General features: G+C 41.1%; 2 protein-coding genes and 1 pseudogene across 2 annotated transcripts; 1 reads left to right on the top strand and 2 right to left on the bottom strand.

Moving 5' to 3' along the window:
* Window positions 1–9,966: 9,966 nt before the first annotated feature.
* On the bottom strand, window positions 9,967–13,602 carry NKX2-6 (NK2 homeobox 6). Its single transcript, XM_049769481.1, has 2 exons — window positions 13,329–13,602; window positions 9,967–10,577 (listed from the first exon to the last, which is right to left on the bottom strand). Exons 1-2 carry the CDS (start codon window positions 13,600–13,602, stop codon window positions 9,967–9,969), a joined length of 885 nt encoding a protein of 294 aa, XP_049625438.1.
* A 7,184-nt stretch (window positions 13,603–20,786) lies between these two features.
* LOC126004390 (proline-rich proteoglycan 2-like) lies at window positions 20,787–44,854 on the top strand. The gene is made up of 2 exons (XM_049770829.1): window positions 20,787–20,928; window positions 44,277–44,854. Exons 1-2 carry the CDS (start codon window positions 20,787–20,789, stop codon window positions 44,852–44,854), a joined length of 720 nt encoding a protein of 239 aa, XP_049626786.1.
* A 682-nt stretch (window positions 44,855–45,536) lies between these two features.
* On the bottom strand, window positions 45,537–85,103 carry LOC126004391 (sterol regulatory element-binding protein 2-like; annotated as a pseudogene).
* Window positions 85,104–144,179: the final 59,076 nt, after the last annotated feature.

Below are 144,179 nucleotides of genomic sequence, written 5' to 3' on the forward strand. Positions count from 1 at the left end.
GTCACTTCCATTACATTTATAAAAGTTGAATAAGGGGGCCGGAGAGATAGCATGAAGGTAAGGCGTTTGCCTTTCATGCAGGAGGTCATCGGTTCGAATCCCGGCGCCCCATATGGTCCCCCGTGCCTGCCAGGAGCAATTTCTGAGCCTGGAGCCAGGAATAACCCCTGAGCACTGCCGGGTGTGACCCAAAAACCATAAAAAAAAAAAAAAAAAAAAAGTTGAATAAATCTGATTTCTTCTGTAAAGAGGTCTGTAGGTCTGTAAAGATTTGCACTGGGAATCATTTCTTTCTCTGTCACATAGCAAACAACCAACTACAATGCAAGAGTCTAATATGTGTGATAACCGGGCAGAAACAAGAGCTGTGAAAACCCAGGAAATTCTGACCTGAAACCCTGAACAGAAAGCTCCAGGAAGACTTCTAGAATATGGTTTCTGATCTGGGCCTAATGGTGTCCCTATGAAGCTTGAGCAAACAATAGCAGCTTGCTGGGTGCAAGAGAAGCTGGTGGAGGATGAGGAAACGCTGCTGAAAATGTAAGTAAAAGTCAAATTATTGGATGCTCTCGTGTGCCAGGTAAAAGAATGTGAGCTGTGAAAGCGAAGCATCAAGAAATCTACAATCTATTTGTTTTAATTCAAGAGAAGCATAAGATGGCCAAGAAAGAGTAATGGAGGCAGGGAGATTAGCATCTGATTACATGTGGTTCAGTGAGAGACTCTGATCTGAATAATGGGCAACAGTAAAGGGAACCTAAAATAGGACAGGGAAAAGATGAAAAAGAATATTAGAGTAACTGTAGAGAACATGGGGGGAAGACACTTGCCTTCACATGAACATCTGTGTCTAGTTCAATCTTTGATACTGTCACTACATATGGTCCTTAGAACACTGCTGTGAGTGATCCCTGAGCACTGAGCTAGGAGTCCCTTAGTACTACAGGGTATGTGATATTAGAATGTCAACTTGAGGCACCAGCAGAATGGACAAGCATGCACAAGAAAGGGAATACAGAAAGGGAGCAGAATTGGTAGATGGAGAAGAGATAGGTTTTAAATTGAGATGCCTGGAGAACATTAAAATGGAGATGTCTAGGAAATTAAGAGACAATGCACTCTAGAATTCAGAATGCAGGAGGAGTGAAAATTGTAGGTATAGTTGGAGGGTGACTTGAAATAGCTTCAGTAGTTAGCCTTCAGGGAAGATGCCACCAGCAAAGAGAGGGCAAATAAATTGTCCTCAGTGGTGCCCTCAATGTGCCTTCTACACAGTCCATGTCCAGTCCATGTCCAAGTGCACTTGTGCTCTGGTTCCACTCCACATGCTGCTGTGGGTTCCCAGTCTTTCCCTGCCCTAAATGCATCAGCCCTTCCCTTGGACTTGTTGCCAGATCTTTCTCTTTCTTAATAAAAAGTATTTAAGTAGGGCCGGAGAGATAGCACGGAGGTAAGGTGTTTGCCTTTCATGCAGAAGGATGGTGGTTTGAATCCCGGCATCCCATATGGTCCCCTGTGCCTGCCAGGGGTGATTTCTGAGCATAGAGCCAGGAGTAATCCCTGAACACTGCCGGGTGTGGACCCCTCCCAAAAAACAGAAACAAAAACATTTGTATTTAAATGTATTACTATATATAATAGTGGACATACATTATATTATTTTCAGGTGTACAACATCATTTTAAATATTTGTATCCTAATTCAGAATGATCACCATAGTAAGTTATCAGCCTATTTTTCATTAGTCTTAGCAGTTTTTCAGATTTGCATTATATTGCTACTTAAGACCCGTATGCTGTCCTTTCCTTTGTTTCCTCCCTCCCTCCCTCCCTCCCTCCCTCCCTCCCTCCCTCCCTCCCTCCCTCCCTCCCTTCCTAAAACAAAACAAAAAGACCCCTATGCTAGGTAATGCATATCTGTAAGTTATTTTATTATTATTATTTTTGGGGTTGTTTTTAACTTTTGATCCTTTCACTCACTTCCTATGCACCAAACTCTCCAACTTTCTCTTTGATGGTTCTTTCTCTGTCTGATAGTATTTGCTTATAAATAAATTTAAATACTCTAAACATATTTTAAATGTGTACCAGTTGAGCTTTCAATACCCTACCTGTATTAATAATTAAGATACATACATGTCCAGCTGCTATCAGAAAGGCCTAATATAGCAATGACTTAAACAAGATCGAATGTTTTTTCTCTTCTACAATAGAGTTGTTGGTTTTTTCGGTTTGGTTTTTTTCTTTATTTTTGGAGGGGGGGTCACACCCGGTGGTGCTCAGGTGTTACTCCTGGCTTTGTGCTTAGAAATCGCTCCTGGCAGGCTCAGGGGACCATATGGGATGCTAGGATTCGAGCCAGGGTCTGTTCTGTGTTGGCCGCAAACACCTTACCTCTGTGCTATTGCTCCAGCCCCTACAATAGAGTTTAAGCAGAGTGAAACTGATGTGATGGGTCTCATTGTGCTGAGATACTAGGCTTCTTTTGTTCTGTCATGTGTTCTGTCATAATCTAGATGTCTGTAACCACTCCTATCATAACATCTGTATTGCATCCAGCTGCAGCTGAAAGAGATGTAAAAGAGAGGTAAGGCTCCCTCTAAGACTAAGAAGTTGCATGAATCCTTCTGCTTACATCACTTGGTCAGAGCTTGCACATGGCCGCTTCACAAGCAAAAAATTCTAGAAAATATCAACTTTGTCTGGAAGGTTCAGTGCCTGACAAAACTTTGGGGTTCTACACTGGTGGAAGAATATTGACACTGGTAGTGGGATTAATTCTGAAAAATTGTACGCCTGAAGCTCAGCTATGAATGACTTAATACAATTTTTAAATAATAGAACTAAATTAAGATTTTAAAATCAGGAATTCTGTTACTGCAGAATAGAGAGAAATGGAAATTGGATGGCAGATACCTGGGCCACATCTCCCCAGTGTAAACATATTTGGGAAAAGAACCTTAAGTGTTGATGTTCAATTAATTGAATGAATAATTAATCTGTTTTTAATGGGCACTTTCTAGATTTTTCATGTAGTGTAGTTTACTGTATAGGTGCTTTTTGTATTCACTGTTTTATAAACTCACTCAGAGGAGATAAGGTCTTATGCACCCTATGTTTTACTGATCCCATAAACAATTTTAAAATAACACAGTAGGGGTGAGAGTGATAACACAGTGGGTAGGGCATTTGTCTTACATGTGATAGAACTGGGTTCTATCTGCAGCATCCCATATGGTCCCCTGGACTTCTCCAGGAGTCATTTCTGAGCTAGTAATAAGCCCTGAGCACTGCAGGTATGGCCCCCCAAAAACGAAATTAACTCAAATAGCATTGTTCTTATAATCTCCCATAACATTCAAATGAATCTTCACTCTCACTTGAATATTTAATATATGTTGTCCTACAAGGAAATGGTTGGGATGAAAAAAATTGGAGGAATTTTCCTTTCCCCTACCTTAACTCAGTGTGACGCTTGGTTGACAAAATCTTTGTGCTTAAGAGGATTTATTCCAGAGAATATCCACTTTCTGAGGCAGTATCAAACCTGGGTCTTTTTTGTGGGACCCCAGTAGGATGCCATCCTGCAACACACAGTCTTTAATCAGTCAGCAAGTAATAATGAGTTTGCAGGGTTTGCTGGAGGGAGTGAGTGAGAGGGAAAAGAGAAATGAATGGAAGAGATAAATAGACATGGCAAGGATGAGTAGTATGAATGCATGAGGATGAGTATGGGGCTCTAGGAAGAGGTACTAAAGATTCTGACTCTAGGGAATTCCCAGGCTGACAGTTGGGGGAGGAATTAGGAGACACAGAGTGGGACTAGAGACATATACCACCAAACAAAACTTGGGTCCTCTCAAGTCCTAATGTAGGATTACACTTTCCTGGGACCTAGGATTTTAGGCAATTAAGCTGGGCTGGCGACAGACAGAAACAGGAGTCATTGGGCTGGTGGGAAGTCATTGGGGAGGTTTGACTGAAACAGCTTAAAAAGAAGGCCCACAGGGACTAAGGGAGCACTCTGAGGCTTGTGGGCAGAGCTAGCTGCTGGCTGTATCTTTGCTTTTCTTACTTTGGAATCTGGACTGTGTCACTAAGAGCAAAAGCCTTTTCTTCATTTGATTGTGGGGGTTCTTGCTGCAGTCTAAACAGAGTCTGGGGGAGGGGAGGGACTTCCCACGGAGCTCTCTTCTGCTAGGGGTGGGGAGTAGAGGTGGAACTGAAGAGAAACAGTTCAGGTCGATCTCCACTCACCAGAAAGCATGAATCAGCATTTCTGGGAGTTCCAAGTAAAGGAAAATGTGGACAAAACTGGGCCAAGGTAAAGCAAACTCAAAAGCCTTTCTTTTTTTTTTTTTTTTTTTTGTGGTTTTTGGGTCACACCCGGCAATGCTCAGGAGTTTTTCCTGGCTCCGTGCTCAGAAATTTTTCCTGGCAGGCACGGGGTACCATGGCATGGGACTCCGGGATTTGAACCGATGACCTTCTGCATGAAAGGTAAACGCCTTACCTCCATGCTATCTCTCCAGCCCCTCAAAAGCCTTTCAGTTCTGTTTACCTTGAAGTGTTTGAAGAGGCAATATCAAGGTGATGTATTGTGTATCCTCACCACCTCCAGCATTTTGATTCTTATTTATCTCCAATTTTCCAATAATTTCATGCTTCTCCTCACTTACATGATAAAGTTAAAGTCACCTCATGTAAGGTCAGTATATCAAGAATATTGCTTGTTGTATTTTAGTGAGCCTGTTCTATATTAGTGAGCACTGCTTGTTGCATACTGTATCCAAGAATACTGCTTGTTGTATATATCTAGTATATCCATGAATACTACTTTTATTGTATACCTGTTGTGTATCAGTAGAAATGAGCCTGGGTCAAGGGTCTGTCACTAACTTAACTAGGTCTTTCTCTATGAATGAGAACAATGACAGACTCTTGCTTCAGAAGTTTGAACACAGACTAGAAATCATACAAAATGTAAAGGAATGTGAGGTTGTTAATGAGGATGGAGCCTTATCTTACAAGTCCTAGCAGTTTTTAGAGGTCAAGACAACTTTTGGGAGAGGAGACCACAAGCAGCATTTCCACAGTGTCCCACAGCTGGGAACTATATTTATTTTTAGTAAATATATACTGGAAGATACATTAGATTATATACCTACTGGGATTAATGCAGCAATACAAATGAGCAAAGGATGAGCTACACTCAACAGCATGGAAGAATCTCACAGACATCAAGTTAAATAAAAGAAGTCAAGTCATGAAAGAATAGAGGCAGAATGATTCTATTTCTGTAATGTTCAAAATCAGGAAAAATAAAACCATATTGTTTAAGGACATATCCATATGGGAAATCCATCAAGAGGAGCCTGTAAATTATTATCACAAAAATTAGAATATCTGGTAAATACTCTGGGGAAAGAGAGAAGTTGGCATCTTGGGAGAAAGATTCAAAGCAAAATATAGAGGCTTCTGGGGACTAGCGCCCCTTTTCTTGGAGCTGAAGTTAGTTACATATGTGTTTGCTTTGTTATTCTTTAAACAGCACATACATATACTGTGTAGTCTTCTGGTATTATAAGGTTTTTTCATAATTAAAAAATAGCATCGTAAATCAACAAGGAGTCACCCTAAATTAAAATGTAACCTTAGAGGCTGGAGTTATAGCACAGCAAGTAGGGCATTTGCCTTGCATGAGACTTATCTGGGTTCAATACTATGCATCCTATAGGGTCTCCTGAGCCCACCAGGAATAATTCCTGAGTGCAGAGTCAGGAGTAACACTGCCGCCGACGGTGGCCCCCTTAAAACAAAACAAAATCAAAAGTAACCTCAGAGATCTACTTCCTCAAAATGTCATATAAGGAGAGGGTGCACGGTGAGGTCTCATTATCTCTCTCAATGCTCCTTTTCCTTCTCCCAGAAGGAATTTCTTCATGAGAAGGTCACAGGTTTTGAGGCAACTTTACAGTCTGAGTTTTCAGGTTTTATGAAAAAAAAAAAAGCTGCTGCTAATCGATTATTAATAGTTGGTATAAATGAGGGTGACTGCAAATACTTTTCAAAAAGAAATTTAAAAATATTTTTGTGTAGCCTCCCAGAGTTCTATAGCACTATAATAAAATCAAAAAGAGAAAGAAAAACGGGAAAATACCAGAAACCAACCTCTGGCAACTCTGCAGACTAGTGAGGCTCCCGCCATCTGATTCACAGATGGTATCTGCCAAAACTGGCTCCAAAGGGCTGGAGTGGGGGTGGGGGAAGAGCCAGGAAGTCTGCAATTATATTGACTTATCCACCTGGCCTAGGTGAGCCCCCTAGCCCTGGTCAGTCAGGAAAGGAACCACTGCTATCTCTCTGAGAGCTTTTTTGTTTTGGTTAGAGGTCAATTACTTCCCATTTGGGGAACTTGTGAACATTAAGAGGTGACTGGAGTGACGGGCCTGAATGATGCAGATAAGAGGCAGATCGCTTACAGAGCAGCTCCCTGGTGGAAGCTCCTGACTCCAATAAACTGTGGTTAGCGACACACACCAGAAGGAAGGGCTTTCAGTGCAGAGCAAAGATTATAGGAGAGCAGATGTGCAGCCGGGTTGGTGGGCCTGGGAAGCTGGGAGAGATTCTGACAGGCAGACAAGGAGAGACAAGAGTTTTCCTTCCTTCTTCTCCTAGCCTTGTGGAAAGATTCATTGGGTCCAGTGAATCTCAAACTTCCGTGCTGTCTGTTGCTTGAAGAAAAAGCCACTTAGATTATTCAACAGCAAGAATTTTGTTTGTTTTATCAGCAAATATGGATGCCACAGCAATCTAAGGGCAAAACAAAGTGCTGCAGGTCAATGGAAAACCATTGACAGGGTCATGGGTGTCTATGAAAGCAACATACTTCTCACTTCGCCAGCCCTGGAGACAAGTGAAGGCATTTTACACATTCCCAGAAGCTAACCCTAAGTTGTAGCTCACACTAAGAAATGCGCTTTGGCTTCAGCATGTGCCCATTTATTTTTTTCCTCCATTAAGTCCTAGATCTTTCCTGGCACCTCTCCCAGTTAAGTAGAATCACTCCTATGCTAATCACCAGGCTTAATCCGCCTCCTGTAGGCCACACAGCTCCCATAAGCTTTTTTTTCTGGAGTGTGAGCTTCTTGTCTGTTCCATTTGACATGCAGCATATCCCACCTCTTATTTTTAGATGCCTTGTCCTGTTGAGCTCTGGTATCCAATTAGATAACACCTTCTTTAAAGGGAGGCAGTCAGATTGTATTCTTCCACATGTCCCTACCAAAAACACTCAGCAGTAATGGGATTATTTTCTGGTAAACTGAGCCCCTTCACCATTCCCTTTCTGCATAAACCATAGCTGCCTTTCCTCTATTTTCCATTGGATGCAATATATGTGTGTGTGTTGGGGGCAGGAGGGTAAGGCCTAGTCCCAATACCTAGGTGGCTACTCTATCTTTGCTTCCTTTGGTCTAAAGGCCTGTAGAGAGTGAAGAAAATAACAGGACAAGCTCCTATTTGGTGTCAAATATTTAGAATCGTATGATGATGGCCTGTATCTTTAGCAAAAGGGTTCTACCCGAAGAACACTGACCAAAGACTTTTTAAAATCAACATAAAGTATTTTTTAACATGATCTTGAAAAATTCATTTGAACATGTAATAGCTGAGGCTTAGGGCCACTTAGCAAGGGGGATTCTCTGAGAGATAACACAAAAGCTAACCTGGGTTCAATCTCAAGTAGCCCACTCAGTCCCAAACCTGCCAGAAGTGATTCCTTAGCACAGAGCCAGAAATGAGCTCTGAGTACGGCTGGGTATGGCCTCAAACAAACAAAAGCCAGCGAGAACTCAACAGGTTAAGCACATATTTTGCTTTCCTTTGGAAAGCTTGGTTGTATAACAGGCACTGCAAGCACCTCTCAAGCACCACTCAAGCACCCTGGGTGTGATCCCCCACTGCTCCAGGTACAGAGTTGGGAAAGCCCCAAGATTGTCAGATGTGCTCCAGATTCAAAGCAAACAAATACAAATGAACAGATGAAAACCAGAGGATCAGACAGAGGGGGTGCTCAGCAGCAGCAGCAACAAATTTAAGCTTAACTCTCACGGACCTGTTGAAATTTGTGGCTAAGACCACTGGCCATATTTCTTCTAATGGAAAAATGACTTTAACTGTAATCTAATTTTATATTTTAGTTCAAAAAACTGTGAATTATTACTCATGGCCCCAAATTTAAAGTATTGATTATACTTTTAATTAATGGCCAAACACTGCCTATAACTAAAAAGCATCACAGGGTATTTCTAAATGTGCTTTTATTAGCTATAGAAATGAAGAAATAAAGGAAGAACAGAACAAAAAGAAAAAAATAGAAAGAAATGGTAGTCAGAAAAATACTGTGGCTTTTAAGCTTCAGCATAAACTTTAAGAAACAGAAGCTTTAGCAGGTTATATGGGATTAGTTCTATTCCACAGCATTTGTAAAAAAACAAACAAACAAAAAATCAAGTCACGGTCACATTCAGAAATGAGAAAATGAAGAGTGAGCACATCTTTATTAAATAGCAGAACTTGCCAAACAAATAATTACAGATTAATTAGTAAACAAATTAATTGCTGATTAGCTAGTAGTACAGGAAATGAAGTAATTGCTTTATTGTCTTAAAATGTGATCTAAGAAGAAAAATATGGGGCCCAAATTTTCCTACCGGCCAGCCAGCTTTCCTATCTGGCCTCAATTTCCACGAATAAAATTGTTTTTTATTCAAAATCAATGTGTGTGATTTTGGGTATGCTTAGAGAGGAGAATCAGTTATCACCAAAGTCCAGTTTTTCTTGAATCTTTTTAGGATTTTTGGCTATTTGAACTGAGTAGGAAAATCAGACATTCCCTGTCTGCAGTCAAGTGGGAAAATCCTTTTATTTTATTCCCCGGTCAAGTGGGGGAAATACTTTTATTGTTTTCTCCTAGGGAATTCTGTGTGTTTTGAAGTTGCAGAACTCTATGGGATTTCATCCTTAAAACTGTTGAGAAGAGCCAAGAGGTGGATAGTTCTCAGGTTCTCAGAAGCCTGGGATCTCTCTCTGTCTCTGTCTCTGTCTCTCTCTGTCTGTCTCTGTCTCTGTCTCTCTCTGTCTCTCTCTGTCTCTCTGTCTCTCTCTGTCTGTCTGTCTGTCTGTCTGTCTGTCTGTCTCTCTCTCTCTCTCTCTCTCTCTCTCTCTCTCTCTCTCTCTCTCTCTCTCTCACGTTTATCTACTCAAGATGTTGAGTTGTATATAGAGATAAAACGCAACAAAGCAAAGTGAGGAGAGTTCCAGAATGCAGGGGATACTTCCTGAAGAACAACTGCAACCCCAGAAATGAGCACACCAAACTGCATCAAATCACCAATGAATTACTGTTGGGAGCACCCTGGGAGCTTGGAGTTAGAGTGAGTTCTCTCTCTTCCTTCTCCCCCTTCACTGCCCCCTGAACCTCGAAGCTCTATCAGCCGTACTTCTTCCAGAACCTAGTTTCTTTCAGCAGCTCGATCTTCCCTTTTCCCTTCCTCACATCTCTCTCCTCTTTCCAATCCCCCTAGTCTGATGCTGTCAGCTGGAGCCAAGAGTTTCTATCACCGCCCCCAGGTCGGGGGCTGCCGCACTCCGAATTGAGCGCCCACAGATTCCTAGATCTGAGGCCTGGAAAGTCACCAAGTTGTCGGACCGCCGCTCCGACGCTTCGGCTGCCTTTCCTACCGCAGGCTTCTTCGTGGGCGGTTAGCGATGGCGCTGGGGCGACGAGGAGAACGTGCCAGGGGCCTTGGATCGCCGGGCTTGTCCCGGGCAAGACGCAGTCCTAGGGCGAGCTGGGAGAAGCGCCTTCCCAAAGCCAGTTTTCTCCACGCCGGCGGCTCCACCCGTGGCCGGCCGTCGTTGGGAACGCAGCACCGGTCCTGATGGACCCAGCGCAGTTGGCGCCTCACCAGGCTCTGACCCCTTGAAGTGTGGCGGGCAGATGGCCCTGGGGACTGGCATTCGTGCCATCTCCGCCGAAAGCCAGGGCGGCCAGGGGCGTGGGCGGTGCGCAGCCGGGAGGTGCACCGGGGTAGCCGCCACCGTAGCCCGCGCCGCAGGGAGCAGCCGCGTAGCCCCCGTAGCAGGTATAAGACGCCGCCGCCGCTCCGTAGGGCCCGGGGAAGGCGGCTGCGCCCGGGCCCAGGCAGGGCTTGCCGTCCCGCACCAGAACCGGCACCGCCACCCGGCGAGGCGCTAGGGGGTGGCCCGCCAGTTCCAGGGACTTGTCCTGGCGCTGCCTCTTGCACTTGTAACGCCGGTTCTGGAACCAGATCTTGACCTGCGTGGACGTGAGCTGCAGCGCGCTGGCCAGGTGCTCGCGCTCCGGCGCTGACAGGTAGCGCTGCTGCTTGAAGCGCCGCTCGAGCGCCAGCACCTGCGCCTGCGAGAAGAGCACGCGGGGCTTCCGTCGTGGTCGTGCGGGGCGCTGCTCCGGCCCGCGGCCACCGTCGCCCGCGCCGCAAGCTGGCACCTCGGGCTCGCCGCCGAGTGGCGAGGCAGCGCCCAGGCCGGCCTCTAGAAGCACAGGGAGAACAACGTCAGCGCCCACCTGGAGACACCCCTCTCCCGCAAGCAAGCAGTGCACCTTGTTTTCTGGGCACTACATCCTGCAATCCCCCCCCCCCCAAGCCTCCACCACGCGTGCTTCCTTCCTGTCTCTGGATCCCCAATTCAATTCTCGGTGGGTCTGAATGTTCCCTGCCCGCTAGCGCTCACTTTATTGCACCTGTCTGCATACATATAAATTGGGACACTGGATATTGCCGACCCCCACTAAATTAAAAAAATTAAAAAAAAGTACAGGGCAGGAGCGATGGCGCAGCTATAGGGCGTTTGCTTTGCATGCGGCTGACCTAGGACAGACCCGTGGTTCCAGCCCCAGACATCCCATATCCCCCAAGCCAGGAGCGATTTCTGAGCGCATAACCAGAAATAAACCCTGAGCGTCATCGGGTGTGGTTCCCCCACCCCTCAAAAAATAAAAGGAAAGAAAAGAAAAAGTCCGATTCTAGTCTAGAGTCAAGACAGCTTCATTTTCTTCTTAGATTACAATGTTGGAGGGCTTTGTGTGTGATATTGGCTGCATGGAGCGATGCTTTTGGAAGAGCTTCTCTCTAAGGGCTTAAGGAAGGGGTTGCCTTGATCTGTGTGTGAGACAGAGACAGTAATTGTCAGAGAAGCATGGTGGGTGACTTACTGCAGGCTCTTGTCTGCTGAGTTATCTTTTGTGGCCCCATTTTGTGCTACTGGGGTCCAAGCAGGACTCTCCAGTATCTCCCAATGTCATCGCAACTTTGCGCACACCAGCATAAGGGACTATTTGTTGCTCTTTGGTGAACTGGAGGCAAGATAATTGAAATGAATCAAACTAAATACAGCCATGGGAAATAGTTTCCAACTCCTGACTTTTGGCCTAGAGGCCCAGGTTCCCTCTGAGAAAAATATGAAGTCAAGATTCATACTCGCTTTATTACAACAACCTGGCCCCGTTTCTTTGCGGTGTCATTGGCTGGGTCTTAATTCCACTTTTCTTGGGGACCTTAGGAGTTAGTGACCTTACCCACAATCCCAACTGGGTGCCCTACTGGTTAAAACATGGGTCTAAATGCCAGCAACTGTGCTTTCTAGTGTCTACTAAGAAGAGGTTCCTTCCTTCTTCCTGTCTCTCTCCAATCTTTCCTATGCTCTGTTTCATTCCAAGAACGGTAGAAAAGAAAAGCAGAGTTTCTATGGAAACTCAAGAGCAGAGACCCGGGGGAACATAGGAGGGGCATCTAGAGCTTATGCCAGGCTCTAGAGCTCTTGGCTCCACCAAGCACCTAGATCTACGTTGGAATCCGTGTGGAAACTCTCTCACCTGAGCTGCAAAATCTTGGGAGTGGGGGTTAGGGTGACGGGTCAGAAGTTAAGAATAAATTACACTAAAACCTCCTGCACTACCTGTGCTCAAAGAAATCAAGCTATCTTTCCTCTCAAAGAAGAAAAATGTTCAGAAAACTTTGTTTTTCCAAGCAAATCAGAAAGTGACCGCTGACTTGCAGGGATTCTGTAGAAGGAGCAGAACCCTATTTCACCTGGCCAAGGAAGCCCATGCCCTCACAGTCAGGCACCAGTCACACCCTCTTTCACCCTCTGGCAGACCCTGAAAGCAAGGTGAGTGTCTGGGGACAGAGCAGAGCCACTCAGAAGATCAGAAGTTGGGCTAAATTCTTGGCCAGGGCCAGGGCTAGTAGAGACTCCCTCCCCACAACCCCCCTGACTCACGGAGGCACAGTCCTGGGAGGAGGAATCTCGCCTTTAGACACAAGTTGCCAATGGTGCCCCTTTCTCAGCAGCGTCCAGTTAGAAAGTGTCCTGCAATGCAGGCCTAAGCGCTCCCAGCACACATAAAGTGATGAGAAGTATCAGTCTCAAAAACACTGAATGCACCTCAAAAGTAATGTGATCCTCAAGAACGTCCCTTGTTAGATGCGACCAAGGGCCCAGCGCAGAGGTTTTGGAGTGGCTAGAGCAGAAGTCCCTCTATCCCTTTCTCACAGTTGGCATTGAAGCTACACTTTTCGAGACCCCTCTCCTATCACCTGTCGCCAAGTACCTAGGCCACCAGTGTCCCAGATCCCTTCTGCTTCTCATCTCTCCTATCTGGGAATACACTTGGGACCCAGAAAAGTGGCGCTGGTCAGGCCACTGAGCAAATCCTAAGAAAAGGTGGGCAAGTGTTGGTCTTCCCACCTCTAAGGACAGAATGTGCCCCCATTAAAGCGTGATTGAACTATGGAGCCCATGGGGTGGACCTGGACTAACTAAGGTGCAGGGAAGCAAACCCTGCTCTGAGAACAATCTGCTGCCGGGTTTGTTGTGTGTGTGTGTGTGTGAGAGAGAGAGAGAGAGAGAGAGAGAGAGAGAGAGAGAGAGAGAGAGAGAGAGAGAGAGAGAGAGAGAAGAGAGAGAAGAGAGAGGGGGGGGAGAGGGGGGGAGACCTAAGGTCTGGAATGTTGTTATGAGTGGAGGGATGCGCTGCATGGAGTTATGGGACAGTCTGTGAGACTAGAGATCGCCTCCCTTTTAGGGCCTTTTTTCTTTTGGGGAGCATGGAGCATAGTGTGACCAAGGGTGCTGGAAAAGCTGGAGAAGCCTGTCCTTTGGGCTTCTCAAATGAGAGGCATGGGACCCTCACTCAACCAGTAGAGTAGGGTTTGTAGTTCCCCCAAGTCTCTCCTCTACACCCCAATTGTAAAATAAACCCTAAGGCCCAGCTGTACTCACCGGGGTTCCCTGCCCTTTCCGCATCCGTCTTGGAGACCATCTCACAAGGACCTCCGAGAGGCTCAACCTCATCCAGGCTTCTGTGATTGCCGCTGCGACCCGCACTCTGGACTTCTGACCTTCCCTGCTCCGGGTTCTGTGGCAGGTACCGAGAACTTTCCAGGTTCCCTAGCGCGCTCCGGAGTGGCCAGGCCTCGGCTCCCAAGGGCTCGAGCTCGCGCCTGAGGATGTCACTAACTGAGAAGGGGGTGGAGGTCCCGGGGCCCAAAAGCATCCCGAAGGCGGAGGAGCGGGGGCAGGGGCCCTATAGGCCCAGCCGCACCCGAAGAGGTTGCAAAGTACTCGCGCTGCTCCCAAACGCTCTGTGGCAAAAGCTCAGTGTCCAGGACTACAACCCCCCAGCCCCCACCCTCTGGCCACCCTGGTGGCCAAGTCACCAGCCCCGAGTGACGAGACCGCCCACAGCCATTGGTCCCCGCAGAAACCACGTGCTATTCCAACACCTTCCACCCGGAGCGTTTTCTTTCTTTGCCATTCTTGTTCCTCTCCAATTCCCTTCACCTCCTTAGGAGATTGGCTAGCAGACTTGTGCCGATCTCCTAGCCGAGGAATTTGGTATTGGCTGGACAACCAGGCGCATGGGGTCAGCGAGGCTCTCCCCAGACAGACCTCAATGGGACTGGAGTTCTTATTTTCCAACCTGAGCCGGGATGTCCACCATAAGGACTGACCAGGCGGCAAGGTTGAATCCCGAGCAAAAGCGATTTAGCAGGGCAGAACTTGAATTGCAAATATATTGCTTAGACTCAAGTCTGGGTGGGAGGGTCTTGGAAGGCCCAATTGGCAGGTAAAGGTCTCAAGTAGGAACTAAAGGGCTCTGAACCGCTCTTGCCCTTCCCCGCAGCCAGCTTCACTAGCGGATTGGTGAGGCAGAGTCTGACAGGGACTCCCCTATTCTTTTATGTTCCCAACATCTTTCTCTTCTTTCCCCTTATCTTCTCTATAGTGGTCATCAGACCACACGTGCAAGTGTGAAGTAAATTTTGCACCTACCAAGTTGTGGCTTGCGGTGAGCACTTAAGAAAAGCTCCAGAGGGGCCGGAGAGAGAGCGAGCACAGTGGCGGCGTTTGCCTTGCAAACAGCAGACCCAGGACCTAAGGTGGTTGGTTCGAATCCCAGCGTCCCATATGGTCCCTCGTGCCTGCCAGGGAGATATTTCTGAGCGGATAGCCAAGAATAACCCCTGAGGGCCGCCGGGTGTGGCCCCAAAACAATAAATAAGTAAATAAATAAATAAATAAGCTCCAGAGTCACCACAGGCCCCAGTAAAGGGAGACAAGAAGGTGCAGTAGTTATAGACAGTGAAATCCCCCTTGCTATAGGGTATATTAGCTCTGGGGGCTCTGTGCAAAGCCTATACCTTTGCAAACTTTGACTTGGTTACAAAGAAAAGGGTATTCCATTGTAGAGTGACAATAAAGGTTTAGATCACATGTATAAAACCATCTTACTCTTATGTCTCATAATACATAGATCAAGGAAATTTATTTCATTAGGAATGAGCAGTCCCAGAACAGAATGGAAGGAATTTAGAAATAGATTTGTTTGGTTGATTTTTTAGGCTATACTTAGGGTGCTCAAGGATTACTCCTAATTAGGTTCAGTGCTTGAGAGTCCTGCTTGAGAGTCCATCTGGAATTCTGAAGGTTTAATACTAATTGGTTGAGCACAAGACAAGTTCTTTACCAACGCTGCCATCTCCATAGCCTCCAGAATTAATTGTTGTAAACTTTTTGGGCCACACTTGGCTATGCTCAGAGCTTACTCCTGGCTCTGCACCCAAGAATTACTCCTGGTGGTGCATATGGATGCTGGGGATTGTATCAAGGTGGCTAAGTGTAAGGCAAATGTCCTACCAATGAAACTATTGCCCTGCCCCCAGAAATAGTTGTTTTCAGTAAAAAACATGATTTTCTTCCTCCTCCTCTTCCTCTTTTTTCTTCTCTCTTCCTCCTCTTCTCCTTTTTTCCTTTTCCTCCTCTTCCTCCTCCTCCTCCTCTTTCTCCTCCTCCTCCTTCTCCTTACCATCAGGCCATAATACAGCAGGTAGGGCGCTTTGCTTTTCACTTTGCTGACCCTTGTTCTTTATCCCACCATCCCAAATGGTCCTCTGAGCACTGCCAGGAGTGACTCCTGAGCGCAGAGCCAGGAATAAATTCTAAGTACGGAAGGGTGTGATCCAATAAACAAAAAGACAAACCAACAATCAAAATTAGACACCGATTCACATGGTATTCAGGAATACCATGCCCCCATCCCCAAATTCCACCACCATCCCATGATCCCACCCCTTCATTCCCCACAGCCTACTTTGGTGGAGACTGACAGGGGCTTTCCGGAAGTAACCCGAGGAAGGACCCCCTGGGAGAGATGTGGGTTCAGAAACCGGGCTGCCAGACACCAGTTTTGCCTTTATTCCCAGCTTTGCAGCAAAGACTGCCTGAGATTTGGGACGTGAAATGGCTTTCTAAGCCCTCGCGGCTGTGCGAGCACTAGTCCCCGAGGCCTCGAGCCGGGAAGGACAGCGAAGTTCCGGCTCTCTTGCCTGGCCCTGGGCAGCCCGGGAGTGGCGTCCAGGGGCCAGAGCCGCGTTGGGAGCCTTGAGGTTGCGCACAGCAGGAAAGACTGTGCTGAGCGGAGTTCCAGGCTCCTGGGGCTCCGGAGTCGGAACGCTTCTGCCGACCCGCAGCCGCTCCTCTCCAGCCCTTGGGAGCAGCGACTGGAGTCCGAGGGAATGTGGACCGCGCGAAGTTAAGCGCCTCTGCCAACTGCAAAAGGAGAGGGGGACAGCGACAAGGTACTCGGCCTCTGGGCTGGAGTGTGAGAACCGCGCAGAGTCAGCGGGGTCTGAGGCCTCAAAAGAAACTTTAGACTGGAGCTGCGCCTAGAGGGGAGAGAGAGAAGGGGGGAGGGAGAGGGGGAGGAGGAATGAAGGAAAAGAGGGAGGGAGGGGGAGGAGGAAGAGGAGAGAAAAGAGATGAGATCAACCAAGGATAAACCATTAATCACAAATAGTCTTTTCTCTTGCCACGTTTTAGCATCAGAGACACAATTCTTTTGTTTGTTTTTACTTGGGTGCCGCACCCTGCAGTGCTCAGGGGTTACTCCTGGCTCTCCACTCACTCCTGGAGGTGCTCGAAGGATGCCGTGATAGAAAGAACCCAGGTCGGCCTGTTAAGGCAAGTGCCCTACCCGCTGTGCTATTTCTTCGGTCTCAAGACACTCATGCTTTCCTGCAGTTTATACCTTGCGCAATATCTATGGAACGTCTTTCCATTCATAATGAACAAAACTTATTTTCTCCCTCTATTCTTTTCAGACTTTGTCTGCAGAAGAGAGTGATTCCGACCCTTTAGAGTTCAGAATAATCGAGGTGATGACTTAGCAAAGCCTGGCCCCACCGGCCCTGGGGAGTTCTAGAATTGGGTTCTCCACACCTTCTCCCCGAGCAGCGGGAAGTCCACCGCGGAATTACTCCGGAGCTCGGATCTACACAGTCCCAGCGGTGTCCCCAGGGCTGCGCCAGCGACCAGCACTTATTCTATAAGGTAAATGTCTGTTAGGTAAAGGAATCCGCTTTGATTGCACCAGGTCATCATGAGAGGTAGGGAACTGGATGGCTTGGGGATCTATTATGGTATTACAGTAAATTATATTGAAGCATATGAAATTTTAAGGTAATTCTAACTCAAGTTGACAAAAAGAGGCCAGATGCATGATCTCCAGCCCCTCCAGGGGTAATATCTGAGCAAAGAACCAAGAGTAAGATCGGACTCCTACTGAATCTTAAACTGAGTGTGTCTACCTCCTCAAAACCAAGTCAAACAAAACAAAAAAGCTTCAAAAACAACCATTTATTGCAGTGTCCCTGTTCCACGCCCCCCTCCTCATTCTTCCCAGGATTCCAGTTCATTGCACTTTCCTTAACTATTTCTGGTTGTATGTATCTTTTTGTTTTTGCACTAGAGTGAGTACATACATTATGTTTTCTGTTTTCCCTTCTCTATATGACAAAGTAAGTCAATATGGTTCTATTTCTTGTAAAGTCATTTATCAAGGTTTTCTTGAAGCAGTTTTGCTTCTGACTGCTGAGTGTGGGTGGCCAATACCTTACAACGCAGAATGTCAGTTACTTTGAGTCTCAAAGCACACAACTACTGAATAGCACAGGGAATTTTGAATTAAGTTTCTCACTGAGATTCGTTTTGTTTTGTTTGTTTTTGCACCACACCTGTCAACACTCAGGGGTTACTCCTGGCAGTGCTGGAGGGAGGAAGGAAGGAAAGACTCTATAGGTACTGGAGATGGAACCAAGGTTGGTAAAGCAAGAGTCCTACCCAATATACTCCAGGACCCAAAGGTTCTCATTTAAAAAACAAACAAAAAACAAACAAAAAAAAAAAACAAGCAAGCAAACAAACACATAGTTTGTACCATGAACACAAAGTCTTTCACCTTTCCCATTTTTATTCCCAATGTAATGTTCTCAAGAGAAAAAGAAAATTGAAAAACTCTAAGCAGGAATAAATTAATAAAAATAACTGGGCTTCTTTAGTTTCCTTCTTTAATTTTAAACATACATTATATCTTCAAAATAGTTCCGTGTGGCATTATTTTCAGTTTACAAATGAAAAAAACCTAAACAATTTATTTGGGGTCATGTAAGTCATTTTATTTTCGCACAATGCTTTTTTTTTATTTATTGTGCATGGGTGCATATATTTACAACACTATATATGTTGCCAGAGATTGAACCACGCTTGGTCATGCGCAAAGCAAGCACTTTATTACCATTACTATTTCTCTGGACCAAATGATCTTTTCTTGAGAGCACACAGACTAAGACTGATTAATAAAGTGTCTCTTCTTACGTTTTTCTCCTTGATTTTTTGATTAAATTATTTAATTGTTTAAAAACTATTCCATTCAATTTAGTAGTTATTTTCTGAGTGCTCATTGCATATGGAAATGGTAATCATAATCTATCATTGAACCAGAATAAATCTATAAGAAAAAGAACATTACTGGTGAGACATCAGGCATAAACAATTGTTTTAGGCAAACACAGGTAACACAGGGTTACCTTATACACAATAAACTTTGCAAGTCACTCAGAACACAAAGATAAAACATTCCCATTCTAGAAGTTTTCCGGACTCCTCAATCCTCTACGAAAAAAGACAGGTGAACTTTTACAGAATACATTTTTCCACTTGAAAAGGATATTTTTTTATTTCAAAAATCATCAACATATCTATCATATCAGTCATATTTTAAGACTGGCGCTTTTATTTTTTGTTTGTTTTTGCTATCGTGAGGTAAGAGCACCTTATAGCTTCCTTTCAATTCAGGCTCTCCCCCAAACAAGGGCTATTCCCAACTTTCATTTCCTCTATAACATCTTGTATAATTTGCTATTGTGTGTTTAGTTGTGTGGAAGTCACACCAGTGGCTTAAAAGAGATCTTTCTCCTCCTTTTTCTTTTTTAAAAATATATATGTCCATGGGGCTGGAGAGACAGCACAGCGGCATTTGCCTTGCAAGCAGCTGATCCAGGACCTAAGGTGGTTGGTTGGAATCCCGGTGTCCCATATGGTCCCCTGTGCCTGCCAGGAGCTATTTCTGAGCAGATAGCCAGGAGTAACCCCTGAACATTGCCCCATGTGGTCCAAAAACCAAAACAAAACAAAACAAAACTCCAGTATTTCATGTATGGATGTACCAGTGTGTTCAACTGCTCTGCTATGAATGAGTATAACTCACTTAAGATTCTACAATGAATGACTATCACTCATTCTCTGGGAAAGAGCTTGACCAATATTTTGCGACCATAAACTCCAGTACCAAAAAGCAAAGCCAAACAAACACAAAACAAAAGAAAAACAGCGTTGTGTTATACTTTTGTAATTTTAGAGCTAAGTCTTCTGTACTACTGTAAGTCAAACTATGGATCAGAAGCAAATGTACACAGATTTTACTTAGGCATAGACCAATTCCCAGGTTTGTATTCCAGCAGCAAAGCAGGAGAATGCCTGTGATCCTGACTTATATATATAACTAAGGGACAGAGACTGATCTCTGACAAGACAATCAGCTGATGGTGAAGTCCTGACAGTTTGAAGTATCTCCAGGTCTCACTTATTTTTAATTATCACCTATCTGATAGGTGAGAATTTGTATTGCAGTGCCATTTTAGCTAGTATTTTTTAATTATGAGCAAAATAAAACATCTTTTTTGTATGTTTAAGAGAAACATACATGTGTATACACATGAATGATATAAATATTTAAATAATATAAACACAAATACATAAGCATTGAAATTACACCTATCTGCCTTTTCCTAAATGTTTGTATGTTTTTATTTGGGGGATCACATCTGGCAGTGCTCAGGAATCACTCCTGGTGGAGCTAGGGGGAACCACATGGGGTGCTTAGGATTGAACCTTGGGGTAGACCCATCCAAGTCCCTATGGCTGTATTATAGCCCCAATTTTTGTGCTTTTTCTATATTTTAGTGATTTGAGTTACTCGTACATGATACAAGTATTTCCTTCCATAAAGTTTTCTTTAAATGTTTTAATCTTCTTTGATTGACTTTGGTTTTAGTTCAGCAAGGAAAACTTTTCTTTGTTTACATATTTAGGAGTTTTGTTTATATGTAAATCTATTTGGGGCTTTTGGTATGATAGGGTGTAATTATCTTTTTTCTAATGGTCAGTCTCTAGACCTTTAAAGGTGTGTCTATGATGACTTTCTACTGAAAAATCGGTCAGGATTGAAGCCTAGGGACTGGGAATGACAATGAGCGAGTGTGTGTGGAGAAGAGGTTTCTTGTATTCATTGTCTGGAAAAGGACCTACTTCCCGATTTCCCCTCTTACCCCGCCTTCCCTCCCTCACCTTTGGGGCTCGAGGGTGAACTCCCTACCGTCCAGCGGGCTTGCCCTCCTCTTGAGGTGTTTGGGCCGCTCTTGGGCCCCCGGGTTGCCTATGGAACCCTCGCCACACAATTATTCAGGGCCCGCGGGTTCCTGGGTCCTCACTGCGGCGGTGGCTGGCTCGGGAAGGGGCTCTGGGGCACCCCTCGGCGACGCTTATCTGCGCCGAGCACCCCTCTCCTGTCAATTAACATTCCAGCGCGGGCCGCCAGCACTCCAGCCGCCCTGCGGGCTGATAGCGCCCGGCCACCAGCCGCCAGAGCCCAGTCGCTAAGCCTGGAAAAATAAACTCTTGGCCTTAACTGCTGTGTGTGTGTGTGTGTGTGTGTGTGTGTGTGTGTGTGTGTGTGTGTGTGTGTGTGTGTAGGTGGAGGCGGGGTCGCTGAAGGTTGTCTGAGCCCCCGTAGTAGTGTCTCTAGACTCGGTCCCAGGAAGAGGAAACTGAGGCTACAACGCCATGGAGCGCCTCCACGACATTCCCGGATCGCGACCTACACCGGAACCCGACTTGAGTTCGCTGCAGCGCAGCGACTCATCGAATGAAACCGTCCATGGAAGTCGGTCTGCTAAATCCACGGGATATCCCCAGAGCCCTGGATGTGCACAAGGGTCGCTCTGGGTCCCCTAACCCCCCAGAGGACTTCTAAGCTTGACCTTGGCGGCCAGAAAGCACTTGCTGGCAGTTTGCTGGTGTCTGGTATCTTGCTCAACTTGCGTACCCATGATCTCATTGATGTCCTTCTGAGATAGCAAGGCAGCCATTATCTCATAGATGGGATTATGGCTGCAGAGAGGTCCCTTAATCCGTTTAGGGTTCTGTGTCACGTGAGGCACGAGCAAGAAATGGCAGATCTGGTAACTGGAGTTGCTAGGCCAAGTCCAGAGCTCCCCATTGCTGCTTCCTAGGGGCTCCCAGCTTGCAAATGGCAATTCTACTACTAGGATTGTAATTCTCCGCAAATGTAAGAGATAACATTACTTCTAGGTGCTTAGCCTAAGAGGGCCAACTTTTAATAGGGTACAGGCATCACGAGTGTCCCCAGCAGGAAACATTCTTGATGGGCTCTTTCGCTAATACAGAACAAAACAAAACAAACAAACAAAACACCTTAATGAAAGATTTTTATAACATCTTTTTATTAGGGTTGTAGAGATAGCTCAGGTGCTAAGTAAGGTACTTGTGGTTTATCACAGTCACTGCCTATAGTCCCCTAAATACCCCAGGAGCATATCCCTGAGTATAGAGCCAGGAGTAGGTCCTGAGCAACACCTGGTGTGGCCCCAATAAGACCCGTATAACAAAACAAAACACAAATTGTTTGTTTGTTTGTTTTTGGGTCACACCCGGTGATGCTCAGGGGTTACTCCTGGCTATTCGCTCAGAAATTGCTCCTGGCTTGGGGGACCCTATGAGACACTGGGGAATCGAACCACCGTGGTCTGTCCTACCTAGGCTAGCACAGGCAAGACAGATGCCTTATCACTTGCACCACTACTCCGACCCAAAACCAAACTTCTTATTAAAATAATTACAATTGCCTACAATTATTTCATAATGTACTGTCTAGTGGTATTTCATTGCTTGCTAGACCAGCCCAGACCATGGATTTCTTCTTTTATTATTATTTTTGTTTATTTGTAGGGAGGCTGCAGTGGCTATCAGGGTTACATCCAATGGTGCATGGGAGAGCACATAGTACTAGGGATCAGTTCAGGGCTGAGTATATCAGCTTTTGAGCTATTTCCTCTACTATAACCGTTTGAGCTATTTCCTCTACTAATATTTATTTTTATTTTGTTGATTGTTACTTTATTTTTTAATTATTCTTTATATTGTCATGGTGATTATATGAATCTATGAGCGCCTTCAAATTCATAGAACTTGAACTTCAGTGTACATCCAAAGAGTCACTTTTGTTGTATTACAGTTTATAAAAATAAGCTTTGAGGTGAGAAATGCCAATAAGTTTCAATACTTCTTTCTACGAGGCCCTAAAACTTTGAGGTCTTATTTTTGTTCTATGTATGATGGTGCTATTGTCAATTCTGGACCCTGGTCATTTGTAGAACACAGTTATCTCCCACTAATATTTTTAATTAAGAATGTATAATACAGGGCCCAGAGAGATAGCGCAGCGGCATTTGCCTTGCAAGCAGCTGATCCAGGACCAAAGGTGGTTGGTTCGAATCCCGGTGTCCCATATGGTCCCCCGTGCCTGCCAGGAGCTATTTCTGAGCAGACAGCCAGGAGTAACCCCTGAGCACTGCCGGGTGTGGCCCAAAAACCAAAAAAAAAAAAAAAAAGAATGTATAATACAAATATTACTGTGAAAGATTTGCAATCCACTTTGGTCAAAATAAAAATTATTTAATTAAAAAAGGCATTATTTTTAAACAATAACTTTCTAAAAAATAAAATAAAAATACATCATGCAAAACAAAACAATTAAAAGAATGTATAATACAGATAAGTTAATCGCATTTTGAACATGGGCCACACTCAGTGGTGCTTGGGAGAACATTGGTGACAATGGTGTTGGCTGTTATTTGCACACATGCAAGGCAACACTTTAATGTTCTCTGCTTCTTAAGCTTAACTTAAAAACAATTATTTATTTTTACATTAAATTAAACAATATTAAGGCATCATGATTTACACAGTTATTTGATGAAGCCTCATCCCCCCATTCTCCCTAGGTAACTTGACCTTACCTGCAAGACCCCGCCCATTCCTGGGAGGGGTCTTGGAAAAGGTAGATAAGGCCTTTGACCCAGGGGATTAGGCTCTTTTGGTCTTGTGCCAGCATGGAGGTCAATGGGAAGATGGCTGAAAGGAGTTAAGATGCAGGGCTAGCTAAGAATGGCTGAATGCTTATAAGGTTATGATATAGGCCACACATGTGGTGGATAGGGCATGAATAAAGCTGATACTTCCTGATGCCTGTCTCTGGATGAGTTTGATTCCGCTGTTCACCTAAACCTGGGACCCGCCAGCTGAATGGGGATTGCGGAGCCACATGGCCTGGGATGGCAGAGAAAAATCCATCCACCTCCATCCATCTCTATCCAGCTCCATCGTTAATTATTTAATACAACAATTTGAGTTGAATTTCAGCTCCAACAGCAATCCTATCACCAGTGTTAACTTCCCTTCATCAGGGATCCCAGATTCCCTCCCACCTACTAGCCTGCCTCCTTGACAAGTCTTTTTGTATGTTTGTTTGTTTTGGCACACACCCTGCAATGCTCGGGGCTTGCTCTTGTTTTGCATTTTGGAATGATTACCCCTGACAAGGATTGGGGGACCAAATGAGTTACCTGAGATTAAACCTACATTGTCTCCTATGTTCATTGCAGCACTATTTACAATAGCGAGAACTGGAAACAACTCAAATGCCGGAGAACGCACAGTGAATAAAGAAACTATGGCATATCTACACAATGGAATACTATGCAGATGTTAGAACAAATTAAGTCATGGGATTTGCTTACACATTGATGAATATGAAGTTTTATGCTAAGCAAAAGGAACCAAAGGGAGAGGAATAGACATAGAATATTTGCACTCTTCTGTGATATATATGTATGTATGTATGTATGTATGTATGTATATATATATATATATATATATATATATATATATATATATATATATATATAGTGTTGTAGTAATATCCAAAGACAATAGAGATTAGGGCCAGGAGGACCAGTTCATGGTAAGAAGCTTGACTACAAATAACTGGAGAGTGTAATTAGGACAGAGAAGGGATCTCTGACAATAATGGTTGGAATTGATCACTCTGAACAAGAATTGCGTCCTCAAAGGAGATAAAGTATTATGCATGATACCCTTTCAGTAACAATATTATAAACCACAGTGTCAAAAACAATAGAAAAGAAAAGAGGAGAGAGAGACAGAGACAGAAGAAACTACTTCAGAGGCAGGCAAGAGGGAGAGTAAAAGGAAAACTGGGGACATTGAAGGCTAGAAATGTGCACTGATGAGGAATGGTGTTGGACATTATATGATTGAAGCTCAATCAGGATAGACTTTGTAACTGTCTCCTAGTGATTCAATTAAATAACTTATATAAAAAACAAAAAGAAAACCCCAGGTTGTCTGTGTGCAAGGCAAGCACCCTACCTGCTGCATTGTCTTTCTAGCCCTTGTTGACACTTTTGTTGTTGTTGTTGTTGTTGTTTTTGGGCAACTCCTGTTTACTCTCAGGAATTGGTTACTCCTGGCTATGTGCTCAGAAATTGCTCCTGGCTTGGGGGACCATATGGGACACCAGGGGATCTAACAGCGGTCCATCCTAGGTTAGCGTATGCAAGGCAGACGCCCTTCCACTTGCACCACTGCTCCAGCCCTGGCAGACACATTTTTAAATTTGTTATAGTTTGCTCTCATGCTTATGGTGTTGTTAGCTCTGTAGTTTATATATATATATATATATATATATATATGTGTGTGTGTGTGTGTGTGTATGTATATATACACACACACATATATGTAGATTCAACACCTATTCCATTCCGTTCCACTTAAGTGTTGAATACCCCAACCTGACCTCTAGCCTATTACTTCTCTTCTCTTTTTTTATTCCCTCCCCTAATTTCTTTTTTCTTACCATGCCTTTCTCATTTCTAGCAGGAGTCCTCAAACTTTATAAACAGGGGGCCAGTTCACTGTCCCTCAGATCATTGGTGGGTCTAACTATAGTAAAAACAAAACTTATGAACAAATTCTTATGCACACTACATATATCTTATTTTGCAATGAAGAAACAAAACAGATACAAATATAATATGTGGTCCGTGGGTCATAGTTTGAGGACCACTGATCTAGAGTTAAGGATAATCTATGTATCACCCCCATTTGATATCTTGCATTCTCTCTTCTTGTTACTTTCCTATAAACTACAGATAAATGAAATCACTTGGCATGTGTTCTTCTTCTAACTCACTTCACTCAATGTGATATCCAGTTCCATATAAGTTGTAGGGAATTGTAGGATTTTATCATTCCTCGCACCTTCATAATATTACATTGTTATATATACAATGTGCTGTATATCAATACAACTTTATCTGTTGTTGGACACATATATCTATATCTAGCCTATATTCTAGCTATTGTGCTGAATGCTGCAACAAATAATTGTATGCAAATTCCTTTTTAATGAATTTTTTAAGACCTGGGGGATAAATTTAAAAAAAAAGTGAACTTGCTGGATTATATGGTAACTCAATTTTTACTTTTCTGAGAAACTTACACAGTTATTCACAGGAATTGAATGAGGTGGCTTTCCCTCAGCAATGGATGAAAATTTCATCCATCAGCAATGAATGAAAATTCACAATTTGAACGCTACCTTTAGGAAAACTAGAAACACAAAGGATGAAATGCAAGGTGAACTTGTCTTTAAATAACTCCTGTCCCAGACTTTCCAGCCAGGCCAGAAAAGAAGTGTGAATGGGTTCTCAGACAAAAGTTTCTATACTAAAGTACTCACTGACTTCTGACTACTTGTCATGTTGCCACTGGGGCAACATGACCTAGTTCTCTGTAGGATCTTGTCTTCTGGGTCCTTCAGGGAGGAAGAGGAGCCTTCTATAGCAGGAAGAGGTCTTAATTAGTCACATAGCTTCATGCTTAACTCTGCATGAATGCTAAAGACAGCGAGCACTATTTTACTGTCATCTCTCCCCCATTTATGAATGTGCCCCTGGAAACAAATGAACAAAAAAAAAAGGTAAGTTGTCTAGTGTGTAAGCTGGGCAAGAAAGGTGAGTTGGTTGGTGTGCTGGGGAAGAGCCTGGGACCCTGGGACCTTCTGGTGCACAGTCCATTACCTTTCCCCACTAGGCACTCTCAGCTGCTATGTGGCAGCTGAGGGCACTCCCCTAGACAAAGATAAAACAGGCAGGAACAGCCAGCAAGTTGATATTTGGTACCACATAGATAAATTTCCCTGATAACCAAGTGCATTTTTCCCCTTCTACCACTTCCCCAGACAGTCTGACGCTGGGCAGACAGACACATCAAAGTAGTGCAACTCATTTAAAAGCTGACCTAGGGGAGCTTTTAAATGCTGTAAAGAGGGGCATTTTTACCTAGAAGAACATTCCCAGAAGGAACTCACATGCCAGAGTCCTTCAACAGACCTGCTTCTAGTCTCTGCCACCTTTTGGTTATCCCTACAGGGGCTGCACTTTCTGTGGCTGCCTGTTCTGCCTGTTTGAAACTGGGATGGCATGGGCCTGGGTCTGTAGCCAGAGTGGTCTTGGGCATCTTTAGTGTAGAATGGAGGACAGTAGGAGGGAAATCATTCTCAAAGAAGCTGGTAATGCACTCACCTTTCCCAAATCCCAGCAACATGGAGTTTAAAAATGGGCATAATAGGGGCTGGAGAGATAGCATGGAGGTAAGGCGTTTGCCTTTCATGCAAGAGGTCATCGGTTCGAATCCCAGCGTCCCATATGGTCCCCTGTGCCTGCCAGGAGCAATTTCTGAGCATGGAGCCAGGAGTAACCCCTGAGCACTGCCGGGTGTGACCCAAAAACCACACACACAAAAAAAAATGGGCATAATAAGAAAAGGCTCAGAAATATTTGATCGGGTTAGCTGTCTGCTAAATATAACTTTAAATACCTGTATGTACTTTTGAACTTTATGGAGTTCTGAGAATAACATAAGAAAATGCAGTCAGGAGCCGGAGATATAGCACAGCAGTAGGGTGTTTGCCTTGTATGCAGCTGACCCAGGAAGGACATGGTTTGAATGCTAGCATCTCATATGGTTCCCTGAGTGGGCCAGGAGCGACTTCTGAGCACAGAGCCAGAAGCAACCCCTACATTCCACTGGGTGTGACCCAAAACCAAAAAAAAAAAAATGCAGTCATAAGTGTACTTTTTAGAATATCCAGGAGAGTATTAAGAGTTAAAATGAAGCTACCAGTCATATTAATACTTGTCAGTCTGTCTGATTCCCATAGGGCTATGAATCAAACTCTAAAATTTGGTCATTAATTTACCAAACTCTAGGCACTATTTTATCATCTTTCTTCTCACATTCCTAGAAAGTCCAGAGAAATATAATAATGTGATTGGGAGCACATTACTCCTCCTCCTCCTCATCTTCCTCCTCCTCCTCCTCCTCCTCCTCCTCCTTCCTCCTCTTTCTTCTTCTTCTTCTTCTTCTTCTTCTTCTTCTTCTTCTTCTTCTTCTTCTTCTTCTTCTTCTTCTTCTTCTTCTTCTTCTTCTCTTTTTTCTTCATTTCCTTCTCTTCCTCCTCCTCCTTTTCCCTTATTTCTTCTTCATTCTCCTCTTCCTTTTTCCTTCCCTTCCTTTTCCTTCCTCTTCTTCCTCCTCACTCCTCCTCCTTTTCTTCTTCCTCCTCTTTCCTTCTCTTCCTTCCTCCTCCTTCTTTTCTTCTTCCTTCTTTTTCCTTCTCTTCTTCCTTCACCCTCTTCCTTCTCCTCCTGCTTCTCCTCCTCTTCTCCTCTTTCACCTCCTTCTCCTCTTCTCTTCCTCCTCTTCCTTCTCCTCTTTCTCATCTTCATTCTCCTTCTCCCTTTACCCCCCCACCCCTTTTTATATATTAAAACAAACAGAAGGTCTGCAGAGCTTCATTGTACCAGTTGCACACTGGATTACCAAGGGGGATTCAATCTTTGACATTTACCCACTTCTCCAGTGTTGGATTAACCAATGTCCATCCTATTCAGGATACCCTCTTTACTTGTTGGTTGGAAGCACCTTTGGATGGAAGCATCCTTTGGATTGGTGCCTTAGACCACCTATTCTTACCCCTAGGGTGTGGTCAGCTCTTTCTAATAAAGACCCTGGGTTTCAGGGAAAAACCACTTAGGAGCAGATGGCTTGTGTGTGAGAGTTCCTGAACCTGTTTTATTACTTTAATTATATGTGAATTATTTCCTGCATCTGTGTTTGCTTCCAGTCTTGTGTGTCTTCAATGCCCTGAATTTGGGGAATGAGGCTTCTGCTTCAATCCAATGCCTTCCTAAGCCTTTAATATAGGTAATAAGATATCAATAATAACAAGCCAGGAATTAATAAGTCATTAATTAAAATTCTCAGTACTATTTTTCCATTTGAATAAAGTGGTGAATGAATTAAATATTAATCAATATTCACTCATTGCTTGCTATACACTGAGTTGTATTACATGAACTTTTAAAATATATTGGTACAGAGCCTGTAAAGACAGCACAGTGGATAGAATCCCCAGCATATCAGAAGATCCCCAAGCTCTGCCAAGACTAATTTCTGTGCGAATGCAGAGTAACCCTTGAGCATCACTAGGTATGGCCCAAACAAACAAAAAATGATTTGTACACATTTTTATCTTTGCTTTTGTCCTCTTCTACAAGATATCTAAAAGGTTTCTTCTATTCTTGTCCAGGATACCTTGATTTCCTATGCTCTAGGAGATACATTTAGTGAGGAAAGGAAAAAATTTAATATAACAGAGACATAATTTTAGTATGTTAGAAAGCAATGTGCAATATGGAGTAAACAAATAGATGTATAAAAAATAAAAGGGCAAGGGAGTTGCCAATGAACTAGTCAATGTCAAGTTCATGCAAGCCTGCAATTATACTTATTTATTGTTTGGGGGGACACATCCAGCAGCATTCAGGGGTTACACCTGGCTCTTTACTCAGAAATTACTCTTGGCAGGCTAGGGGGACCATATGGAATGCTGGGATCTGACATGGATCGACTGCATACAAGTACAGCCCTACTTGTTGTGCTATAGCTCTGGCCCCAAAACTCCAATTTTAACAAGTGTGGTTAGAATCGCATCTTTGAGAATATGACACAGAAATGAGGACCCCTGAGAGGTGAATGCATAAGTCAAGTGGATTTCTGGAACAGGAGCAATTAGTGCAAAGGCCTTGAGATAAAATGGTGCCTGGTATATTTGAGACTCATGGACTGAAAACAGAGACCTGGAGCCTATGCAGAGAGGGAGAGGAAGAGAAGGAGAAGGTCAGAGTGTATTAGGGTATTAGGGCCCTGGCAAGTTAGTGAAGAACTTTTGTTTTTGAGGGAACTGAAAGTATTGGGAAATTTTGAATGGACTGTCCAAAACTCAGTTCATAGGTAATGTGTTCAGTGTTTGTAAAGGACCCCCAGGTTTCTGTGCTTAGAAAAGTTTGTAGAAAAGCAGAGGTTGGACAAGACAGAGACTCAAATAACATTTTCTGCAGCTAGTGATGATTATGGACCCAGGTGGAGTGAAGGAAGTGGGAAAAGTGGTTGAATTCTGTGTATTATCAGAAGACTGAATGAACAGAGTTTTATGACAATTTTGATTTGAAGGCTGTCAAGTTTATTTTGGCTTGGACAAACAGAGCTGTGAATTCCCATCAGTTGAAAAAGGAAGACTACAGGTAACACAAGAACTGGGAATATCAGAAGTTCTGCTGCAATACTTGAGTTTTTGAGATGAGAGGTAGAGAACTTCAATAAGCAAGGCTTTAGGAGAAAGACTTAAGGTCAGAATGCATGTGTATGTGTTATTAACAACAGGATAGCAGGCAAGGTGCTTTTCTTGCATGTTGCACATCCAAGGTTCAATTTTTAGCAACATATATAGACCCCCAAGCACAACTAGGAGTGATTCTTTAGCACTGGGCCAGGAGTTAGCCTGGGTATAGCCCGCCAAATAAATAATTTATAATTAAGATGCAAATATGGTATTTAAAGCCATCAATATTTGGCATAGAGATGTAAAGAAGCCAAAACTAAATGATCAGGAATCCTAAGAGTAAGAAGCTTGGAATTCAGAACTGAAAATATTCGCAAATATTCACAACTGGTCTGATGCTACAAAGAAGTCAATATTATTTAAACCATGTTCTGCAGCCAGGGAGATAGTTTAAAGGGTAAGAGTGTGGATCTGGCATTAGGAGTCTCTGGTTTGACACTGGAGTGATTCTTGTGTCTTTGAGCTCTGCTTGGGAGGCCATTCTCCAAAAAATGTTCTAGATTTTATGCTAAGAAAGTTATTACTACCAAATACATTTCATGAACTTTGATTAGATACTGGAGTAAAAGAAAACTACAAAAAGTCATTTGGAATAAATGGAAAGATGTCGGATCTGAATAGGTGATATAATAGAACTAATAATTTTCTAGAGACATTGAAATAGTATAGGATGTAAGACACTGCCTTGCATGCAGTGTCACAGGCCACAAATCTGTTTCATGTCCTCATATCACATATGGTTTCTTGGACACTGGAAGGGCACAGAGCCAGAGTGCATTGGAAATGCACAGAGCCAGGACTAGCCCCTGAATATTACTGGGTGTAGACCTTAAAATACTTCAGTGGTAATTTTCTTAAAAGTGATCATAGAAGAATGGTTTTTGTTAGCATTGCCTAAATGGGAGAGTCATGACTTTGAACCTTAAAATTGTTCAGAGGGGCTGGAGAGACTAGTCAGCTGGTAGGGCTGACCTGGGTTCAGTTCCTGGCACTCCATATAGTCCCCAGTACAGAGCCAAAAGTAAACCCTGAGAATCACCAGGTCTGGCCTCCAAACAAAATATTTAGAAAAATATACATGGTAGAGGTCAGCACAAAGGAGGCTGGGAATGCTGACTCAGGGACTGACCCATCAAAACAGAGAGGAGGAGAGGGGGGGAGAGAAGGGGGGACAGGGGGAGAGAGGGGAGGGGGGGGGAGAGAGAGAGGAGGGGAGAGAGAGAGGGGAGAGAGGGGGGAGAGGGAGAGAGGGAAGAGGGGGGAGAGAGGAGGAGAGAGAGGGGGAGAGAGGGGGGAGGGGAGAGAGAGGGGGAGAGGGGAGAGAGAGGGAGTAAGGGGAGAGAAGGGGGAGAGGGGGGAGAGAGAGGGAGAGAGGAGAGGGAGAGAGGGGAAGGAGAGGGGGAGAGGGAAAGAGAAGGGAAGGGAGAGGAGGAGGAGGGGAGGAGAGGGAGAGGAGAGAGAGAGGAGAGGAGAGGAGGAGAGGAGAGGAGAGAAGAGAGAGAGGAGAGAGAGAGAGAGAGAGAGAAGAGAGAGAGATGAGAGAGAGAGAGAGAGAGAGAGAGAGAGAGAGAGAGAGAGAGAGAGAGAGAGAGAGAGAGAGAGAATGGAGAATGGTGTGTGTGTGTGTGGGCGCGTGTAACTGTGGGGAATGGGATGAGTCCATTGTGTGGAGGAAGGAGCCTATGTTACTTCTTCACTTTGGCAGCACAGCCAAGAAAGTTCTCTGTAACTGCACTGGACTCGACAGTTACTGAGGCATAAATGCTGGAGGTAACTTTTATTTTGCTGAAAGTATATTTAGCCAAATAGAGAATGAACAAGAAAAAAAAAAAAGAAAATGACAGAATGTGAAATCATTTATTTTTTTCCCTTCTCTTCGCTTTTAGGCAGTTCTTAAGTGAGTGTGGAGTTACTATATGGCCATGTAGAATTTAAAACAAATTCTTCTCTTCCCAAATTGCAAAGCAGCAAGGATTTTTCTTCCACTCATATCTATGTCTTTGTTGTTGTTCTGTTTCCGCTTTTTACTCCTTTCAATCTGCCACTTGAATTACCCCTGTAGTGGCCTCAATTTAGTTTTCTAGGCAGGCAAACATGATAATATAAACATCAGCCGTGGTGACAGATCTGTTTTCAGTCCAATCAGCCACAACAGTTTCAGAAACCTCTTTCTCTCTTTATCTCCCAAAAGTAACTAGATTCTTTTTTTTTTTTTTTTTTTTTTTTGGTTTTTGGTTTTTGGGCCACACCTGGTGATGCTTGGGGGTTACTCTGACCTGTCTGCTCAGAAATAGCTCCTGGCAGGCACGGGGACCATATGGGACACTGGGATTCGAACCAACCACCTTTGGTCCTGGATCAGGCCACTGTGCTATCTCTCTGGCCCCAAGTAACTAGATTCTTAAAGTAGTAAACACTCATTGAAAACAAAGGAAAATACAAAGGAAATTTAAATAGTTTAATTATACTACTCAGTAGGGGTTTAGTTGTTAACCATTTCCTTTATTTTTGACATATACATATAATCCTTTCCTTTAAAGAAACAGGTTGGGTATACAGTTTTCTTTTTTTTTTTTTTCAGTTTTCTTTTCTTTTTTTTAAGAACCCAAAACATATTATTTATTCAGGAATGACAATGAAAAATTTCATAACATTAAAATGCTAAAGGTAATAGTGGTGGTGCAAAACTTAATAGAATAATTAGTGAAGGAAAAGATGCATATATTTTGCAGTGTAATTGTCCAATTTATATATCAACAAAATAAAATTTATCTAACTGAATTAACACCAATTATTAAAAATTTTTTATTAAACAAAAGAACTGTTGCTTACAGTTATTTTGATAGTTGAGTCAAAGGCATATGACTTTTCAACACCTATGCCATCACCAGTGTCAATTCCCATCACTATTACACCAATATTTTGTCATTTCCTCACCCCTAAACTTTCTCCCCCACTACCTTCGAGCCACCTTGGTAGGCACATTAAGGTTTCATGGTTTCAGCTTAGATCTCATCTTCTCAGTGTTGTTTATTTTGTGTTTTGTATATATAGATAATCTCGTGCTCCCACATCCCTAGTATAACCAAAGCCCAGACCTCAGTTTCTTCCCTTTCTCTTCTTCTTTCTTCCCATTTTGATTTCTTTTTTTCTGTAATTTCCCTCCTTAGGCTCTGGAGTCAAGTGTTGTCTACTTTCATTCCCTCATTCCTTTATTCTGTATACCACAGACAAATGAGATTATCCTGTATTGTTCTTCCTTCTTCTGGTTGCTTCACTCAACACATCTTCCAGTTCCAACCAGGTTGCGGTAAATTGCATGATTTCATCATTCCCTGCAGCTACATAACATTCCATCATGTATATGTACCACATCTTTATTACCCATTCATCTGTCTTTGGATACCTAGGTTGATTCTATATGTCTGCTATCATACTCACTGCAGCAATGAATAATGGTGTGCACATATCCTTTTGGATGCATGTTTTTAAGTCCAGGGGATAGATACCCCAAAATGAAATCTGACTGTTCAATTCTAAGTTTACAGAGGATTGTTCATACTGTTTTTCCATAGGAGTTGAGCCAGACAACATTCCCACTTGCAGTGGATGAGAATTCCTTTTTAACCACATCTTACATCAGCACAAAATTTTATTTTCTTAATTTTAATATATGTCATTTTTACTGGTGTGAGAGGATACCTCATTGTTGTCTTGATTTGGATTTTCCTAGTGATAAATGATGCTGAACACTTTTTCATATGCTTGTTGATGATCCACTTGACTTTCTCTGAGGAGTTTTTGTTCATTTCCTCTTCTCATTTTTTGGTAGGTTTTAAAAACTTTGTTTTTGTTCATTTCTTTCTTGGTTTTTGGTTTTGGGGCCACACCCTGGTGGCTCAGGGATTACTCCTGACTATGCGCTCCGAAATTGCTCCTGGCTTGGGGGAACATGTGGGGCACCGGGGGATTGAACCATAGTCAGTCCTAGGTTAGCTCATACAAGGCAAACATCCTACCGTTTGTGCCACCACTCCTGTCCTGTTTTTGTTAATCTTTGTTAGTTCTTTATATATCTTGGTACTTAATAAAATTCCTTATTTGAAGTATTGAATGCAAATCTTTCTTCCCATTCAATTAGCTGTCTTTTAATTTTAGCCCATGTTTCTTTTGCCATGCAGAAACTCTTTAATTTGATGTAGTCCCATTAGTTTTGGTTGTTTTGCTTTGGGGCATACTGTGTGGTGCTCAGGGGTTGCTTCTAGCTCTGCTCTCAGAAATTACTTATGTCAGACTCTGGGGACCATATTCCGTGCTGGAGATTGAACCCAGGTTGTAAACATGCAAGACAAATGCACTACCCACCATGCTATCTCCCTGGCCCCTTATTAGTTTATTTTTGATTTTGTTGTCTTTACCTGTGATATCAAATCACTGAAGATGCCTTTTAATTACAAATTTTAAATGTTCCACCTATATTTTCCTCAAGAATACAGTTTTTCTATCATTTTTTTTTTAAAGTTCGAGTAGGGAAACTGACACAAGTCATTAAACATCATGTTTTCCCATAAAATGATTTTGAATTATTGTATATTTTATTCTATGTAGAATTTGTTTGTTTGGGGGGCACACTTTCTGGAGCTCACTGTACACTTTACTCCTAGTCTTCACTTCTCATGGTTTTGGCCCCAAGGCTGGGACCATTCCAGATAACAGATATCCTGGGGAACTTCAATTTCTATTTAAGATGATGCCCTGGGTGAGTGGAAGGAAACAAAGGCTTGAAGAAGAAATGCTGGAGAAGGGTGGACTTTGGATGGGCTATTAATCTAGCTTCCCTATCTGGGGTTTACAGGTTCATTCATGTGACAGGTCACTGAATGCTCTCACTTTCTCCCAGCTTCTCAGGCACCCACCATTTCCTAGGGGTAGCAGGAGCCCCTTGATGCTGGATCCTTTGTGAATGGTCCTGTGGGGCAAGCTTCTGAGGAATTTTGAATTCACTTTGCTGCACAGTAGGAGTTACGAAGTTTGTCTTGGTGGTTTCCTATTTGGAGCTGGAATCCTGAAGGTATATAAAAATCCCTGGCAGTCAGAGAAACAAGACACTGATCCAAACCTTTGCTGTTTTTTCCTAAATGAGAAAAAAAATTAAGGTTTCTTAAAAGGGCCATAATAACATTGAGAATTTACTAAGATTTTGGCAGGAGAGATTGTATAGCAGGTAGGGTGTTTGCCATGCTGACTCAAGTTTGAGCCCCAGTATCCTATTTCTCTGAGTCTGTCAGGAGGGAATCCTGAGTGCAAGGCCATGTGTGGTCTAAAAGTCAAAAATAGAAAGAATTTGTTAAGACAAAGTCTGGGAAACTGGATTACATATTAGTCATAAAATAAATCAACTGTACTGTCTGGAGCGATAGCACAGCTGGTAGGGCTCTTGTCTTGCACACAGCTGACCTAGTTCAATTGAGTTACCATGAACAGTTCAACAAGTCCTGCCAGAAAAAACTCCTGAGCAAAAGTCAGGAGTGACTAGAGTACCCCTATGTGTTGCTCAGCTGAAGGGGTCCAGGGTGTGATTTAGCAGAAGAGGGCTTGCCTTATATGTGGCCAGAGGTTTGATTTCCAGCATTCCCAACAACAAAAACAACAACAACAAAGAAAATAAGAGAATCCAAGTACTGAGTAGGTGGTGTGGTTCTGAGCTAGAGTAGTGAGCAGCCCTGTGTCAGCATACAAGTAACAAACCTGCACCTGCCATCCAGTGAAAAGGAAGGAAGAAAAGAGACTCATGTAGCACCTCCTATCCAAGCTTGCAGCCAGAATATAAGATAAGTGCTTCCAAGTCAATGGAAAAATAGCTTCATATTTTCACACAAAAATTGTTGATCTGGAACAATAGTTCAGCAAGAAGGGAATTTGCCTCAAGTAGAGCCAAGCCAGGTTTGATCTCTGTATCCATACCCTGAGCCCTTTAGGAATGATTCCTGAGCATAGAGTAAGGAATAGCCCCTAACTTTACTAGGTGTGGCCTCCAAATAAAATAATAAACATAAATAGCCAATAATTAGAAAAAAAACATGTTCATTTTTTAAAATTTTTTCCATTTTTTAAATTTTTATTTTGATCATAATGGCTTACATATCTTTCACAGTAGTATTTTAGGTACATATCAACATTGAATCAGGGGAATACCCATCACCAAATTTATCCTCCCCCCATCCCAGTTCCCCTTCTGCAACCCATATACCCCACCATCACCCCCCGGACTGCTAGAGTAAGTGGTCTCCTCTTTGTCCAGTTCACTATTAGTGATGATATATCTGTTTAGTCCTGGTACCCTCCCCTGTCCCCCCCCCATTTAAGAAGTGGAGCTAGATAAATCGAGTTATGTGGCTTTGTTTGAAGGAAAGAAAAGCAATAGATTGGGGTACAAAATAAGAGAGAGAGAGAAAAAAAAAGAAGTTAAATATGCTGAAATTAGGTGGAGTCCTTCCAGAGGATTTCAACCTCAGTTTGAGAGAGGATGTGAAAAAGGCAATTGAAACACCACCACAATACAGAAAGAAATATCAAATTAAACATCCAGTGAGCACCACAGCAATAAAGACAAGCACCACACAACAGTCTTGGTTCTGAAATTAACTCATGATGGAGTGCAAAAGGAAAGAAAAAGATAAGATAAAATAAAATAAAATAAAATAATATTGGAGACATCAACTTCAATCTCTACCCTAATATAAAGACTGTCATGGGATTAACTATAGACTTCTTGCATGATCAGTTACTCTCCCCTCGGTGTTTTCGTGGTGTATGGAAGACTTCTGCTTTGTCATGGATGGTAAAATCGGACTTCTGTATCTAGAGATTTTGGTTGACTGTGCAGCTCAAGGAATGGAGCTTATGATGGTCTTTCTTTGTGGTTCTAGGAGTTCTGTTTCTTCAGTGTCGTTTTAATCCATCTTCTGTAGTTGGTGTTCTTGGTCATTATGTTGCTCCTAGGATGGAGCCTGGGATAAAGTCTTCCGTTATGTTTCCGGAAGACCCGCTCAGTTGCGGTTGTCTCAGTCAGACCTCTGGAATTTGAGCTCTTGTTTGTTGAACAGATCGTAGACCAAACGCTAGGCTAGAGCTTTTTGTTGCTGCTGTTGTTGTTGGTCTCTGGATGTGTACTGTCCCGTCCTGGTTGTAACATCCAGTCATCTGTATATAGCAATCTTGGCTTTTGTACAGATCAAAAGGGTGACATGTTTTCTGATTTTGTCTTATCATTGGTTGATGAGGAAAGACAACTTGCTCTTAGATCAAGTTGTTCCCATTTCCTCGTTGTCAGGTTATCAATTTAGCACTGGCACATGTTGGCACCAGAGCAGCATTATGCATGCCCTGGAGGGGATTGGGCTCCTGGAGCTGTTGTAGAGAACTCTTTCGTTTTTATGTCTGGGGTCCAGGAGTCAAGGCTGGATGGTCGGTCCCTTCCCTGGAGTCTAAGATGTTTCCACATGACATACGTTCAGGGTGGGAGATGTCCCTGTGTTGTAAACAAGTATGAGTTCTTATCCCTAGTAAATAAGAGCTAGCTTTTACACATAAAATTTCTCTTTTGTTTAATATGTCTTTGCAGGAAGAAGTGGTGCTACATTTTATTGCTGGTGGATTTGGGGGTGGAGAGAGAAGAAAACAGACACCTGACAAAAACTAGGAATATATATGCTCACATATATCTAAAAAAAAAAAGAGTTTCTTTAAAAGAAAAAAAAAGAGTGAATAAAAGACATAATTAAAGGAGTAAAGTGGGGCAAGGAGAGATAGCATGGAGACAAGGTGTCTGTCCTTCCTGCAGAAGGATGGTGGCTCAAATCCCGGCATCCCATATGGTCCCCTGTGCCAACAGGGGCGATCTCCAAGCATAAAGCCAGGAGCACCCTCCGAGTGCCTCCAGGAGTGACCCAAAAGAAACAAAAACAAATCAAATCAAATAACAAAAACTAAAACAAAACAAACAAAAAAAAACCAAACAAAAAACCGAGCAAGGATAAAAAAGAAAAAAAAAAGAAAATTGGAGAAAGTGATACAGGAGATTACATTTGGAGAAACAGGATAAGAGGTAGTGTTATATAGGTCTATATTTATGATGAAAGTACAGGCTTCCCTGTCTTTTGGGATTTCCTTGTGAAGTGTGGGGTCCAGGCAGGGAGGTCTTGGGTAGAGTTCTTGCAGCTAGTTGCAAGAGCTAGTTCCGGTAACAAGCCACAGTCCACATTCGGGAGAGGTGATTAGGAGGGCCACACTGCATGGGTCAGTCAGGGTGTTGGTTGTATTTTCTTGCCAGGAAGGAGGTGAGAGTTTGGGTGGGTGTCTCTTCACTTGTGTAGTGGGTACTGCCTTGTTGAGGTAGGAGGTCAGTCATGATGCCTAATGGATTAAGAACTGAGGGTGGAGAGTTATAATGTGGTGGGGATATCGGGGGTTGGATTGAGGGGTGAAGGGATAGCCGGATTTCTGGGGGAGGGAGAGGGGATAGTATATGGGAGGGGTTATATAGGGTATAGGTATGGGTTGTTTGTGGTTTAGGTTTGTCCCTTAAAAAGGATTCCTATCTCTGTGTGCTCCTGCCCACATATAAGCATTTAGAAGTTAGCTTAGGTATATATTAATGTAGAGAGGTCAGAAGGGCAAGAGGTGCGCTGAGTACAGAAAGATAGGTAAGTATAGTACTTGTAAGGAAAGGAAACTAAAAGATCAACTTTTGGATATGTATAGGTTTTGTGTCTCGAGTACTGACCATTGTGTTAATGAAGTCTATCTATATAGGTATTTACCCTTTGCAGTATTGTCCACAGAGCCCAATATGTCAGCTTTCCTTTCCTATAGAGGGGGTAACCGTGTGATTTTTATTTGACATAGATTGAATTGATGACAGTGAGGAGGAGAAGGTAGAGGAAGAGGGAGACAATAAGAGAGAGTAGGAAAAACAAAACAAACCAACAGTCAAACAACAACAACAATAATACGAAGTAATGAGAAGGGAGGGTATAAGAGCAAGTGCATGTTAGTTTGGTTGAACGTGTTCGATACTTAGGCCCTGTGGTAAAACTCTGTAGGTCACAGTTGACGCTTTGGTGATCTGGCTGGTCATGTGCTTCAGGTCCTAAAAGAAGGCATAATCTATGCTTACGGGACAGGCTTTCTGTATTGCCCCTTAATTGTTAGGTGAAACTAGACGATACTCCACACAAGCCTGACTTCAATGTAGGATGTGCAGATTCCAGGATCTTTAATACAGAAACCTGATGCCAACAATAGAGACTGCATGAAATATAAAACTGTATTGGCACTACAGACAATGACGTGGATTGAATAAAATAGTTTGCTTGGAGCCTATTATTATTCCAGGAAACTTCAGGAGTAGGGTTTCCTTGTATTTAGATCAAGGCTTTTCCTTTCCATGTCCCCCATATTTTGGTGGGCCTATGCAAACAATATTTGCCACCCCAACACCGTTTTTACTGTGCTCTTTTGACTCTAACCCCTTAAACTTTTGATGTTAACTTAAACTACTATGCATGTGCATGAAAATATAAAAAAATACTATGTCTTCAATGTTTAAGGAGTCACATAAATCTCATAGCTTTAGATTGCTTTGTGTACTGCTAAGAAATGTTATAATGTACTACAATCAGGGGACTTGTGGACAAAGTAATTGTACATGGGTTCTGCCTTATTTTTCTTAATGTTCTTTGATTGTAAGTTCAATATTTAGATGTCAGCGAAAGGATTCCTTTTGAGAACTCTGTTTATGGGCGATTGTCCTTCCACAGTAACGTTACCTTCTCCTCTTTGCATAATCTAGGGATAAAGGGTATGTTAAAGAGTTTTATCTGGCCATTTTCATGATTCAAGCAGAGTATGGTGCCTCATGTGACTGAGCACTGAGGTACCATCGTAGGATGTTCACCCTTTGTATCCAGGAACCCCTATGGACAAAAAAACTGAGAGGTTATTTTAAATGTGGTAAGGTTAAGACATTCAAACATAATGTTTTGAGATGTTTCTGTTGGACTCAGTAATTTTCTGTGTTAATCTTTATCTGTAATCCTCTATAAGATCCCCAGTTAAGTTATCATGGGCATTTGTAGTAAAACGATAATTACATAACTGTTCTCTCTAGGCTGCTGTTTCTGCTGTTGCTGGTTTCTTTATGATATAATGTGTAATCGGGCTTTGTGTTTTTCTCTTCCCTTTGTTTTGAACTCTACTCCCCAGTATATGGTGATTATTATAGTGTTTGAGATTTCTATCCTGTTACCCCCTGTTATTTAATTGTGGGGTATTGGTTGTATATCTGATGTATATTCTAGGTACTTCAGAATAGTGCTATCATTCTGTTTATCTTTTGTCTTCTGGCTTGCTTCGTTTAACATAATATGTTCTAGGTCCATCCACGTTGCTGCAAAGTCTGTGATTGTATCATTTTTGACTGCCATGTAGTATTCCATTGTGTATAGATACCACATCTTAATGATCCAGTCATCTGTTGTTGGACATCAAGGTTGGTTCCAAGACTTGGCTATTATATTGAGTGCTGCGATAAATAGTGGGGTGCACTATTTGGGATACTTTGGGATAAATGTTCTTCTGACTTGGGGGTAGATACCTAGGAGAGCAATTGCTGGGTCAAATGACAGCTCAATTCTGAGTTCCTTGAGCACTCTCCAGACTGTTTTTCATAGGTGTTGGACTAGGGGGCATTCCCACCAGCAGTGAATGAGTGTGCCTTTTGTACCAAATCCCCGTCAACACAGATTGTTCCCATTATTTTTGATGTGAGCCATCCTCACTGGTGTAAGGTGGTACCTCATTGTTGTCTAATGATGAGTGAAGGTGAGCATGTTTTCATGTGTTTGTTGGCCATGTTTCGATCCTCTTCAGAGAAGTGTCTATTCATTCCATCTCCCCATTTTTCTATGGCTTTATTTGGTTTGGGGGGACTCAGCTTTCTGAGTGCTTTGTATATTCTGGTTATCAGCCCTTTATCTGATGTGTTGAGTGCAAAAATATTTTCCCATTCAGTTAGCTGTCTTCTTTTTGGTTTTTGTTTGTTTGTTTGTTTGTTTTTTGGTTTTTCAGGCCACACCATTTGATGCTCAGGGGTTACTCCTGGCTAAGTGCTCAGAAATTGCCCCAGGCTTGGGGGACCATATGGGACGCTGGGGTATCGAACCATGGTCCTTCCTTGGCTAGAGCTTGCAAGGCAGACACCTTACCTCTAGTGCCACCTCGCCGGCCCCAGCTGTCTTCTTGTTTTAAGTTGGGTTTCCTTAGCCATGCAGAAGCTTCTTAGTTTGATGTAATCCCATTTGTTTATGTTTGATGCTAAAATCCTTGCCATTGGTGTTCCATCCTCGAAGACTTTTTTAATATATAGGTCTCTGAGTGTTCTGCCTATTTTTTCCTCAATAAACTTTATAGATTCTGATCTAATTCAAGGCCTTTAATCCATTTTAAGTTGACTTTCATATAAGGAGTGAGGTATGGCTCGATTTTCAGTTTCTTACAGATAATTTTTCAGTTGTACCAACACCATTTGTTAAAGAGACTTTCTTTGTTCCATTTAAAATTTTTGGCTCTATTGTCAAATATTAGTTGACTGTATATCTGGGGATTTATGTCTGGAAATTCTGTTCTAACCCACTGGTCTGAGGCTCTGTTTTTGTTCCAGTACCATGCTGTTTTGATCACTATGGCTTTATAGTATAGCTTCTGTTTAGGTAAAGAGATGCCACCCAGCTTCTTGTTTTTCAGTATCTGTTTGGTTATCCTGGGTCTTTTGTGGTTCCAGATGAATTTTATGATTGATTGTTCTAAGTCTTGAAAGAATGATGTCTGGATTTGGATGGGGATTGCATTGAATCTGTATAGAAGTTTGGGTAGGATAGTCATTTTGATTATGTTGATTCTACCTACCCATGAGCATGGGATGTTCTTCCATTTCCTTAGATCCTCTTCAATTCCTTTCTGAAGTGAAAAAACATGTTCATTTTTAACATAATTGCCTGAATTGAGTTGTGAAAGATAGACACTACATGTGGAGCATGATAATTGTCTACATACACATTACCTGTGCAAATGAAACTTTGACTTTGTTTATTTTATTTATTTTTATTTTTGATTTGGGGCCATGCTCAGAGGCGCTCAGGGGTTACTCCTGGATTTGTGCTCAAAAATTGCTCCTGGCAGACTCTGGGGACCATATGGGATGCTAGGGATTGAATCTGGGTCTGTCCTTACTTGGCAGCATGCAAGGCAAATACCCTACCACTGTGCTATTGCTCCAGCCCTGTATAGATAGATAATAAAGTTTGAGGTGATTAGTCTATGACCACTTTTAGTAATAAAACTTACTCAAGTTTTACGCACATTGCTCTAAGCCACTGTTCACCATGATCTCTACTACATTCTTTGTAATAGCACCAAGTAGAGACAATGAAAATATCTACCAATTTGAGTTATAATTCTAATACAGAATAATATGAAAGAGTATGCAAGGAATAATATAAATATGGAACAAGTATGAAATAATATAACAATGGAGATAAATGGACTCCACAGAATGACAATGATCCTTTAAATTTATTTATTTTTTTCCTCTTTAGTTTTCTTTTTTGTTGTTGATTGTGATGTTGTAGCTTGGTGATGTTTTTTAGTGGTGATGTGTTTTTTTTTTTTTTGCCCTTTTTTTTTTTTGGGCCCCACCCGTTAGATGCTCAGGGGTTACTCCTGGCTACGCGCTCAGAAATTGCCCCTGGCTTGGGGGGACCATATGGGACACCGGGGGATCGAACCTTGGTCCTTTCCTTGGTTAGCGCTTGCAAGACAGACACCTTACCTCTAGCGCCACCTCGCCGGCCCCAGTGGTGATGTTTTTTAGTAGTGATGGTTTTAGTGCTAGCTGGGGGTCACACATCTGGTTTTGGTACTTGCAGATGTGGCTGAGTGGGGTTTGAATACGTTAGCCCTAGGCCATTCGGGTTGTAGTCCTGCTGGGGATTGCAATGGTGCTCATATGTGAATTTATGGAAGCTGCATACTTTAGCTGAAGAGCTATGGAGATCGCACACCCTGCTGTGCCATCATGGGGTCAGGAGATCCCAGGTAGTAAAACTGTAAGGGTTGAGTTAGGTGCTGGGGATCCAATCCTCAGCCCTAAGCCTGTGCTCTTTGTCAAGGGGTCCAGCTAGGAATTTAAAAGACATAATGTTGAGCCAAGAAGCTGACTACAGAGGAACACGACCAGCTATTACTATTACATTTTTAAACAAAGCAGCTGGACACAATACAGGCATGCTAAATAATTCCATTTGTATAAAATTTAAGCACAGGCAAAATTTAGTTTAGGGATTCATCCTTAAATAATTCACCTTCATCTTTATGAGTTATCTCTAAGCACTGCCTAGTGGACCCCACCAAAACAAAAAGGCAAATATATAAACAACATGAAAGTATTGGCACTTAGATTTTCATACTTATTGGTTAGTTTTTGGGCCACACCTGGTTGTGCTCAGGAATTACTCCTGGCAGTGCTGGGGAACCACATGGGATGCTGAGTAGTAAATCTGGGTCAATACTTGCAGGATACCCTATTCACTGAACTATCTCTTCAACCCCCTTTATCATTACTTATTATTTTTAAGTGAAAGCAGATTTTATTTGGAAGTTCTGAGGAAGGCGAAGGAGAGGGAGAGAATTTTATTTGGAAGTACTGAAGAAGGGGAGGGAGAGAATAAGAATGAGAGTAGTGAGCTCTAGAGAGAGCTCTGCTTCTAGAAAGGTAGAGCCTCTGTAGGTAACCCAGCATGCAGGTAGGAAAGTTCCCATCTCAGGAGGGGAGAAGCAGGCCACAGGTGCTCTGGCATCACGTACTCAGGCAGGACATGTGCACCTTTATTCTTACTTTGAACCCAATAGTTATACCTCAAAGTCTGTTTTGAAACGTGCACAAATGGTCTGGACGAAAAGCCTGCTCTCTAAGAAACTGCTCTGTAGCTCTGCCAGGAAGTTTTCACTGCACCAGGAACAAATCGGCGCCTTTGTCTTTCCAGTTGAACTCTGTCAACTTTCGCCCAGATCTTTTGATCTGGTATCCCAGTCCAGCTGGGGAAACTGAGACCGGACTAGTCGAGGTTCTTTGCCATAGCTCAACGTTAGGCGTTTGCCTTACATGGAGCCGACCCCGGACGGAACTGGGCTCGATCCCCGGCATTCCATATGGTCCCCCGAGCCTACCAGGAGCGACTTTTGAGCGTTGAGCCAGGAGTAACCCTTGAGCGCCGCCGGGTATGACCCCCAAACAAAACAAAACAAAACAAAACAAAACAAAACAAAAAACAAGTTGCTCAAATTGCTGCCACCCGCAGCTTTCCTAGGCCCCGGGGCCAGGGCGCACGAACTCACTTTATCGGACCCGGAGAAATCTTCCCTCTTTTCTTCGGGGAGATCCCCACCCCCTCCTACCGTCCTGGGCTCTGGCATTGCCCTCCGATTTCCACACCAAGGGACCCCAGTGCACGGCCCTGACCAGCCGCACGGCCAGTGCTTACAGCCTGGTAAGATCAGTTCGGGGTTGGCAGCTGGCCGGGTCGGTCCCCGCGCTGCATCCCCCCGTGGACAACGGGCCGGTTTCCCTGAGTCCCCTGAGCCAACACCGCCATCCAACGTGGCCCCGAGACACCTCCCGCTGTTGATGGCTCGGGGCCGCCGGCGCCAGGGCTGCAGGGCGCTGGGATCTGCCTGGCAGGCGCAGGTGTTGACCCGGCCCCCCATTGTCTTCTTCGAGCGCCAGGCTAAGCCCCCACCGGGGCTCAACCCACCCCTGAACCCCGCAGGCCGAGAGCAGCCGGAAACCCGCTCGTCCGATACTCCCAAACCGGGCGGTCCCCCCACCCCACCCCGTTTCCATTTTTCCCTGCCAGTCTCTTCCTCGCCACATATTTATGCACCCTGAGAAATGTAAGTAATTGTTCTAACCTCATTTGTATCCATGGAAGTACTTTGTTTTGTTTTTGTTTTTGTTTTGGGGCTACACCCGGTGACGCTCAGGGGTTACTTCTGGCTCTGCGCTCAGAAATCGCTCCTGGCTTGAGGGTCAGTATGGGAAGCAGTGACCGAACCGCGGTCAGACCCTAGGTCAGACTCGTGCTAGGCAAACGCCTTACCGCTTGTACCACCGCTCAGGCACCTCCTTGGAAGTACTTTTGTGTGTTCAACTTGTTCATTTTAAAGCATTGATTTTGCTCTTCAAGTCGAGGGTCCGCAGGTTTGAAACCCAAGTTCAGTCCGTCCAGGTGCAGCTCTCAGGATCTTTGACACCGTCTGAGATCACAAACCACGCTCAGGAAGAGAGTATCATTTCCAACGGGGAGGGCACACCCGATGATGCTCAGAGGTTGCACTCAGGACTCATTCCTGGCAGTGCTCGAGGACCATAATGGACGCGGGATATCAAACTCGGGTGTATTATCGCTCTGGCCCTTCTCCGATTTTATTTCCAGTGCATTCCAAAATGTAAATCGTCCCCATTTACAGAAGACCTGCAAAGGTGGCACCAGCATGCCAAGCCGTCGCACTTGGCTTTGAGCTGTGATCTGAGGGGCTTGGGAGTGGCTGGAGAGACTCAACGCTGACCTCTAGCGCTGGGGTCTGGACTGGGCTCCCGAGGGCCCAGCCACCTGGGAAAGGGGCTCCAGCTGTGGATCCTGCACTTGCCTCTCCTGCCCAATTCCTGAATCTTTCCTGGAGTTTTGAGACTCACAGGAAGCGGATCCTCTTCTGCCAGATCTGACCATCCAATGCTTGGTTTGCCAGTGGCCACTTGACACCAGTGCTTTACTTTTCCTTCTGAATGGTTGCTTCATAGCAGACGCTGCTTCTTCAGAGAAGGTATGTTTGACCCACACTGTTGCTTTTAGATTAATAGATTTTAAACGAAGACTTGCAGAAAAACTGAACAGAAAATATGGAGAGCTCCTCATTAACCCTCCACCACCATCTTGGAAACATCTTGTTTTAATGTGGTAACTTTATACAAATTATGAACCAATATCGACACATTATGATTTTAAAACCACAGTTCTTTCATCACTGGTTTCTCTCTGTATTGCAGTCTACAGGTTTGAATAAATGTGTAATAGTTTGAGTTCATCATTACAACATTACAGCAATAGTTTCACAGTGCTAAACACCTCCTTTACTCAGTCTACAATCTCTAGAAAACATTCATCTTTTTAAATTTTATTTTTTGGGGGCGGCCACGCCTGGTGGCCCACAGGATTTACTCCTGGCTCGCTCTGCGCTCAGAAATTGCTCCTGGCTCCGGTGACCATATGGGATGCCCTGATCGAACCTGCATACATCCTGAATCAGCCGCATGCAAGACAAACGCCCTACCACTGTGCTACCACTCCGGCCCCATACATCTTTTTAAAAACGAATTAACAAGTCTTCCAATTTTTATCAGGGTTCACATTACCATTGATTATACCATTCATGTGTTTATCATTCCAACACCACACCAGAGAGCCTTCTTCTAGCCCTTTCATCATCCCAGATCATGGAAGCTCAATTCTAGAGACAAAGTTTCAGTCCTGAAGACTTGGCCATTTTTACATCTTTACAGTGTTTCTTTATATTCTTTTTCGTTTGTTTGTTTTTGGGTCACACCCGGCAGTGCTCAGGGGTTCCTCCTGGCTCTACGCTCAGAAATCGCTCCTGGCAGGTTCCAGGGACCATATGGGATGCCGGGATTCGAACCACTGTCCTTCTTTTGTTTGTTTGTTTTTTTGTTTTTGGGCCACACCCGGCAGTGCTCAGGGGTTACTCCTGGCTGTCTGCTCAGAAATAGCTCCTGGCAGGCAAGGAGGACCATATGGGACACCGGATTCGAACCAACCACTTTAGGTTCTGGATCGGCTGTTTGCAGAGCAAACACCGCTGTGCTATCTCTCTGGGCTCTCGAACCACTGTCCTTCTGCATGCAAGGCAAACGCTTTACCTTCATGCTATCTCTCCAACCCTGTTTCTTTATATTCTATACATGAGACAGAGGGCTTAATTTTTTTTTTAACTGTGGAAGTTGTGATACCTACTCACATATATCAATAGAGCTAAACCCACCCAAAATTGTAAGGCTTTCTCTTTTAAAATATATAAATATTAAAAAATAATTCTATGTTGATACTTAAAAATTTTGCATAAATATATATCTTTACAAATCAATTTAGTAAGAATGAGGAAAGGAAAATTTTAAAAATTAAATTTGAACCATTCTATAAAAATACAAAAGTATGTCTTAACTGAAAAAGAAAATTAGCTTTATATTAGTAAATATTATGTCAGATAATGCTTAAATATCTGCATCAATAGGTAAAATATAATAAAACTCTATGTATGAAAAAGTAACCTGACTAAATATAGAATATATATATAAATCAAACTTTAATTTTTTATTGAAAGACATACTCTATACAAACCTTTAGCAAATTAGGGATAACCAAAGTGTAAAGTGCTGAGAAGTTTCTCTTGTTTATTATTTTCATTTATTTTAAAATTTTGTTTTATGTGCCATGATTTACCATGTTGATACTAGCGTGGTTTCATGCATGAAACATTGTAACACACTCTCTTAACTATGTTCTGGTGCCCCATCCCATCCCACTGTTCCCTTTACAGCTTCTTGCTAAAGACAAGTTCTCACTTTCTTTGCCTTCGAGTATTTGTTATTTTTTTTACTGTGTTACTTTCTATACCCACCACATTTGAGATAGCATTAAGCATCTGTCTGTCTCCTGACTAACTTCACACAGCATGACATTTTCTGGATTAACATACATAGTCACAAATTGAGTGATTTCATTTTTTTCTTATAGCTGAATATATTGTGTGTATATATGTACCCAAGTTTCTTTATCCAGATATCTCTTCTTGAACACTTGGGCTGTTTCCAGGTTTTAACTATTGTGAATAATGTTGCAATTACATAGTGAAAATATCTTCTGAAGAAAATTTTTATATCTTTGGGGAAAATATTAAGAAGTAGAATTTCTGGATCAATTTCTAGTTTTTTTTTTTTTTTTTTTTTAAGAAGTATCAATAGGGTCTGGAGAGATAGCATGGAGGTAAGGCATTTGCCTTTCATGCAGGAGGTCATCGGTTCGAATCCTGGCATCCCATATGGTACTCCGCGCCTCCCAGGAGCAATTTCTGAGCCTGGAGCCAGGAATAACCCCTGAGCACTGCTGGGTGTGACCCAAAAACCACAAAAAAAAAAAAAAAGTATCAATATAGATCTGCAAAAAGACTGAACCAGTAAACATTCCCTACAGTTTCTTGTTGGATGCCCTTTGTGATACAGTTCCCAAATTGCCAGGCAGACTGAACCCCTGTAGAGCTATTTGTTCAGGGGACCTAATAGAGCAATTGGTCCAGGGAGTCTTCTTGAAGCTGAAAGCTTAGGAGACACCACTGTATCAGAGATGGAAAAGGGCTGCACAAAGAGGGGCACCTTTCCCTCCATGATTAGTGATTCCTAATTGGGCTTGACCTTGGGCCATCCCTCCTCCCTCATAGTTTTGGTTAAAGGAGATAAAAGCACTGTGTGGTTCCAGGGGCCCCGCTAAACCCCCTTGTTCAAGTTTAGCCTCTCTCCTGTAACTTCCTTGGCTGTGTCCTTTTACCCTTCAGTTATCCCAGCCCTTCTTTTGGTCCTATGTAAGCATTGTTGGGAGGCAATCAACTGTCTCAGGTCATCAGCCTGGGATCCATTCTTCCCAGGTCTTGAGCTGGTGAGAACACACTGGGAGGTTAACCCTTGCTGGTGGACATGGTTGGCAGTTGTGGATGAGGGTTCCTTTTTTATTTTTATAATTAATATCTTTATTTAAACACCTTGATTACAAATATGATTATACTTGTCATGTAAAGAACACCCCCCCCTCACCAGTGCAATACTCCTATCACCAATGTCCCGAATCTCCCATCTCCCCACCTCACCCCCACCTGTACTCTAGACAGGTTTTCTACTTCATAAGGGTTCCTTTTCCCCCACATCCCTCTGCCAACACTGTTTTTAAAAAAATCTTTGTAATGTATGCCAATATCACTGATATGAGGATATATGTTATTATTGTTTTGACTTGCATATCTCTAATGATAAGTTGTGCAGAGCATTTTTAATATGCTCGTTGGCCATCTTTATCTTCTTTAAGGGAGTTTCTGTTCATCTCTTCTTCCCATTGAACACTAGTTTGCTTGTTTTGTTTTTTTCTTCTGGTAAAGTTTTACCAGTGCTGTATATAACTTGGCTATTAACCATTTATTACAATGTTAAGGGGTTGAATAATTACTGAGTATTTCCAGGTGTGGCCCACAAACCATTAAAATGCTAAGTAATTAGTTATGACTTAAACATTGAAAGACTTCAAATTGTTTAAAAATTAAAAAAATGCATACAAACATATGCATTGAAAACTTTTGCTTTTTTCCCCCCACTTCTCATCTACCCTTTTTGCAACATGTCTTTCAAAGTGAATTTTATTTTTAACTTTTTAAATACATTTTGATTTTGGGCCACACACACCCAGCTGTGCTCAGAACTCACTTCTGGCTCTGTGCTCAGAGGCCACTCCTGGCCTTACTTGGAAAGTAAGGCCAGGAATCAAACAAACTCAAGTCCTTAGGCACACACTTTACTTTTATTTTAATTTAGTTCAAATCAATTTCTTCTCTCTTTATCACATATAGGTAAAAATCAGACCCATGCTTGCCTTTATCTTTCTTATTTCACTAAGCATGATACTCTCTAGGTTCACCCATGTTATCATAAATTTCAGGCTTTTATTTTTAAATGTGTATGAGTTATTATTTATTAATTATTGGGTCATACCCAGTGGTGCTCAGGAATTCAGGACTACACCAAATGATGCAGAGTGAACCCAGGGATGTACACATGCTGAGCATATTCTGCTTGAACTACCTCCCTAGCTCCAGAATTGAATTTTATTTGGGGGGGTGGGTGGGAGGAGACTATTGTACCTGTGAGGGACAGTGCAATGCTGAAGAGTGACTCTGAGTCTTTGCATGCAAAGCATGTACTCCAGTCCTTTGAGTTATCTCCCTGGCTCCAGACTTTTTTTTTCCTCTTTATTTGAATATCTTGATTACATAAATGATTGTGATTAGGTTTCAGTCATGTAAAGAACACCCCCCCTTCACCAGTGCAACATTCCCACCACCAATGTCCCAAATCTCCCTCCACCCCACCCCACCCCCACCTGTACTCCAGACAGGCTTTCAAGTTCCCTCATTCATTCACTTGATTATGGTAGTTCTCTGTGTTGTTATTTCTATAGCTGTACTCACCACTCTTTGTGGTGAGCTTCATGGAGTGAGCTGGTGTTCCAGCCCTCCTCTTATTGTCTCTGAGGATTTTTACAAAAATGACTTTTATTTTTCTTAAAACTCATAGATGAGTGAGACTATTCTGCATCTCTCTCTCTCCTTCTGACTTATTTCACTCAGCATGATAGATTTCATGTACATCCATGTATAGGAAAAGTTCATGACTTCATTTCTCCTGATGGCTGCATAATATTCCATTGTGTATATGTAGCACAGTTTCTTTAGCCATTCGTCTGTTGAAGGGCATCTTGGTTGTTTCCAGAGCCTGGCCATTGTGAATAGTGCTGCAATAAATATAGGTGTGAGGAAGAGGTTTTTGTATTGTATTCTGTGTTCTTAGGGTATATCCCTAGGAATGGAATAGCTGGATTGAATGGGAGCTCAATTTCCAGATTTTGAAGAAACCTCCATATCGCTTTCCATAGAGGCTGTACTAGACGGCATTCCCACCAGCAGTGGATAAGAGTTTATTTCTCTCCACATCCCCGCCAGCACTGATTGTTCTCATTCTTTGTGATGTGCGCCAATCTCTGCGGTTTGAGGTGTTATCTCATTGTTGTTTTGATTTGCATCTCCCTGATAATTAGTGATGAGGAGCATTTTTTCATGTGCCTTTTGGCCATTTGTATTTCTTTTTTTTTTTATCAAAGTGTCTGTTCATTTCTTCTCCCCATTTTTTGATGGGATTAGATGTTTTTTCCTTATAAAGTTCTGTCAGTGCCCTGTATATTTTGGATATTAGCCCCTTATCTGAAGGGTGTTGGGTGAATAGTTTCTCCCATTCAGTGCGTGACTCTTGTATCCTGGCTCCAGACTTTTATGCTATTATCTTTTTTTTTTAAAAAACAGCTATCACATCTTCCTCCACAGAAATGCATGTTATTTTGGTTAACCTTCATAATAAAATCCTTAACAGACAGAATAGAAGTTACCTTTCATAACCTAATAGTATAGGCATAAAAAATGTACAATGAGAAGGTAAAGGATGAAGTACAGAAAGCTTCTCCCTGTGATACTAAGGAGAGGCCTTGTGTGTTGATTTTCCTTTTCATGCTCTGCTGAGATTATGAACAGTGCATGAAGTCCAGAATTCACCAACTGCAAAGGAAGAACCAAGTTAGGCAGCATTTTCACAAAAACCCTCTTGACTTAAAAATAAAAAAGAAAATTATAAGTTTAGCAAAGTTTTTGGATGAAAAAATAATGAAAAATCATGGTTCAACTTATAATAGCAAATAGGAATTTGTAAAAAGATACCATAAATAGGTCAATAAATGTACCTGGGAATGTGTCTTTCAAAATGCACCAAAGGTCTTTCTTTTTTTAGGGGGGTGGGTCACACCCGGCAATGTTCAGGGTTACTCCTGGCTCTATGCTCAAAAATCGCTCCTGGCAAGCTTGGGGGACCATATGGGATGCCGGGATTTGAACTACCGTCCTTTTGCATGGAAGGCAAACAAATGCCTAACCTCCATGCTATCTCTCCGGCCCCCACCAAAGGTAACTTTCAATGAAAGCTTCAGGTTTGGATTGATAGTTGTCAGTAGGCCAAATCTCTTGCAGAGCTAAACTCTGTCCACTTTCTCTCCAGCCTAAGAACCCTCCTTAAGCTGCAATGTCTTCTCTTCCCGTGACCTGAGCAACCCAGTTACCTTAGGCTTCACCTGGCAATGGTAAACAGTTCTTGTTGGGGTCAGCAATGAACAGAGGGAGTTGCATCCTGTACCTATGCTTCTTATGCTCTCAGGAGTGAGTGAAGTTGTGGCTTATTGAAGACAGATAGCTGACAGGCACAGGCCTTGCAAGATGATTGCTTGTGATGGCCTAAATTCCTAGGAAACTTGGCTCTATGGCCTCCATCACCTTCATTGAGCATCTGGTCACATATTATATATATATATATATATATATATATATATATATATATATATATATATATATATGTCTCAGGAAGACCCTGGGAACCCAGGTTTAGTTAACTTTACAACCAAACTAGGATTTAAGGTTTGGAGCGGTAGTATAGCAGGTGGAGCATTTTTCTTGCATGTAGCTAATAGGGGTTTGCTCCCTGGAATCCCCTATGGTTCCCTGAGCCCCATCAGGAGTGATTCCTGACTGCAGAGCCAGTGGTTATCCCTGAGCATCACTAGGTGTGGAACCTCTTCCAACATAAATTGAAATAAGCCCAGGATTTTAGACAAAGTACCTTCTTCCATGATTTCAAAGATCCAGTTCCTACTCTTTCTGAATATTCCATCATTTTTGTCACTCTATGCCTTTTCAATGTCCTGTGGTTGATCACTTGAAACCCAGCACTGTCACTATTCTTTAAATTCTTCTACAAAGAAAGTGAGTTGACTTGCTGGTGATACTTCCTGAAGCTGAGTCTGTAACTATGGAGGTGCCTCAGTGCAAAGTGAAAGAGCAAAACCTTAGTCATTACCTTACCTAGAAATGGGAGGAACACAGTGATTATCAGCACCCAGAAAAAACTATCCCTTTGCAAACCACCGAGATTGTCTCTAAGTGTATAAAAATTTTATCATTAGTTTGTTTTTCCTCTTTGTGGATTAGGAACACTCCCAGAAAGGAAATCATAGAAGGTCCTGGGGCCCTATTGGGATTTTCAGCCAATGACCCCAGCAGCATAAGAAGCAGATCAAGTGGTCCTGCAGCTGCTGGTGGTGGTGGGGTGTAGTGATACCTTGTACTGGAGTCCTTAGGGCTGTACTTTGTGATGTTCAGGACACTGTGGTGCCAGAAACCTATCTGGGTCAGGCATGCCTGAGCTTGCTCCTCAAGCACTGTATGACATCATTCATTCATTCATTCATTCATTTATTAACTTCTTTTTTGGGAGGGTCACACCCAGCAGCACTCAGGGGTTTCTCCTGGCTCTACACTCAGAAATCGCTCCTGGCAGGCTCGGGGGACCATATGGGATACCAGGATTCAAACTACCATCCTTCTGCATGCAAGGCAACGTCTTGCCTTCATGCTATCTCTCCGGCGACATTATTCATTTAATTTGGAAAGAAAAATTGCTTTTGAAACAAAGAGTGTGCTCAGAATAATGCAAAAACCCTGAGCAGTATCAGTATGGCCCCAAACAAACAAGACCTGACTGAGAATTGATCTGAATCCCCTAATACTTCTTGCTTTGCTTACTTGGTAGCCTCTAGGTTGGGAGTCTTTGTTTCAGGGGCCAGCTGAGGACAGTCCAGTGATGTAGGACTGAACCCTGTGCCTTGAGGCAGGGCTGAGAAATGTTTGTGGCAACTGTAGCTGCACTGGAGGTAAAGGCTATGCTATCTCCAGGTAAAGCCCAAATCTAGACCTTGAGAAGGAGGCATAGTTGTTTGGATGGCTGTGCTCCCTGCACCTGGCACTGGCTTTGTTGTTGTTGTTGTTGTTATTATTATTATTATTATTTGTTCAATGCATTTATCATTTTTAATTCTCTTTATGTGTATATTAATATATATGTTCTTGAGTACCATGGACTGAGTCCAGGTCTCATGCATACAAAAAAAAACTGAGGCACTTCTTCATGCTTTATTATCCTTATTTTCAAAGTGTGCATCCAAGTTTTGTTTTCTGTTCTCAGATTCTCCTGCTTCCCACCTTCTTGAGTGTTGTGTATGTAAACATTTTTATGGGATTATTATGTTACTGACCCTACCCTGATCGGTGATTGTGCTCTACCCTAGGGTATGACCTGGCATTCTGCTCCCACCCTAGTGTGGTACCTGATTCTGCTCCCACCATTGGGTGGTACCTGATCCCACCATTGGGTGGTATCTGATTCTGGGGCATAAAAGCAAGGGTCTGTGGAAGGTGAGGGGCTTTTTTCCTGGGCCTATCCTTAGGCCTTTGGGCTTCGGTCTCTTCATGGAATAAAGAGCTGTTTTCTTCGGAAGCCTGTCTGCCTGTTGGCTTTCTTCCTGCCACATTCACCTCAGAATCGCCGACTGAACAGGGTAACAGAAGTGTGGTCTGAGCTGGAGGAGAAAGGCCTCATCCTCCATCCCTCCATCAGTCAACCTCTTTAGGGGCTGACTTGCAACACTTGAGGGCCAATTAGATTGAGGTAACATCATACTGAACACCTGGTGGGCAGACAGATGCACAAGAAAGGATGTGGCATTCATAGAAACCTTTCTGAGGAAGGGGACTTTTCCAATAGCACTTTAAACATTCTTTCTTGGACATACCTGGATTGCTCTCTGCAATAGGCACTTCACCAGAATCTGGAACCAAATTCTGTTCTGCAGGAATAGACTCCGTGGTAACATTGAGACATATGCAGGTGCATTCAATGAATTAATTCAATGGTCCTTTCCTCCACATCAGAATAGAAGGGCTTGAAGGAAACCCCCCACAAAAGCTGGGCCCTGACAAACCTTTATTTTTCTGTTAAAAATATCTTCCCTCCCTTCCCTCCATCCTTTTGGATATGGTGACAACTGGGGCCTGCACACTTACTTGGTTAGGGGAATCTCACCTCTGAGCTGTGATATTTCTGGAGCTGCAGCAGTGCTGAATTTCAGGCTTTGTTGCTCACACACTTGACCACAACACACATTGGGATCACATGTTTGTAGTCGCAGTGTGAGCACCTGTGCTGGCTTGAGCTTTGTTCTAAATTTTTGGGGTAAACTACACCCAGCAATGTTCAGTGGCTACTCGAGCCAGCTTGGTTTTTGGGGTAGCTTTCAGTTGTGTTCAAGGAGCCATGAAACCTAGGCACCTGCATGCAGAGCATATGTTCAACCTATTGAGCCTCTGCCTAGCCCTCAAACTTTTATTGAAGCTCCCATTCACTCCCATTCTGTTGTGTTACTTGTTGAGCATCACTGCAGTGCTCACAGCCGTGCTCAAGACTCGGGGGTGTTGGATTACTGGCCTCAGTGTTTGAAGATCATTTTTTATTTTTATTGTAGTGCTCATCAAGTGCTCCCATCCCTGGCAGTGGTGCTGCTGAAAATCACTTGTGCTGGGTGCTCAGATAGCAAAGCTGCCAGCACAAGTATTGGTGCATATATCAGCACTGGGGATGAAACTCAAGGCCTTACGTTTGTAAACAAGCCCTTTCACCAGCGGAACACCTCCTTTCTCCTGACCCCCGCCAGTCTAGTAATTTTTAAGGTAAGTAAGCTAAACAATACAAGGGTCCGTGCATTTGGCTTTCTGATTTTAGATATTAGAACTATGACTAATTTTATGATCTTTATCTCGTTTGTCACACAGAAAAAAAAAAACACCTAAGCATACTTTTTCAAAGCGAAGTAGACGTGTGCTTTGTTTTTAATTAGTTAATTAATTTTTGTTTTAGGGCCACATCTGGGGGAGCTCAAGGGTTACTTCTGGCTTTGTGCTTAGGAATCACTCCTGTTAGGCATGGAGGACGGTAAGGGATGTCAGAGATCGAACCCGGGTCGACCATGTGAAAGGCAAACGCCCTACCAACTGTCCTAACCCACTGTGCTATCCTTCAGGATTCTGTTTTTAATTTAATTTAATTTAAATTTTTGGTTATTTGGATCATACTCAGTGGTGTTCAGAGCCATTCCTGAGTCTTTGCTCAAGAATTTCTCCGGGAATTCTGGAGGGATGGGGCTGACGTGTGGTTCTAGGAAGTTGAACCAGGGAACGTATACACATACATACATATTCATATACATCACCAAACAATTTCTTTCCTTGGATGAAAACGGCGTTAAAGCCAAAGAATTTTAGGCGTGGAAAACTGAACCAACACTGCCCTCTGCCGGTAAATCTATGTCATGCACCCTTCAAACCTGGCCTGTCTTAGAATTTCTTGGCCTGCACTCACGGAGAACCTAATGAAGGAAGTTTGCCGTTGAGGCTACAGCCTGCACATTCCCTGGAATCAGTCTTTCCCTTGCAAGCATCACAAACCGGGCTGGAGGCTCAAGTTAGTGGGACAGAGAATAACTCGGTTTAAAATTGGTCAGTAATCTTTGAAAATTCTCCCCCTTCGTTATCTATGGTAAGGACTGCAGTGACATCCTATTTAGCTTTGCTTCCAGAAAACATTTGCTTGCAATGACTTTTGGGGGAGCTACCTAGGACTTTGCTGCAGAGTCCCCCAGCTCTTCTGGGACATCACAAAGCGGCAAAACAGGCTGTGAGACTTCAGAACTTTCCTCATCTCACTGCCAGGCGACAGCACACAGGTGTGGAGCAAGTCCTGACTTCCAGCAGGACAGACCAAATCTTCAAGGCAGTGTGGTACCTCACAGGGTGTTAAAGGATCAGGTGAGAGGTGTGTGAGCGCACAGGATTTAGCACTAGTGCCTATACTCCAAACCCTTTGCTCTTCTTTTCCATTGTCCTTGGACAAATTTGAGGGTGGCTAGAAGGTGAGCGACACCCTTCCTCCCAAACCTGGTCTTCCCTTCTGCTCCAGTCCCAGGAGCCAATTGGAACTGACTGGGGAACAGTCAAGTCTGCTCTACAAGGACCTGTCTGAAGGACCTTGAGAATTTCTGAATTCGGAAAGGGGGACTAACTTGTTAAAAATCAGTTGTATGTTATTCTAGGTTTGAAGAAAGACAAGTTACATAAAATAGAGTCTAACTCTTGGAGAATCCAAAAAAAAGAGACTTTGGAATCACTTCTCGCACAACATAGACGGTCACCTCTGCCTTTCTAAATAGGATTTAACCTCTAAAAAAGGGGATACAGGGCCAAAGAAATCGCACAGCAGTCAAAGTGCTTGCCTTGCAATGCAGCTGATCTGTGTTTGATCCTTGGCACCACATGTGGTCCCTTAAGTTCTGCCTGGGGTGATTTCTTTGTGCAGAGCCAGAAATAAGCCCCAAGTACAGCAGGATATGGTTCAAAAATGTAAAAAAAAAAGGGGGGGGGGCTTTTTATTCCAAGTGTCCAATCCTGAAAACACTCCCTACAGACAGAAGAGGTGATATTGAATAAAGGTATTAAAATTGCAGAAAATAAGATATTTCTATCTTCAAGATTTTTCTATTTTTCTTAAGAACTGTCTTGTTTTCTCTGTTTTCACAACTCATTTATGCACAATTTATTTCTCAACTAACCACCTGACTTTATATAACAAAAACGTTCAGAAGTTTGCTCCAATTTCTCTCCTCTCCTTTACCTTCTTTTTTCTTACTTCTTTCTAGATCATATTTAGTGATGCTCAGGAACTTCACTCTCAGAACTTGGGAGTGCTTCTGGAAGACCTCTAGGTCTGAGGGACCATGCATGTAGAGCTTGAGTCCCAGGATGTTGATCTATCTCCCTAGCTTCCAGACTTCTTTTCTGAATGGTTGCATAATTACTGAATACCTTTTTACAGGTATTTATGAGCAGGGTACTTTGAGAAACAGAGGCAAGGAAGTGGATTATTTTTTCTCTTGAGACATAAAGGTGAGATACTGGGCTGGTTTCTTTTAAACTGTTTAGGGGAAAGCAGAGTGAGGGGCTGAGGTATGTGTGTGAAGACTTGTGCATGGAACTCAACATACGGATAGTGTGCCATGGAATGCAAGCACTAAAGGGAGTTAAGAGCTACTGAGTCAAAGTGGAGATTAATCATAACAGCAACAACCGGGAGAATCTCAAACACTTGGAAAGTAAATAACTCACTACAAAAAAACCAGTAGTTCAAAGAAAAAGAAAAAGAAAAAAAAAAAAAGAAAGAAAAGATCCCTGAAAGCAAATGAGAATGAACACTTGAGTAACCAACACATATGAGACACAGCAAAAACTATCTTTGTTTTATTGGGGGCCACACCTGGTGGCGCTTAGGGGTTATTCCTGGCTCTACACTCAAAAGTCACTCCAGACAGGCTCAGGGGATCATATGGGATGCCGGAGATCAAACCCAAGTCTGTCCCAGGTTGACCACGTGCAAGGGAAACACTTTACCGCTGTGCTATTACTCTGGCTTCACAAAAGCAACCTTAAGAGGAAATGCAAGTGTTCATTAGGAAGCAAGAAAGGGCCCAAATAAATAACCTAATGGCCCAGTGAAGGCAGCTGGAATAGCAACAAGGGAAACCCAATGCAAGCAGAAAAAAAGGAAGTTATAAAACCTTGGGGGAGAAATCAGTGAAATGGAAACAAAAATAAATCAGTGAAATCAAGAACTGTTTTGGAAAAGAATAAACAAGATTGACAAACTATTAGCAAGACTCAAAAATAGAGAAACGCTTGTAAATTAATTGGAAGTTCTAGGGGAGACATAACATAGACCACAATTCAAAGGATAACTAGGAACTGTTATTTGTCATGAAATGAGAGAAGTTAGAAGAAAAGGATAAACTTTTTAACTTCTATAACCTTCCAAGGCTGAACCAAGAGGAAACAGAACACCCCAACAGACCAATTGTTATCAAAGAAATCAAAATGGCAACCACAATTTTCCCCCCAAATGAAAGCCTAGGCCCAGATGTATTAACTAGCAAGTTCTCCCAAACCTTTAAAGATTTATTTCTAGTTCTCCTCCAGTTGAAGAAAAAGGAATCTTCCTAAGTAGTTTATTTGAGGCAAACACTATATCAAAAGAAGATAGGGATACCATTATAAAAACAAACTATATACCTACATCACTGATGAATATATACACAAATGTTCTTAACCAAAAATTAACAAATTAAATAAAAAAATCATACACCATGGCCAAGTAGGATTTATTTCAGAGATGCAAGTATAGTTAGCCTAGGATGGACTCTGCTTTGATCCCCTGACATCCCATATGGTCCTCCAAACCAGGAGTGATTTCTGAGCGCATAGCCAGGAGTAACCCATGAGTGTCATCGGGTGTGGCCAAAAAATAAAACAAAAAAAATGGATGAAACACGTTAGCACCAGATCTGAATCATAAACAATATTTGAGAAAATCTTAGGCAGCATTTTCATGAAACTGTATCCAAAGGTATCTTCAATGGTTCAATGGCATTGGCCAAGTAAATGGAAGCAAGTATACACAAATAGGACATCAAATTAAGAAGATTCTTTACCACAAAATATAAAATTACCTGAAAAAAAAAAGACAATCTATGGACTGGGAGAAAATATTTGCCAACCACCCACTTGGCAAATAGTTAATATACAATATATACATTTTTTTAATTCTTATTTTTGTTTTATTTTGTTTCATTTTTGATTTTGGCCCACACCCACACTCAGGGATCACTCCTGGCTCTTCGCTTAGAAATCGCTCCTGGTAGACTTGTGGGACCATATGGGTGCTGAGAACTGAACCCAGGTCTGTCATGGGTCAGCCTCGTACAAGGCAAACACCCTACCGCTGTGCTATCCTCCAGTCTTTTGTACTTTTGTACTGGCTAATCTTTTTTTTTTATTTTTTATTTTTTTGTACTGGCTAATCTTAACAAAAAAAGCAACAACAAAATCCACACCAGTCAATCTCATCAAAAAAAGGATGGAAGAGGTGAACAGAAACTTCCAAAAGATGACATATACATATACCCAATATGTTTATTAAAAAAATTCCCTGCATCACTGATAAGGGAAATGCAGGTTAAAACAACAGTGGAGGGGCCAGAGAGATAGGATAGTGGTAAGGTGTTTTGCCTTGCATGCGGCTGACGGGGGACTGAGCTGGGTTCAATTCCCAGCATCCTATATAGTTCCCTGAGCCAGCCAGGAGAGATTTCTGAGCATATTGTCAGATTTCTGAGCATATGTGACAATATGTTTCAGTTCAGCCTTTTCCTAATATAAGTCTTACTCCATCTCCTTTGTGTTTTTGTAGAGTAAATCCTGTCTTCCACTGAATGCTAGGTCCCAAAAGACAAACATAGCCAGAGCAGTGTGACGAAGCTTAAGTAATATCATCCGCCTTGTTGCAGTTACTGCATACTTCTGCTTAATTTTCCACAATCCCTCTATGATACATACTATATGAACTTGCCATGTAACAGGGCTCTGAATGTAAGATGCTTTGCCTTCTCCATCTACCCATATTTTGTTCTTTTCTCTGTTTATGGCAGAATTACTGAGTGCTCACTCAAGTGCTATGCTGGATACAGGGTATTTGTGCACATGAGGCCCACTTCCTCTTGGTTCCTGTTCCAATGTCCCAGCAGTCTCTGCACTCCCCATTTACTTATCTACATAGTGAAGTCCCATTATTAGTACCTATATTTTCAGATCATACTTATAGTATCTGGATCTCAAAATCCATTTACCCCTGGTATTTGGGCTTGTTCCTAGGGGAAAGGAGCAACTTGTTATAGGGTCAATTCCCTTTACTTGCACAGCAGTGGGAGAGGCATGTACCTCCACAGACACACAGACAACCTATGTAATAGCTATCACAATCTTCTCCAATCCCGCCCAACCAATCAGAGTCAATGGTGGCCCTCATTGGGTGGGGAAAAAATGGTCAGAACTAAATATCCAATCCAAAATCAAGGACAATAAAATCAAGCTGAACACAATGGACCTGTTACACTGGTAGACCAGGGGGCTAAGGGTGGAGGAATGGGATGCTTGTTGAGAACTCTGGTGGAGGGAGGGAGAGAGGTCAACACTGGTGGTGGGAATGGCCCTAATTCACTGTCACTAGAAGCCTGAAATACAACTATGAAAGACTTGTAATTCACAATGGTCTCAATACTACTACTACTACTACTACTACTACTACTACTACTACTACTACTACTACTACTACTAATAATAATAAAGCATGTCTTTAGCTTGAAAGGAGACAGAGCCCGCAGTTTAGGTAAAGGGGAAGGTGAGACTGCTGACTCCTCTTAGTGAAAAGAGAATTAATTGGATTGAGAATTAGTACTTCATTTCAGCCTGCATCAATTCTATTGTGTGGCTGGAGCAGTATTACAGAAGTTTGGATGCTTGCCTTGCACATGGCCTACTTGGGTTTGATTCCCCACATCCTATATGTCCTTGAGTACTCCCAAGAGTAATTTCTGAATGTAGAGCCAGCAGTAATCCCTGATAACCACTGGATGTGGCCCCAAAACAAACAAAACAAAATTAAGATAAATACATTGTGTGAACATGAAATACTAATCATGCTTTTCCTTTGCCTTCGTATCTGCAGACTTGCTGACAGAGTGGATTAGGCAATTCCTGCAAGTAGCAAAAGTCTGCAGACACCTTCTTGTCTGCAAAACAATTCACCCTGGTGCATCCTTCAGACACCTCCATTGTCAGCTTTCCTGCCCTAATCATCCCACCACTAAGGACAACCCTAAACCACAGGTTCTGCTGAAATCTGACAGTTTTAAACCCATGTACCTTGCCTCTCCAGTTCCTTGCTGGAAAATAATGAAGGCTCACCAGCATTTTCTGCTCAGTCTCTTTTTCCTGAAGGACTCCAATGTTGCCCAGTTGTTCCTTTCCAAATCCTCAGTTCCTATAGGAAAAGTTCACTTTTTGGAATGAAGAGTAACAAGTGATCTCTTCAAGGGGAACCCTCACTGAGTTTGTTGGCTTCATCATGATGGCATAAAGATAATAAAAAATTATAAGAGAAGTGTTTGAGTTTTAGTTTTTCTGATTAAAGAGAGAGTAAAATTAAATAAATATTTTGGTCTTTTTTTAATGACTCAAGCTTGGAAGACTATAGGTCTATTTTTCTGCTAATTCCCACAGGACCCCTGAAATTGGGGATTCTCCTAACCTGGGGACTTTTACTTAAGTTCATTGCTGAGCTTAGTATACAAAAAGCCAGGATATAGAAATGACAGGAGATTGGGTAATGAAAATATACACAACAAATATATATTATGCAGCCACAATAAAATCATGGAAACATAGTTCGCTGAAATGGGTAGAATTGGAAGGCTATGTACTATATGAAGCAAGTTGGAAGGACAAGGTCTAATTCTAGATATTCTTACTAATCTGTAATATGTAGAATAACGTGTCAAGTGGATGGAAGTTATCAAAGATGGATCAGCTCCACATCATGAAAACAAAACCTGAAAAGCCAAGAAAGAATATTAATGGAAGGAGGAAACAAGAAAAAGGATGTTTGAAAATAACATGGGGCAACTCATCTATGGTGTAGAGGTTAGATATCTGTGTATATCTAGACCACAAGACCTGATAAAATTGAAAGCATGAGACCCAAATCACATTAAAAATGTCCCTGTCAAGGAGTCAGGTTGGAACCTAGTCTCATTGGTGGAGGGACGGGGTCATGGGTTGGTAGGATTGGAGGTGTGGGAGCTTGTATATCTGAAACCCTATTGTAAACACCATTGAAAATCATGGTGTTTACCACTTGGCTTAATGTTACTAGAAAAAAAAAATAAGCTTAAGTCTTTTGTTTTGGGCCCACACCAAATAACGCTCAAGGATTATTACAAGTTCTGCTCATGCTCATAAATTATTCCTGGTGGTGCTCAGGGGACCTTATGGGATGCAAGGATTGATCCCGGGTTGGCCATGTGCAAGGCAAGCCAGAGTCTTAACAGATGTCTAGTAGGCATATGAAAAAGTGTTCCTTATTGGGGAAATCCAAGTTAAGACAAGTTAATAAGGTATTACCTCATATCAGTGAGAATGACATATATCATCAAGGAAAGGAACAATGTGTACTGAGAGGAATGGGATATAAAAAGGAACTTTCATGCACTGTTGGAGGGAATGAAAGTTCAGTCTCTGTGGTAAACATGGAGATTCCCGAGAAAAGTAAGAATAAGTAAGGTGGGGCCGGGCGGTGGCGCTGGAGGTAAGGTGCCTGCCTTACCTGCGCTAGCCTAGGAGACGGACCGCGGTTCGATCCCCCGGCGTCCCATATGGTCCCCCAAGCCAGGAGCAACTTCTGAGCGCATAGCCAGGAGTAACCCCTGAGCGTTACCGGGTGTGGCCCAAAAACCAAAAAAAAAAAAAAAAAAAAAAAGAATAAGTAAGGTATCTTGTGTGTGAAATTATGGAGACAACCCAGGTGTCTAACAACAGAAGAGTAGCAAATGAAGCTGTGACATATAAGCACAGTGAAATACAATGCATCCACAAGAAATGATCAAAACATGCAATTTGTTGAAACTTGAATGAAACTGGAGAATCTTAGTGATGCTAAGTTGAAAGGCAAGAGTGAATATTGGATATTCTCACTAATCTGTAGTATTTCAAATAACATCTAGGAAACGGAAGGCAGCAAAGGAAGGCAAAGAACTGACCCTATGTGTCAAGAAAAGAAGGTAATGAAGGAGAAAAGCAAGAATAGGAGGTCAGATGTAACAGGGGCACTGTCCAGGAGCCTTGAGACCGTCCGTGGTAGAGACAAAGGATCTGTATAGATTTAAACTAATAGACCCAACACCACTATAACCATGGGATACAAGCTATAACAATTAAACTTAAATATATTTTCATTAAGAAATCAGGACAGAAGGCTGGTGGTCGGGGGAGAATCCGGTCAATGATGGAGAAAGGGGAACGTGAATAATGGAATTGAAAGTGGAAAGTGTAAGTCTGAAAATTTATTGTAAACAACTATGAATAACTGTAAATATAAATGCTCCTAAGACATGGGGGATGGGGTGAGGGAGAAAGCATGGTGTTTAAATGGAAGTTAAGTTAAAAACAAAATATAAAAAAATAAAGGGCCTGAGAGATAGTGCAGTGGGTGGGGTACTTGCCTCACAGGTTGACATCACAAATTGTTCATTTGCCTGTCAAGTGTGATCCCTATGCATAGAGCTAGGAATAACCCTTGAGCATAAATGGATGTGGCCTCAATACAAATCAAAATGTTTAAATAAAAATATGCTTGATAGGCTCCAGAGGGAGGTCTGGGGTGGGGGCTTTGACCTTCCTGCCTTCCTGCTCTGAAAGGATCTCCTTCCTTCCTGGGAGCCGGGAGGCTCTGCCAGCATGGGGTTTGGCTGCCCTCCGCCATGCCAAAAGCCTCATTAACCAGGCCTAGGAAGGGGTGCACGACATGGATCACCCCAGCACCCCTCTACCTCCTTCCTCCGGATCTCTAGGGCTTCCCCTGGCCACATGCCTGGGCAAACCTGCGAGGTGGGAACAGCAGCACAATAAGTTCTGGCTTCAGGAATTACCAGGGAAGTTTCCTTATTAAACTTGTCCATTGTGAAACCGCGCGGGGGGGGGGCGCTAGCCTGAGAGATAGTGCAGTGGGTGGGGTACTTGCCTCACAGGTTTGTAGCAAGTCAGCCCCTGAAGAGGTTGACTGATGGTGGGATGGAGAATGAGGCCCTTTTCTTCCAGCTCGGAGTACGCATCTGCCACCCTGTCTAGCCCACGGTTCTGAGGTGAAACAGCGGGTAAACAGCTCGCAGACAATCAGGCTCGTGGAAATATTTGCTTTATTCGGATGGGCAAAACTGAAGTCCAAAGACTCAGATTCAGTCCCAGCCAGCAAAAGCCCCTGGCCTTCCACAGACTCCTGTTTTTATACTCCAGAGTCAGGTCCCACCCGATGGTGGGATCAGATACCAACCAATGGTGAAAGCAGAATCAGGTCCTACCCTAGGGTGGGGGCAGAATGCCAGGTCACACCCTAGGGTAGGGCACAATCACCAATCAGTTTAGGGTGAGTAACATAGTAATCCCCCAAAATATTTACATACACAACAATTCCCCCTTTTGTTTTTAGTAAACAAACAATATTGTCTACAATTATTAAAAGAAAAATTAGTCAGTAATAAAAGAGCGGCTGTTTGTATAAGCGCATCACAGGAAAATGTAAAGAAAAACTTCTAACCTAAGCACAGGGTATCTAAAACCAGAAACATGTATCACGGAATCAACTACAAGCTCCTGAGAAGATAAATCTAAGACGTACATAGATCTTTCGAAGAGACACCAGAAAGGTTGTGTAGCAGGCAAGAAGAAGCACCTTTTCTTTATTTGTTGTTGTTGTTGGTGGTGGTGGTGGTCGTTTTGGGGTCACACCTGGCAGCGCTCAGGAGTTACTCCTGACTCCACGTTCAGAAATCGCTCCTGGCAGATACCGGCATTTGAACCAATGACCTTCTGCATGAAAGGCCAACGCCTCACCTCCATGCTATCTCTCCAGCTCCATTTTCATTCAAGTTCAGGTAGACCAGAAAGCCCATCTTTGAGGGCATTGAACTAGGCCTTTATTTTGGAAGAAGAGGCACATACACCCTCTGCACAGTGGGGAGCCACTGCAATGATGATCAATAGGTATCTGAACTTAGTCCAAGTTCTTAATCCTGTCTGAAGTCCATAAGATGTCTGAAATTGATGTCGACTATTTATAGATGGGAGCTTAAGTCACAAACCAAAACAAAATGTTTAAGGCAGAGACCCTCCCTGTGTAAATAAACAACTTGAGGGCCCATCCAAAATGGATGGAACCTTCTATAAACCTAGTATTTTGCCTATGATGCGCCCACACAAAAAAAACCCTGAGAACAGACAAAAATATCATTTAGGAAATTATAGACAATAATATCTAACTTACAAACCTAAAGTCAAGAAAGCAAAACCTTAATGTAATACAACATCGATTCCTAATATTAAAAACTAAAATAGAAAAACATTAATTACGATAGTCAAAAGAAGTGTAGTACCAAATATAACTTCAAAGGATTACAGTTATAGGAAAAACAACAGATGAAATTTCTACAGAGTTCAATACCAATCTGTAAATATGAGGGGTCTGGAACTCCAAAAAGACCGGCAGAAGACACTTGATGGGTCTGGAAAAGCGGGTTGAAGCCTTGTACAGGAGATAACATCAAGCTGAATGAAGAAGGAAGGCCAGTACAGTCATCCATGTGTTGGGGCATCCCCAAGCATTACATCATTACATCATAAGTTGGTTGGGCTTCTGTATTTCCTTTGGGATCGGTGCAATCTTGGGGTAGCCATTGTAGAAACGGTCAACGATAGCATTGTGTATGTGGATGGAAAACCAGAAATTCAGATAGCACAGTTTAACTGGGATCCAGAGACTGTGGGTCTTGTCCATGGATCTTTTCTCTGGGGTTACATTGTGACACAAATTCCAGGTGGCTTCATTTCCAACAAGTTTGCAGCATATATGGTGTAAAACTCCAACAGTCACGGATTTCTTCTTCCAGCCAAGATCAGGAAGCTTGTAGTTGTGGGTGAAGGAGATGAGTTGCACATGCGAAGGGGATCCTGAAAATTAAAATGTTAAGGACTAGGAAGAGAGAAAGAAGGATAAGGAAGACTAAATTGGGGAAGATAAAGTTAGGAAAAAGGGAACTATATACAAAATATGCAGAACGGACAGATACTAAACAAGACATACACACACAGACTTCACAAAAAATATGGCCATAACACTCACTCATACTAAAAAATATTTGTTGGAAAGGATCCAAAATAGAACAAAATAAAAGAGAATTCAGCTGAATCAACTAAAAGCGCCTTAAATTGTAATAGCCGGCAACTGTTTAGATAAATCATTTCAAATTCACAAAAAAAAATTTTTTTTTTTATGGTTTTGCCTAGCAGATCTGAAAGAGAATTTCATGCGTAATACAAACATGGACAACTCTATTATACGTGTATATCAGTATATATACAAAGTTATTGTATAACAGTAACTTTATGATAATCAATCATAGGCAAGAAGCATTGTGAAGAAAGTCCACCTAAAATTATCATTATGTCAGCGTCTTAAAACCTAAATTGAGGGAAATAAAGCAATGATGTTAAAATAAAAAGAGTGAAAGTCGTTAAATGAGTATACCTAGAAAGAAAAACAACATTAATATGATGAGAAATTTCTTTCAGGTGAACCTTGACTAAATTAATTTGTAAAATTTCATGATTAACTGAGACATAGAGCAATAATGAAATTAAGACATAAATCCATCCTACAAGGAAACACATTGGGGATTCATGATTTTCAATCTATATTCATTGATCATGCCTGTGGAAAGAATCCTAGAGCATTAATAGCAACTGATAAGGAAGTGAAATGATTATCTGGTGTTCATTGTAGATCTTTAAGAAGTATAAAACAGGATGTATGCTGCTGTGGATTTCACCAATGTATTAGGGACTTTTTTGATCTTCTTGTCATCAAAATTGATCCAGTGTTGTTTTGCAGCAATTTTACAGTATGAAGTACAGTGCCCATAGTGAACTTTACCATAATGGTTTGACACCGATGATAAGTTGTATTTCTTAATCTTGCTTTTATTCTCAGAAGTGAATTCCTCTAAATTGAGGTCTTCTAAAGGAAAATCTACATAAGTATGCAATTTTTTTTATTTGTTTGCCATCAAAAGCAAAACGTTTCAAGTGTATTATAAGTACTGGTGGCAGTTTCCATAAGTACGTTTTCTTTGAAAAATCCCTTCTATTTTTGCAACTGTTGCACAGAACTTTGTTGTCATTTCTTAATTCTTCTTCTTTAAAAAATTCAGAGAGGCATTCCTGTAATGTACATTTATCTGTAGATGTAACAGCCAAAGACAAATGAACAAATGTCTCATAAACTTCAGACTTTTGGTGGCAAGTGAGACACTGGAGTATAGATTTGAATTGTCCTTGAAAGAGATCATAAATAATAGATTTATGAGCCTTTTGGTGTTCTGGACTAAATTGTTCATAATTTTCATTTCCCATGAGATGTGTAGTTTTGTCTGTCATTAGATTTACAGTAAGTAAGTCCTGATGTAATCCCTCTATTAGGAACATCAGTAGTTCGTGAGGATCCTGCTGATTGTGTCCAGCAAACTGGTCATTAAGTAAACCAATTGTTACTTTGAAGCTTTCAGGGTTAATATATCTATGAAATCCATTTCCCATGGTTTTGATGAGCCGACCAAATTCTTCGGCTAATTTACCTTCATGCCCCATCGGATTTTTCTTGTTAATATCCTTTTTATAATGATCTTTATAAAAATAGAGTTAAGTCTGAAATATTATACAAGCATTGCAATATTGAGTTCATGTAGCAAGAGTTTCCTATATTTTGGAGCCCAGTTAAGACAGGTTCCTGTCTTTCCTTTTGCATCTCGGAGTGTAAGGGTTTATCACTACCATCAGTCTAACTCATTGTATGGTGTGTGACAGCTAAATTGTTCCCTGCCCCAGAGACCTCAGTAATATTACTGCTGTTAGTGTCTGAAGTATTCTGTTTTTTCTCTGAAGGGGAGTTTGTAGTCTGAACCTGATCATTTGTGCTAGCCTGATTTCTAACAAGACGTAATGGAACCCAAAATTTCTTGGGAGGGTCATCATTTATAGAAACATAGGCATAACCCCTTCCTCTTAGGAGAAGATAGCCAGCTATCCATTTTTCATCCTCCTTGATCCAAATAGGTTTATGGGTTGTTTCTTGTCTCTGAATATCTTCTTTAAAATGTCTTTCCGCTGCAGTGTAACTTTCCCCTTGGGGTAAGTTAAAGTAATTTAGTGTGATAAGAGTCAAAGATAGCAAATCCGTTGGTGGTAAACCTCTTTTTCTATTTTTTTGCAATTGAGTTTTTAAGGTTCTGTGAGTCCTTTCTACAATGGCCTGTCCCCTACAATTGTAAGGAATTCCTCTGAGATGTCTTATCTGCCATTCCTTACAAAAAAATTCAAAAGTTTTGCTAACATAGGCTGGCCCATTATCAGTTTTTATAGAATATGGAATACCCATCACAGAGAAACATTGTAAAAGAAAACTACAAGCAGCCTTAGATTTTTGAGAAGACATGGGAATTGCCCACATAAACCGAGAATAAGTGTCCACCACAACATGAAGATAAGGTTTCCTTGGAAATAAATCTGTTTGAGTTATATCCATTTGCCAAAGTTCGTTAGACTGTAAGCCTCTTGGGTTTGCTCCTGCTATGTGAGTCTTTTTTGTTAACGGTGCACATACGTTTCAGTTTTCTACGATTTCTCTAGCTTGCCTCCATGGAATTTGGTAATTCACATGTAAACGGCGAGCATTTGTGTGTAGGGCTGAATGTTCCTCTACAGGTGATTTAAATATAGGCATTGCTAGCAAGTCAGCAGTTTTATTTCCTTGAGCCATAGGTCCTGGAAGACCTGAGTGGGCTCTAATATGCGTGATGAAGATGGGCTCAGTTCGTTTTTGAAGAAGCTGCTGTAATTGTTTAAGTAAGTCCTGTATGATCGGGTTATTAGCATTAAGTGATGCAGTGGCTATCACATGACATAAATTTACCACATACAAAGAATCAGAAACTATATTCATGGCTTCAGATACATTTTCTAATAGGTAATTAACGTTGCTAATTCAACTTTCTGTGCAGATTTATATTTGGTATCTATGGTCATATTAATGTTGTCTCCAGTTATTCCTCCTTTTCCATTTTGGGATCCATCAATGTAAAAAACCTTGGCATTGGGAATAGGGGAATCCCGAACAATTGAAGAAATAATAAACTGAGTTTTCTTTAAAAAGTCCCAAATTTTTCCTGCTGGATAATGGGAGGATATTTCTCCTGTGAAATCTGAGAGGGCCCTTTGTAGAGATTCATTAATTGGCAATATTGACTCAATTTCCTCTTTTGGTACTGGCAAAACTATTATATCTGGGTCAAAACCTAGTAAAGATATAGATCTGAGTCTTGCCTTGATAATAATCTCTGAAATCAGTTGCAAGTAGGGGACAACTGAGCGAGGTTGTTTGTTATGTAAATACACCCATTCCAAAGGCCCTGACTGTTGCATCAAGGCCCCTGTGGGGGTTTCTATAGTAGGGAAGATTAACAGTAATACCTTTTCTCCTGGGATGAATCTTGAGAGAAACGATTTTTGTAATCTGCTCAAGAAGATGTCCAATTCATTTTTGGCAGCTGTTGTTAAATTTCTCGGGCTATCTAAAGCAGGATCACCCTCCAACGTTTTAAACAGATTAGATAACTCTGCATTTGGGATTCCTAGTGCAGGGCGGAGCCAATTTACGTCACCTAAAAGTCTCTGAAAATCATTAAGCGTTCTGAGGTTTTCTTTTTTGATAGAAAATTTTTGTGGACGTATAGACGTCCGGTCCAAAATAAAACCCAAATATTGATACGGTGGCATTATCTGTATTTTTTCTAAAGCTATTTTCAGTCCTGATGTTTGTAAACAGTCAGTAACATAAGAGTATAATTCCTGTAAATCTGTTTCATTGTTCATTGTGAGCAAGATATCATCTGTATAATGAAATATCATGGCTTGAGGAAATTTTTCACGAGCAGGGCTCAAACCTTATCTACAAAAAACTGACACATGGTTGGGGAATTCAGCATGCCTTGGGGGAGAACAGTCCATTGGAAACGTCTGCAGGGATGGGTATTATTGAGAGAAGGAACTGAGAATGCAAAACGTTTTTTATCATCTGGGTGGATAGGAATATGGTAGAAGCAGTCTTTCAGATCAATTATAATTAGTGGCCATTCCTTTGGAATAACTACAGGTGATGGTAAACCAGTCTGCAATTTGCCCATAGGTATCATGGATAAATTTATAGCTCTAAGATCCATCAAAAGTCTCCATTTACCGGATTTCTTTTTTATAGTGAATATAGGTGAATTCCATTGAGAAAAAGATGGTTCAATATGTCCTAAATTTAGCTGTTCCTCCACTAATTCTGTCAGCACCTTTAATTTATCAGTTTTAAGGGGCCACTGACCTGTCCAAATTGGTTCATCAGATTTCCACTTTATTTTTATTGGTGCTGGTGTTTTTACAGTAGTGGCCCCCACTAAAAATTTTTGGTTTTTAAATCAAAAGAAGGTTCGGGCTCTTCTGGAGCTAATGGGATGTGGAATTCTGCTTTCCACTGTTTGTGTAGGTCACGGCCCCACAGGGATGGTGAAAATGGGCCCACGTGAGGTCTGATTATTGCTTTTTGATTTTCTGGGCCGTAAAATAGTATAGTCCTCGTACTCAACAGACAGGAACTCAGGCCTCCTATTCCTTCTAGGGAATACGGAATTTCCTGAAGAGGCCAATTTTCTGGCCATTCTTTATCAGAAATTACGGTAACCTGAGCACCCGTATCTATCATTCCATCAAAGGGTTTGCCTTCCAAGTGAAGTTTGATCATTGGGTGTTCATCTTTACATTTAGTAACCAGAGCCACGATTGGGTTTTGAGCAGCATCCGGATCTGTGCTTCCAAAACCTCCAATTCTAGTCTTATCTGAAGTCCCAAATTTGACATAAGGCACTATTACTATCTGGGCAATCGCTTCTCCTTTTTTAAAGGTCCATGTAACTGGTACAGTAATAACTACAATGATTTCTCCCATGGAATCTGAGTCAATGACACCAGTGATTACTGATATACCCTTTATGTTGAGGGAACTTCTGCCAAGAATCAAACCCATAGTATCTGGGGGTGGCGGGCCTACAATGCCAGTTTCTAACATGTAAGGGCATGCTCCTGGGTAAATTGTAATGTCCTCTGGGCATAATATGCCTAATCCGGCACTTCTTGAAGTGGAGTGGATTAATTCCCTTATCGTGATGAATTTTCTTGGGCTGGGCTTGGTAGGATTATTGTCTGTGAACTTTGCCCCTGATTTGGAAGGGCCTGGGGGGGAGGCCCTGTGGGCGTTTCCCTGCATCTGGTATGTGTGTTCTTGAGGAGCTGAATTTATAAGGAGACGACAATTTCTTTTGATATGTCCCTGTTTTCCACAATGGTAGCAGGCAATTTGCTTCCTGGGGACTGTGTTGAAACCTCTACTTAGGTTATTATTAATGAGGTTTCTGGATCTGCAATCTTTCGCCCAGTGGCGACCCCTTTTGCATTTTGGGCAAAGACCTGGTTTCCGGAAAGTGTTCTGTCCCCGAGGGGAATAAGGCATTGTTCCCTTGGTAACTGGGAAGGTTTGTACTGAGTCTAAGTGGGGTGGGGGTTGGGGTTCCACATAGACATTCTGGCAGGCATAAAGGTAATCATTCAGATCTGACTTTTCATTTAATGTATTCAATACTAATCTACAGGCTGAATTTGCATTATGATAGGCCAAAGATTTTACTAGGAAGTTTCTCATCTCCTCATCTTCCACGTGTAACTTCAGAGCATCTTTAATCTTACCTACAAACTCTGCAAATGACTCATAAGGGCCTTGGGTAATTTTTAAAAAGTTTCCTCTACCAATGCTGTTAGAATCAATTTTTTCCCATGATGACAATGCAATCTCCCTAATTAAATTTAAGATTTCCTTAGGTAAAGCTGCTTGTGTCTGAATATTTGCAAATTGATTTTCTGCCATCAATAATTCATACGATAGAGTAACACCTGCCACTTGCTTTTTTATACCATCCGGACTATATAATTTAGCTTTTACGCCTTCTGAATAGTACATTTCCCATTCAGTTCGCTGTTTAGATGACAGGCATATTTCAGCGATTCTTTTAAAATCATACAAAGTCCAAGATGAGTTACGACTCCAAAGTCTTAATAACTCCACACTGTATGGCGATTTTGGCCCATGTTCTTTACATGCTCTTTTAAACCGATCTAATTCTTCCATCTGATAGGGTACATAGTTAGAAACATTTACCCCATCTATAGGGGATAAGGCCTGATTAGCAAAATTACTCTGAATAGAGCTCTGAGACCGAGCATGTTGTTCATCGTTTGAATCTGCTCTGCTCTGCGATTCAATTTTGTGACTAGAAGGAGGCCTCCCTCGTGAAGTTAGTACTGGAGGTTGATCATTATCTGAGTCACTACTGTCAAGAAATTCACTAGAATCAGGCTTAACATTCTGAGTTGTTTTTCTTCCAGCAAAAATTTCTATATTGTTGATGGTGGGGCTAGATTCGTCAGCCTGCACCTTGGTCTGAGTTTTCATCAGATAAATTTCCTTATTATCTATACTGGTTTTAGCCTCACCATTTCTACACTTTCTATTTCCTAAATATCAGCAAATAACTATGCTCATAATAATAACGTTAGTCAACACAGAAATTCCACAAACTATGATGGCTAGAGACACTACACTTTTCATTTGAAATATAGACCACAACCATCCAACTGCAGTGATTGTCCTTAGATCAAAACCAATTAGTTTTAAACAAAATGGAATGATCCACTTGTATACTAGAGCACCAATGCGTAAGACTAAGGGTGGCAAAATCCACATGACTAACCACAGAAACCATTTGATGGTCAGCATAGGAAATTTCCAATGAAGTATTTCACTTACAGTTCTGAGGGTCCAGGGTTCATGTCCCTGTTCAGGGCGCCATTATGTAGCAAGTCAGCCCCTGAAGAGGTTGACTGATGGTGGGATGGAGAATGAGGCCCTTTTCTTCCAGCTCGGAGTACGCGTCTGCCACCCTGTCTAGCCCACGGTTCTGAGGTGAAACGGCGGGTAAACAGCTCGCAGACAATCAGGCTCGTGGAAATATTTGCTTTATTCGGATGGGCAAAACTGAAGTCCAAAGACTCAGATTCAGTCTCAGCCAGCAAAAGCCCCTGGCCTTCCACAGACTCCTGTTTTTATACTCCAGAGTCAGGTCCCACCCGATGGTGGGATCAGATACCAACCAATGGTGAAAGCAGAATCAGGTCCTACCCTAGGGTGGGGGCAGAATGCCAGGTCACACCCTAGGGTAGGGCACAATCACCAATCAGTTTAGGGTGAGTAACATAGTAATCCCCCAAAATATTTACATACACAACACAGGTTGACACCACAAATTGTTCCCTGTGCCTGCCAAGTGTGATCCTATGCACAGAGCTAGGAATAATCCTTGAGCATAGTTGGATGTGGCCTCAATACATACCAAAATGTTTAAATAAAAATATGCTTGATAGGCTCCAGAGGGAGCTTATTGACAAATATTTGGATACCATTGTGCTTCATCTGTTTGTCATAATCTGAAAGCCATCCTGGAGCTCATTTTATTCCTTTACTTCCTCACTCCCATCTCCTGTTACCCCACATTTAACCATTTTTTCTGTACTAATGATTTTTATTTTGGCCAAGGTGGATTACATATCTTTCACAGTAATTTTTTGGGTGGAGTCTGAAGCTTCAGCAGGCAAACACGTCACGGCAAGACTCCATGCTGTAGGTTTTTTGGCCAAGCTAAGGGGAAGATTCAGCCTCGGCTGCTGCCCATAACCTTCTCTCTCCTTCCTCCTGGTCCCCAGGGTTATTCCTGGACACCTGCTCAGGGTTTTAGCAAGTGGGTTCCAGAGAGGTGCAATTTAAAAGAGACCTCAGGCTTCCTAGTTCCTGCAACGGCCGGGGAGGGTACTGGTGAACTTCCAACTTCCAGCAATTAGGAAGCTAAGGCCTCTCTGGGAGTCAGAAGCTTCAGCAGGCAATATGGGGAGGACATAGCTCCATGTGTTCTTTGCTTGTCCAAATCACAGACCAAAGGGGTGTCTTGGAAACAACACCCTCCCTCTTGACTATTTCTAAAACATAAAAGGGACACGTGTATCTCCTTTGTATATCTCAGATGTATTCCCTTAACATCTATAACTCTTTTCGAACATCCTCATATAGTGACAATTTTGCCCACTGGTTTTGTTATTTGATTGTTTGATTTTCCCCCTTTGAGATCTGTTTTATAAGCAATACTGGTAGAAGAGTATCCCTGTATAGATTTCATGTTTGAACCAAGTTACGGGGAATGTTCGACTTTATTCGTCAGCCCCCAGATGCAATATCTTATGGCATTGTTTCTCTTTTGTATAGGCACATTAAAATGGAAAAATATTACATATGCAAACAAGTTCTTATCTAATAGAGATGGGAACACAAATTTGGTAATGCAATTAGGCCTTATACCCTGAACATTGGCATAATGATTTGGCTTAGGCCTCAGAAGAATAGGCATCGCCCACACACACCTGAACAGTGGATACCATCTATGGAAACAACCACAATTGTCTATAACATTACCAGGATTCAAGCCTCTACCAGAGAAGACCTACCACTTCTCTGGCATTGACTTACTCTAAAGAGTGCTCTCAACAACCAGATGACTCAGCAACAGTCTGCATGCAGGGCAGATCGCTCTGCATTTAATGGTATGCTGAAACTAGAGGATGCTCCACATCAGCCTGACATCGATGAAAGAAATGCACAGAATTCAGAATCTTTAAATATAAGAATCTGATACCAACAATAGCTAAAGTGTGAAAAAGTTTCATTGGGACCATGGAGAATGACTCGGGTTGGACAGACTGGTATGCCTGGAACCCAGAGTTGGTCTTATGCCAATAAACTTCTGGGGTGAGGCCTTTTTGTAATTAGGTCAAGGATTTTTTTTCATTTTCCCTATTTTTCTGGATCTATGCAAACAACAACGATTGCCACTGTCACACCTTTACTATATTTCTTTACTCTTATCCTTTAAGAAAAAAAAATACAATTTACTGAACTTAAAAACAAATAACTGTAGTAGAATGCCTGTCTCAAATACAGGCAGGGGATGGGAAGGGGGGGAAGGGGAATGTTACACTGGTGAAGGGTGGTGTTCTGTTTGTGACCTTAACCCAACTATCATCATGTTACTTAAATAAAAATATATTTAAAAATTGAAAATAAACATAAAATAATTAAAAAAGAAAAAATATGTTTGATAATAAAAACTGAAACTTCTATTTTTTGGAGGGAATTTGGGTCATCCCCACTGGTGTTCTGGGCATACTCTTGGTTATGTACTTAGGGATCATACGGGATAAAGGAAATTAAACCAAGGCAAATGCCTATTCACAATCTCTCTAGCCCACAACACCTTGTCCTCTTAAAGGTGGGAATTAAAATCTAAAATAACTCACATAATGCTAATGTGTAGCCCCCAGGTTTTGTTCCAAAGAAACTTTGTTTTTGTTTTTTCGGGCCACACCAGTTTGATGCTCAGGGGTTACTCCTGGTTAAGCGCTCAGAAATCGCCCCTGGCTTGGGGGGACCATATGGGACACTGGGGATCGAACCGCTGTCCTTCCTTGGCTAGTGCTTGTAAGGCACCTTACCTCTAGCGCCACCTTGCCAGCCCGGTGTTCCAAAGAAATTTTAAATTTAATCTTTAAACTGTGGAGCTATTAAGCCATCCTCTAGTAAGTCATTATAATATTGACCTTTTTTTTTTGTTTGTTTTTGGGTCACACTCAGAGGTTACTCCTGGCTCTGTGCTCAGAAATCGATCCTGGCAGGTACAGGGACCATATAGGATGCCAGGATTCGAGCCACCATACCTCCTGGATCGTCTGCGTGCAAGGCAAATGCCCTACTGCTGTGCTATCTCTCCAGTCCCTAGATCTCGACCTTTAATTTTTTTCTCCCATAACTTGTTTTCCCCTGGGTGGTACCAAGCTGTGTTTATTGAATAATCTATGTCCAAGACATGGGAATAATGCCACATCAAGAAACCGGAGGCAACCCCTCCTCTCAAAAAACAAACAAACAAACAAACAAACAAAAACAACTATGAGAAAAATCAGTCTACACAAAACAGGGGTGCAGCTCACCACAGGTCCTGAGCAGAGCGAGAAGGGGTGACATTCCAGCTGAACAGTCCAGGGCTGCCCTACTTGCACCCCCCGCATCTGTGGGCCCCTCCAGTCCATTCTCCACCAACCGGCCTGACGGGGTGAGCCCTCTTGAGGGGCAGCATGATAGGAGGCCTTGGTGGATATGTCCCAAGGTAACCTTAGGTAACCCCGTGCAGGCCCACAGAGGGGGTTATCATAGGGGCTGGGAAGTCAGCCTCTGCCCTGGCTTTTAGGGGAAAAATAGACTGTGGAGGTAGGAGCTGGGCTAAGGAGAGCTCGAATCCTTGCCGAAGGCCCTGTCTCCCTGGCATCCCGGATCTCCTCAGAGCCAGGGCAGGCACCCAGTGGACGGGGCAGTGGGAAGGAACCGGACAATTAAATAAGATATCATTTATTCTTTTTATTTTGGATTTTTGGGCCATGCCTGGTGACGCTCAGTGGTTACTCCTGGCTATGCGCTGAGAAGTCGTTCCTGGCTTGGGGAACCATATGGGATGTCGGGTATCAAACTGAGGTCCATCCTGGGTCAGCCGCGTGCAAGGCAAACACCCTACAGCTGCGCCACCGCTCTGGCCCCAAGATACCATTTATTTTATTTTATTTTATTTTATTGTTTTGTTTTGTTTTGTTTTGGTCACACCCGGCAGCTCTCAGGGGTTACTCCTGGTTCTATGCTCAGAAATCACCCCTGGCAGGCACAGGGGACCATATGGGATGCCGGGATTCGAACCACCGATCTTCTGCATGAGAAGCAAACGCCTTACCTCCATGCTATATCTCCAGCCCCTACCATTTATTTTTAAAAAAATTAAAAAGTAATGCCAACATTATTTCATCCACCCCAGGTCTGCCCCTACCTCCTGCCCATCTCCCGGCTGTCCTGTTTACCAAGGACTGCCAGCGCAAGAAGGGCCAGGCACGGTGCCAGGAGCACTCAGCTCCGTACTGGCAAACAAAGCGTACTATAAAAACATCGTATAAAAAGGAACTGGGGGCACAGTCCCCCAGAGGAAAGCTCATACACACATAGAAGCAGGAAAGGGCGCTCAGCTGCCACTCATGCCCCATCTTTCCTCTCAGGCCTGCCGGGCCCTGAGCTCTATCCAAGCAGTTTGAAAGGGCTCTAACCCTGGGCATGCTTGCCTGAAGTGTTCTAGGAGACAGGGCTCTACCCACAGCTTCTAGAGGGAGAAACTGAGTCAGGAAGAGGGGAGAGGGAGAGAGAGAAAAAAGAGAGACACACACACACAGAGGACAGGATGGGGACAGAGGGAGAGGAGAGAAGTGGGAGGACAAGAATGAGCTGTGGTCAGGAGGCGAGATGGCCTTGCCGTCTCCCAGCCTGACGGTCATCTGCTGGCAGTCACTGCAGGAGCGCCAGTAGCCCACCTTCTCCAGGGTGCGGGCCCAGGGACAAGAGGAAGGACAGCGACAGATGGTGTCAGGCCAGCAGGATGGCGGTGGCCCGTTCTTGTTGGCCAAGCCAGGTGTCCTCCTCACCATGCTTGGTGCTTGGTGCTGCCACAAGTTGTGTTCCAGCAGCTGGTGGTACGTGTGGGGCTGCCCCCGACCATCAGGAGCACGGTGGCCTCATGCAAGAACACCTTTCGGTAGGTTGGGTGGAAGCTGTGTGCCAGCCAGTGCAAGCTGCCCAAATCTCTCTGGAAGCCAGCCAGCTGGGTGCCCGACGCATGGTAAGTGTCGCCCAGGGCGTGGCTGGCCACCGCCTGCCTCTGCCACAGCACTGTCTGCAGAGACAGCAGTAGGTCACACGTCAGCAGCTGGACCACATGGTTGAGGGTGAGGTCACAGGACGCGCCTGTGACGTTGAGGTCGTCCCACAGGTGGCCTCTGGCACGTTCACAGTGGTCCAGAGCGCTATGCTGCCTACCCGCCTTCCCGGGCACCAAGGCCTGCATGGCCCTGCACATATGCAACACCGCCTTCAGTCATTTCCAGGGCCTTGGCCGTGGGCGCGCACGACTGCAATGCTCTCCTGCATCCAGCTGATGGCCTTAGTGATGGCCGACACCCACCAACAGCAGACCAGATCAGGGCCAAGGGAGGACTTGAGCATGGAGCTGCTGGAAAAGAGAACACTCACTGCTCCCACAGAGTCCAAGAAGGAATGCAGTAATCTCAGGCACTCCAGAGCATTGACAAATTTGCAGCTCTCTTCTTCCTGCTCTCTGGCCGCCTTCTTGGCCGGAGGCTTCACCAGGGCCTTCACGGCTTGCTCCAGCAGGTTTCTACAGAAGGCCTGTGGACTTGGGCAATGGGGTCGGCTGGGTCCTTCTGTGTGCAATACAGACTCTCCTTGGCGGCTGCCTTCATTGACCAACTCCACTTCATGAAGAATTTCTGGCCCTGGGGATGGCAGAGCCAGCGCAGGGACTCGGGGCCACACAGGCTCTGGGAACCACTCAGGAAGTAGCTGCCCAGAAAGCCCAGCTAGCCGCCTCAGCCTGTCTGCAGGTACATGGCGGCCGCCAGGTGGATTTCGACTATTGTGCTGGGGGAGATCTTCTCTGCACAATCGGCTAGGTTCATGGCGCACAAGGCAAGGTTCACGCTCCCATAACTTTTTTTTTTTAGGGGGGCACACCCAGTGATGCTTGGGGGTTACTCCTGGCTATGCGTTCAGAAATCGCCCCTGGCATAGGACGCCAGGGATCGAACCTCGGTCTGTCCTAGGTTAGCGCGCGCAAGGCATATGCCTTACGGCTTGCGTCACTGGTCCGGCCCCTCTTCCATAACTTTTTAACTCATTTTGGCTATTTGTCCTTTGTCTCTCCAGCCCCCCCCCCCCCCATCTTGCAGATTCAAAATCTGATACAACAACTAACCATTCCTAACATCCCACATTTGGCCTAACTAAGGCATCCATCATGTTTATTTATTATTTCTTTTCCTTTTTCTTTTTAATAATTCCTTTATTTAAACACCGTGATTACAAACATAATTATAGTTGGGTTTCAGTCATAACAAGAACACCCCCCTTCACCGTGCAACCTTCCCATCACCAAGGGCCCTATCTCTTCCCTCCCCACTCCCGGCCTGTATTAGAGACCGGCTTTCTACGTCCCTCACTCACTGATATTGTTATTTCTCTAACTGCACTCACCACTCTTTGTAGAGTTTCATATCTTGAGCCAGTCCTTCTGGCCCTCATCTCTGGGAATTATTTCAATGTCTTTAATTTTTCTTAAAACCCATAGATGAGTGAGACTATTCTGTGTCTTTCTTTCTCCCTCTGACTAATTTCACTCAGCATAATAGATTCCATGTACATTCATGTATAGGAAAATTTCATGACTTCATCTTTCCTGACGGCTGCATAATGTTCTATTGTATATATGTACCACAGTTTCTTTAGCTATTCATCTGTTGAAGGGCATCTTGGTTGTTTCCAGAGTCTGGCTATTATAAATAGTGCTGCAATGAATATAGGTGTGAGGAAGGAATTTTTGTATTGTATTTTTGTGTTCCTAGGGTATATCCCTAGGAGTGGTATAGCTGGGTCAAATGGGAGCTTAATTTCCAGTTTTTTTTTGAGGAATCTCCATATTGTTTTCCATAAAAGCTGAACTAGACTGCTTTCCCACCAGCAAAAAATGAAAGTTCCTTTCTCCTCACATCCCCGACAACATTGATTGTTCTGGTTCTCTGTGATGTGTGCCAGTCTCTGTGGTGTGAGATGGTACTTAATTGTTGTTTTGATTTGCATTTCTCTGATGATTAGTGATATGGAGAATTTTTTCATGTGCCTTTTGGCCATTTGTATTTCTTCTTTGAGAAAGTGTCTGCATTTTCAAGGAAGAAACAGCACTCACCAAACAAGTTGAAGCAGAGATACACAAATGGGACTATATTAAGCTGAGAAGCTTCTGCACTTAAAAGAAAATAATGCCTAGGATACAAAAGCCACCTACAGAATGGGAAAAGCTATTCACCCAATACCCATCAGATAAGGGGCTAATATCTAAGATATACAAGGTACTAACAGAGCTTAACAAGAAAAAAATTTATAAACCCATCAAAAAATGGGGAGAAGAAATGAACAGACACTTTTTCAAAGAAGAAATCCATCATGTTTAATTCAGATTCTTCAAGTAGGTGGAGTCATGGGTTTGGCTTCTCTTTTGCATATTGCTGATAATTTCTGGACTCTGGTGCTGCTCTGTTCTGTCAAATGTTTTGCCTATGTCTGGGCACAGAAAGCAGAGAGTCTCAAACATCTTAGGTTCAGGGACAAGCCCAAGTTCATAGGCCCAAGGTAGAGAGAGGTGAGCACCTATTTCTGTTGCTGGAGGATCCTTGCAGGGTTATATTTGCTAGAGGAATAGTTTTACCTCGTAAATCCTCTAGATGGTGCTACTTGTCAAGTATGTTTCTTTTCTGTTCTTTTCTTCCCTAAATCCCCTTTTGAAATTGTGGGCATATCACGTGGACTGAAGTGAGAATCTTTTGTCTGAACAGAAGTTTACAATGGTCAAACTCGATGAGTGATGTCACTGATGACTTCTATTGGAAATAATCTTTATCTGTGGGCATTTAAAATAGTTTACTGGAGGAATGTGACCTCTAGCTTGCTCTTGTTTAAGGCAAGTGACTCCTTTCTTCAGAAGAATGATTGATATTTGATATTTCTAGTGATATGCAGTGTGTGGGCAGTGGGGAGTGAGACAGCAGAGTTCAGGTGGAGACTTCCTTCCATCTTCTGTTTTTTGCCTGGTCCAGATTTTGTTTAGAAGAGAAAACTCTCTTAAGATTCTGATCCCCCACCCCATAAGCTTTCATGTCTCCCCTTTCTGACAAAAGGCCTCTCAGATACATTTATTTCTTTCAGGAGTCTTTGCTTCTTATAGGGAATGAGCATTGATTTATTCTTCTAGTGAGTGGAAATCACCCTGATCTTGGACTAAGTATTAAATAAAGAAGGGAAAGTATAATTTGGAAATAGAATGAATGGGGGTAGAAATTTTCAATGGGGGGTGTGTGCTAGAGGAAAAGAAATGCTCTGCATCTGGATGAGTTTTCAACCCCCAGATTTTTTTTTTGGTTTTTGGATTTTGGGCCACACCTGGTGATGTTCAGGAGTTATTCCTGGCTGCCCACTCAGAAATCGCTCCTGGCTTGGGGGACCATATGGGACGCTGGGGGATGGACCTCTGTCCATCCTAGGTCAGGTGGTTGCAAGACCCTATTGCTGTGCCACCCCTCTAGCCCCCAATTCCCAGATTTTTATCTGGGGATACCAAACAGGGAAGAAAGCACTGATCTGGGACAGAGGAGGTACGTGGAGACATTTTGCCAGATTTTGCTGAGAACCGAGGGCACTCTGTTTCAATGGGAGACTCCTGGTCCTATGTGCACACCTGGGGACAATATTCATACAGGAGTTACTCCTCAGCCTTTGCTAATGTTGCTGACACACATTCTCATTCACTTTCAGAAGGGCGTCTTGTTTGCTCCCTGGAGTTGCTGCAACATGTGACAGTCACTGTAGAATGAATGCAGTCTCTGGAGGACAAAAGTTCAAATGTCAACTAGGTAGCTGTGCCTTTGGGAGTAAAGTGTGAGGTGCTATTGGCCAAGTATTATGGTTTTGCTTTATCATTTTAGGTCATGTGAGGTCATCTGTCAGCTAAAACAGGTCCTTAGAAGCACTGTGCACCAGATAAGGCTCAATTGCTGGGATTTAGAGAAATGAAATGTGAATCCAGGAGGAAGGTGGAGAAAAACCATTGTTACTCCAAGTAATGAGCTAAGTTGGATCCATGGTCTTCAGTTTTCTTTTTGCTATTTATTTCCATGTTAGAGTCTGGACAGACCTCTCTGAATGCCCATATTTTCCATTTTCTTGCTCATTAAACTGAGATTCCAACTTCAATAATTTATAGACCACTCATATATAGAGAAAAAGAATAACTTGTGGAAAGAGGGCAGGTCATAAGGCATATGAGATAGTACAGTGAGTTGGGAGCTTGCCTTGCACATGGCTGCCCTAGATTTGATCTTTGTCCCCACATATGGTCCTTGGAGAGTCACCAACAACAATCCTAAGCACAGAGCCAGGAATAAACTCAGAGTACAAATTGGTATGGCCCCCAAACCACAAAGACACAAAACAAAACAAAACCATAAAAAAGAAGGGCAGGAGAACCAAGGCAAGAAAGTGAGCATCTTTTGTCATTCTGGGATGTGGCCTCAGCACTCGTTCCTGTCTCATAGCAAGTCTTGTAATTTATATAGCTTCTTAGAACCGGTTTTTGTTCTGTCTTATTTAATTCACAATCAACTTCTAAGATGTTGACAGATAAAAGTTTAAAATATCACCTCTTCTAGGGAATTTTGTACTTAAATGAAGAATTCTTGAGGGAAATAAAAACTCTCTGTATTCAGAATCTGTGCTGTTCCCAGTTTTACATTCCTAGACATATTTCCCTTTAAATACCTTTCAAGTTAGCCAGGTCATTGAACTGTAAACTCTTCCAAGACAGGTATATGATTTAATGTTTGGCATTTGTAATAGATACCCAATGAGTCAGGCTTTTCTGAATTCACACCTTGTGCTGGGTCCTTTTTCACTGGATCCAATTGGCTCTCATGACTTGCTTGGATAAATAAGATACGGTATAAGTGAAGTTGTGTAAGTTCAGTGCTTAGGCTGGAGATACATTGCATTGTTGGCTTTTGTGATTTTGCCTTCTCTACTGCCATACAAGAAGGCCTGAGTTAGTTTCCTTTTTCCTTGGGGATGTGAGTTCTGGAGAGAGTGCAGCTTTGGGAGAGTGATTGATGAGGAGGGGGGAAAGGGACATGTGGCTTGAGTGAGGAGTCAGGATGAATGTGCCAGCTCTGGTAGAGTCATGAGCCAATTATGGAGCAAAGATAAGCCATGTTCCTAGTCACAGCCCAAACTGCAGAGCTGTGAACAAATACATGGTTATTGTTACATAAGTTGCCAGTTTCCAGGGTATTTGTTTCACAGCACTAGAGGCTAATCCTGTGCGGTAAGTCATCTTTGTGTCTGCAGGGTTTTATTAGCTAGCTGGCTTGTTATTTTCTGGGCATGCTTTATACACTCATATCTTTTCCAGAATTCCTGATTCTGTTCTGCCAACTGGGAAATCTAACTTAAAAACTTAATTTTTTTCTTATGAAAATAACCCTTGCTATCTTCTCTGCTATTCTAACTACAAGTGATCTTTCTCCTCTGAATTTCTTCAGCAATGCCTGCTATTTGACATACTTTGACATATGCAAAAATCATGTCTTATGACTACTTATTTTGTTTTAAGCTTTGGAAGGTTAGGTTCTTTTTATTGGAACATAATTCACATTCTATCAATTCACTGATTTAAAATCTGTATATCAATCAGTTTCTCTATATTTGTAAGCTTGTGGAACATCACCATATTCTAAATTTAGAATACCTTCCTCATTCTAAATAGAAGCCCCTTGACCATTATCAGCCACCATATTGCACCCAATCTTCAGCTTGAGGCAACCATACATCTGCATTTGGTGTCTAAAGATTTAGTTCTATTTTTCGAAAGGGTGTGAGAGGCATGAATCAAGTAGCAGAAATCTAACACTCCGTATTGACTAATGAATGAAACCTCAAAAAACCCATTAAGATTCCCAGGAAAGACTAGGTTGTGGTTCAAAGTTCAGTCTTATAAGGGAGCAGAGACTTTGTTAAATGATCCTATAGCACTTCACACTTTGATGCACAACTGAAGATCTGCAATTTTGACCTCAGAAATAACAGAGATTGGAAGGAGGGACCTGGGAACTTGAAGCAAATCCTAGTTTCTCTTGCTTATTGGTTCTGAGGTCTAGGGCTAGTCGCCTAGTTTCTCTGAGCCCCAGCTTCCTCAGTAATAAAGCTTGGTGGGATATTTCCATTGCACTGGGAAGCTAGTTCCTTTTCCTTCTCCTGAGTCCATTTTATGGTCTGGTGATTGATGGGAGTATTGACTTCTAGTGTTCACCTCTCTGCCCCTACCATGTAACCTTCTAGATAGAATGTGGATTTGGTAGAAAAGGAGACTAGGGGTGGATTGTCTGGATTTCCCCTAGGGACAGAAGAATAAGATGGTGTGAGTGGGTGGAGTGGTAGCTGATTTGCTAGGACTAGATGTCTTCAGCCAGAGGATGCATCCAAGTTTTCATCAATTCCTTCCCAATACAGGACTTTGGTCAAAACTCCTCCTTTTGTAGATCCCTCCACAAAGATTTGGCACTCAATGTCCAGGCAACCACATAGCAGTTGGACTATTGAAGATTGCCTCTAATTTATAGATGCAGACTTACTTGCCAAAGCCTGGTTCAGCCTCTGTGTACATTTCCTAGAAGATGGAGTTCAAGGGTAAGTAAATGTGGCCAGGTTCCTCTGTAGATGCAGATAGCCTTGAGGTGTTCTGCTCTGTTGATTTACCATCTTGGGACAGTGTGTTTCATTTACACTTCATCTTGGAAAAGTGGACAGGCGTCAGTAGCTCCACCTTCTTGCTGACCACTCCATTGACTTCTGTCCTGTAAGGCCTCACACCTCCACTGGGGTCTTACATACCTAGGAACTCCAAGGGGTAGTAGATACGACTGCACAAGTAGGGAACCTTCTCAATCAAGTTAGGGTGTTCTTGGGACAGCAGTTTCCCCTGAAGAACAGAGGTCAGAGAGAGGAACAGATAAATGCTGAGTGGATTCTCTCTACATGAGTTCTTAAAGGGAAGAGTAGACAGATTCAGCAGGCTCGGGAGTTTGAGCTTTAGTTTCCACTCTGGGAAGGGAGGACAGAGAAGAACCTTTTGACTAATCCTGCAGTCATAATACATTTAGCTCTAAGGTCTGTCTGCTGCTCTCACAAAGTCTGTCTGAGGTTCTGGTAAACTGGGAACACAATTCTGGGCCTGGGTCTATTCATCCTCTTTGGATTTCTGCTTGCTGTCTTCCAGTGCAGCATATTGCCCCTTCTAGTGATGAAAATGATGAAGGGGAATTATGAGGGTTAAAACTGTGTTCCAAGAGCTGATAAGAAATTTGGGAGCTTCAGAGAAGGGTTCTTTGTGCTCTCTGTTCAGAGAATTTCTGTGTCAAATCTCTTTGCCAGGATTGAGGGTATTTCATTAAACTAGATGTACCCTTAGGAGGAAGGGCTTCTATGAGTGTGTGAGCTTGTTTCTACATAGCCAGGGTCTGGGCCAAAAGTTCTCTCTCAGCTGCTCTTGCACCAGAGTGACGGCTGGGGAAATGAGGATGTGAGCAAAGACATACAGACCACACTCCTATCCTTGGATTCTTCCCCCACCCCACCTCTTTCCCAACCCCATGCCCCCAACACTCATAAAAATAGGAAGCAATGTCATCACATATATGTATGCCTTCCCTTCCTGAAATGTCTCTGGGTCACCACTTCCTGTTTCTGAGTCATTAGGAAGGTAATTTCCCCCATGCTCAACATCCTCAGGGACGTGATCACTCAGCCTTGCTTCTCCTCCTTAAAAACAATAATAAAATAAGAGTAAGCACCCCCACCCCCAAGAAAACATAGTGCAGCTGCTGGTCTGAGCTATTGCGAGCTCATGAAATGCATAGATCATAGCTCTGAACCCCTATTTGGGAGGATGGCTGAATGCCTGGATTTAATTGGACAGTTAATTACAAGTGAAGATGACTCTTGAGTGCCTCTCCTTCTGCAGCAAGAGCTGTCTTAGATCTTGCCTACTAAGTGGGAGGGATTTGGCTGTCCCCCCCCCCCAAAAGCATAAATCAAACTGTTAGAATAAGATATCCCAGGAGGCACAAGATGGCACTGGAATCAAGAGAAGCAAATCTTCAGGGAATGAGCCCTGCATATAGCTCCCACTATGTTCCTATCACCTCTCAAATGTTCAGTCAGTTCATTCTCTTCCTCTCTCCCTCCTTTCCCTCCCTCCTCTTCCCTCACCCCCTTTCCTCCCTCCTTCGGGCCTTCTCCCCTTCTCTCTGCTTCTTTCTTTCTCTCCGCTTCTTTCTTTCTCTCCCTCATTCTCCCTCTCTCTGCTTTTCATTCTCTTTTCTCTTTCTTTCTTTCTTTCTTTCTTTCTTCTTCTTTTCTTTCTTTCTTTCTTTTTCTTTCTTTCTTTCTTTCTTTCTTTTCTTTCTTTTCTTTCTTTCTTTCTTTCTTTCTTTTTCTTTCTTTCTTTCTTTCTTTCTTTCTTTCTTTCTTTCTCTTTCTTTCTTTTGTTCTTTCTTCTTTCTCTCCTTTCTTTCCTTCTTTCTCTCCTTTCTTTCCTTCTTTCTCTTTCTTTCTTTATTTCTTTCTTTCTATCTTTCTTTCTTTCTTTCTTTCTTCTTTCTTTCTTTCTTTCTTTCTTTCTTTCTTTCTTTCTTTCTTTCTTTCTTTCTTTCTTTCTTTCTTTCTTTCTTTCTTTCTTTCTTTCTTTCTCTCTCTCTTTCTCTCTCTCTCTTTCTTCTGCCTCCTTAAATCCTGTATTACATTTACTTTCTGTCTATCTATCTCTGATTTTTAACACTATTGAAAGAAATGAACTAAGTGCTGGGTGTGGGTAGGTGGATTTTAAATGATTTCACAATAATTTCAGTACACTAACCCTGCTAGGCCCTGTTGCTCAGAGATGTTTGTTTATAATATTCTTCTGACATATTCCTCCACCCTGTTTTTCTTTCACATCTAGAGATATGCTTAAAGATCACTCCTGGCAGGGCTTGGGAACCATTTGGGGTTCTGGGGATTGAACTCTCATCAACCATGTATAAGGCAAATGTCCTACAGGCTGTCTTTTCACTCTTGACTCTGGCCTTTGACTCTAACAGGCACTGGTGACATTCTTTTCATTCATCCATCCATTGCTTTAAATAATTGTTAAATGTTTTTTGAAATAAAGTGGGTGAGACTTGAGTTGGGAATGGTAAGGTGCAATTCAGAACTGAAGAAGATAAAGACACAAGGGTCATGAATGGACTATTTATTCCATTTGAAGTTTGGACTTGGAATTTTCTTTCTGTTGAGGCCATAAGAGCACTGGAGTTGGTTAATATGGAAAAGTTTCTTGATTCCAGACAGTTCCTACTGTGCCCTCAGTTTCAGGAGCAAGAGAGCTGGAGCAGGTGTGGGGAGGGGGCAGTAGGTGTGAGAGGCCAAGAACAGAACTGTTATCTCCTAACTCTGAAGAGCACAGAGAGATGCTGACCTTCATCCTGGAGGTTCCAGATATTTCCTTCTGTTGCCTGGAGCCTCCCATTATTCTCCTCATATTTTCCCCTTTTGTTTTCTAAGTTTTCCAACCTATAAATTATGGACAGGAATAGAATATAGGGACTTTACAAATTAGAGCTGTGAAAAGCCTGATGCAAAGAGGATGAAGAAGGCACCAAATAAATTTTGCTTTACGCAGTACAAGCCTCTGACTTAATTAGCCCAGCTCAACCCAGTCTAGATAGGCAGTGGAATCTGTAAAGGAGAGGAAAAAGAAAAGGGAAGAAAAGAGATAAGGAGGGAAGGAAGGAAGGAGATAGAGAAAAAGAGAGGATGGGAGGGAGAAGAGAGAGAAGATTTAGGATTTGAAGGAGAGAGGAGGGAAAGGAAGGGAGAGAGGAGAGAAGAGATGGAGAGAAAGAAAGAGGGGAGGGAAATAAAGGATGGGAGAGAAGAGTAGGAAGGGAGGAGAGGGGTAGAAAGAGGAGAGAGTGGAGAGAAAAGAGGAGAGGAGGGAAAGGAGAAAGGGGAGAGAGAAGAGGGAGAGAAGAGAGGAGAGAGAGAGGAGAGAAAAGAGGAGAGGGAAAAGAGAGAGAAAGAGAGAGAGAGGATGGGGGGGTGCTTGTGTGGGAGTGTGGAGCACTCGCTGAAGCACCTGACCCCAGCTGCAGGGACTCGCAGCCTCTGCCTCATCCAGCTCTCAGCTGTGCACTGCAGTTGCCCCCTGTCGACGTAAACTTAATCTCCCTCTAATCTTCCTTGAGGCTGGGAAGATATCCAGTGTCCGCAGCCAGGGCTGGGTAGCACCCGCCCCTTCAGTGTCAGTCTTCTGGGCGAGGCAGCCTATACGGTTTCACGTATTATTTGGGCTCATTCACGGGGCTTGTTTTGGAAGCGTGGCTTTGTGAGGCTTCTGGGAGCCTGGCTAGGCATTATGCAACCTCTCAGGCTGGGGCACTGAAGCCGATGCCTTCTGTTGGAAGAAGGGCCCTAAGCCGGTTCAAGATTTGCTGGGAAAGCAGGTGAAATCGAGCTGCTTGGGTTCCCAGAGGAGAGAGAGAGAGCAGGGAGATAGTCTTCGCCCCGAACCTGGTGGAGAGCTGAGACTTAAGAGAAAAGGGGGAGGGGGATTAGACAGAGGTGGACGTTTTTAGTGCTCAGATCCAGTGAAAGACAGAAGCCATCTCCAAGACCATGTCTGAAAGGAAGAAGGCAAAGGAAGAAGAAAAGAATAGTGGTGTGGTTGGTGTGTGTGTGTGTGTGTGTGTGTGTGTGTGTGTGTGTGTGTGTGTGTGTGTGTGTGTGTGTGTGTGTGTGTGTGAAAAGGGAGAAGGGGAAATTACAAGACAATGATGCCTGGCATACATTCATTGAATGAGTCTCAACTTTGCTCAAGTTGCTTCTGTCTCCCCAATGGGGCAAATTGTTTTCTGGGGTTTTTCTCTCTCTTTGCCAGGTAATCTTGTTAGAAGTGACTTGACATTGGGCCTCTGAAATCAAAGGGTGGCTCTGCCCAGAGCACCTATGCATTCTACAAAGGCTGGTCTAATGCTTCAGTCTTTGCTCCTGGCTAACTGCAGACAAGATGTATTTTCTGCCAACTGCTAGAAACTCCCAACACTATAGGACTCCTAACTTTAATCGCATCTTTAGAGGTAGATGCTGCTATTCCCATTTTCCTAGTGAGTGGATCTGAGTTCAGAGAGACCTAATTGCATTTTCAGGTCACGTGGCTTGTGAGGATGTGGAGCTAGTTTCTCAGCTCCAGTTCTTCTTTATGTTTTATGTGCCCAAATGTACTTTTGCTTTTGCATAACTTTTATCATGGTTACTGATGGGCTGCCCTCATCTCTTACCTGGAAACGAGTTGTAGTTCCCCATCTGGTCTACCTGCTGCTTCTTTGTCTCTAACCAAAGTACTTTTACCCAAGAGTTGTTAGAGCAATGTTAAAAGGTAAATCGTCCCCAAACTGTATGAATAACTCTTTAGTGCTTCCACATAGCAATGGACTAACTGCTAAAGTTTAAAAGATAGTTTACAAATTCTATTAAGAGCTGCTTCTGCCTTCTTGGAGGGTCTTGAAATTTCTTGCAGTTTCATTATTACTGTTGTAATGAAGTGCTGAGGATAGTATCTGGACCTTTCTCTTGTGAAGCACACAATCTGGCCCATAAAGCTCTCTTTCTGGTCCTGCTATCTCTCTGATCACGGCTTAAATATCTCTTCCTTAGAAAACAGAGACCTCTCCTGAACTAACCCCATTTAAACTATTTTTGAGCTTGGGTTTTCTCAACAGTAGGAAGAAGGGAAAAAGAAACATGATGAGTTACAAATATCTCATCAGCAAAGTGAGAAAATACCGGTTTTCACGGGTGAGTACCTCACTTGGCACTGAAATTAAAAAGCAACTTCCGGGGCCGGAGAGATAGGCTGGAGGTAAGGTGTTTGCCTTTCATGCAGGAGGTCATCGGTTCAAATCCCAGCGTCCCATATGGTCCCCCGTGCCTGCCAGGAGCAATTTCTGAGCCTGGAGCCAGGAATAACCCCTGAGCACTGCTGGGTGTGACCCAAAAACCACAAAAAAAAAAAAAAAAAAAAAAGAAGCAACTTCCTTTTTTTCTGGAGTTATCCATAGAAATAGTATTAGAGAAATGACAAAATGTCTTCCATATAAATCAGTTGACTATAGGTACACAGGATGAACTAGCAGGTCACACAGTCTTTGGGATTTCTGCAGAAGGAACGGGCCAAAGGAGTCAGTAGGGAGACCTTTCCTGTGTGCCTAAGAAAGAATCAGGATTACCTGCTGGATCTTAGTCCAGTTTAATTCTATGTAGCTCCTAAAGGGGATACAAGTGTGTTTCAATAAAACACTCTCTGACGTCTGTAACCAGTATGAATTTCTAGTATGAATTTCACAAAGGTGAAAATCTCTATCAACACATGTGTCCACCCAAATATTTATCCACCGTGTTACATCAGGCTTGGTTGGACTACAGGTTGGGGACCAAGTTGTAGTCCAAGTCTCAAAGGAGGGCAGTGGGCCATGATTGGGATTTAGGGCTTTCTGAAATGTTTTGCCATAGGCAAAATTCAGGCCTGAATCACTGGCTTTTGCTGGTCAAAGTTTGACCTTAACTAAACAGGTTTGTGTTTGTTATGCTGAAGAGTGGAGACTGACCTTAGCTCCAGTATATTGAGAGGAAGTGGCAGGTTGGTTAGTAGAAAGAAATGAGGGGCTGGACATTGTCATGTAAAAATCTTTTCCAAAAACATCTGACTTAGTTTCTTTACATTGTCAAGGGCCCAGCTGCCTCTTATTAATCCTGATTGGGCTGATTCCCTTCCCTCCAGCCTTGCTGTCAGCCCATGCCAGCATAAACGGCCTGGTGGAAGTGGAGGGTATACTGAGTGATGTCAGTGGCTGGATTTGTGCTTTAGATCTCAGCCCAAGCAGCTGAGAATACAACGTGCTGGTCTCCTTCCAGTGAGAATATAAAATACTTTACTCACTGCTCTTGAAGTCCTGAAAACTGGGAGTGAGGGCACAGAGAATAGAAGAGTCAGCATGGGAGCCTTGCTTAGGTGATTTAGGGGTGGCCTGTAGAATCCAGGGTCATAGGCATCTCTCGTCATGAGATGGGAGAAAGAACCATGAGTTGGAGTGGGGGGGAGGGGTGAGTCATAAAACCTTGGGGTTGAATGCAGCATCTTAGTTGTACTCTCTTAGTCAGGTTAACTCATTCCTCTGAACAATGTCTCTATACTGGAGGATGGGTATAATGATCACCCACACCACTAAGAGAATTAGAACATATTCACTCATGTGCAAAATCTAAGAGATGTAGGAGTCAGAATTATCAGGACCTCTGAAAGTGTGGGTACTATGAAACAATTAAAAAGAAGAAAGGCTGGACCAAGGAGAAAGCTCATATGGTAGAACATATGCATGTGCAAGGACCTATGTGTGTGCAAGGACATGAGTATTAGCCTAGGTACCACATAATTCTATTATGAGAATCAGGACGGCTCCCAATTACGACTTGGTATGGCCCCTATAAAAGGAAAAACAAAAAGGCTGATGGAAAGTTTACACACTGAAAAGTTAGATGTGCAAACTAACTTTGTCTTTCAGCATCTGGGCAACTATTCTTTTATGTTTTTTCCACCTACCTCTACCCTCCACTCCCAAGATTGGAGATTTGTGTAGGCATTAAGTAATGTGCTGAAATTAGGGACACTAACAGTGAGACTCTTTTAGCTCCTCCTGCTGTTCAACAACTCAACATGGGCTGACAAGGGAACAGATTAGAAATAATTCCGGAAAAATTGGCTTCCAGATCAAAACCGAACCAAAATAAGAAAAGAATATGTATGCCCCTTAAACATTGGTGAGGTTTACCAAGTAGTTAGTCTTGATCAAACATGAAGGAACTAACAAATCTTTAGTTCCTTCATATTAGATATGAAGTCAAGAGCTGCCAATGATTTAAAATAAATTTCCTCCCCCTTCTTCCCTTCATTGTGGTTCTTGATCTTGTGACTATAATCTTGTTACACTCACACACCTACCTAGCTGGTCATGTTTGTTGAGTTTCAGTTCTGATACTTGCTATCAGGTGGCAGAGCTCACACAATCATGGTGCTCATCAAGATTCGTGCTCCTTTAGTGGTGTGGTTATTTGTGCTCACCAGCAGTTGGCCCCTACCATAGCTGCCAATTCTCGGAGAAATTGACACAAACACAGATCTGGAACCAACTCCCTTCCATCAGAAAAACAATCAAACTTTAACCAACCTATGTGGGTTTAAATATGGAATATCTCGGTTTATTTAAGAAAGCTTTGGTGCATTTCAGGAGTTGTGGTGTTCAAACATATGGCCACTGGAGATTATACTTCTTTATGGTTTTTGGGTTACTCCTGACTCTGTGCTTAGACATTTCTCCTGGTTGGGGGGACCATATGAGATGCCAGGGGATTGAACCATGGTAAATTGTGTGGAAGGAAAATACCATACCGCTGCAAGGCAGACGCCTTAACACTCGCACCACTGCTCCAGCTCCCCCCTTATACTTAATCATAGTGCTGGCACATCTTTTTCTTATTTATAGTCATTATCAGAATTGTATCTCTAGACATTGCTCACTTGTGTCTGGCTGTATTGTTTTCATAATTCACTTGCAGCACCCTGGATCATAGAGAAGAGCTGACAGGAAAGCATGCAAGTGGCACCAGGATGGTGAACTTTTACCCCATGCTTTCCAGGCAAACATTTAAATTGACTCACTACCAACGATTTGAGGTTTGGTTGCAATGTGTAAGAATAAATCAGTGGAAATAAATACAGAAATTGAAATGGATATAATATACAAAAAATTATTTATATGCTTATGTATTGAAAAGTATTGTATTGAAAAGTATTGTTGATAAAATGCCTATAACACCCAAAATGATTTATTGATTCAATACAATCCCTATAATAAGTCTAAAGGTTTTTTTCCCCTTAGAATACAACCTACAAAAGATCTCAAATAGTCGAGAAATCATGGAATATAAAAACAAAGTTAGAGACATCATGCTTCCTAATTCCAAACTATTACACAGTTATAGATGTCAGGCAGAAGATATTATTTTAAAAGAGACACTGATCAAAGAGAACAATAGAGAACCCAGACAAAAACCTAGCATATGTTGTCAATAAAGTTATAACAATAAAACCAAAAAATGCAACAATGAAAAGGGAGTTTCTCCAGTAAATAATGTCGGCAAAACTGGATAGTCATGCAAAATTCCTCCCACTCTCTCATTATCTTGTATCATACACATAGATAGATTAAAAACAAATATAATTTTAATTATTAGATTAATTCTAACTTATTAGAGTTAATCATAGACAAAAATCATGAGAATGCTCTTTTCAATAAGGTTTTGGGGTCTGACTCCAAAAGCAAAGCTTATGAAAGCAAAATTAACAAATGGGGATTACTTCAAACCAAAAACCTACCTAGTAAAAAAATGAATGAAAAGGAGAGGCAAACTACTGAAAAGGAGAACATATTTACATATAATATATTGATAAAGGTCATAGTCAAAACATACAAAGACTTCATAGAACTGAGCAAGAAAAAACCTAACACAATGAAAAAAATGTTCAGAAGAATCTGAATAGACATTTTCCCAAGAAACTTTACAATCAATACTTACAAGAAAAGTTAATCATTTTGGAAATGCAAATAAAAAACCACAGTTGAAATATCACCTCACATCTGTTAAATTATTCTCAAACAGTTAAGGAAAAGCAATTGTTGCCAATAATGTGTAGAAAAGAAAATCTGTCTATATTTTTTGGTGGGAATATAAATAGCACTATGGAAAATGTGGATTTCATAAAAAAAATAGAATTGCGATCTGATTCAGCAAATTAATTTCTGAGTATTTCTCTAAAGAACAAGAAAATACATGTAGCTCAATGCTCACTATTTACAATGGCACAAATATGGAACCTACCAAAATATTCATCAATGAAGGAATAAATATATTCTTTCTCACTTCATTGGAATATTATTCAGTAATAAAGTGGAAAGAAATACTGTTTTCATTACAACATAGATAAACCTTAAGGACATTATGCTAAGTAAAATAAAGTCAGAATAAAGAAGATAAATAACATGATCTCAAAAAATCCAGATTATATACAATAACATAGGCTGTTTCTAGAAGCATACTGGCCAGGGACAGGTAACATGAAAGAAAGTGGTTAAAAGATAATGAAATTAATAAGCCATAAGGATATAATACACAGCATGGACAGTATAGTTAAAACTGTAGTGCACATTTGAAGATTGATGACTAGATCTTGAAAGTTCTTATTAATAGAAACACTTTTTACTGAGACCAGTGAGATGGTAATGTAGGTAGGGAGTTACCTGTCAATTCCTGTCATCCCATAGGGTCCCCAGCAGTTAGCCTTGAGTAAATCAGGTGTGGCTCTCAAACCAAAACAAAACATATTTTTGCAACTGGCGTGGTGACAGATATGAAGTAGATATTGGGGTGATCATCTAAAAATATATAGCATCATTACATTTTGTATCTGAAATGTATGTGTCAATTTAATCTCAATCAAAAAATGGACTCTGCTTTTACTTCACTCATAATGAGCTTTGGATAAATTAAATACCAAATTAAAAAAAACCTGCTTTTTTAAATTAATAATTAAAATTAAAAAATCCTGTTTTCTTGAACTAGCTTTTTCCATTTTAGAAGAGGCCTATGAATACATACTTCTTCTTTTGACCACACATTTTCTCTCTTTCTTTCCTTAACATATAAGTAAGGTTCAATAAAAACTATCTTGCTTTAAAAAAAATGAGCAGGGGCCTTTGACTTTGGAGGGGAAATAAACTCTAATCTTGAATTCAAGGACTAATGACCACTCAAATGTAAAAGCAGTGTGAATTCTTGAGTTCTTCATTCTTCCTTGAATACTTTTTCAGAAATGATGATAAGATATTTTCCATCAATATGATATAGGTGAAGCATGAGATCAGGTCATGATATAAGAAATCCCAAAACTGAGGGACAGAAATGAAAATTGGTTAAGATGACTGAGAGGGAACCCAATACTGAAGTCAGACAGTGATCTACAGTTATCTTCCCATCTTAAACTGAGAAGTAATAAGATGAGACAAAAAAATAACAAAAGCTAGATTTCTCAAGCAGTATGTTTTGTTGTACTGAAATAAATTTGAGAATTTTGTATTTCTTGTTCGGAAAGTCTGAGGGTAAATTAAAAGATAGATAACCTATCTATCTTATAAAAATATAAGTAGAAAGTTAGTCAATTGTGTAAAACCAAATGTGTGTAAGGAAATATTTAATAATTCTTAATGTATTATTAAATGTATAAAACTCAGACACTTTAATATAAAGTGTACCTTAATTTCATTGCTACCCCTTGGTAATTATTACTAACGCATGGGAGGCTGGAGGAAAGGGAAAGGATGCTTGCACCCTAGTGGGAGATTTAAAGGTGAAGGTAAAGAGAGTTGAGTTTTCACCATCCATTGCAAGGAGACAAAAATATATAATATCAAAGTAACAAAAACAGATCACACAGAATTAATTTAGAAAAATGGGAAATGTCCAAGTACAAAAAATAAACCAGACATGTTTAATTTAGAAAAATGGAAATTATATTAAACTATTTGAAAATGTTCTCATCTTGTAACAAGGACTGGTTTAAAGAGCTATGCTAATGTGCTACTTTAATTGAAAAAAGAATTGGAATGAGAAATGTTTATTGCACAATTGGGCTGTGACGATCATCATTTGTAAGTGTGCTCTTGATTCAGAGCAACTTTTTTCTTTTGTTAAAAGGAGGCAGAGGGTCAAATGTGTTTATGCTTTGAAATCTCACCAAAGGTTTGAGAATATCAAAGAAAAAAGAAAATAATTTAGGACTGGGGAAATAGTTTCAAGTGGTAGGTTGAATTTCTGCCTCTGCCTGCTCACCAGCATTGCCAGATGTTCTGCCAGTGGTTCCTATATCATGCTATCAGGCCTACCCTGCCAGGCCAACTATCAACAGGAGAGGCCCATAGCAATCCCCTTCTCAATACTGCTGGATGGAAGCCTCTATAAAAATAAAAAGGGAGAAATTAACTAAGCAAAATTATAGTGTAATAACAATAGGCCTCTAATAAAGTATCTTTGAATGGAGGAGTTGACTTTGAAAGGAAGGTCTAGAGAAGAAAGGAGAGGTTGAAACAGGGTATCTGTTATCTTCAACATGCCAAGACATGCTTGGTAGAGGGTTTATGAAAGTGCCAAGTCGTAGGTGGAATTATTATTGCAGACACTAGGGACAGATTGCTAATGTTGGGCAGGAAATAGTGTATGTGAGCAGAACTTCATGCTAGGAAATGACAAGTCTTCATTAGTGTGGTTTTTTTATTTTTTACTTATATCTGAAATTCATGATTGGAAATTTTGGGGGTTTGCTGGGTGCAATCTCCAGGTTAACACAAAACTATTGAGAGTGATGGTTGGAGATGCTTGACTAGTACAAAGGGTTTAGTCTAGAGTAGGAGGGGAGATGGAGTGGCATGTTTGAGCAAATTTTGAGAAGAGGTTTAGGATTTCAGGTAACTCTGGAAGGTAGAGGATAGACTATGAAAAAGAGCAAGGTGTTACCATGGTAGGAGTGCTCATGGGAAGCCTGAGGTCTAAGAGGCTAACATTTTTTTCCAGTGGTGAACAATTAAGGTTGGATGACATGGCAAGGTGCTGGCAAGAGTCCTTCAGGAGGAGGACAGTGCTTAAATTAGGGAGACACTTTCAGTTGCTTCTCAAGTCTGATGAAAGTGGTGAGACTGTCAGGATAGGAGTGATTGTGAGAAAAAACAGCAGGAGAGTCAAAAAGTTGATTCAGGGCCGGGGCAGTGGCCGCTAGAGGTAAAGGTGTCTGCCTTGCCAGCGCTAACCTAGGACGGACCACAGTTCAATCCCCTGATGTCCCATATGGTCCCCCAAGCCAGGAGTAACTTCTGAGTGCATAGCCAGGAGTAACCCCTGAGCATCACCGGGTGAGGCCCAAAAACAAAACAAAAAAAAAGAGTTGATTCAGGGGGGGTTTGAAAGTGGTGGTGCAAATGGTAGGTGCATTTGCTTTGCATGCACTAACCTAGGACAAAGCACGGTTTGATCGCCTGGCGTCCCATATGGTCCTCCAAGCCAGGAGCGATTTCTGAGAGCATAGCCAGGAGTAACCAACCCCTGAGTGTTAATGGGTGTGGTCCAACCCCCCCCCCCAAAGGTAGATTCAAAGAGAATCCAAAATGAAGGGAAAAGACAGCAGAAGTGCTTAGGCTTGATTTCACTCTACCATTAAAATGACTATACTATATAGACAATTTATAGTCTGTGCTTCAAATCCATTAGAAAGTGAAGGGGTCAATTTAGATAGGCAAGGTTAGTGGAGGAGTAGTGCTCAAGGTCACTCTTGGTGGCATGCAAAGCAAGCACTTTATCTTCTGTGCTGTCTATCAATTCTGGAGGAACATCTTTTAAAGATGTGGATACAGGGCTGGAGAGGTAGCATGGAGGTAAGGGTTTTGCATTTCATGCAGAAGGATGGTGTTACATATCTGGCATCCCATATGGTCCCCCGAGCCTGCCACAAGTGATATACTGAGCGTAGAGCCAGGAGTAACCCCTGACCACTGCTGGGTGTGACCCAAAAACAAAAAACAAAAACAAAAACAAGATGTGGATACATTTCAAGTGTTCAGAAATAACATAAGAAAGGTTGGCAGGTAGGAAGTAAGTCAGCTGTGAGGCAGAGAGATACATATAATTGGCTGAAGTCAAAAAGAGATGGGAAGTAGGGGAAATAGGGTGTTTTGGTGAAAGGTGTGTTGTTGGAATATTGTATGCCTGAAAGACCTACCATTAACAGTATTTAAATAGGAGCACTTCCAATAAAATAATTAATTTTTATTTTGATGTTTGCAATCAGATAGTTTAGGGGTTAAGGCACTTGAATTGCTTGCAGCTCACTCCTGCTTTAATTTCTGGTCTATATGGTCCTCTGAACACCTATAGGAGTGATCTTTTGGTATAGAGCAGGAGTAATCCCTGAGCACAGCTGGGTATGATCCTCAAACCAACCAATCAACCAACCATATCCAATAACAGAGCAAAACAAAGCCCCAAGTGCAAACTCTGATGCAGAAACATCTCCCTCCCCCCCCTTTTTTTTTTACTGAAACAACCCAAATTGAAAACAGATGAATTCTACTAATTTTGGAGAAGCTCACTTGTATGTCTGTTGAGCGGGTTTATAATCCTAGCTGTTCTCTGTTTAATGTCTTGAAAATGGGTCACACAAATTTAATGGCTTCTGATTACCATGATTAAGCTCAACTTATTTGAGGACACAGCATTTTTAGGATGAAAGTCAGGTTGGGCCTCTTAACTTGGTATTGTATATTTTTCAAAAATTCTCCACATGGAACTTCTAGCAATAAGAGAAGAGGAAATCTTGTCTTTTGATACAACCTAGATGGAAACAGGTGGTTGTGTAAAGCAAAGTTGGTCAGAAGTAGAAAGATAAAAAACAAAATAGATGATTTCTTAGATGTAAAAACAAAAGCAAAGAAATAGTATCCAATTCAATAACAAACTCTTGTCTTTATTAAATACTTGAGGTTATTAGGCAGTTTGGGGAAGGGGATTAGAGGGAAGCAGAACAAAATGACACAGTTCATATGGTGGTGATGAAACTGCTGTGAAAATATAGACATTGACAATATTTGAACCATGTTGTTTTATTGGTTGGGGATACTATTATTATATCATTTGTATATTAAAAGAATTATCTTTTCGGGGACCAAATTCAGTATCTCAGGGTTTATTTCCTGTGCCTATGTGTTTGCTTTAAATAATAAAGAGGCCTTTGGAAGGGCTAGATGGAGATGGAGGCCTTTGTCCTTTAGCCCTGGCTATGTGGCTCCATCCCCCATTAACCGACGGGTCTGCAAGTTCAGGTGCAGCAAGAAGGCAATCCACTCACAGCAGGCTTCAGGAAATATCAAGCTTTATTTATGCCCTAGCCAACATGTGTGGCTTCTATATTATAACCATTTACGCATGCTATTATGCGTCTAGCCTTTATCAGCCAACTCTACCTCCTGCTACCTCTCCATTCCAGGTAAATGCAAATCTCAATCCTATCCAGGCCAAAAATCACTTTGCCCTTCTGGTCAAAGCCTTATCTAACATTCCCAAGACCCCTCCCGAGAATGGGAGGGTCTTGAAGGTAAAGTTACACATAAATCTGCTCTCCAAGACCCCTCCCAGGTATGGGAGGGTCTTGCAGGTAGTTGCATGTAAATTCGGGTGTGGGCAACACCTATGTACAGGGATCACTCTTGGAAGGGCTTGAAAGGCCATATAGAGTACTGGGGTTTGAACCTGAGTCACAAGCATACTAGACAAATACCCCATCTGCTGTACTATCTCTTGAAACCCTTAGAAGGATTATCTTGAATCATATAAATGTAACAAATACAAAGTAAATGGTAATGAAGGATATCTCTTCACAAGTTTTAGTATAGGTTTTTCCCAAGAGTTGTTACTTTGAATTTGTATTATTTTTGCACTGAGGTCAACTGAAGCACTGCTGCCCATATGAAATTTCCCCACTCCTTTAACTACTTGGAGAACTGAGGTTGTATCCAGAATGAGGATTTTTACCAAAGACATTTCAACAGAGAATGCATAACATATGGCAGGCATACTTCTTTAATAGGAGTGTCTGGTGGTCATGTGGTGTTCACATTTTCTTCATCATGCACGTTTCCTTCTCTTTCCTTGAATCCCCTGGGCCTCTATTTCCACTCCTTAGCTCAGATATATACCATCATTCTCATTCTCATGTTGGCTTTGGATTTTAAAAAAATCAGGTATTTCTTTTCTTTTCTTTTCTTTTGTTTTTTTTTTTTTTGTTTTGTTTTTTTGTTTTTTTTTTTGTTTTGTTTTTGGGCCACACCTGGTGATGCTCAGGGTTTACTCCTGACTATGTACTCAGAAAACGCTCCTGGCTTGGTGGGGGGGAATCATATGGGAAGCGGGAGCTGGAACCGTGGTCTGTCCTAGGCTAGGCATGGGCAAGGCAGTTAGTTGCTTTACTGCTTGCGCCCCAAGTAGATATATCTTACATATACTGCTAGATCTGTAATTTTCCTCCAATTAATTAGCCTGATGTTATTTTGATTATTGAGCAGAAGAAGATTTCTGAATGGTAGAAATAAAGTTTCCTCCTCTTGACAGTGGCTATTGTTGTTAATTTCCCTTTTTTATTATATCATCATTGCATATTTATATGATATATGACCTATATGGTTGTATTTTATATAACCCAGGTGTTGAGAGAGGATCATTTTTGCTATTCAATTTAGCTCATGTTATTAGTGCTTTGGAGGATTACATGGGAATTTAGCTTTACTGCCCTTTTGGACACAGTCTTTTTAGGCAGCTGTTTGCTAATTACTGGTGACTTTTGACCAGTGTAGAGGTAGAAACTTAGGAGCAAGACATGGATGCCCCTTTAGTTCTAACTCCCCCTTGTGAGGAAGTGTTTTCTATGTCTTCTTAGGGTCTTCCTAATGTAATTTTTTTCCAGGCCAAGCACTCTCACAGTAAAAAGAGTGAGAAGTCTTTATTGAAGAGTCATGTAGCTATCAAAACAACTCAATAGGGACAAATTGAACCAGAAGCTAAATCTGTATTTAATTTGCTTGTTATCTATACACCTTTGAAAAGAGGGATATATAATACAGTTTCTCCTTTATTTTTCCCAATTTTATTTTTGTTGTTGTTGTTGTCCATTAAAAGTGCCCTAAACTCACTCCCATGCTCTCTTTTGCAGTTTTTTTTTTGTTTGTTTCTAGGCCACACCCAGTGCGCTTAGGGGTTACACCTGGCTTTGTGCTCAGAAATTACTTCTGGCAGGCTTGGAGACCATATGGGATGCCAATAATCAAACCCAATCAGATGTGTGCAAGGCAAACACCCTACTTGCACCTTGCTGTACTCTCTGGCCCCTTTTGAAGTTCTATCATTTTTTTCCAACAGCATGAGCAGAGTCTCTACCTCTTTACTAACTTGTGTGCTTCTTATTTGGACTAGATGCTGATGGAATTTTCTCAACTTTTCATGTATTTCTTATTAAAGCAGAAAAGGGTGATACCTCCCAGTCTATAAATAAAAGATCAAAATAGCTACTTCTTTTTTAATTGCCTCCATCAATTAAAGCTAAAACCAAGTTCATTTTACTAACACAAGCAGTATAATTAAAGTCTATTCTTTTCCTAGTTTGTTACAAGCAAGAAGATCTACCAGTAATGAGTTATTATTAGTAGATACAAGAGTTCTAAATCTCTGTCAGGTTGGTAACACATTATATCGGTTTCAAAAATAACTTCTAGCCAGATAGATAATACAGAAGTTAAGGTACTTTGCACGGCATGCATAAATTTAGGGGAACTCAGGAGGGCACACCAGTTGTATCCCCCAGATTTTCCTGGTGTGGAGAACTGAAATAAACCACAACAGGGTACATCAAAAGGCCCTCTGTGGACAATTTTTCCCCTGCATGGATAGTTTAGGAATTCCCAAAGAGACGAATCCATGCTTGATATTACATTTTCTGTCATTACTTGGCTATTTCTCCTTTTTAAATCTCAAGCAAAAATATGGCCTCAATCAAATTCTTTTCAGAAATCCCAAGATTACTAAGAGAAACTCTTCTAGATAATATTTAGCACTAAAATCTCATGTCCTTGCAGCCTCAGTGTCTGGTAATCAAGGGCATAGTCATAATGCAGATCCTGAACTATTGACCCTTCTCAGAAAACTGGAGCTGCACTTTAGGGGATTTGGCTCCTTCCTTGATGTCTAAAACAATACAGTTCACCTCAAAGAAGACCACATTCCTAAATTTTTTCTACTTCTTAATGTCCCTTATTTTGCATTTGAAGTTGTTAAAAGCTGCCCTGAGTGTGACCTTCTTTGTAACTCAGAACTCTTTTTTAAAATATTTTTATTTAAACACCTTGATTACAAATATGATTGTAGTTGGGTTTCAGTCATGTAGAGAACAGTGCAACATTACCATCACCAATGTCCCCCCCACCCCCCACCCCTCCTGTACTCAAGACAGGCTTTCTACTTCCATCATTCATCTACATTGTTTATGATATTTCTCAGTGTAGTTATTTCTCTAACTCTTTGTGGTGAGCTTCATGTCGTAGACTGGGACTTTCCATCTCTCCTCTCTCTTTTGTCTCTGAGGAATTAATTGCAAAAATGTCTTTAATTTTCTTAAAACCCATAGATGAATGAGACTATTCTGTGTCTATCTCTCTCCCTCTAACTTATTTCACTCAGTATGATAGATTCCATGTACATCCATGTATAGGAAAATTTCATAACTTCATCTCTCCTGACAGCTGCATAATATTCCACTGTGTATATGTATCACATTTCTTTAGCCATTCATCTGTAACTTCAGAATTCTTGCATCTCATTGCCTATAAGCTTAAATATTATTACTTTGAAACTTTGCTTTGTGATTGTAAACATTCTGTCTTTATACCTATGACTGGGGGGTTTTGCCTCTTATAAATTCCCCCTGCTTAAAAGATTAAACTTGTTGCACTCCTGCCAGAAGATGTGTTGAACCCCACATATTTGTGGTGTGCTTCATTATTTTATAATTTCATATTTTGCCGCCTGGGCAACCCACTCTCCCTGAAGTGGATTCATTGAAATCCCACTGGCGCTGTAGGACAGAAGCCACCTGCAGCAGTACTTGTCTTGCATGTGCCTACTTAGATGTATCATATGGTTCCCCTTGAGCACCATCAGGAGGAACACCAGAGCACAAAGCCAGGAGTAGCACTGGGTGTAGATGTGGCAACCAAAATCCAAATGGCTTCTGCATGGAATGAGAACTTCTGTCTATGCAGACGGAACATCAGATAGTGATAAACTTTATTCTTATGACAGTAAGTCAGGTTGTCATTTCTACCAAAATATGTATTTGCATTCTAATACTTCTTGATTGTAGAAATGACAACACTGTTCTAACATGTCATCTTCATCAAGCACAGTGCAGGCAAATGAAGAGAGTTAGTATGTAGAATACAAGAATTCTTCCACCTTCCCTTAGTTATGGTGTCATCACTCTGGGTCCCATGCTCCACCTTGCTAATTCCAGCCTTGTCAAGTAAACTGTCATCTCTGTAACAGAATAATACAATAGGACTCTGTCTAATTAACAGAAAGGAACATAACTGGATGTTATGGACCCTTATAACAGCTCTGGAATGGTCAGATAACCATCTGGATACTGCACAATTCAGAAAAAATGTATCCAGATATAATGCAACTAGGAACCACATATTGCTATTACAATAAAACTATCACTGTTTCCAAAAGCCTACATCTGGTCTAATCATATCTGGGACAGAATCAAAAGCTCTGCCATAGCTGTCCCAGATCCAAACACCCTAGAGAGCATTGTGTATTTCCCCTCTTCATTTATCTGCCTTTTTTATTCACTGTCACACAGACTCCTGTCTTGTCTTGGTTATATTTGAGTAGCCCAGTTGCATATAACTGAGCTACAAGGCACTCTTTGGAATATAGTATTTTTTATTTTAGTTTGTATGATGTATTAAGGTAATTCAAGTGAATGTAAGACAAACAGGATGGAATCATTAATCAGGTAAGTTGACATATCATCAGTTTACTATCTACCCCCTAAGCTATTCATCGAAAGGAACACGAAGTGTTTGCTTTTTATGAATGGCATATAGTTTACAGTTTGAAGTTTCCTTCTAAAAGCTTACAAGGCGTCCTGTTTCATGACCTTCAGAGACCACAGGCTAGCATTGTCGAGAATAAGAACCTGGCTCTACTCAAAGAGGGCAGTATACGCCCAATTTGCTCCTACTTTCTGTTATCTTTGCTTGCAAAACTTTTAGTAAGGTGAGGTAAGAGTAAGGCGGCCACCCCCACCTCCAGCCCTTAAGGTAAAGAAATGTAACCTTAAGTTTAATATTTTTCTGTAGGATAAAAATGTAACTTTTAGTGGTGGTCTGTTAAGTTTTAGCAATTGTCTCTTTGTGTAACTTTTAGTGGTGATCTGTTAGGCTTTAACGATTGTTTGTTTGTTTGCTAAATATCTCTTTCTTTTAACTGAGTTGTGCTGTCTTCTTAAGTAATATGTAACAAATGGAATACTACTCCCGTGACATGTGCTGTCCCTTTGGAAAAGTGCTGTATAAAAACACTGCTTAAGTAATGGTTCGGGGTCTTGCTCTGGGGTTCATCCCTGAGCACTGACCCTGGTGTCACCCTGGCACCAGAAAAATAAATCACCCTTTGCAAATTTGCATGGCTTCCGACTCTCCTTGAAACTCTCGAGACGCCGCTCGAGTGAGGGGGACTGATCCCCATACCCAACATTCAAGGTCTATGAATTTATTTGGATTAATGCCCCCCTTTTCATGAAAAAATATTTTCATTCTTCTCCACCCACCCCCCCAATCCCTCTTCTTCAGGCAAACAGAAAGAGCTTCCCAGCTGCATTCAAGTCTACTGTTGTTCCCCATTCTCCACCCACAAACACTGCTAGTGACCCTTCCAGGGGATGGTGGTACTATTCACTTTGGGATACTGATTTAGTAAGGAAAATCACTACTTCTTGAGAAATTTATTGTGAGGAAAACACAGTTATGGAGGTTGGAAAGTTCTTTGATCTGCCATCTAAACTGCAGGTTTAGGAAAATTGGTTGTGGTATTTGTCACAAGCCCAGAAGCCTGTGAACAGGAGGACTGGCAGAGTAAGGCCCAGTTAAAGAAGACTAATGTCTTAGCCCAGACAGACAAACAGAGTACTAATTCTGTCTTCCTTTGCCTTCCTGTTCTACAATTGAATGAGGCCCACCCATATTGGAGAGAGCTATTTGTTTTATTCGGTCCATTTAAATGCTAATAGTTTTACAAACACCTTTACAGACATAGACGTATGTTAATTAGTTAAACAAAAAAGTATTTAGCCAGTTAGCTAGGAATCACATGGCCCTATCTAGTTAACATCTTAGTGAATTTCATTTAAAAAAAAGTGTTATCTTCTAAAAACTTGTGTATATTATATATTGAGACCATATTTATCTTTATCTTATAACTAAAAATGTAAACTACTTTATTAATTTACTCTAATCAGCCCTTGGTAACCAGTTTTGTATGTCTACTTTTTAACTGCTTTTAGCATTTCAAAAAAAAGGTAAGATTCCACTACAAGTGATACCATGCCAGATTTATTTTTGTCTGATTTACTTGGCATAATGCTCTCAAGGTTTCAAACATTTTGCTGTGAATGTCAGATTTTTCCATTTTTCTCATGGGTGAGTAATCTTGCTTTGCACATATCTAACTCAGCTTTAGCCACTTAACATAAGTGGGTGGATATAAGGTTGTTTCCATATCGTGGGTTCTGTGAACAAACATGTCATGGTGCAAAGAACATAAGAGTACAGATATCTCTGTTATAATGTTTTATTTCCTTTGGGTATACTCAGAAGTAAGATTGCTGGATCAAATGATCTATTTTATATTTTTGTACTATTTCACTTCTTTTTAAACAAAGTATAGTTCAGGTAATAATAGTGTTAAAATTGTTGGTATTAAAATATGTTTAATAGGGGCCAGAGTGGTAGCACAAGCAGTAAGGCATCTGCCTTGCCCATGCTAGCCTAGGACAGACCACGGTTTGATCCCCTAGGTGTCCCATATGGTCCCCCAAGCCAGGAACGATTTCTGAGTGCATAGACAGGGGTAACCCCTGAACGTCACAAGGTGTGGCTCCAAAACCAAAAAAAGAAAAATGTTCATTCTTCACACCACCACCATTGAAGTGCCATGACCCTCCACCACTCTCCCTATGGCTCTGCTAGTTCACCTCTTTCTTACTCCTAGTTCACAAGGATTTCCTTTTCTACACATTCTCACCACGCACTTGGCATTTTATTTTTTATATTTTTATAATAATCCTAACAGGTATAAAGTTTCTCCATGTGTCTCTGACTTGCATCTTATATAAATTACATTGTATATCTTTTCATGGACCCACTGGCCCATTGATATGACTTCTTTGGAAAATGTATTTGTTTTTTCTTCTGCCTATTTTATAATTGGATTTTTTTCTGCTACCACATTGTATCAAGAATTGCTTTCCAATAAGCAGTGCAAGGCCAAAATTGACACCTCATTTAATCAAAATCATGAATACAGACTGACCCCCTGCCTGGGTCACTGTTTACAAGCATCATACAAGTTAATTCCTGTTTATCTAAGGCACAAACTGTTCATGTTTATATTTCTGGGTTCTTTCCAGACCTTTTCCCTATTTCTTTCTGGTTCATTCTTTGCCTTCACATCTAGAAAAAGTCATAAAACAAACACCCTACCCCCAAACCACAGAAGCATTATCATCACCCCCCAAAATAAAGAAGCCCATGTTAAAAAAATTTATCTTCTCTTAAAAATGATCCTTATGCTGAATATTCTGACTTATACTAAGCCTTAATAAGTTTTATATAAATATACAACTAATGAGACTAAAACAGGAGTATTACCTTCCCCATCTTGCTATATATCACTTTGGGTTAGTCCACATTACTCTGCACCTAATATGCAAGGGTTAATGACTGTTACAAAGTGTGTTTGGACTGGACTAATTGCTTCCTGAAGCCTTGACTTGGTGGTAGAGCATTGGTCCTTTGAGAAAAATCACAACAGGGGCAAAAGCATAGGAACTGTCAGAACATTTTTGGGTGCCCTAGACAACTAGCTGTAATAGATTTAATAGCAGCAAATCAGAGAATAACTTCACTGGTGATCTTGAGGTGGCAGGTTTGTTGAAGGTGAGATATATTAGATCTGATTTTCCAGAATTTTATGGCCTTTTATTGGAAGCAATACACACTTGGGACTGTTTCTTGTGGACTAATTTTTCTATTGGGATAATGCTTTGAAGATTGAGTTGGGAAGTGCTGAAGACCACGGTCAACCCATTGGATTGATATATTTCTTCAGTTTGGTATCCATATTTAGGATATTTAGTTTGATGTTTGACCACACATTACTTTACTGTATGTATACTGATATATCAAAAAGCACTAAATAAAGAATTTTTTACTAGTAACCTACTAGTAATTTCTCTCTTGCAAAATTGATGGACTTAGATGGACTAACTACATTTAGTTTGAGCTCTAAGATGCTTAGGGATCCATTAACTTTTTTCAATATTAAAAATGATACCTGGAATCATAGTGTATGAAAGAGAAAATGGAATATAGAGAGAGAAAGGGAGAGAATGTCTACTGTAGAGGAAGGGAGGGTGGGAGCAAAACTGTGGACATTGGTGGTGGGAAATGTGCACTGGGGAAAGGAAGAGTGTTGGAACATTGTGTGACTAAAACTCAATATTGAAGAACTTTGTAACTTTATGTCTCATTTTTATTCATTTAACATTTATTAATAAAAAAGAAAAACAATGGTGCTTAAGCTAGAGAGATGGTATAGGGGTTAAGGTGCTTGCCTTATCTACTGCTAACTCTAGTTCAACCCTCAGAGGGTAGGATCTAGAAGCAGTCCCTGAAAACCACTATATCTGACTTGAATTCTTTTCTATCACCTCTACCTAGTGATTCAATGATTTTTATAAATCATAATTTGTCTGTGATATTTAAAATTACAAGTTAAACAAAGCAACACAATCCTTTGCTTTTAGCTCATTAAGTAGTGTCATCTCATGCTCCCTAAGGGCTATGATTGTCTATTGACCCCACAATATCTGGAAACCATTATTCAGTCAAGGCAAAATCATCTCTGACAATGGTGTCTTTGGTGGTCAATATCTGAGGTGCTTTGTACTATTAATTATTAGGTAGGACAGGAAAATAAGGAAGCAAGGAAAATTTATTTATGGCTATTTGGAATAGCTAATTATAAGGCTGGAATGCTTGCCTCCCAAAACACAATTTCTTGCCATTTCTATCTGATACCTCTCACTGGAGAGTTTCCAGGTTCGAGTCATAATAAATTCCACTTTCTAGGCCTTCTCACTGTTCTCATTTTGTTTTATAACCATTAACCTTTTCATCTGCCAGACATTTTTTGTGTTACTTAAGTCATTACTCTAAATGTGCTATATAATCTAGCTAAAGAAATTTTCATGTGGAACTACCAACAATTCAGAAATCTTTTTTTATGTTCATAAATAAAACCAAGTATTCACTCAATAAAAAGATATTGAGATACATTATATGAGTGTCAATTCAAAGGTGTAAATTATGCTTGAATTATTGGAAAAATTTGAAAGGGAGACACTCTAACACTAGATTCTTGACAAATATACTCTTCATGAAGAATATGAATCAATAGTATGAAAGAGTTCTAAAAAGAAATGCTGAGATATATGAACAAAAGAAGACCCACTAAAATACTTTGGAAGCTTGCTTTTACCTTGATATTTCTGGATTATATACTTGTTATGCTTTTCAAACATGCAAATATAAGAAATAAAGAAACAAAATCATAGTTATAAAAGTCAAACTAGGGGCTGGAGAGATAGCACAGAGTTTTTGCTTTGCAAGCAGCCGATCCAGGACCTAAGGTGGTTGGTTTCGAATCCTGGCATCACATATGGTCCCTCTGTTCCTGCCAGGAGCTATTTCTGGGCAGATAGCCAGGAGTAACCCCTGAACATCGCCGGGTGTGGCCCAAAAACCAAAAAAAAAAAAAAAAAAAAAAAGAGTCAAACTAAATAGCATAGTCATAGATGTGCATGATAGAAAGGTAAACTAACTTTTTCCTTTTTAAAAATAAACCATAGGGGCCAGAGAGACAGTACAGTGACAGGGCATTTGCCTTGCACAGGGCCAACCTGGGACAGACCCGGGTCTGATCCCTGGAATCCCATATAGTCCCCCGAGTCTGCCAGAAGCAATTTCAGAGTGCAGAGCCAGGAGTAACCCTGAGCACTGCTGGATGTGGCTCAAACCCAAAAATAAATGACTAAATAAATAAACTATAAAATGTAGAATTTATTAAACATAGCAGTGATTTTGTTTGCAATAATATTTTCCTGAGAACTATATATAGGCATTACTCCTTTATAAAGAATAGTAACAGCATATAACATATTAAACATTTACTGTATTCCAGGGTCTGTGCAAGCTTTTTATGTCAGCAGGGACAATTATTTTTATAGATAAAATTGAGATCCAGTGACTTACTAACTGGCTAAAGTTGTGATCTGGAGCAATTCTGGTGAAGTCAGTAGGACAGATAGCGTAGAGTAGGGGTCTCAAACTCGCGTTTGCAGCCCTCTGTACAACATTTTGTGGCCCACGGCTGGCCTTCAAATATTGCAGTATTTGCAATTATTTGCTTACTGAATAATCTCAATAAAAATAGCATTAGTAAGAAAAAAATTGCATTAAACATTCGCATACCCTGAGCACTTCCTTTCGGGGTATGCAAATGTTTAATGTGATTTTTTTGCAATTTTTTCTTACTAATGCTATTTTTATTGCAAATATTTGGTAAGCAAATAGTCGCGAATACTTTGCACCTAGTGCAAACGTCATTTCCGTTGCTCCTGCCCGCTGTCCCTTGCATTATCAGAGGCCTAAGGGAGAGAAGGGAGAGAAGTTTATTACAGAATTAGATTTTGTCATACCTTTATCATGACTTCATCAAAGCCTGCAGTGAAGAGAAAGATTGATGATGAGCACAGACAATTTCAGGACAAGTGGGAGACGCAGTATTTTTTTGTTGAGCACAGGGGCATCTCCACATGTCTTATTTGCTCAAAGAAAGTTACAGTGCACAAGGAATACAACTTGAAACGCCATTATTCAACTAAACATGCTGAGGAATGTGCAAAATATCAAGGAAATGAGAGAGCCAAGTGGGTTGCCAGTCTTAAAGCATGTCTAATGAGGCAACAAGATTTCTTCAAGAAAGCAACCAAAGAGAATGGTGCATTAGTCTAAGCTAGTTACATGGTTAGTGAGATGATTGCTAAGGCAGGGAAACCATTCACAGAAGGAGAGTTTGTTAAAAAATGCATGTTACAGGCTGCAAGTATCATCTGTCCGGAAAAGAAAGATCAGTTTAACAAAATCAGCCTTTCTGCCAACATTGTGGCAGAGCGCATTTCTGACATGTCAAGTGACATTTATCATCAACTGTGTGAGAAAGCCAAATGTTTTGATGCATACTCAGTTGCTCTTGACGAGGGCACAGATATAACAGACACTACGCAGCACACAATTTATGTCTGTGGTGTTGATTGTAATTTTGAATTGACAGAGGAGCTGCTCACAATAATTCCAATGCATGGCCAGACCACCACTAATGAGATATTTCAGCATCTATGTGATGCCATTGAGAATGTAGGTTTGCCATGGAAGAGGTTTGTTTGAATAATAACTGATGGAGCACCATCGATGACAGGGAGGAAAAATGGACTGGTGGCACTTGTTAAAAAAAAACCTTGAAGAGGAGGGTGTAGAGAAGTCCATTGCTCTTCACTGCATTATACATCAGCAGGCCCTTTGCAGTAAATGCCTGCCCGTGTGACAATGTGATGTCTGTTGTTTGTGAAATACATAAACCAAATCAGATCCCAGGGGCTTAAAGCATAGGAGGTTCTGTGCTTTTTTAGAGGAAATGGAGTCAGAATATGGAGATGTGCTCTATTCACCCAGATACATTGGCTCAGCAGGGGGATATTGTCCTGAAAAGATTTAAAGTTGAGAGAAGAAGTGAAAACCTTCATGGAAAAGGATGGGAATACTGTTTCTGAGTTGAGTGATCACAAATGGTTCATGAACTTAGCTTTTCTTGTTGACATCACACAATAGCTGAATGTACTAAACAAGATGTTACAAGGCCTGGGGCAGCTTATCAGTGCTGACTATGACAACGTGAGAACATTCTCCACAAAACTTGTGTTATGGAAATCCCAGCTCTCTCAGACAAACCTTTGCCATTTCCCAGCATGCAAGAAACTTGTGGATGCAGGCATACCATTCAGTGGTGAGAAATATGTTGATTCTATTTTTAAGCTAGAGAAGAAATTTGATCACAGATTTGCAGACTTCAAAAATCACAGAGCCACTTTCCAAATTTTTGTGGACCACTTTTCCTTTGATGTGCAAGATGCCTCTCCTGTGCTTCAAATGGAGCTCATTGACCTGCAATGCAACTCTGATCTCAAAGCCAAGTTCAGGGAGATTAGTGGAAAAGCAGACATGCGTGGGCAATTTTTGAGAGAATTGCCCCCCAGCTTCCCTGAGCTTTCCCGAATGTTTAAGCGCACCATGTGCCTTTTTGGGAGCACTTATTTGTGTGAAAAGTTATTCTCCACATTGAACTTCAATAAGTCAAAGTACAGGTCTAGACTTAACAATGATCATCTTCAAACCATACTGAGGATCTCAACTGCTTCCTCTCTAAAGCCAAATGTGGTTCAGATTTGTGAGAAAAAGCACTGTCAAGTCTCTGGCAGCAAGGAATAGGCAAAAGATGCCATGTTCAGAAGAACTGTTCATGATCTTCACTCAATGTTCTCTTCATGTTCAGAAGAAATAATTAAAACTGTTAATAATGACGTTTGAGGACTTTTTTTTGGTGAAATTTCTTATGTGGCCCTGCCTCACCCCAACTTTCCCTCCTGCGGCCCCCAAGTAATTGAGTTTGAGACCCCTGGGGTAGAGAGTGATAGAGCATGAACTTGATAGTCCAGATGTTTGTAATAAGAATTGTTTTTTAGGTAAAAGATGAACAAGTTTAGGGATGTAATATGCGGTGCAGCATGTACTATATGATATGTTTAAGGTTGCAAAGAAGATCTTAAAAATTCTCTTACACAAACACAATCCAGAACCTAGGTGGTGATAGAAATCGCTTAAACTTATTTTGGGATATAAGCATATATCTAGTCATTATGTTATACCCATAAAATAAATACAATGTCAAGTATCCATTATATTTGAATACAAGTTTTGCCAAAGGAAGTATATTCTCTGAATTAGAGAGGTGTATAATCAGTCCTAGAATGTTCTTGCAATTTACCACTTACTAGCTGGATAAACTTGTGCATCTTTCTGACAATCCTGGTCCTCACCTTTTTTTGACTCGTGCTTCTAGACTCATTGCTAAATAATTGTCATTTTGCTTTTCATTGTAAATCTCTCTTTTCCTTTTATACATACAGCACAGGAGAGAATGGTGAATAGATGATTTATTGATGAGAAGCATACATTTCAGTCCATTTTATTCTTTGATATGAAGACCTTTTAGAGACTTTTAAGTGGAGAAGAGAAATAGTTTTGAATTCTGTTTTAGACTAGGAGTTGATGGAAATCTCTGGGACACTATGTTTAACTAGTTACACATTTTTAGCATTCTATAACAATCATGGTATTTCTTTTTACAAAAATGGTATTTTCAAACTATATTTTGAAATATGGCATTTACAATGTGGCTAATCCTACTTTTTATGCAAAAATCATTTTAACACCACACTTACCATCAGAGAACCAGCATCTTTCCACCACTGTCTGAAGGACCCCTTATTCTTCCTGATGTAAGTAAGCTCAGTTCTGTAGACAAAGTCTTTAGTCAGTTTTGTGATACTTCCTCAAATGTGCAAAGTAGAGGAGAAATTTGAACAGAATTTAGAATATTTTATTGAGAGATAATAGAGATGAGGTTCAGAAGGACCAGTCCATGGTAGGAAGGTTGCTACAGAATGGTGAATACAGTTAGGGTAATGAACTGTGACAATGAAAGTTGGAATTGATCACTCTGTATAAAAACTGAATGCTTAAAAGAGATAAGGTAATATGCATTAATAAATAGTAGTGCAAACTACAGTGTCAAAAAAGAAAAGATATATACACATATGAATATATATATGAAGAGAGAGAGAAAAGGGAAATGTCTGCACAGAATTAGTGGTGGGTGGTTGGGAGAGAAATTGGGGACATTGGTGGTGGGAAATTTGCACTGATGAAGGGTAGTGTACATTCTCTGAATGAAACTCAACCATGAACAATTTTGCAACCATGGTGCCTAAGTAAAGTAATTATATTTAAAAAATACCTAAAAGAGGGGCCGGAGAGATAGCATGGAGGTAAGGTGTTTGTCTTGCATGCAGAAGGATGGTGGTTCAAATTCCGGCATCCCATATGGTCCCCTGAGCCTGCCAGGAGTAATTTCTGAGCATAGAGCCAGGAGTAACCCCTGAGCATTGCCGGGTGTGACCCAAAAACAAAGAAAAATACCTAAAAGACACTGTTCTATTAATATTTTTTAGAATTAAAAATGCCAAAATATTAAAAAAATGAAAAAAACCTACATATTTTAAAGTTGAAATTCCAATATTTTATTTTACTTTATTTTTTGGTTTTTGGATAACTCCTGACTCTACACTCAAAAATAGCTCCTGGCAGGCTCAGGGGACCACATGGGATGCTGGGCTTTGAACCACCGTCCTTCTGCATGCAAAGCAAATGCCCTACCTCCATGTTATCTCTCCAGCCCCAAAATTCCAGTAATTTATGATACATGGTTTGTAGAAAAGTGATATACTTTCAGTACATTATGCTTTTTATAAAAAAGCATCATTTTGGTTTCAATTTTTAATTAAAAGATGCAAACAAAGATTATTAACATCAATTTGAAAGTACAATAAAGCATAAAGGGGTAGGCATTAAAGGTCTTAAGGGTTAGAGAGATAGTACAGTGAGTAAGGATCTTGCATGGTCCTGACCTGGATTCAGTCACCACCACTGCATATGGTCCCCAGAATACAGAGCATGAGTGAGCCCTGAACACTGCTGAGAATGGCCCTAAGACAAAAGCAACAAAGGAAATTAATATTATTATTATTGTTGTAGTTATTTTATTTTATTTGGTGCAGCCAGAACTGTTGGTGCTCAGAGGTTACTCCTGGATTTGTGCTCAGAAATTGCTCCTGGCAGACTCTGTGGACCACATGTGATACCAGGGATCAAACCTGGGTGCATCCCATTTCAGCTACATGCAAGACAAATGCCTATCACTGTGCTATTGCTCTGGCCCCAACAAAAGATATTAAAGGCATTAAAATATTTCATAGAGAGGCAATCACCATTAATATTCTTTTCATTATATTTTCTATGTGTAATTTAAGTTGTTACTTTACAACAATGTGCTTGCAGGATAAGGTTTGACTATGATGTGATAATAAGCAGTTCCAACTTGTAATCAAATGAAACTCTTAAGTATCCTATTCCATCCATGTGTCATGTCCACTGCAGACTGCAGAAATCCTGCGTGTGCTGTCTTCATTCATTGCTGTACTCAGAACCTGAAACAATTCTGGTGAAGTAGGTAGGGTGGAGAAATTTCTACATGGCCTCTCACTGGAGACTTAATGCTTGTACAGGAAATGATACATCATGATTTATTTTATAAGTCAAAGTCAAAAACCAATCACAAACATACCAAGAATGGCAGGCAAAATGTTCAATAAGCTTTTGTTAAACAAAACAATTATTATGCAGCAATACTATATGCTTGATTTGAGTTATATAAAACTCCCAAAATTATACTTCATTTCAAACCAGTCTATTTTTTTTTTAACATGCAAAGGGGTAAGTCTATTCTATTATCTTCACATCCTAACAGAAGGAATGGGAAGATCCTGGGTGCAGGGGAATCAGAGCAGGTGTGAAAGTGCTTCTTGTACCCAGCAGATTTGAGCACCAAGGGACAGGGGTTTTGGGAGCTGTGTACAGATCCATGGGCAGCCTGAAATATGTGACTTGGAGGAGCTCCTAGGTTGTGTTGCAAAGTGACCTTGTTTTCACACATAGGAGCATTCTTGATGGTCACTTTTGAGTTGCTTTGGCTCAGGTACTGATAGCCCAATTCCAACAAGGAGTTAGGTGGTCTTAGGCTGCTGGGCATTATTCTGGGTGGCCTGACAATCATTGGCCATGGTGCTGATCATGTGAGTGTCAGGTGCCACCCCAGCCATCATACCAGGGAGCAGGTCTGGGGAAGCTGTAGAGCATGTGAGCAGCTGACATGAAGGTTCAAGATACCTGGCAATGAATCCAGGTAGGAAGGACCTGAGGTTCTTGCTGAGGTTAATCAGCCTGAAGTGAAGGATTTGGGGACCTCTTCTGGGTCTAGTGTCTGGATTGATATATTTTGGTAGAGGATGAGGCTGTGCAAGGCAGTGACCCCAGATTGCTGTCCATCAAATCTCATATAGGGACTGGGAGATGGGTTAGGGAAATTAAAATGTTGGAGTCAAGATGTAAAGTGTGTAGAAAGTGGGCTGATTAGGAGGCATCTGTAGGATCTGCACAAGTGGGTTTAAGCTAAACCTATAGCTTGAAGAGTCTCCAAGAACAGAGCTCAAAAGGTGAAGAAGTATCAAAAGGGGTGACCTCAGAATCAGAGGGTATCTGGAGTGCCAAGCTTGCAAGATTGCTGCCTAGGGGATTGCGACCCAAGGCAGAAGTAGTTCGAAGGTGTCTGAAGGCAGGAGTTCTAGGATGACTGAGCAAAGCAGGGAGTGTCGGTACTCTTGAGGTTGGGAAGTTCCTCCCCAGAGGGGACCATAGCTCTGTGATGCAAAAGGCATCCTCCTCCTCATTTAGGCCCCAGAGTTGGGCCCTGACATGAATGGGGAAATGGCCTCAGTTGCCATCACAGTGATTAAAGACACTGGTGGTACACGCCTGATGTGGGACAGGGTGCAACGAGGTTGGGCCTAAAGATTAGACAGATGAGCCTGATGTTGGGGGCAAAAAAAAGGAGGAATCAGCCAGAGGTCTGGGGCTCAAGGGTGCAAAAGTGCCCACCAGGGACTCTGGCTAAAAGGAGGTGCCAGGGAGCTATAGTTTGGTGTGACAATGAGCATAAAGAACTGATCCTTCCTAGCATCTTCTCCCTGAGTTCTCAGACCTGCAGAGTAAGTCTGGGAGCTGGAGGAAAGAGGGAGGGGTCAGCAGACCACAGGCTGGCTGGGGCCCTCTTGACCACATCCTCACCAAAGCTTGGCTGATGCAGATGATGGCGTCCTTCCCTGCAGGATCTTCAGAGCTCACTTGAAAACTCAGCAGATGTGATGGTGGGGGGCCTGTATCTTCAGGGGGTCCCTTCTCCAGCAAGGCAGCAAGCAGGTCTTGTCTTTTCTGTGTCTTGATGGGGCAGGAACACTGGAGCAGGCGTGTGGGGTGGGCCCCTGGCTTCTGGTGTTGTTGGGACCTTCTACAAAGCCTTTTTCTGGGACTCCTTAGAAGCTCCAAAACAGTTTGGTCCAACCAGGCCCATTCTTTTTGAGAATTTCTGGGAGAGCCAGGCTTGGGACATGAGGGATACTCTCCATTTCTTTTTTTTTTTTTAATTTTTTCTTTATTTTAACATCTTGATTACAAATATGATTGTTATTAGGTTTCAGTCATGTAAAGAACACCCCCTTTCACCAGTGCAATATTTCCACCATCAATGTCCCAAATCTCCCTCCATCCCCCCCCCCACCTGTACTCCAGACAGGCTTTCCAGTTCCCTCATTTATTCACATGCTTATGGTCGTTCTCTGTGTAGTTATTTTTATAACTGCACTCAACACTCTGTGGTGAGCTTCATGAAGTGAGCTGGAAGTTCCAGCTCTCTTCTCTTTGTCTCTGAGGATTGTTGCAAAAATGACTTTTATTTTTCTTAAAACCCATAGATGAGTGAGACTATTCTGCATCTCTCTATCTCCCTCTGACTTAATTCACTCAACATGATAGATTTCATATACATCCATGTATAGGAAAATTTCATGACTTCATCTCTCCTGATGGCTGCATAATATTTCATTGTGTATATGTACCACAGTTTCTTTAGCCATTTGTCTGTTGAAGGGCATCTTGGTTATTTCTAGAGCCTGGCTATTGTGAATAGTGCTGCAAAATATATAAGTGTGAGAAAGGGGTTTTTGTATTGCATTCTTGTGTTCTTAGGGTATGTCCCTAGGAGTGGAATAGCTGGGTCAAATGGGAGCTCAATTTTCAGATACTGGAGGAATCTCCATATCGCTTTCCATAGAGGTTGGACTAGACGGCATTCCCACCAGCAGTGGATAAGTTTCTTTCTCTCCACATCCCTGCCAGCACTGATTATTCTCATTCTTTGTGATGTATGCCAATCTCTGTGGTGTGATATGGTATCTCATACTTGTTTTGATTTGCATCTCCCTGATGATTAGTGATGAGGAGCATTTTTTCATGTACCTTTTGGCCAGTTGTATTTCTTTTTTATCAAAGTGTCTGTTCATTTCTTCTCCCCATTTTTTGATGGGATTAGATGCTTTTTCCTTATAAAGTCTGTCAGTGCCCTGCATATTTTGGATATTAGCCCCTTATGGGTGTTGGGTGAATAGTTTCTCTCGCTCGTTGGGTGGCTCTTGTATCCTGGGCACTATTTCTTTTGAGGTGCAGAAGCTTCTCAGCTTAATGTATTCCCATCTGTTAATCTCTGCTTCCACTTGTTTAGAAAGTGCAGTTTTCTCCTTGAAGATGCCTTTAGTCTCAATGTCATGGAGTGTTTTACCTACGTATTGTTCTATATACCTTATGGTATCCGGTCTGATATCAAGGTCTTTAATCCATTTGGATTTTACCTTTGTACATGATGTTAACTGGGGGGGGTCTATGTTCGCTTTTTTTGCAAGTGGCTAACCAGTTCTGCCAGCACCACTTGTTGAAGAGGCTTTCCCTGCTCCACTTAGGATTTCTTGCTCCTTTGTCAAAAATTAGGTGATTGTATGTCTGGGGAACATTGTCTGAGAACTCAAGCTTATTCCACTGATCTGGATACTCTCCATTTCTGAAGAGGCAGTTAATCCTCTGTATAAGCCCAAGTTGGCATTGTGTGTGTGCACACTTGTGCGTGTTCATGAGTGTGTGTGTGTGTGTGTGTGTGTGTGTGTGCTTAAGGGTGAGTCCGTGACAGTTGGGATTTGAGCTGTTGGTTTTGCAAGTCTTCAGCAAAGCCCCTGATCTGGTGATGAGGGGATGCAATCTCACAGCCTCCCCAGAGGGCTAAATGACGACCCCACATCCCCATGGCACAGTCTCCCTCTTGATGATCATCTTCATACCCCATCAGAACCACTGGGTCTTCTGCCTGCTCCTGAGCACCTCCCCCCCCCCTTTTTTTTTTATTTCTGTGGCCAATGTCCTCAGTACTGTCAGTCCTGACAGTACTGTTTGTGGGACCTGTAGGAGCTGGGCAGCATGGGTGTGACTAGGTGTCACAGGATCAGGGTACTCACAGAGCTGGTGCTCTGACTGGGGGGATTTGGACACAGGCCAAGGCCTCCAGCCCCTAAAGAATACCCAAATATCTGCAAATTCTGGTGTTTTGAAAGCATAAGTGTCAAGGAGTTCCCAATGGGTGGACTAAATGGAAGGGAAAGGCAAATTTGAGAAACTTCCCATGAGGAGGCCTCAAGGGGGCCAATCCCTGGTAGAAGTTTCATGGAGGTATTGGGAGGGCAAAGGTCATTTAGGTAATTACTTGTTTAGTAAAGCAGTGGCAAAAATGAACACTGGAAAATATGAAGCTGAGCTTGAGAGAGCTGATCATTGAGGTAGCCAGAGCTACCACCGGTTTCAAAGCAAACCTGTTGCTAGGTTACACAGTCTTGGAACTATGGCATGAAATGGGAGTGTCAGAATGGCATAAAGGAAGTGTATGCGGATGAGGTATGCTGACTTGTGGGGGACTAGGGCTGACCAAAAGCCACTTAGGCTGTGCAGTGGATTGCCTTATTCCAGGAATTTGTTTAAAGTTCTGTTGGGAGATGTACCTCACCTCCACCCTTTAAGACCTCAACTGACATGGATGCTTTACAGTTTAGTAGCTTATAGATATCCCCCATCCAAAATAAAATGTTCCTAGTTGGTACCGTTTGGTTGTTTATTTAGAAAGTCCCTCTGGAAATCCAACTATCCCTCCACCCTCCACTCCCATCCAGACCTCCCACCATATTAAAACTCTTCACCCTCAGTCCTTAATCTATTAGGCAACAAGATTGACCTCCTACCCCAACGACCCAGTACCCAGCACCCAAGCGAAGTAACACCCAGTCAATCCCACACCTCGCCTCCTGCAAGAAAAGGCAGCCAACTCCCCTGCGGACTCATGCTGCGCGGCCCTCCCTATCAACTCCCCCTAATGTGGACTGCTACTTGAAACTGGTCTTACTCCCAAAAGTAGCCCCAAGGCAAGATCTCCTCCAGGACCTCCCTGCCGCAAACCATTTGCCAATCTGAAGAAGGTCAGGGGGCGTGATGGAAAAGTGCCGGAGAACCCACACACCACAAGAAAAACCCAAAAGACATTGAGAAAAACTGTACTCCCAACATAAGCATAAGACCTGTATTACACCACCCCTTTACTTGCTTTTCCCCAAATGTAAAGTAGTCTATTGCATCTCTTTGGTCCTTTAAATACTTCCTTATTTCGTTGTTTTCTTTGTTTTGTTTTGATTTTTTTTTTTGGTGTGTGTGTGTGTGTGTGTGTGTTTTTTTTTTTACAATATTTTTTTTTAAATGTGTCGGTCCTACACATACATATGAGAACACATATATTCTTATTCCTTGAAATATATATATATTCTTATTATTTTTTTCTTCTTTTTTTTACCTTCTCTGGGTATGTGACCTGTTTTTGTTTTGCCCTTTGTCCACCCCCAAAGACACCGACAATATAATGAATGTAGCGCCATTTCCCCCTGCAAAGGCACAGTAAAAAAAAAGGGGAAATCTTACATACAAAAAAGAGCTCCTATCTACTAGAGATGGGAACTCATAGTTGTTTACAATACAGGGATATCTCCTACCTGGAAAAAACGTCATGTGGAATCAACTTAAACCTCAGATGTTTAGATACCATCCGTCCAGCCTTGATCCCTGGGTCCAAGACATAGAAACGGCACAGTCCTCCATGACAACTACAAGAAACAAATCCCAGCCAGGACAGCCTTAATACGACAGGGTCACCATCAAGTCCCAGCTCCAGTACGACATGCTGACAACGAGGAAAATGGAAACAACTTGATCTAAGAGCAGGTTACCCTACCTTACCAGCTAACAATAAGACAAAATCAGAAGACCTGTCACCCTTTGGTAGATCCAAAAGCCAAGATCGCGATTTACAGATGACTGGCTGCTAGAACCATAACCAGACGGTATACACTGTGGGACCAATAAAAAAGCCCTAGTCTAGGGTTTGAACTACGACCTGCACAACAACCATGAACCCCACTTCCAAAGGTCTAGCAGAGACAATCGTCAAGGAATCTGGCTTCTGGAAGCACAAAGAAAGATGCTATCCTAAGTGCCATCCTAGGTACAGTGCAAAGATCAAGACCACCAACCACAGAAGATGGATTAAAATGATAATGAGGGAACAGAACTACTCCTGAACCACAAAGACTGATGTCATCGTAAATCCCAATCCTGAACTTGTGCAGATACTGAGATCTCAAGACACAGAGGTCTGTTTGTACCACCCAGAACAGAACGGAAGTCTCCCAAACACGACAAAAGACCACCGGGAGAGTAAATGATCCTGAACAGAGTCTATAGTTGATCCCATGACAATATATTCCAAGGGCGGAGAAACCCATAACTCTTAGGCCAAGTGAATTCCTTTTCGAATGACCCCAACATTTACTGTGCCAGGGCAGGAGGAAAAAAAAAATAAAGCACAAAGCATTGTTTACTTATTATATATTATTTTTTACTTTCAGTTATTATTATTACTATTATTTTTACTTACATAACTATTTTTTTGATCGATTTCTCTGTGTAGGTGTGGTTATTGAAGCTGTTGTCCCCAGATATTCCTAGTTTTTTCTCCTCTTTTCTTTTCTTTCTTTATGGGCTAAGTCATGTTTCTTATATCAGGACCATGGCGGTTTTTTCTTTTTTTTTCTTTCTTTTTTTTTGTGTTTGTTTGTGTTGTTTTGCTTTGTTTTATTTGTTTGTTTTTTGTTTTTGTTTTTGTTTTTGTTTTGTGCATGTGTGGTGCTTACCATTATTGTTGGAGTCCTCACTGGATAATGGACACTTTTTTTTTGTTTTGTTTTGTTTTGTTTTTGTTTTGTACTGATGGAATGTTTCATTTTCCTTTTTCTCCATCGCCCCCCAAATCGATGATGAGAACCTCTAGAAGGACTCTGCCCACTTTTGGAGTATTAGACTTTTACCCCAGTTTACTACTTTTCTCTTCTTCAGACCAAACCACGCAAACTTAACTAGCTAGGCCTACCTCCCAGTTAGAGGGGGAAATTAGGGAGACACCTAGACCAATCAGATGCAAGACTACTAGGTGGTAGGATAGGTACATAGGGAACCACATATTCTAGCAGCCCTGGGGGTGAAGGAAGTGGATATGAGAGATACGACAAAAACAGAGGTGAAGGGAAGACAATTTGGTGATGGGAATCCCCCCTGATGTTATGTAAATATTTAACTAAAATATTATTGTCAACATGTAAACCACTATGATCAAAATAAAAAAAAAGAAAAAAAATCAAAATCTCAGAACTAAAATTACCTCAGATACAGCCTTAAAATAAACATTGTCAACCCTATAATGACAGTTCTTGGAAGAACAAATGAAAATTGTAGTTTTATAAGAAATTCTTATCTTAACCCTAAATGACATCCATGGCTCTCAGTGGAGCCTGGGCAACTGTTGTCCTTGGATTATCCAAATCTTATTTATTTCAGTATTTTTCTTGAATTTATTTGTCTATATGGACAGCATAAAAATAGTTTACAATGGACTGTCTTAAATAAGAGGGATCCTATTTTACGAAACAAGTTTCTATGCTCCACATAAAAAGATCTTTGAAGGAGAAGCTTCAAGCAAACAGCAGTTCTTTTCATAAAGAAGTCATAATATTAAGACTCCAGGGACATAACAAATATATTTTTGACTATGATAGAAAGCTAAATCCAGTCCTTGAGCTAATTTTAATGGGAAAGTTTCTCCACACAAGTAGGCAGACCCTATAAATATATATCCACTAAGCTCTAAAAAGCTATATGAAGAAAAGCTAGAATCTCTAAGATGTGCAAAATAGAAGGAGCTGTCTAAATTAATTCTAATTTCTTAAATATCATGAAGCAAAATAAATAGTTTAAGATACTGAGTACCTTGTTTTGCTTGTGATCAATCATGCATATATAGTAATTCTAATCCAACTGAAATCATCCTGATTTGTATATTTAGAAATTTACTTCTTCATTGAAAGCTTTGTAGATCTTGGTGCTTAAAAATAAATAATAAGTAAATCCTGAGGAAAAAAAAAAGAAAGTCACTCCAATATGAGTTAATAGTAAGAATGGTCCTACATGTCCATGTCCACCGAGTCCTAACAAATAGGATCATTCTACTTTTAGTGTTAATGGATATACCTACCTATTTGCTAGGTATGAAATCAATAAGTTTAGTTCTTGAGTTTTTTTAGAATTTCTCTATTTATGAAATTGAAGACATGAAACATAAAAGTCTTACAGCCACACAAATGAATCCATTGGCTCTTTTCTCCTTATGTTAGGGTTGTCTCATGTATCCTGGTATATGCTTTGACCCCATCATCCCTATCTGCCCCTACCAAGTTAGCACCTCAATACCCATCAGATCAAAGGGGGGGGGGATGATGGAATAAGGTCTCTACATATAGTTTCTATTTTTAAGGAATTCTTATTGTTTTGCAGAATGTTGATTACTTTTGTTGTATTTGATTAAAGTTTTTTTTTATTATAATACTGAATAGCCAAGTTGTTCATAATATAGTTGCTTCAGGCATTAAATGTTCTGACACCAATCCTGTCACCAGTGTGACCTCTCTCCAGTTTCCCACTCACTACTACACATTACACCATCACAGACAACAAACTTCAGATTGTTTATTACAACACAAAGGTAAATTAAATTATCAAAACATACCAATAATTGTAAATTTATGGTAATTATTGTAGTCTTCTATGCAACTTTCTCCACCAGATTTGCAGTGATCCTACTGGGCTGACAGTAATAGGATATTTGGAGGTCTAGGAGCTATAGAGGAAGAACAATTTGGTAGTTTGATGAGGATAAATTGTGAAGTTGGGTATCAAGGTATCAGGTGTGGCTATGAGCTGCTGAGCTTTCAGGTATAAAGAGAAATCTGCCTGCGCCCATTCTGAGAAGGCCCCAGTCTTATTATCTTAGATGGATCTGTCTGTGAAGATTTGGTGGCATCATGTTCTTTTGAAATTAGTTGTCTTGTATTTTATTTTTGAAAGTAATTCTTTCTCATTGCAGGTATTTCCTTCATGATCTGGGAGCTCACCAATTTAGCACTTTTTCCTATCTTGAATTGAGTAGATTTGGAAGGAGAAGTTGGGCTCTATAGTATGTCTTCCTTCTCTCTCCTCCTGAGGGTAATTGTCCGTAGGAAGTATAATCTGCTCTTCTATGCTCTTGGGGGTGGCTTGCATTAGGTCAGCAGTGACCATCAGATCATTCTTCGATTAAGGATTGGGGGGTTTCCTGAGATGTGGAGCTTTTAGTGCTAAAACTCAAGTGCTAATATAGACTTTGAATGGCTGACTAGTCAAAGCTGGAAAATATTGAGATTCAGAATAACAAAACACATTTATTCCCTATAACTAAATTCTATGTGATATTTATTAACAATATAAAAATAAAAATGATAATGTAATGTCATATGAAATATAGGCTTTTGTTTCATTACTCAGTTGGACTTAAACCGAGGCAAGTGAGAGCTACACTAGTTCCTTGGTCAATTTAACCTGAAAATTGATTCAGTATCGTCCCCACTTGCCCTTTTCCCTGTAGCCTTACTATGAACTGATTTGGCAGCTGCTCCAATTAATGAGTCCAGATCTGAAGTTGCACTTCTGCAAGATAAACATCCCCACAGGACTAGTAAGCTTGAGCTAGTTGAGGTCTAAGATCAGAGTTTATTTATCTATTTGGCTTCTTTCGTATAATTTTTCCAAAGCCCAGTGATGTTTAGATAACCAGAACTCTGATGATTAAGGAAGGGTCAGATCAAAGTAGGAACAGAAGAGTGAGGAGAGTACATTAGTAAAAAGTGTGAGGAGAAGCCGGGCACTAGGACAGCTCCATCACCCTGAGGAGGGCCCAGGTTGTGGAGCAAAGTCAGAAAGCCAGTTTTGATTCCTAAGTGAGTGGAGTAGCACATAGAGGCTGGATTCACTTCAATCAAGGAGAATGGCTGGAAGCAGCCAGTATGCCAAATCATTTGCTCCCTCTCTTTAGACAGAAATGCTGCTGTCTTTTACCTTTCATAAATGGCCAAAAATTTCAATTGAAGCAAGGATACAAAGAAAAAAAAAGCTTCTTTGAACATTTAAGTAGCATCCTAACAGTTTTATTTGTTTAATCTCTTCTGCTCTGTATATTTGCACATCTGTCTTTTATACAGATAATAAAATATAGGCTCTTACTGTTTTAAGATGTATAAAGCTGATGATATGATATTGACTGAATCCATGCAAATGATGGCATGAACAGTTTTTAATAACTGACCCAGCAAATCAACGCAGTCAGAACAAATGCTAGATGTCCATGTACTCTGATATGCAGGTAACATTCAAATGGAAGGCCATCCCTATACAACATGTGACTTAGTCTATCAAAACCTCTCTGCAGGTTATTAGTGAGTCTTAAATTCAATGTTTTTTTTTGAGATTCATAATGTAAAAATCAGCTTTTGTCACAATAAATGGCCATACTTTTTCTCTTCCTACTCTTTATTCAGATTTTCTTAAAGTGTGACATTCTTATTAAAAATGCAAATTTCTGGTTCTCCTTTTTGAACTGTTGAGTGGGAACCCCATTGGGTGTCCCACATTGCACGCTATTGAATAGGCTTCTCAGATTGCTAGGAAGTAGAAGCTCACCCAAGGACACAGTTGGTGGCTCGGTTTATTTCTCGAGAAGCCTGTGGCTATACTGAATTTACCTCTACTGGTCCCTAACTAACTTTCTTTTCATGATTCTCTGACTGAGAGATAGGCACCACTATTTATATTTGACATTTTGAAGCAATCAACATCATCCATTTATTCTTTTTGTTGTCTTGAATACATCAGGCTTGCTGAGCATAAATGCAGCCTTTTCTGAGGTTTATCTTTGGTCTAACTTTCTTGTCTACTAGAGTTTTCTTCTTTCAATGCTCTACAAATATATAAAACAGAAAGAGTAAAAAAGAAAATAAGGAGAAAAAATCAGCACCCCCACTGCTTCTCCTAGTAAAGGTAGGAATGAGGGCTAATTCTTTTGTGAGCAGTAGAAAAAAGGCAGGCCTTTAGTTTATCTTTTACAGGACAATTTAAGAGTTGATGAGTATATGTACATATTTGTTATACTTTCGGCAAGAACCATCAACAGTTAGCAGTTTCATTAACCACTGGCAAATGCAGGGTTTTAAGGCAGCTTTCAGAATATTCCAGTATTTATATATGTATTAAAAAAAAGTCTACTGCTTTTAAAATAGATTGTAAATATACTTCAAGAGCAACTGAGACAGTTCCCTTTGTAGAGTGATGAAGTTAGATGAAATCTGTTTTAACCAATAGGCTATGTCGTTTCTGGTTATTACCAATGTTCTGAAACTGCAAGAAACATCAAAGGATTATTTTTTTTGGTTAGATTATGCAGAAGCTATAACAGGCAAAAACTCCACAAAAATTAGAGAAATATAATACAAGGCAGTGAAATATTCGTCATTCAAATTGTAGCTGCTCGGGGCCTGAGAGACAGCACAGTTGTAGGGTGTTTATCTTGAATGCTGCCTACACGGGGCAGGCCCAGAATTTTATATGGTCCCCGTGCTTGCCAGGAGTGATTTCTGAGGGCAAAGCCAAGAGCACCACAGTGTGACACCCCCCAAAACTCCAAAAAAGCAAATTGTAGGTGCTCAAAGGAGAGAGAGGAAGCTGTAAAGAGGACCAATGAACTTTTTTCTGTTTGCTTATTTTCTTTTGGGGCCACACCAGCTGTGCCTAGGGCTTATTCCTTGCTTCGAGCTCAGCGATCACTCCTTGCAGGCTCAGGAGATCATATGGGATGTCATATATCAAATCTGAGTTTTCTGTGTGCAAGATAAGCACCCTACCCACAAAGTCACTTCTTGAGTGACTTTTTGGAGATGGAAATTCACCTTGAAATATTATGGAGGACACTAGAAAATCATGAACAAGGCTGAGAATGACTTTATGGGAATTAGCCAATCAACTATGGCAGGGTTTGTCTGGTATTTGTGGGAAAAGGCTGAGGGACCCCACCCCATCCCCAGAGAACTTCAAAACAAAACTGGAAAAACCCGGAAAGTAGAAAAATGTTTCTTAAACAGGGCTCATGACATGTCTAAAGAAGGTTTTTGTGGTTTTGTGAAAATGATGATGCAGGAATTCATTGTAGTTCAATAATTTAGTAATTACCTTGTTGATGTGGGAGGTGAGAAAAATGTTTCCTTTACTCTTCTGATTTCTTAGCCGAGACACTTCCTGTGATCCTGTAAAACAGATTAACAGAAAAAGAAACAAACAAAAGTTTAATAGCATGTATGCCTCCGGCATACATGGGAAAGACCCAGAAAAACGGAGTAAGTCTCTGAAATGGCCCAAGCAATTAAGTAGCAACTTCAACTAATGACTAAGGATATTGGAGGGAAGGGAAGGTCATTTGGGAAAGGTTACCAGGAAAGGCCCAGTAAACAACATGTATGCCTCCTGCATACATGGAAAAGACCCAGAAAAACGGAGTAAGTCTCTGAAATGGCCCAAGCAATTAAGTAGCAACTACAACTAATGACAAAGGATATTGGAGGGAAGGGAAGGTCATTTGGGAAAGGTTACCAGGAAAGGCCCAGTAAACAACAGTGTGTAGGGTTCCTGGACACAATTCTAAGGCCAGGATATGGAAGATACCTTAAAACAATTATTAATTCATGGACAACAACAGAGCATCTGAGAAATAAAAGCTCAATTCTGAAACCATTTTCCTGGGAAAGCATCATTCTACAAGAAAAGTTCCATTCTTCCAATACCATTGACCAGAAGTTAGCTACAAGCCAGGTTATCAGTGTTTTTCACCAACTGGCTATAATCAGGATATCCTTAGGGAAATGATCAAATATCGTTCTAATAAAATTATAATAGAGAAGACTAATGGGCTATCAGTATTTCATGTTTCATTCTCGTCAATTTTTTATGCCATAGCAGCAAGTAGATTGATAGGCTGTATGATATATTTGATATTATACAAAAAGATTTTAAAAGGAAAATGTACAGAGTGGAAATAGTCTAAAGGGTAAGGCGCCTGTCTTATATGTGGTGAACCCAAACAGACCGCAGTTCGAATCCTGACATCCCCTATGGTCCCCTGAGCCTGCCTGAGTGCAGAACCAGGAGGAACCTCTGAGCGATGCCCGGTGTGACCCCTAAACAAACAAACAATAAAAGGAAAATGTTTTGGGGTACTGCATATTTTACATGCAAGAGCCCTGGGCTCAATTCTCGGTAAAAAACAAACAAACAAACAAACAAAAAAAACAAACCCCAGAGCATTTGGGAAGTACCTTGGACACTGTGCTGAGAGTAGTCTCTAAGCACTGCCAGGTATAAACTTGAAAATGCTTTATAATGGATTTCCTCTTTGCTTGATAGCTCTAGATTTTATAATGTACATAAAGTAACATAATGCACTTTCTTTTTCTTTTTTTTTTTAATTTGAAGAACTGTGACTTACAAAGCTATTGATAGTTTCATTTTAGGCACATAATATTTTAACAACAGTCCCACCACCATTGTCAACTCCAACTACAAGTATTCCTATAATCCAATCTCCCCACACCTGCCACCTTGACAGTTTGGTGGTTGCAGCTTATATCTCATTTTTTCAGTGTTGTTCAGTCTGTGCTTTGGGTTTATAGCTATACCACTCTCTCACATCCCCAATATAACCAAAGCCATGACCTCTGTTCCCTCAATACTTCCCTTTCTCATTTTCCTTCCCACCTTGACTTATTTCCTTTTCCCCCCATTCTCTTCCCTAAGGTCTAGGGGATAATGGTGAATGAGACATCCCCTTTACTACATTATATTTTCTCATCGAGTTATTATCTATGACACAGGTAAGTGTGATCATCATATGTCTTTCTTTTTTTTGTCTTACTTCATTCAAGATAATATTTCTATTCCAACCAGGTTGCATACATTGTATGATTTAATCAATACTTGCAGCTGCAGAGTATTCCATTGTGTATATGTATCACATCTTCATAATCTATTAATCTGTCATGGGCATTTAGGTTAATTCCATATCAGCATTACACACATTGCATCAATAAATAATGGTTTTGAATGAAAGTTTTTAACTTCTGGGAGTAGATACCCAAAAAGCAAAATTGCTGGATTATAAAGCATCTTAATTCTAAATTAACTGAGGACTCTTTTTTTTTTAATTTTTATTTTGATCATACTGGCTTACATATCTTTCACAGTAGTATTTTATATACATATTAACATTGAATCAGGGGAATACCCATCACCAAATTTGTCCTCCCCTTACCCCCGTTCCCTTCCTGCAACCCATATCCCCCACCATTATCTCCCGGGCTGCTAGAGTAGGTGGACCCCTCTTTGTCTGGCTTACTATTAGAGATCATATATCTGTTTGGTCCTGGTACCCTCCCTTGTTTCCTCCTCTATTTGAGAGGCGGAGCTAGATAATTCGAGTTACGTGGTTTTGTTTGAAGGAAAGAAAAGCAATGGAATGGGGTAAAAAATTAAATAAAAGAAAAGAAAAATCAAATAAGCTATAATGGGTGGAGTCGATGCTTTCAACCTCAGTTTGAGAGAGGACATGAAAAAGGTAATTGAAACACCACAACAATACAGAAAGAAACATCAAATTAAATATCCAGTGAGCACTACAGCAATAAAGACAAGCACCACACTATAGTCTCGGCCCTGAAATCAAACCATGCCAGAGTGCAAAAAGAGAAAGATAAGATAAAATAAAATAAAATAAAATTGGAGACATCAACTTCAATATCTACACCAAAATAAAGAAGTAAAAAAAATGAATAAATAAATATATATGTGGATAATATGATTATTTTGTGCTCCCCCCCACCCCCCGCATAGGCATAGTAACTATTGGTTATATTATAGAGGGAATTCCCTTGGCCTAGGAGATTCAGGGTTTCTCCACCCCTGAAGTATACTGTCATAGGATTAACTATAGACTCCTTGCATGATCATTTACTCTCCCCTCTGTGCTTTTTTTTCTTTTTCCAGCCCCTCCCCTTCCCCTCCCTGTGTGCTTTTGTGGTGTATGGAAGACTTCTGCTTCATCATGTATGGTAAGATCAGACCTCTGTATCTAGAGATCTTGGTGTCTGTACAGCTCAAGGAATGGAGCTTATAATGAAGTCTTTCTTTGTGGTTCTAGCGGTTCTGCTTTTTCAGTGTTGTTTTAATACATCTTCTGTAGTTGGTGGTCTTGGTCATTATGCTGCTTCTGGGATGGAGCCTGGGATATGTTCGTTATGTTTCCGGAAGACCCGTTCAGTTGCGATTGTCTCAGTTAGACCTCTGGAATTGGAGATCTTGTTTGTTGAGCAGATTGTAGACCAAAAGCTAGGCTAGAGCTTTTTGTTGTTGTTGTTGTTGTTCTTGTTGGTCCCGGGATGCGTACTGTCCATTCCTGGTTGTAACAACCAGTCATCTTTAGATAACGATCTTGGCTTTTGCATAGATCAAAGGATAACATGTCTTCTGATTTTGTCTTATCGTTGGCTGGTGAGGAAGGACATCATTTTAGAACTGGCGCATGTTGGTGTCAGAGCAGCATTATGGATGCCCCGGAGGGGATTTGGTTCCTGGAGCTGTTGTGGAGAACTCTGTCGTTTCTATGTCTGGGATCCAAGAGTCACGGCTGAACAGTCGGTGCCTGATTACTTGGGGTCTAAGTTGGTTCCACATGACATACGTTCAGGGTAGGAGATGCCCTTGTGTTGTAAAAAAAGTATGAGTTCTTATTCCTAGTAGATAAGAGCTTGTTTTACATGTAGAATTTCCCCCTTTTTTTTAATATGCCTTTGCAGGAAGAAGTGGTGCTACATTATATTGCTGGTGAATTTGGGGGTGGAGAGAGAAAAAAACAGACACACGACAAAAACTAAAAATATATATGCTCACACATATCTAAAGAAAAAAAGTTTCTTTAAAAAAAAAGATTAAATGTACTTTTTAAGCATTATCCAAAAGCGTTCCTGATACTAGACTGTTCCTAGGAATAGAATCAGGATGCCCAAGATTCTGATAAAACACTCAAATTGACCTTTATTTTCTAGTCTTTTATATATTGCCTCTCCCATCACCCCATTGTCTCTCCTACCTCCTCATACCCAAACCCTGAACCATTATCTTCCCCTTATTCAACCCTCCTTATCCTCAGTTCCTGATTGGGTAGACACCAAGACTGATCTTCTGCTCCAACACCACCATCCAGATCCTCATTGAATGACACCCTCTTGGTCCTCATGCCTATACAAACAACTAAAACCAACATGCCTGTTGACCCATGCTTGGAGGCCCCTCATGCCCCCATCAACCTATGGACTGTTGCACGATACCAGAATCAGCTTCAGCATAACCCCTAGTTCAAGGACAATAGGGTTCTGTAATGCTGCAAAACATGTCTCAAACTCAACTATCAAATACCCTTGTTTTCTTTCTTTTTTTTTCTTTTTAAAACATAAAAGGGTCACATGCATCTCTTTTGTATATCTTAGATGTATTCCCTTACATCTATAACTCTTTTCAAATATCCTCATATAGTGACAATTTTGCCCACTAGATTAGTTATTTGATTGTTTGATTTTCCCCCTCTGAGATCTGTTTTATAAGCAATACTGGTAGAAGAGTAACTCTATAGATTTTACGTTTATACCAAGTTACGGGAAATGTTGGACTTTATTCATTGGCCCCCAGATGCACCAACAATATCTTGTGGCATTGCTTCTTTTTTGCATACGCACATTAAAATGGGAAAATAATACATATGTAAACAAGTTTTTATCTAATAGAGATGGGAACACAAATTTGGTAATGTAATTAGGCCTTTTACCCTGAACATTGGCATAATGATTTGGCTCAGGTCTCAGAAGAATGGGCATCGCCCACACACACCTGAACTATGGAAACAACCACAACTGTCTTTAACATTCCCAGGATCTAAGCCTCTACCAGAGAAGACCTACCACTGCTTTGGCATTGACTTACTGCAAAGAGTACTCCCAACACCCAGGCGACTCAGTAACAGTCTGCATGCAGGGCAGATTGCTCTGCATTTAATGATATGCTGAAACTAGAGGATGCTCCACATCAGCCTGACATCGATGAAAGAAATGCACAGAATCCTGAGTCTTTAAATATAAAAGTCTGATACCAACTATAGCTAAAGTGTGCAAAAGTTTCACCGGGACCTTGGAATGACTGGAGCTGGATAGACTGGTATGCCTGGAACCCAGAGTCTGTCTTATGCCAATAAACTTCTGGGGTGAGGCCTTTTTGTAATCAGGTCAAGGATTTTTTCCCCATTTTCTCCATTTTGATGGACCTATGCAAACATTGGCGATTGCCACTATCACACCTTTACTATATTTTTTTTACTCTTATCCTTTAAGGAAAAAAAATACAACTTACTGAACTTAAAAACAAATTATTGTAGTAGAATGCCTGTCTCGAATACAGGTAGGGGATGGGAAGAGGGGAGGGGGTAATGTTGCACTGGTGAAAGGGGGTGTTCTGGTCATGACTGTTACCCAAATATGATCATGTTACTTAAATAAAAAATATATTTAATAAAAAAGATTAAATAAAAGACATAATTAAAGGAATAAAGTGGGTCTGGGAGAAATAGCATGCAGGCAAGGCATCTGTCCTTCCTGCAAATGGACTCCATTTTTTTTTACCACAACACCACCAACATATATTATTCCCACTATTTTTGATATGTGCCATCCTCACTGGTGTAAGATGATATTTTATTGTCATTTTGATTTGGATTTCTATCATGATAAGAGATGATGAGCATTTTTTTCCATGTGATGGTTGGCCATCTGTTGGTCTTCTTCAGAGAGGTCTCTGTTCATTTCCTTTCCCTAATTTTTTGATGGAGATTTTATATTTTCTGGGGTTAATCTGTGCAAGCACTTGGTATACCTATTATAAACCCTTTAACTGATGTGTGGAGTGCAAATATTTTCTACCATTAAGTTATCTGTCTTTGTTTTAGCCATGTTTCTTTTGCCATACAGAAATTTTTTAGTTTGATATAGTTTCATTTATTCAGATTTAATTCTGCAGACTTTGCCATTGACATCATATTGTTGAAGACTCCTTTGGGGTTTAGGTCTTTGAGCATTCTGAAAATGGTTTCCTTCATAGACTTTAGAGATTCAGGTCTGATTTTAAGATCTTTAATACACATTGAGTTAGTTGTATTCAAGATGTGGGATGTGGATTCAGCTTTAAATTTTTAGATGTGGTATCTAATTGTGCCAACAGTATTTGTTGAAGATGCTGTTTTTATTCCAGTTAATGTTCTCAGCTCCTTTGTCAAAAATTAGTTGACTATACATATATATACACTTGGTGTTTTGTCAGAGGATATTCTATTCTGACCCATTGTTCTGAAAGTCTGTCTTTGTTCCAATACCATGCTGTTTTGATTACTATGGCTTTGTAGTACAGCTTGAAGTTAGATAAAGTGATGCCTCCCAGTTTCTTGTTTTCTTTTTTCAGGATGGTTTTGGCTATCTAGGGGTCTTTTATGATTACACACAAACTTTGTAACTGACAGTTATTTCTAACTGAAGAATACTGCCAGAAATTGGATAGAAATTTTATTAAATCTATATAATAATTTAGATTTTATATAGTAATTTAGGCAAGATGATCATTTTGATAATATTGATTCTTCTGATCCAAGAGCATGAAATGTTTTTCCATTTCCTTAGATCTTCAATTTCTTAAGTTTTTTGAAGTTTTTATGGTATAAGTCTCTCACCTGTTTTGTTAAATTTATTCCTAGATATTTGATGTTTTTTGACACTATTTTAAATGGGATAGACTTTTTTGTCATGTTATTCTTGACTCATTTGTATAAAGGAATGGAACAGCTTTTGCATATTGAGTTTGTAGGTGGTCACTTTGCTGTATTGATTTATTATTTTTAGAAGTTTCTTGTGTAGAATCATTTGGGTTTTCAATGTACATCATCTGCAGATAGAGATAGTTTGACATCCTCTTTTCCAGTTCAGATCTATTTGATTTTAACCTATTGTCTAATTGCTGTTTCTAGGACTTCTTAAGCTTTGTTGAATAAGAGTGGAGACAATTGACATCCTTGCCCTGTGCCTGACCTCACTAGGATGCTTTCAGTTTTTCGCCATTAAGAATTATATTGGGGAGACCGGAGAGATAGCATGCAGGTAAGGCATTTGCCTTTCATGCAGGAGGTCATCCCCAGCGTCCCATATGGTCTCCCATGCCTGCCAGGAGCAATTTCTGAGCCTGGAGCCAGGAATAACCGATGAGCACTGCCAGGTGTGACTCAAAAACCACACACACACACACCCACACACACACACAAAAGGAATAATATTGGCTATGGGTTTTTTAAAGTTAGCTGTCACTAATTTTATAGTTAGCGGTCACTAATTTCTACCCTCATTTGCTGAAGGTCTTAATCGTGAATGGCTGTTGTCTTTTCTGCATTGATTATATGATCATATGATTTTTATCTTTCCTTTCACTGATGTGTATGATGCCAACTGATTTGAATATAATGAACCATCTTTGCATCTTCAGGACAAAACCCATTTGATCATGATGTATAATGTTTTAGATGTGTTGCTTGATTTAGTTACTCCTCAAGATTTTGTTGAGGACCTTTGCATCACTGTTCAACAGAGAGATTGGTCTACAGTTTTCCTCTCTTGGTAGGGTCTCTGTCAGCTTTGGGGATCAGTGTAAATGTTAGCTTCATAGAAGGTATTTGGGAGCATTCCCATCTATTTGATATTTTCAAAGAGTCTGAGAATTGATGGCAGTAGTTCTTCTCTGAATGTTTGATAAAAACCTGTAAACCCATCTGAACCTGGAATTTTAATCTTAGGAAGATACTTAATTTCTATTTCAATTTTCTTTCTTGTGATCTTACTTTTTAGGCTATATACTCATTCAATTATGGGAGATTATATGTTTTCAGAAATATTTTCATTTATTCTAGGTTCTCTAACATAATAGACATTGATTGTAGAATCTCATGATAAATTGGATTTCTGAGTACTCTGTTGTAAATTATGCCCTTTCATTTATGATCCAATTTATTTAAGCACTTGCTCAAGATATGCAAGGTTTGCATATCTTGTTTATTCTTTCAAAAACATTATCACATTGATTCTTTTTTTTTTTTTTTTTTTTTGGTTTTTTGGGCCACACCCGGTAACGCTCAGGGGTTACTCTTGGCTATGTGCTCAGAAGTTGCTCCTGGCTTGGGGGACCATATGGGACACCGGGGGATCGAACCGCGGTCCGTCCAAGGCTAACGCAGGAAAGGCAGGCACCTTACCTTTAGCGCCACCGCCTGGCCCCATCACATTGATTCTTGATATGATTTTCTTGGTTTCTGTTTCATTGATTTCTTCTCTGGCTTTTGTTTGTTCTTTTCTTCTAATAGTATTTACATTGTTTTTGGTTATCTAGATATTTAAGGTGTGCCTTTATGTTGTTGATTTTATCTATTTCTACTTTCCTCTGTATGCTGTATTGCTATGAATTTCCCCCTAATTTCTGCTTTTGCTATTTCCCAGAGACTTTGGTAACTTGTTTCTTTATTATCATTTATTTCAAGGAATATTTTTATTTTGTCCTTGTTTTCCTTTTTGATCCAGCTGTGAAGCAGCATGTTGTTTAATTTCTAGGTGTTAGAGTTTCTGCACATCTTCTATTTATAATTAATCTCTATCTCAATTTGGTATGACAGGATGCTTGGTATAATTCTTATGCTTGTGAGTTTATTATAAATTAGATTTATGTCCTAAAATGTAATCTATACTAGAGAATGTTTCATGTGCACTAGAGAAGAAAATGCATTCAGCTTTTTGAGGATGGTTCTGTATAAATCCTTTAGTCCTAGCTCTTGTAGTTTCACATTTAGCATTCTTATGTCCTTTTTGGTATTTTTTCTAGTGAATCTAGCCATTGCTGAGAGTAGTATGCTGAAATTTCCCATTACTATTACATTTTTATCCATGCATTTCTCTTGGTTGTGAGAACAATCCTTATAAACTTTGCTTACTCAACATTTGGTTAATATGTGTTGTTTGGAGTTAGTACTTCTTGTTCTATTGCTCCCCTGATCAATAGTGTCATCTTCATCTCTACTTACTTTCTTGAGGCTTAATGCAATTTTGTCTGATACACATATGACTGTACCAGCTTTTTTGTTTTCCAGTGGCTTGTATAGTTGTTTGTCATCATTTTAATAGGAGCCTGTGTCTATCCTGAGATTTTAGATTTTAAATGTGTTTCCTGAAGCATCAAATAAATGGGGGTTGTTTCCTAATCCAATCTTCCTTTTTGTATCTTTTGATGGGAACATTTAGTCCATTGGTTTTGAAAGAAACCATTGACAGAGGGACTGTTGTGCCATTATACTGTATATAGTTGTTGCTTCTACAATTGGTTGTTTGGTTCATATAAGTGGTCTTTCAGTAGTTTATTTAGAGTTGTGATGGTTATTGTGAATGTGCCAGTTATTTTTTGTCCAAGAGTGTTTTTATATAAATGAAAGGTTTACTGGGTTGAAAACTTCTTTCATCAGTAATTCGAATATATCATTCCTCTCTTGCCTGGACATTTTTATATGGGAGATCTGATATAATTATTGTGTTTTTCTTTTATACTTAAGATTTTCTTCTCTGTTACTGTTTTAAAAAGTACATCTCCCTCCTTGGTTTTTGATATTATGATTATTATAAGAGAGTGGGTAATTCTCTGCTATTATCTCTCCTACTAAATGTTATTCCTCTTTTATTTTTTCTTCACCTTCTGGTATTTCTATAATTTGGAAATTATTCCTCTTGTCTTTGTTCATTAATTATTTACATTTTCTTCTGTACTTTGTCTCTTTTCTTTTTAAACTTTCTTATCATTGCTGGCTTATAATTTGCTCTCTATGTTCTTCATACTGTTCTCTATATGTTCTCTCTAGATAATTTGTTCTTCTAAATGGTTCTTCCTGCTTGATTCTGCTAGTATGGTTTGTAAGTGTTGTCTTTAGCTCCTTTATTTTCATATAAAGATCTATAACATGCCATTTATTTTTAAACTTATTTATTCATCAATGTTGGGCACTTATACATTCTGCTTTAGTTAAAGGATTCATTTAGAAAAAGCATAAAAAATCATTACAAATTTTTATTTCAGTAAAATTATATACTATCAAATAAGAATTTTAAATATTTCAAAGAAAAGATTGAATTACAATTGAAAAGAAAAGTAGAGGTGGGATGAAGGAAAGAATACTCCAAAGCAGTAGTGTCACTGAAAAATTTCAACACATAATTAATTGCAAAGTGGTTTATTCAAGTTTGATGGGAAACCAGTTTTTTGGGAGATATTTGTACCCATGAAGAACTCTTTTATAGGTTTCAGATTTTACTGTTGAAGGGCCATGTTAGTGAGAAGAAGAAATTTCCCCTGGCCCCTCTGGGTTCTTCTTGGGCTGATTGAGCAAGCATATTAACATCAGACAGATTAGATGGGGGAAAATTTAATTACATACACATGGGACTTCCACAGAGATGTAGGTTCTAAAATCCAGTGGGAGTGTGTATATGTGTGTATATATATATATATGTATATGTATATATCTGAGCTAAGGAAGAGATTGTGGTCTGACGCTTCAGAAGAGAAGAGAGGGATGATGAGGATATGACTCATCTGATGAAGACCAGATGCTCCATAATTGTGTTTGCCCTTCCATATAGATATACTTCTCTGATAAAAAGGTTATTTATAATAAAGTTTCAATTTGAATACCAACAATTTTCAATCCTCTAGGTAGTGAGGGGAGTGGCAATCATTTCTTATCATGCCCCGATTGACCTCAATTATTTTATTTCTTTTAAATAATATCTTTTTATTTATTTATTTTGGTCTTTGGACCACAACCGGTGACGCTCAGGGGGTTACTCCTGGCTCAGAAATTGCTCCTGACTTGGGGGACTATATGGGACACCGGGGAATCATACCACGGTTTGTCCTAGTCTAGCACAGGCAAGGCAGATGCCTTACCACTGCGCCACTGGGCCCCAAATAATATCTTTATTTAAGCACCATTAAAACATAAAAAGACATAAAAAGAACAACCCCCTTCACCAGTGCAACATTCCCACCACCAATACCTCCCATTCTCCTTATCCCCCACCCCCTGCCTTCTGTATTCAAGACAGGCATTTACTCATTAACATTGTCATGATAGTTGTTAGTGTAGTTATTTCTCTAACTGCACTCACCACTCTTCGTGGTGTGCTTTATATTTGATTGAACTCAATTCTTAATAATCTATTGAAGTTACACCTTTCTGGATCTTAATTTTATGCTTGTAAGATGGTGGTAAGTATCACAGCATTCATAAGAAAATGAGATAAAGCCTGTACGTGTCCATATGATATGGTCAACAGATGAATAGTTTTCATTTCTTTCTATACTAACTTGCTTTTAGGCTAGGTGTGTAGGTTCCAGATAACCAGAGTCCAGATGATAACTTTCAGTAAGTTGAGTAGCTTGTTTCCCATTTCTTACTGTGATCAATGGAAGAGGGAGAATTCATGAGAATAGCTCAGGTCTAGGACTAGCACCTAGGATATAAAAGAGACAAACCCTTCCAATATCCTGCTCTCACCCTTCGATCTCCCTTTCTGCCCTGCTTTAAACCCAATTCAACCTTCTCTTTTCCCCCTCCTGCTGTCCTCCTCATTATTTTCTTTCCCTCACTTAGTGCAAAGAGTTTATTTATCCCTCTAGTAAATGAATATAAAACAGGTTTTCCACAGTTCTTGGACCTCCTCCTTAAGGACACCCCATTCTCAAACTTCTCTACCATTTCCATTCTTTTCTCAAATAATCTCTATTGAATTCAATTATCTCAGTCTCCTGTCTCTGATTTCAGTCTTTACTTTTCTAGGATAGAAACCTCGGGTGAACTGTAACATTTTTGAGTCACACAGAAAGTTTGCTGTCTTAGTCAAGCTAAATTGGCTGAATTTAATCCCCCGGCTCTCCCTCTAGTTTTCCAATGAGTAGCACCAGGAGCTCATCTTGAGTGAATCTCTACATGTTGTCCATGTTTCCTTTTTCTAACTGACCTGGATGACAGAGGAGATAAAGGGTGGGTATGGAGAACTGACCATTTTACTCAAGACTTCTCTTTGGGAGATTTAAAGATCTTCTCCCTAAGCCCTTATCAGGATAGTCACTGGAAAAAAGTCACTCTGGACTCTGAGTTACTGTTACTTCTCCACCATCGTGGCTTGTTCTACTCTCTAAAATGTCTTCATAGCTTTCTGATTTTTAGAAGTACCATACATGTTCCTATGAGGACACCTGACATATTCTTGAGAGCGTTTCCTAGGTATTTATGAAGATCTCCTGAGATGCTTCATGAGAAACCTCCAGTCCACATTGAATGGCTATCCTACTTGGTGTCTCTTTTTCTTTACTTCTGTCATATTTACTTACATTCCAGCCTCTTTATCTGGCCACGTAAGGCTTATATGGAGCTCTGGCACATGCTAATAATCTTTTTCTCTCTCCCTCTATGCTGTTTTCCAGGCTAAATTGTAACATTATAGTGGATACCCTTTGTGCCAAAATTGGGAGTCTATCCCCACAAAATAATGGGAATTCATTGGCAAGATAAGATATGTGTGGCTTCCAGTCTCAGGGTATGAATGTAACATTCTGTAGAGTAGCTAGTTTTTTTTTGCAGAAGTAATGTAGTTTTTATTTTTTTTTGCAGATGTAATAACACTTCTTTGCAGTTACTGCAGAAGTAACACTTTATTTAGTGTTACAGAAACTTTAAGAGAGGCTTTCCTTTCCTTCATGACACCATGTCTTTTCCCTCTCCTTGCCAATTTCTCTGCCATTTGGGGTTATGGAAAGAGATCATACTTTAGGTGTGTGGCACTCATATCTTTTCTTGCACTGCAACCCAGCACTGCAAGTACACATGCTCTACACCACGTCAATGTCAGGAATAAGAGATGAGGGATATTGTGTGAGGAAAGGCCAAATAAAAGGTTAGTTCCAGAGAGCATTTCAGGCAGGACTAGGTCAAGAGAACTGGCCATGTGCTCTCCAATTACTACCTGCTAATACTTGGGGCACTTTTCATGGACTTCAGTGCTCTCATCATAGTCTGAGGAGCTCATCCTATTTTTCACCTCTGTGAAACAACTTAGGCAAAATCATAAACTCTGTTAGATGGTTTTTTCCATGTGAACCCTCATGTAGCCTACACCAGATCAACCGTACTCAGGCAATGAGAGTTGAGATCCCACCAAGATAACACTTAGGTACCTTGGTACAGCCATTCATAGGCAGGTTCCTGAAGAAACTCTATCTTTAGGGCAGATTAGTGCAATGGGGGATGTCAGGACCCAGACAAGAGGATGTGCTCTATAGACTGGATCATTTACTCCCCTCTGCCTCTCCACCTAACTGGAATATTTTACTAAGAAGTATATTTGTCATCTTATAGGCCTGACCCTTTCAGAAAAATAGGTCTACCCTGGACTTTATCATTTGGTGGGGATAAGCTGTTATGGAACAGGCCTCTCAGCTTCTTGAGATTGTTGGTCTGGTCTTAACTTAAGGGGCGTTATAAAACTGGCAATTGGGTATGAGTAGTCAGGAGTCACTAAATGAGGGGTTGTAGCACCAGCCATCCTCTGAGGTGAAGTAAGGGATACTCACATTTTTTCCTGTGATTCCTGTTTATCTTCTTTGTCTAGATGGCAAACTGTCCACCTGCTCTTAAGAACTTGTCCTTGAGTACATCTTGGAGAACTTGGATAACTTTAACTTACAAGAACTTAGAGTTTGTTTTTCTTTATGCTAAGGCTTGACTCAAAGACAAGCAAGAAATTGGGGTTGTTTGGCAAAAGGTGGGCTCCCTTAACTATAATACCATCAGAGGACCCATCAGAAGGCTGAGGTACATTATGCACAATTCTTTTCTCACCCTCCACTACAATGATGGCATATGCAGCTCTTGCCTCTCCTGACTGCCAACTACATGGATCAAGTTTAAAAAAAGGCACAAGAGGGGGTGGAGCGGTAGAGTGTTTGCCTTGCATACTGCTGATCCAGGACCAACCTTTGTTTGATCCCTGGCATTCCATATGGTCCCCCAGCCAGGAGTGATTTCTAAGTGCATAGCTAAGAGTAACCCCTGAGTGTCACAGGGTGTGCCCCCCCAAAAAAAAGATACAAGAAAAACCAGATATGCAACCTATTGTCTTCAAATTAGCTAGGATATCTCCTTTATTTATGCCTACCAGGAGGAGGAGAGGGCAGCAAAAGGTAGGAAGAGAGACAAAATGTCAAAGAAAAAAGGTCAACAAAGTATCACCAGCTCATGGCAACTCAAGCCTGACTAACCCTGTAGACAAGCCCAGAAATTTCCTGTCTTCAGTGTGGTAAATTGGGCTACTGGAAATAACACAGTTCCAATCGCCTCAGGCAGTCTCAGATGCCACACAGGATATGTGCAAGGTTGGGCCATTGAATGAAACTTCCACTCAGGGGACAGGGCTGCTCTGCATTGGCCCTGCCAGAGGCAAATTCTGAACAGGAAGGCTTAGAGGTGCCACAAGCTCCAGCTCTACATCCTGATTCCTAGTGCAGAACCCTAGTCACCATGAACATGGCAGGCAAGTCAGTCCAGTTCCGACTGAACATGGATGCCACTAATTCAGTCTTAATTCCCTTCAAGGGGGCCCTTTCCTTGTTCTTTAAAAACTTACTTACATCTCCAGTTTCTTCGAAATGGGTGTACATTGTACACTCCCAAATTGTATGTTTAAGCCAGAATATCCCCAGAACAAGTTAAAATTATAGATATTTTTTCCTCTCAGGATGGATTTTTTTTTTTGGTGTGGGAGGAGGCAAGATAGTTTTTATTGATACTTATTTAGAAGGAAGTGAGCAAGTTTCTAGTAAGAGCAAGTAAGACATACATATTCAACAGAGAACACAGGCGAGTAAGTAAGACGTACATATTCAACAGAGAACACAGGCTTCTCCAGAGTGGAAAGAGGCAAGTAAAACACCGACAAACACCAATCAGATACACATTTAAGGAGAATATGCTATGGAAGAGTATGTCCCTCTCTCAAGGTTTTATTCTTTTTTGTACTTTATTAAAACACCTTGTTTACAAACATGATTGTGGTTGGGTTTCAGTCATGTAAAAAACACCCCCAATCACCAGTGCAACATTCCCAACACCAGTGTCCCGAATCTCCAACCTCCCCACCCCGCCCCTGCCTGTTCTCTAGACAGGCCTTCTATTTCCCTCATATATTCTCATTGATAGGATAGTTCACAATGTAGTTATTTCTCTAACTAAACTCATCACTCTTTGTGGTGAGCTTCATGAGGTGAGCTGTAATTTCCAACCCTCCTCTCTTTTGTCTCTGAAAATTATTATTGCAAGAATGTCTTTCATTTTTCTTAAAACCCATAGATTGAGTGAGACCATTCTGAGTCTTTTTCTCTCTCTGACTTATTTCACTCAGCATAATAGATTCCATGTAATCCATATGTAGGAAAATTTCATGACTTCATCTCTTCTGACAGCTGCATAATATTCCATTGTGTATATGTACCACAGTTTCTTTAGCCATTCATCTGTTGAAGGGCATCTTGGTTGTTTTCAGAGTCTTTCTATGGTAAAAAGTGCTGCAATGAATATAGGTGCAAGGAAGAGATTTTTGTATTGTATTTTTGTGTTCATAGGGTATGTTTCTAGGAGTGGTATAGCTGGATAGAATAGGAGCTCAATTTCCAGTTTTTGGAGGAATCTCCATATCGCTTTCCATAAAGGTTGGACTAGACGGCATTCCCACCAACAGTGTATAGTGTTCTTTTCTCTCCACATTTTCGCCAGCACTGCTTGTTCTCATTTTGTGTGATGTGTGCCAATTTTGTGGTGTGAAGTGGTACCTCATAGTTGTTTTGATTTGCATCTTCATGATGATTAGTGATGTGGAGCATTTTTTATGTGCCTTTTGGCCATTTGTATTTCTTCTTTGTCAAAGTGTCTGTCCATTTCTTCTCCCCATTATTTGATGGGATTAGATGTTTTTTTCTTGTAAAGTTCTGTCAGAGCCTTGTATATTTTGGATATTAGCCCCTTATCTTATGGGTATTGGGTGAATATGTTCTCCCACTCAGTGGGTGGCTCTTGTATCCTGGGCACTATTTTCTTCTAGGTGCAGAAGCTTCTCAGTTTAATATATTCCCATCTGTTAATCTCTGCTTTCACTTGTTTCCTTCTTGAAGATGCCTTTACTCTCAATGTCCTGCAGTGTTTTTCCTACGTGCTGTTCTATATATCTTATGGTATTGTGTCTGATATCGAGGTCTTTAATCCATTTGGATTATACCTTTGTACATGATGTTAGCTGGGGGTCTAAGTTCAATTTTTTTCAAGTGGCTAGCCAGTTGTGCCAACACCACTTGTTGAAGAGGCTTTCTTTGCTCCATTTAGAATTTCTTGCTCCTTTATCAAAAATTACATGATTGTATGTCTGTGGAAATTTCTCTGAGTATTCAAGCCTATTCCACTAATCTGAGGGCCTGTCTTTATTCCAATACCATGCTGTTTTGATAACTATTGTTTTGTAGTAAAGTTTAAAGTTGGGGAAAGTAATGCCTCCCATATTCTTTTTCTCAATGATTGCTTTAGCTATTATAGGGTGTTTCTTGTTCCAAATGAATTTCAAAAGTGCCTGATCCACTTCTTTGAAGAATGTCATGGTTATCTTTAGAGGGATCACATTAAATCTGTACAATGCTTTGGGAAGTATTTCCATTTTGATGATGTTAATCCTGCCAATCCATGAGCAGGGTATGTGTTTCTATTTCCATGTGTCCTCTCTTATTTCTTGGAGCAGAGTTTTATAGTTTTCTTTGTACAGGTCCTTCACATCTTTAGTCAAGTTGATTCCAATATATTTGAGTTTGTTTGGCACTGTTGTGAATGGGGTTGTTTTCTTAATGTCCACTTCTTCCCTATTATTATTGGTGTATAGAAGGCCATTGATTTTTGTGTGTTAATTTTGTAGCCTGCCACATTGCTATATGAATCTATTATTTCT

The sequence above is a fragment of the Suncus etruscus genome, chromosome 3 (assembly GCF_024139225.1).
Source record: "Suncus etruscus isolate mSunEtr1 chromosome 3, mSunEtr1.pri.cur, whole genome shotgun sequence".
NCBI classification, from domain to species: domain Eukaryota; kingdom Metazoa; phylum Chordata; class Mammalia; order Eulipotyphla; family Soricidae; genus Suncus; species Suncus etruscus.

Excerpts from the sequence above, each read along its gene's own strand:
- NKX2-6 (XM_049769481.1), bottom strand. The coding sequence starts at position 13,602 with ATGCTTTTGGGCCCCGGGACCTCCACCCCCTTCTCAGTTAGTGACATC. Across the intron at positions 10,578-13,328 it reads GGAAAGGGCAGGGAACCCCG|AGGCCGGCCTGGGCGCTGCC; the intron begins GTGAGTACAGCT and ends CTGTGCTTCTAG.
- LOC126004390 (XM_049770829.1), top strand. The coding sequence starts at position 20,787 with ATGGAGCGCCTCCACGACATTCCCGGATCGCGACCTACACCGGAACCC. Across the intron at positions 20,929-44,276 it reads ATATCCCCAGAGCCCTGGAT|GCCCCGGGGCCAGGGCGCAC; the intron begins GTGCACAAGGGT and ends CAGCTTTCCTAG.